Source organism: Ranitomeya variabilis, chromosome 5, assembly GCF_051348905.1.
Source record: "Ranitomeya variabilis isolate aRanVar5 chromosome 5, aRanVar5.hap1, whole genome shotgun sequence".
Classification (NCBI taxonomy): Eukaryota; Metazoa; Chordata; class Amphibia; order Anura; family Dendrobatidae; genus Ranitomeya; species Ranitomeya variabilis.
Window position 1 is genome coordinate 283198921 of NC_135236.1, and position 144179 is coordinate 283343099.

The 144179-nt window shown below is 44.8% G+C and overlaps 2 protein-coding genes across 2 annotated transcripts; one reads left to right on the forward strand and one right to left on the reverse strand.

The window, feature by feature from the left end:
* Nucleotides 1–9446: 9446 nt before the first annotated feature.
* On the forward strand, nt 9447–78601 carry PRRT4 (proline rich transmembrane protein 4). The gene is made up of 3 exons (XM_077264378.1): nt 9447–9625; nt 23764–24749; nt 75782–78601. The coding sequence occupies exons 2-3, from the start codon at nt 23840–23842 to the stop codon at nt 77692–77694; spliced, it is 2823 nt and encodes a 940-aa protein (XP_077120493.1). The 5' UTR covers nt 9447–9625; nt 23764–23839; the 3' UTR covers nt 77695–78601.
* An 11865-nt stretch (nt 78602–90466) lies between these two features.
* POLR1H (RNA polymerase I subunit H) lies at nt 90467–95906 on the reverse strand. The gene is made up of 5 exons (XM_077264379.1): nt 95758–95906; nt 95496–95626; nt 95324–95427; nt 92637–92746; nt 90467–90572 (listed from the first exon to the last, which is right to left on the reverse strand). The coding sequence occupies exons 2-5, from the start codon at nt 95623–95625 to the stop codon at nt 90548–90550; spliced, it is 369 nt and encodes a 122-aa protein (XP_077120494.1). The 5' UTR covers nt 95626; nt 95758–95906; the 3' UTR covers nt 90467–90547.
* Between the last annotated feature and the right edge of the window lie 48273 nt (nt 95907–144179).

Below are 144179 nucleotides of genomic sequence, written 5' to 3' on the forward strand. Positions count from 1 at the left end.
GGCCTTCCCTGTCTCGAGATGTGCGTGTTGTTGTGCAGTCTTGCGATGTGTGTGCTCGGGCCAAGCCTTGTTGTTCTAGGGCTAGTGGGTTGTTGTTGCCCTTGCCTATTCCGAAGAGGCCTTGGACGCACATCTCTATGGACTTTATCTCGGATCTCCCTGTTTCTCAGAAGATGTCTGTCATCTGGGTGGTGTGTGACCGTTTTTCTAAAATGGTTCATTTGGTGCCATTGCCTAAGTTGCCTTCCTCATCTGAGTTGGTCCCTCTGTTTTTTCAAAATGTGGTTCGCTTGCATGGTATTCCGGAAAACATCGTTTCTGACAGGGGTGCCCAGTTCGTGTCTAGATTTTGGCGGGCAGTCTGTGCCAGGTTGGGCATTGATTTGTCCTTTTCGTCTGCATTCCATCCTCAGACCAATGGCCAGACGGAGCGAACTAATCAAACTTTGGAGACTTATTTGAGGTGTTTTGTGTCTGCGGATCAGGATGATTGGGTTGCCTTTCTGCCGTTGGCGGAGTTTGCTCTTAATAATCGGGCTAGTTCTGCCACTTTGGTTTCTCCTTTCTTTTGCAATTCAGGGTTTCATCCGCGTTTTTCATCTGGTCAGGTTGAATCTTCGGATTGTCCTGGAGTGGATGCGGTGGTGGATCGGTTGCATCGGATTTGGGGACAAGTGGTGGATAATTTGGAATTGTCCCAGGAGAGGACTCAGCAGTTTGCTATCCGTCGTCGTCGTGTTGGTCCCCATCTTTGCGTTGGGGACTTGGTGTGGTTGTCTTCCCGTTTTGTCCCTATGAGGGTTTCTTCTCCCAAATTTAAGCCTCGGTTCATCGGTCCTTATAGGATTTTGGAGATTCTTAACCCTGTTTCCTTTCGTTTGGACCTCCCGGCATCTTTCGCTATCCATAATGTGTTCCATCGGTCGTTGTTGCGGAGATATGAGGTACCGGTGGTTCCTTCTACTGAACCTCCTGCTCCTGTGCTGGTGGAGGGTGAATTGGAGTACGTCGTGGAGAAGATCTTGGACTCCCGTATTTCCAGACGGAGACTTCAATATCTGGTTAAATGGAAAGGCTATGGTCAGGAAGATAATTCTTGGGTAACTGCCTCTGATGTTCATGCCTCGGATTTGGTTCGTGCCTTTCATAGGGCTCATCCAGATCGCCCTGGCGGTTCTTGTGAGGGTTCGGTGCCCCCTCCTTAAGGGGAGGGTACTGTTGTGTATCCGCTTTTTGGGCTCCCCTGGTGGTTGCTGGTGGTACTGGTGACTTGTTTGCACTTTGCTTCTTCTGTTCACCTGCTTCCATCAGTGTTTGGGAGTTTCCTATTTAGCCTTGCTCTCCAGTCATTTCCTTGCCGGTCATCATTGTAACCAGAGCCTTCGGTTGCATGTTCCTGCTACTAGTCTGCTGATCAGCTAAGTGGACTTTGTCCTTTTGTTTTGTACCTTTTGTCCAGTTTGCAGTTTTTGTAATTCTCTGTAGCTGGAAGCTCTTGCGGGCTGAAATTGCCACTCCTGTGTCATGAGTAGTGTTGAGCGATACCGTCCGATACTTGAAAGTATCGGTATCGGAAAGTATCGGCCGATACCGGCAAAGTATCGGATCCAATCCGATACCGATACCCGATACCAATACAAGTCAATGGGACTCAAGTATCGGACGGTATCCCTGATGGTTCCCAGGGTCTGAAGGAGAGGAAACTCTCCTTCAGGCCCTGGGAACCATATAAATGTGTAAAAGAAAGAATTAAAATAAAAAATATCGCTATACTCACCTGTCCGACGCAGCCGGGACTTCAGCGAGGGAACCGGCAGCGTTGTTTGTTTAAAAATCGCGCTATTACTTGGTTACGTGAATTCCCGGCTTGTGATTGGTCAGGTCGGCCATGTTGCCGGGACGCGGACCAATCACAGCAAGCCGTGACGAAATTACGTCACGGCTTGCTGTGATTGGTCCGCGTCCCGGCAATATGGCCGCCCTGACCAATCACAAGCCGGGACGTCACGGGAGGCTGGACACGCGCTCATTTTGAAATGGGCGCGTGTCCAGCCTCCCGTGACGTCACGGCTTGTGATTGGTTGCGCCGCGATCAACCAATCACAAGCCGGGAGGCTGGACGCGCTCATTTTGAAATGGGCGCGTGTCCAGCCTCCCGTGACGTAACGGCTTGTGATTGGTTGCGCCGCGATCAACCAATCACAAGCCGGGAGGCTGGACGCGCTCATTTTGAAATGGGCGCGTGTCCAGCCTCCCGGCTTGTGATTGGTTGACCGCGACGCAACCAATCACAAGCCGTGACGTCACGGGAGGCTGGACACGCGCCCTTTTTAAAATGAGCGCGTTTCCAGCCTCCCGTGACGTCACGGCTTGTGATTGGTTAATGGCGGCCATGTTGCCGGGACGCGGACCAATCACAGCAAGCCGTGACGTATTTTCGTCACGGCTTGCTGTGATTGGTCCGCGGCCCGGCAACATGGCCGCCCTGACCAATCACAAGCCGGGACTTCGCGTAACCATGTAAAAGCGGGAATTTTAAACAAACAACGCTGCCGGTTCCTGCGCTGAGGTCCCGGCTGCGTCGGACAGGTGAGTATAGCGATATTTTTTATTTTAATTCTCTCTTTTACACATTTTAACATTAATGTTGTTCCGATACCCGATACCCGATACCACAAGAGTATCGGAATCCCGGTATCGGAATTCCGATACAGCAAGTATCGGCCGATACCCGATACTTGCAGCATCGGAATGCTCAACACTAGTCATGAGTTGACACAGGAGTCTTAAAGTAATTTCAGGATGGTTTTTGAAAGGGTTTTCAGTTGACCGTGAAGTCCTCTTTTGTATCCTTCTGCTATCTAGTAAGTGGACCTCTCTTTGCTAAATCTACTTTCATACTGTGTATGTCTTTTCCTCTTAATTCACCGTTATTACATGTGGGGGGCTGCTATCATCTTTTGGGGTATTTCCCTAGAGGTAAGCCAGGTCTGTTTCTTCCTCTACCAGGCGTAGTTAGTCCTCCGGCTGGCGCGTGGCATATAGGAAGCCGTAGGTATGCTCCCTGGCTACTGTTAGTTGTGTGGTAGATTTAGCTCACGGTCAACTCGAGTTTCCATCACCCGAGAGCTCGTTCGTTACTTATGTGTTTTTTACGTTCCCTTGCCATTGGGAACCATGACAGCAGAGACTGTCAGAAAATGGCAACACGCAAGTAGCCCCACCCAAGGAAGGATGGAGATCTGCGCAGCCAACGCAGTACATTGCGCAGCCCACGCAGTACATTGCGCAGCCAACGCAGTACATTGCGCAGCCAACGCAGTACATTGCGCAGCCAACGCAGTACATTGCGCAGCCCACGCAGTATATTGCGCAGCCCACGCAGTACATTGCGCAGCCCACGCAGTACATTGCGCAGCCCACGCAGTACATTGCGCAGCCCACGTAGTACATTGCGCAGCCCATGTAGTACATTGCGCAGCTTATCTAGTATATTGCGCAGCCCACGTTGTATATTGCACAGCCCATGTAGTACATTGCGCAGCCCACGTAGTACATTGCGCAGTCCACGTTGTACCTTGCGCAGCCCACATTGTACATTGCGCAGCCCACGTAATATATTGCGCAGCCCACGTAGTATATTGCACAGACCACGTTGTATATTGCGCAGCCCACGTTGTATATTGCGCAGCCCATGTTGTATATTGCGCAGCCCACATAGTATATTGCGCAGTCCACGTTGTATATTGCGCAGCCCACGTTGTATATTGCGCAGCCCATGTTGTATATTGCGCAGCCCACATAGTATATTGCGCAGTCCACGTAGTATATTGCACAGCCCACGTTGTATATTGCGCAGCCCACATTGTACATTGCGCATCCCACGTTGTATATTGCACAGCCCATGTAGTATATTGCGCAGCCCACGTTATATATTGCGCAGCCCACGTAGTATATTGCGCAGCCCACGTAGTATATTGCGCAGCCCACGTTGTATATTGCGCAGCCCACGTTGTATATTGCGCAGCCCACGTATATAGCAATGTGGGCATGATATCCCTGTTAAAAAAAAAGAATTAAAATAAAAAATAGTTATATACTCACCTTCCGTTGGCGCCTGGATCCAGGAAGCGGTTACCGATGCTTGGGATCCACCGAAGCTCCGCCGAGCCGCTCGCGCCGGCCGCCATCTTCCATTCCCAGGATGCATTGCGAAATTACCCAGATGACTTAGCGGTCTCGCGAGACCGCTAATTTTTCTGGGTAATTTCGCAATGCATCCTGGGAACGGAAGATGGCGGCCGGCGCGAGCGGCTCGGCAGACTACAGAGGGTGAGTATAGCAGGTTTTTTGTTTTTTTATTATTTTGAACATTACATTTTTTTACACATAGGCAGCATCAATAGTAAAAAATTGGGGACACACAGGGTTAATAGCAGCGATTACGGAGTGCGTTACCCGCTGCATAACGCGGTCCGTTACCGCCGGCATTAACCCTGTGTGAGCGGTGACCGGAAGGGAGTATGCGGGCGCCGGGCACTGAGTGCGGGGAGTAAGGAGCGGCCATTTTCTTCCGGACTGTGCGCGTCGCTGATTGGTCGTGGCAATGGCATTTTGCCACGACCAATCAGCGACTTGGATTCCATGACAGACAGAGGCCGCGACCAATAAATATCCGTGACAGACAGACAGACAGAAGGACAGAAGGACAGAAAGACGGAAGTGACCCTTAGACAATTATATAGTAGAAGTGATATGTTTTCTATGTAATGTATTATGGTGATGTACAGCATGTGAAATGTTAATGCATAATATGAGTATAGTATAGGATAAGCTTAGGATGGCACAAAACAAAGGATCAGGATAATAGGTTTGACATGAGATAGGAAATGGCTAAGGATAGAACTAGCCCAGTGGGTGGGCACTAGTGTTAGTAAAAGGGGTGCACTTCCTGGATAGAGAGAGTTCAGTGAGAGGTAGTGAAGTCCATAGTGAAGTTCAGGTTCACTATACGGTGGGCTGCTAGAGGAAGCATGTGTTGCTTGTTCCAGGAAGTGAGAGTCATTACTGGGATTCCCAGCAGTTGCTCCTATCATGTATGGAGCCCAAGGTCTGGCATGGTGGCTGCCATCAGGGCATTACTGCCCTTACTGGCGTAGGGGCCTGGCGAGCAGAGTGGACCCGCAGCTTCTGCTCACCGGGACCCAGCAGCAGGATTCTGCTGCTGCAGTAACTGAACGTGCGTTTTCAGACACACATTCAGTTAAAATCTATTGCCATGTGGGAGGATATCCTTCCGCACGGCAACAGTTAACAGCCACCAGGCAATCACACGTCAGCAGCTGACGTCAGCACGCATGTCGCTGGCATATGACATCACTGCCATATGCCGAGATGACAGTCCGTGCCTCAGATGAATCTAGCAGAGGACACCGCTGGACCTGGCAAGGAGAAACTTTTTTTTTGTAAAGTTGCACTATGGGGTGCATTATACTACTATGGGGGTGCCTTATACTACTATGGGAGTGCATTATACTGCTATGACTGTATGAGGGTGCATTATACTGCTATGGGGGTGCCTTATACTACTATAGGGTGCCTTATACTACTATGGGGTTGCATTATACTGCTATGGGGGTGCATTATACTGCTATAGGGGTGCATTATATTACTATGGGATGCCTTAAACTACTATGGGGTGCATGGTACTGCTATGGCGTGCATTATACTACCATGGGAGTACATTATACCTCTATGGGGGTGCATTATGCTGCTATGAGGTACAATATACTACTATGGGGTGCATTATACAGTTATGGGGTGCATATACTACTATGGGGTGCATTATACTGCTATGGGGGTGCATTATACTGCTATGGTGGGGCATTATACTGCTTTCGACGTGCATTATACTGCTATATATGACTATGGGGTACATTATACTAGTATATATAACTATGGGGGTGCATTATATTTTATGTATGACTATGTGGGTGCATTATACTATTATATATGACTATAGGGGTGCATTATACTATTATGGATGACTATGGGGTGCATTATACTACCATGAATGACTATGGGGCAGCATGGAGAGACATGGGGGCAATACAGAGTACATGGGGGCAGTATGGAGAGACAGAATGGGAAGACAAGTGGGGTCCAGAATGTGGAACATTATTACTTTAGGGCAGGTGATGAACCTTAGGCCCTAGGGCCATTCACGGCCCTCGATGACCTTTTTCAGGCCTCCGAGCAGATTCTCAGGGACGGCATTCTTGGGCAAGGATTGTCACCAGCTCATTAATTTCTTCTTGCTCTGTTAGCACACACACGCAGTGTTCACTACTGAACATTGAAGGGCATGCAATGAAAGATTACATCCTGAAACCATTGCCAGAGTCAGGATGTACTTTGTGGGTGGAGTTTGTACGGCCCCTGAAGGATGCTATAAATATCCAAATGGCCCATGGCAGAAAAAAGACTGTCAACCCCTGATTAAGGGGCTAATTAAAGGATATTATTTTTGAGGATATGTTTTCAGTGTAGGGGAGGGGAGGTCCTGTTACTGTGCAAGGCAACACGGTCTCTTTTTTCTTTATCTGGCATAGTGTAGAGGTTGGGGAAAAATTGGGGAATGTGCGCTAGATAACTGTATTATTTTCTGCTGAGACAAGTCCTGGCTGGAAGAAGTCATGGCGTACTCTGCTGGATGAAGATGAAATACTTCAAAAAGAGACATCACAGGTGAGTCAGTGTGTTTCCTGTACACTGACACTATACACTGTATACTGTATACAGAGGTTCTGTATATAATGTCACTGATGATCACTGCATTATCTGTGCAGTGACACTACAGTATATACAGAGCTCCTATGTATAATGTCATTGGTGAACACTGTATTACTTGTACAATATATGCTATATACAGAGCTCTTGTGTATAATATCACCGGTGATCACTGTATTACATGTACACTGACAGTATACACTGTGTACTATATGCAAAGCTCCTGTGTATATTGGCACTTATGGAAAATGAGTATTGTTTTCATTATTAAATATCAGTATTGTAATATTCAGTCACTATCTGGTGGTAATATGTGGTCTGGTCATGGTGTAGTGGTATTTGTCCCTTGTATGTGGTATTATTCGGTCACTATGTGGTGGTAATATGTCGTCTGACAACTGTGTGGCGGTATTTGTCCCTTGTATGTGGTATTATTCGGTCACTATGTGGTGGTAATATGTCGTCTGACAACTGTGTGGCGGTATTTGTCCCTTGTATGTGGTATTTTTCAGTCACTATGTGGTGGTAATATGTTGTCTGGTCATGGTTCGACAGTATTTGTCCCTTGTATGCGGTATTATCATAGTAACATACTTAGCAAGGCCGAAAAAATACATTTGTCCATCCAGTTCAGCCTATATTCTGTCAGAATAAATCCCCAGATCTACATCCTTCTAAAGAACCTAATAACTCTAAGATACAATATTATAGTAACATAGTTAGCAAGGCCGAAAAAAGACATTATCGGTCACTATGTGGTAGTACTATGTGGTCCTGCCGTGGTGTGGTCGTATTTGTTTCTTGTATGTGGTATTATTGTTTATTTTAAAAAATCTATGTGACTCATTCCCTTAAAGAAACATAAAATATCCTGTACTCTTTTTAGGTATATTTTTATTTAACAAATGTTTAATAGGTTAGAGTAGAGTTCGTCCCAGCCAAAAGAGTCTACCTTGTCATGGTGGTGGCTTAAAAAAAAATAATTTAGCCAAAGCAAAAGCTTCTAGCTATCTATGTGATCTGGTGTTGAATGGGAACTGTTAGGCTATGTGCACATGTTGCGTTTTTTAAGCGTTTTTTCCACGTTTTTCTGCTGCGGAAACGTTTGGACTCGCTTAACAAACGCTTACAAAACGCATCCCATTATTTTTAATGGAATTCCGCATTGTTGTGCCCATGCTGCGCTTTTTTCCGCAGCGGAAACGCATTGCGGAAAAAATGCAACATATTCATTAATTTTGCGGAATCGCATTTGATTTTGCTGCTATATAATTGCATTGGGACGCATGGAAAAAAAACCATGACAAATGTGTGAAAAACGCGAAAAAAAAGTAATTAAAATGCAAGCAGATTTTCTGGCAAGGGAGTTCGGTTTTGATGAGGAAAATTCTGCTTACATTCTGGAACATGGGCACTTAGCCTTAAAGTGTGATTGCTGAGGACATGGTGCAGATGTGGAGTTTTTCTAAGGCCAGGTTAATACTGCGGTTAAAGCAGCCCGTTCAATGCATAGCGTTGACGGGCTGCGCTAATGCTATAGTATAGACGCCATCGCGTTATGCTATACCGCTAGCGCAGATGATTCATCTGCGTTAGTGGTGACAGAGCCTCAGACGCTGCAGCCTGCGTCCAAGGCTCCATCACTGAATGACGGCACATCGCTAGCGCATGCCGATTATGGCATGCGTTGGCAATTCGCCTGATGATAGGAATTAATGGAAGCGTTAACGGACTGCATTACACTGCGTTATGCCGCGGTGTAACACAGTCCGTCTAACGGACTGCCATAACGCAGTGTGAACGCAGCCTAAGAGTGGGTGGCGGGACTGTGGAAGGTTCGAGGGTTGGAGGCAGAGCTGGGGTGGAGCCTGGGAAGAGTCTCAAGGGGGCCCGAAAAATTTGCCAGTATATGGGGCCCTGAAATTCCTGGTGGCAGCTCTGATAGGGGCTGTCGGACATATTGTGCCCTCTGAAGTACAGTGGAAGATGGACATTGACCCACATAGACAGAAGGTGGTGTCAGGTCCCGGGTACACTACCGAGGTGGACGAGAAATCCCTGAGACACAGTGGGCTTTGGGGTAGTCCAGGATAAGCTACCAACAGGATTGAAGAGGAGTTGTGCTAAGAAGGGGGAAATGTGAATTGCTGTTCCCTATCCCACTTGTACCTGCCCAATGAACTTGACTGTCTAGTAAATGTTTGACTGTTACGAAGAACTTGGTTTCCCATGCATTGTGTGCGGTGGCTCCTGAGGACTGAAGCCTGGAGGTCACGGCACACAAGGGAACGAAAGATTGCCCCCACACCCTACAGCATGCTGGGACTGGGACCCCCCTTTGTCTGTAAAAAAACAGATCGAAATTGGACAGAAGCTCTTTTTCTCCTTTTATTTAAGTCAGTGGAAAAAAAATGCCCCAATTTTATGGACTCTCCAGGAATTTTGGAACCTCGGCATCAGAGCATAAGTTGAAGCTCCTGGGTCCTGGTGCAGGGAAGCTTGGGGCCCCTCAGTCACCAATGCCGCGGTGTGACAGTACACTACACTAACACTACAGCACAGTGGCATATATGTTAAAACACACAGGCATGGATACACTATCTGCAACATGATAGGCAGAGGAGACAGTGACTGGGAGGGGAAGTGGAGGGAGATATAGTGACAGAGAGGAGGAGGAGGAGGAGGAGGGGGATGACTGTGAGGTGGGATGGGGGAGGGAGAGACTCAGAGATGGGGCTGGTTTGGTAATGGAAAGCATTACTGAGAAGAGATGAGGTGGGATGCAGTGCAGAGAGCGGGCTCAGCACACTGAGGGGCTCAGCATGGATGTGGACTGGTAAGTGATGCCGCCTGCCTTCATGCCCTCCTCACATGTGTGGGTATCCGTCAGGACTGTACTTGTTTTACCTTATAGTGCGGTGCTGTCTATGACTTACCAGGATTTGTATCTGTGTGTGTATATACATATGTGTGTGCACATTCCCATCCTTGCTGCATTCTACCATTTCCCTAGCTGTGTACACAGACACCTCTTCCATGCCCAGCACAAGAGCCTCAGTTGTGTGTGTGGTCGCTACTAGTGAGCTGGCTGGGTCTCACATACACACTGCGCTCTTCTGCCTCACAGTGAAGACCATACTGGCCATAGCCATAATGATCTCTCATGCTACACATGCGATCACGACGACGGGTGATGATAATTAGTCATTTTGCAGAACCAACTGATCTTAACTGTTAAAATCCTTTAAAATCGTTCATTACAGCCACTAATTGTATCTGATACAGGAAAGAAATATATCTTGGTACCGTGTTAGCCAGTAGAAAGAAAAATAATCAGTTAGCCATTAAAAGGTATCAACCACTGAGGACTCGCAATTCTAAATATTTTTTTAATTGTATCTAAAAATTCGACAAGTAATAAATGATAATGCTGCATGGCTAACACGGTACAAAGATATATATATTTCCTGTATCAATGATGCATTGACCATGCTACTGGTGGATTCTCGATATATAACGATACAAGTACAATTTGCACATATTTTTTCCAATATATATACAACTAAAAGTGCCCTGTTTCTAGAAAATAAATGGCTTTCTCCATAAATCACTATGGCTATGCGAGGCATTGCTGGTGTATACATAGGACTATGTTTATTGTGCACTCTGTACATGTTAACCCATTTGATACGTTGGCAAATTAACCTCATAAATTCATTTGCCAATGTTAGTCTGTCTGACAGGTTACACAATGTATCCTTACACGACGCTGCTACACTCGACACAGATGCTTTATATTTTCCTGCAATTTACGATTATGATGATTGAGTAAAATGCTGCAATTTGCTAGAACTGAGCATCCTCAGCTACATATGGATTTCCAATAGACAAGGATGAAATTATACATTTGCCCATTTCGATGGCCAAGAAGTGGGCACTTACTGTAGAGCAAATATGACATTATCAGTCTTGTAATAGCTGTTGTTTTGGTAGGTGCATTAGTGGACCATTGTCTCGCTGCAGTGGTGGACAAATTACTCTAGATGTTCGGAGACAGTAAATCTATCAGTTTTGTGGCACAGCAAAACAGAATCAACGTCCCTAAAAGAAAGATGCTAGTGGCAAATTTCACCAGTTCCTTGGATTTGTCAGCCTCATGGGCATGTGTATTTGCTCCATCCTAGGGTGATTGTAATTCTTTCACCTTGCCTCTGTATTACCTATGAAGGTCATGCACAAGTATACAACCACTTCAGCTTGGAGAACTGTCCTATGCAGCTATTCATGATACATAATTCTCACGTTGGTGCACTTCCATCTTTTGGCTTTTCTGAAGCTCAGAACCAAGTGATCTAGACTCTTGGTTGGCTGTCGGTGATCTAGACTCTTTGTCGTCTCGTAAACCTTGTCATTCCTGACATCTCTGTGACAAGTTGAAAGAGATGGAAAATAAACTCTATAGCGAATGTAGTCCAGAGTAGCAGCTACAGTATATGATTTAATTCAGTACAGACTGAACATTTTTATTGCAGGAGCTCAGTTGTCTCGAGGCCATTATGTCTCATCTACCTTGGGCTCCTATGAGCAAAAAAATCAGGGCTTAGATATCGAAACTTGTATTGCATATTAAAGGATACTCCATGATGCATGAAATTCATGCCATACTGGGATGCAGCCATATTGAACCATGTTGATGTTTTTTTCTAAAATATTTTTATGGATATCAACATAACCCAACATAATACGCTGATGAAATACAAGTCATATACTCAAGGTTGGAGTGAACATAAATGTAATGAAATGCCAAAGCATAGATTTAAAGTTTGGAGATAGGAAATTTATCCTGACAGTACAGCTAAGAGTAACTAAGAGAGCTAAGAATAATCGTATGCTGCGTCGGTAAAGCGAACAATTCTCTGAAATGAACAATTGTTTATTTCAGCTGATCACCTACCGTTCAGAAGACCAATCAGGCAGGTTAGATTTTTTTGGCTGATCGTAAGCACTTGCTTGAAAAAAAATCAAATACATAGGGATGCCGATTAAGATGATTTATTATTCATCATTGAACAACCGGTTGTCCGACTGATGAGTGACTGTCAGCCCATTTCCTTCACGTTATTATGGGCATCTCCACACTAATCTATAAAGACACAAAATACACAAAACTTAAGTGATAAAGATTCCTTATATACTCTGTTTCAGTACCTTTGATGATGCAGAATACACTAGGATGGATGTTGTGGGTGAGAATGCGGGAGAGGTAGAACCACTTAAAATTTTAAAGAAAACCTGACCCTAGTATTCTCTAGAATAGAGCATTGTTCCCATGAACTAGTGTTCATAATTGGACCTGAGAGTAGTTTCTCCCAAGACTCTCACTGAAACAAAGTCACTTGAGCAGAGACCATTATCATGAAACAAAAATTGCGCATACACTTTAGATAGCATTCACAGGTATCTCCTGACTTGCCCACACAACAAAGCTCAGGTAAAGGCCCTGTACACATCAGATGTGGCCAAAAGCTATCTCCCTAGATTCTTCCATACACAGGAGCCCTCAGCTCAGCCAACTCACACATCTATAATGAGAGGGGTAGACAGAATTAACTATTAGTTATCTATTAGTATTAAAATACACACAGATAAGGCTTGTATGATACGCCAATCACACAGTTACATACAATGCACCATGATGGCTAAAGGTTTCATTAGATTAGGTTTGGCCTGCAGAGGCGAATCTGGGTTTTCTGGCACACAAGGCAAAAAGTCAGTTAGGAGCCCCCTCATATACACAGCTTAGATGTTTGGAGTGATCATCATGTGACCACTCATAAGCAATTTTCATACTTAAACACATGCTGACAAGCTACTCTTCCCAATTCTCTCATTGTTCAATTAAATACTGCATCACCGGCTTCATTGGCACGTGTCCAGTGTATGAAAAGTATGAAAATCACATGGGTGATCACATGATGACTGCTGGAACCAGCAATCAGAGCAGAATCCTGACAGAGAGTGTATTACACGCTTTCAGGATTTGACAGTGCTTAATTTTTTATAATTAATGTTCTTAACATAAATACTGATGTGGCAACTTGTCAGATGGCACAGTACTTTACTAGTGTAGTCATATGTCATGCTATCTGACAAGTTGTGGATAGTTGCATATGTACTGGATCAGATCCAAGCACAGCAATACACAACCAGAACTACCAATATTAAAGAAATACAGTATAGCTTCACAACCACCATCAGTACAGAAATACATAATCAGAACTACAGTCAGAACAGGAATACATCACTAAAAGCACCATCAGTACAGGAATGCATCACCAGAACCTCCAAAAGAACAGAAATACATCACCAGAACTACCATCAATACATGAATTGTTCACAAGAATCACCATCAGTACATGAATACAGCACCAAGCTTAGTACAGCAATCAGTTATAATGTCAGGTAAGCCGCATATATAATGGTATTGCATGCACCTACAATTCCCAGTATGTCTTTAGCATACTATATGTAAGGAGATATACCGAGATGGGATGAGAGGTACTGTATGTAAGGAGATACTGGCAGTTGTTGTTAACAGCCATCATCAAACTATACAGGAACCACAGTACTGATGAGACACAGTCACTATTTTTATTTTTATTTACTATCACTAATAAACATTTATATCCAGGTGCTTTATAAGTGACATCTCTGATTGGAGTCCTTCTCTTTCTTTGCTTCTCCATCTTGTTCAGATGCCATGATAAGTTTTCACATCCACAGCTTCTCTCTGCAGACGTTTCTTTTCTCCAGTCTTTTGCTGCACATTCTGACTCAGTGCCCTTAAAATAACAGCGTCGTTATAATGCTCCGGAATAAAAAATATTTGCCCACTCTGTGCCCCTGAATATTCGCCCCTCACAGTCCTCCCTGCATAAAATAGGACACCCACACTATCCCTCCTATAATACATGACCTCTACACTGCTCTCTCCAGTAAAATGTTGCCTCCACACTCATTTCCTTTCTATACTGGGCTTCTTCTCCCTGTTCCACCTATACTGCCCAGTCTCTATATTGTGCCCCGTCATCACACTCCTCAAATGCTGTGCCCTTACCCAATCTCTATACTGTGGCCCCTCACACTTTTCTCCCCCCATACTGTCCCTCAGATTTTTCTTCCTCATGTTGCCCCCTCACACATTTCTCCCTCTATATTGTCCCTTCACATTTTCTACCTACTGTCTTCCTCACACTTTTCCCCCCTTCACCCATACTGTCTGCTCACACATATACCTCTGCCCTCACCCCATACTGTCTCCTCACACATTTCCCCTCAGTTTGACAAACCGACTCTGAGAACTGCTGAATCCACACTTGGGAAGCTCCATGGTCCGCCTCATTAAGCGGCCTGACAGCACCCCCCTGCCAGTTGCGCCTCTCTCCCAACTTACCTATATACAGTAAAGCTTGCCATACACATTAGGTGTCTGTCTGCTGAACAGTGTGCCATCTCAGCTGACTCTCCCATACACAGGAGGACATGCGCAATGGATGTCTCTCCCGACCATCAGTCGGCTGGTACCCCCATACATATTAGACCGTCGATAGCGCTGGGTTCAGACAACATTAGTCTAATATACAGGTCCTTCTCAAAAAATTAGCATATAGTGTTAAATTTCATTATTTACCATAATGTAATGATTACAATTAAACTTTCATATATTATAGATTCATTATCCACCAACTGAAATTTGTCAGGTTATATTGTTTTAATACTGATGATTTTGGCATACAACTCCTGATAACCCAAAAAACCTGTCTCAATAAATTAGCATATTTCACCCGTCCAATCAAATAAAAGTGTTTTTTAATAACAAACAAAAAAACCATCAAATAATAATGTTCAGTTATGCACTCAATACTTGGTCGGGAATCCTTTGGCAGAAATGACTGCTTCAATGCGGCGTGGCATGGAGGCAATCAGCCTGTGACACTGCTGAGATGTTATGGAGGCCCAGGATGCTTCAATAGCGGCCTTAAGCTCATCCAGAGTGTTGGGTCTTGCGTCTCTCAACTTTCTCTTCACAATATCCCACAGATTCTCTATGGGGTTCAGGTCAGGAGAGTTGGCAGGCCAATTGAGCACAGTAATACCATGGTCAGTAAACCATTTACCAGTGGTTTTGGCACTGTGAGCAGGTGCCAGGTCGTGCTGAAAAATGAAATCTTCATCTCCATAAAGCATTTCAGCCGATGGAAGCATGAAGTGCTCCAAAATCTCCTGATAGCTAGCTGCATTGACCCTGCCCTTGATGAAACACAGTGGACCAACACCAGCAGCTGACATGGCACCCCACACCATCACTGACTGTGGGTACTTGACACTGGACTTCAGGCATTTTGGCATTTCCTTCTCCCCAGTCTTCCTCCAGACTCTGGCACCTTGATTTCCGAATGACATGCAAAATTTGCTTTCATCAGAAAAAAGTACTTGGGACCACTTAGCAACAGTCCAGTGCTGCTTCTCTGTAGCCCAGGTCAGGCGCTTCTGCCGCTGTTTATGGTTCAAAAGTGGCTTTACCTGGGGAATGCACGGTGGCTCTGGATGTTTCCACACCAGACTCAGTCCACTGCTTCCTCAGGTTCCCTAAGGTCTGGAATCGGTCCTTCTCCACAATCTTCCTCAGGGTCCGGTCACCTCTTCTCGTTGTACAGCGTTTTCTGCCACATTGTTTCCTTCCAACAGACTTACCATTGAGGTGCCTTGATACAGCACTCTGGGAACAGCCTATTTGTTGAGAAATTTCTTTCTGGGTCTTACCCTCTTGCTTGAGGGTGTCAATGATGGCCTTCTTGACATCTGTCAGGTCGCTAGTCTTACCCATGATGGGGGTTTTGAGTAATGAACCAGGCAGGGAGTTTTTAAAAGCCTCAGGTATCTTTTGCATGTGTTTAGAGTTAATTAGTTGATTCAGAAGATTAGGGTAATAGGTCGTTTAGAGAACCTTTTCTTGATATGCTAATTTATTGAGACAGGTTTTTTGGGTTATCAAGAGTTGTATGCCAAAATCATCAGTATTAAAACAATAAAAGACCTGACAAATTTCAGTTGGTGGATAATGAATCTATAATATATGAAAGTTTAATTGTAATCATTACATTATGGTAAATAATGAAATTTAACACTATATGCTAATTTTTTGAGAAGGACCTGTATATGGGGCCTTTATGCTCATTCAAGCATTTCTGTGCTCTTTATAAGAGAGTTGCTGTCAGACTCCTCAGGTGGTGGCTTATCTCCCAGAGAACGAATCTCAAATTCAAGGTACATATTATCTGTCGGGGGACGGGTGGAGTCAGGAGACCCCCATACACATTAGACTGTTGACTGATCTTGCTGTAATCGGCCGTGTTGTCCGGCTTTCGTCTAATGTGTATTGGGGCCTTTAGGATGAAGTCCTTACAAAGCCTACAGCTCTGCTAGCTGAGGTCTTGCAATACTGCAATGTAGTTATCATTTATAGTCAATGCATGCTTTACCATAAGATATCTTTACTGGTGGATACTAAAATATTTATAAGATGATTGGTACACACATCGCTAGTCCATGTTCCCGCTGCTGTAAACCTCTCACGTTCTAACAGAATTATACACCTGCTCCATGCCCCTTGGCTATCTTCAACCATTTCTAACTTGTATCTACTGACTGTAGCTGTAGGAAGGTGCACAATTTTGTGCATCACAAATATTCACAGTCCAGTGCGCGTCAGTGTGACATTTTTTATCTGTTTTACTAATTAAAAAGGCTTCAAGAATATGGTGGCCCATGTAGGTTAGCATACTGGTGTAAACATGGACAGGTAACTGTCCTCTTGACTGACGTGGGGACAGGAAAGGCGGTCAACAAATCCTATCAAGAATGCAAAATTAGCTGTCTTCTTTGAGGTAACAATTGGAGATTAGTTTCAGGCTCACCAGCAGGGTATTTTTTTAAGGATTCACCTATAGTATTACTAATAGGAATGGATACTGTAAAGTTTGTACAAGAGTAATATAACATTTCAGAGATTTCATAAAAACTGAGAAATGTTTGCTGAAATATTCTAGCCTACAACGTTTCAGATCTGGGCTGAAAAATATCTAATTGACTAACCACTGCTTTTGGCCTCAGGTAAGGTGAGTGTTTATACCAGTACTCTAGAAGCCAACATGAGCTGTTTAGTAGCCCAGAAGAAAGAAACATGGATTAGATTACTTTGATGTGCTTGTTTGGTCAACAGCATGCAGTTATCTTCAATAGGAAGAGATTAAAAACCCCATACATGCCGATATGTGGTCTCAGCCAACAGTTCAGTGTTTATGGGGGCACCTGACTCTTACCCATTGATGATGTTGGGGAGATAAGAATATGTCCAATTTCAGATTGCAGGTCTTTTTGTTCTCGAGAAGATAAATCGCCACCGGAGGAGTCTGGCAGGACCTGGCTCATAGAGAATACAGGAGCGCTTGGCAGAACGAGCACTCAATGTATGGAGGAGTTGGGAGAGAACGATTAGCCAAATGGCTATCGGCTGTGTATGGGGCCCATAAGGAGCTGCCAGACACTTCTGATGACAGCTTCTGTCCAGGGAGAAACAAAAGTATTGGACATTGTAATTCAACTTGCTTAATCCTTCTCTCCCAATATCATCTGTCTGAGAAGAGTCAAAAGGCCCCCTATTACACATTACATGGTCGGCCAGGAGATTCATAATAATAATAATCTTTATTTATATAGAGCCAACATATTCCGCAGCGCTTTACAGTTTAACAGTTTCAAACACAACAGTCATAAGTAACTACATGAACAATACAATAATTAAAGCGAAATAAGAGGACCCTGCTCGTGAGAGCTTACAATCTACAATGAGGTGGGGGAGATACAAAGCACAGGTGTGTAGGTGTGATTCATAAGCCAAATAATGCATCATTATGCTTTGCTTATACAGCACCGTCATATTTCACAGCGCTTTACTGACATTATCATCACTGTCCCCATTGGGGCTCACAATCTAAATTCCCTATCAGTATGTCTTTGGAATATGGGAGGAAATTGGAGAACCTGGAGGAAACCCACGCAAACACGAGATGTTGTCCTTGGTGTGATTTGAATCCAGGACTGCAATACTGAATTTGTGCATACATTTCAGAAAATGTGAGAGTTGTGTAAACTATAGCTTGAAAAACGCACAAAGCAAATATTTTTGATGGTGACTTTTCCATATTATAATGAAGTTGAAGTTGTGGTCACATGGCTTAGAGCCATTGAGAGAAGCCAAAATGGTGCATACATCTAAAGATGGCATGTGTGCATTTTAAATCAAAGCTAAAGTAGTCATCTGCAAGTCTACACACACTGAGCTATCAGAGTGAAGTGATCAAAATTCATTGAAAATTGCTGAAGTTTATGCATTATGTGATGCTAAGGTGTAGTATAAAAGGTCATTAATAGCATAATAGTATAGTCCCAGACAACCCCTTAAAGGGGAATCTCACCAAGTTATTGGCACCTAATCTGAGAGCAGCATAATATAGAGCTAGACCCTGATTCCAGCAATGTGTCACTTACTGGGCTGCTTGCTGTAGTTCTGATAAAATCACTGCGTTGCCAGCAGGAGATTATTATTACTAGAGAACTGAAAGAAACGACCAACTCCGCACCGCTGTAATTCGTTAGACCCTATTGCCTCTAACCTTGCTCCGCTGTTACAGCCGTAATGATATTAACCCCAAGACAATCCGGGTGCTGCATCCATAGCAAGATTCTCAACAGTATATGAAAAAGTAAAAAAAGAATTGGAGCGCACTCACCGGAATTGAAGTGTCATACGTTTATTCGGACATGAAGTGAAACAGCAGGGAGAGATGTGGATACAAACGGACGACGGCCTTTTCATGCACACAGCACAAGACCCGTTGAAGTGCTGTGTGCACGAAACGGCCGTCGTCCGTTTGTATCCACATCTCTCCCTGCTGTTTCACTTCATGTCCGAATAAACGTATGACACTTCAATTCCGGTGAGTGCGCTCCAATTCTTTTTTTACTTTTTCATATACTGTTGATTATCATTAGTAGACCTGCTGCCAGGTAGTCCAGCTTATTTATGAGCTCTGTATAACTTCACACCAACCACCACTGATTGTCAGCTTTCTTCGTACACTATACATGGGCAGAAATCTGACAATCGGTGATGTGGGTGAGATTATACAAAATTCAGCATTCAGAGAACTGGTAGATCTTCAGCAGACAAAACAGTGATTTTATCAAAATGACAGCAAGTAGCCCAGTAATTGACACATCGCTGGAAACCGGGTCGCCGCCTCAACATTATGCATCTCTCAGATGGCGTCGCAAAAACCTGATGACACATTCCCTTTAAAAGAATATCAATGTCCATCTAACATTTGTAGCAACTAAACAAAGCACAGTAAATATATAGAGGAAAAAAAGTGGAGAAAAAGAAACTTGTTATATTTTGTATGAATGAATAAAAACACAATGAATGGAACCGACTAAAGCACAATGTGTGGTAGCTTTTAAAACAAGTGGCATAATAGAAAGAAAGAACTGTATTACTAATACTTACAATAAATCTGGGTGATGCATGCAGAACGCAATGACTACCAGTTACTGTATGCTTATTTCCCAAGAAGCTGGAACTAAAAGGTAGTTAAGGGCTATTTACTAATCATTTGCGGGGCCGATCTAGGTCTGCATAAAAGCACATTCCACCTCCACCTCCTTCGCCTGTGTTACACATTAAATAATTTTTCATTCTTGTGCTTTTCATAAACTGAATTGAAATGAGTATGAATCATAGCACTGATGGAGAACTGCATCCCACACAGCAATTTGTTTTGTGTTCCATTGTATGTAACAGGTAGGCAGTGTGACACCATATATGAGGCACGCTTACACCCACCATGCATGTCATACCCCCAGTCACATAAAACATTAAGGCATACAAGGCTGCCTATTCCATTATTTAGCAGCCAAGTATGTTCCACACAATTGACTTCATGTTCTCGCCTGGGATCGTTCTGTTAGGATGTTCCGGAATGATTTTCCATTTAATGCAAAAAAAATAATAATGAGAACAGGACTTTTCATCTAGTTTCGGTGGAAACTTTTAGTACCGCTTGTGAAGAATAACCCCTGCAAAGGATTTATACCCAAAAATACAGGCGATCTTGGCTGAACAGCTGCTACACATTCAGCAATAGTTTATAATAGGATGTGTAAATGATAAGAGTCAGAATATACGCCGGCACAAAATGACGTTATTGTATTGGAACGATAGGATTTCATAGCTATCATATATAAAAGACCACACACTAATAAATAAAAAGTTACATCTTTCCTGGGATGAGATATATCTACTTGTATAACCTGTTCCCTTTGATAATTATATAACGTAAACAACACGATCAGGATAGTAAAGAAATGATTTTCCATGCCATCATAAAAACCAAAAATAACAGTTTTATCGCTGACCGAAATCGGTCTGTCCCTTTAAAAACAGGAAGTCGCCCATAAAAACGGAATGAAGCCTTATGAAGACAATAGGTTCCCGTAGATCAAAAGTCATTTATTAGGGAGAATGCCTATAAATACATTGTTTAACTTTGTCCATAAAAGCTTTTTATTCCTGGCGAGTTCATATGTAGGTTATAAATAAGCTACAAATTCAGGGGCCATTCGCAGGGTGTAATCTACTCCTAATACTAGGCAACAGAATAGCAGAATATACATACCGGTATATACATTGTGTACGTAGATGTGTATAGACTGTATATGGAACAGTGTAAACTTTAGGAGGAATGCAGATTTTGCTCAGACACATCCTTGTAGAAATCTGGTGACCTGGTCATTGAGTCTCCAGTGAGATAAGGCTGGAATTCGCCTCTGATCCCCAGAGTACATGTAGATAGCACCTGCAGTCCATTGCTTCACTAATGTGATAATGTAAAGATAAGGGTACAATCCCTCCTTTCAAATCCAAGGCTTTCAGACTGATTAATTTACAACTTTAGGCCTCATTCACACTAGCGTTGGTTGAACGTGTATATATAAAAGTGTAAATAAACTGTGGAGCATTTTTATAAGCCTAATCCTGCAGGGAAGTAATCAGAATGCTTTAGAGCATTTTTTTTGTAAGTTTAAAGGGGTATTCTCATCTCCAAGATCCTATCCCAACATATAGTAGGTGTAATAATAAGAATATTAGCAAATACCTCCAATTAGAAATGTAGTATAGTTTTTCTGATTAGCTATGTCTCTTTCCTCATTACAGGACCTTAGGTATCCATGGTTACAACCACTGATATAGTGACAGCTAGTTGCTAGCGGTTATAACCATGGATACCTAAGGTCCTGCAATGAGGGAAGAGTCATAGCGAATCAGAAAAACTATACTACATTTCTAATTGGAGGCATTTGCTAATATTCTTATTATTACACCTACTACATATTGGGATAGGATCTTGGAGATGGGAGTGCACCTTAGTTACACTTTAAAATAAATCTAGAATTAGCCATCAGTGTTAGGTGGGAGTCTAACTATTGACAGCCACTCCGGTAAGCTTTTATAAGCGCCGCAGCCTCTTCAATATACACAGCGGCTTGCAGGCTGGTTGGAAATTGCCTGTGCCGTAATTGTTAAAGTACATGATTTGCAGTGTTTTGTTAAAATGAATAGTACACAGTGCAATATCTTGGAACAGCTGCTAAAAAATACAGTACAGGCAAGTAAAAATCAACCTGCAGTCAATGTAAGCGGAAATGGAAAGCGCTGCAGACTCCTTTACTAGATGATTAGAAGAGGTTTTGATAGTTGCCCTCCCCAAACAATCTAATATTCATGGCTAGTCAAAGGATAAAACATTAATTTTAAAATGTTGCATAACCCTTTTAATAATTGCAGAAAAATAATTTTAATTCATAAACATATATCTCCAGTTATTGTGTTAAACCTAATAAAATAGGGTTAAAAGCGGGTTATTTTCTATGATGCTTTTAGTTAAGGTGGTATCGACTACCAAGGACTCAAGAATGTTTTACCATACTTTGCTTCAATTGCTCAACATTTTCAAGACCAGGATGAGACCTTTCTTGTTTACATGCAGAGGCCTATACAAACTGACAAACCTGTACTAGGCTTGGTTTACACTGGCTGATGGTGTTTGCCCATCCATTGTTATTGGAGAGCCTGTCTACACAGGCCAACTGCACTTTCCATGCACACAGAAAGATAGCAGATCTTTCTGTGCACATAGACTGTCATTGTTCTTGGCAGCACATGTCCTGTGTACATAAGGGTACCGTCACACATTGAAATTTCCATCGCTACGACGTTACGATTCGTTACGTTCTAGCGATATCGTTACGATATCGCAGTGTCTGACACGCAGCAGCGATCAGGGATCCTGCTGAGAATCGTACGTCGTAGCAGATCGTATGGAACTTTCTTTCGTCGCTTGATCACCCGCTGACATCGCTGGATCGTTGTGTGTGACAGCGATCCAGCGATGTCTTCGCTTGTAACCAGGGTAAACATCGGGTAACTAAGCGCAGGGCCGCGCTTAGTAACCCGATGTTTACCCTGGTTACAAGCGTAAACGTAAAAAAACAAACCGTACATGCTCACCCGTCGGTGTCCTTCAGGTCCCTTGCCGTCTGCTTCCTGCTCTGAGTGCCGGCCGGAAAGTGAGAGCAGATCACAGCGGTGCTGCGCTCTGCTCTCACGGTACGGCTGCACTCAGAGCAGGAAGCAGACGGCAAGGGACCTGAAGGACACCGACGGGTGAGTATGTACTGTTTGTTTTTTTACGTTTACGCTGGTAACTAGGGTAAACATCGGGTTACTAAGCGCGGCCCTGCGCTTAGTTACCCGATGTTTACCCTGGTTACCCGGGGACTTCGGCATCGCTCCAGCGCCGTGATTGCAACGTGTGACCGCAGTCTACGACGCTGGAGCGATATTCATACGATCGCTGCGACGTCACGGATCGTGCCGTCGCAGCGATGAAAATTTCAATGTGTGACGGTACCCTAAGTTGATGTGCTGCCGAGAGCAATCATTTTTAAGCTAGCTTAAAAATTATTTAAGCCAACGAACAAGTGTTGTGTTTTTATATCAACTGATTGGCAGTCTGTTTTCACTGTCCGATTATCTAGCATTCCTAGGAACACTCATTCACAATAGTTGACCAGTTTTAATGCACAATAAAGGTGAATTTACACTTACACTACATGGTCGAGGTAGTTAAACGACTCCTGACAGACACTACATGGTCGAGGTAGTTAAACGACTCCTGACAGACTACTTGCAAGCTGATAGCCGGTCGTTTCATAGCTTGTTAAGATAGGTGAGAATAGGGCAACCATCTAATGTGTAGTAGTTGTTCATCTGACTCTTGGCAGATGTCAAGAGAAAAAAAGGATTGGGCATGTTGAATTTCAACTTGCCCAATCCTATGATATCAAAGGAGATTTTCCACCTCCCTCTGTGCTTCATTAAAGAGGTTATTGAACGACATGCATCCAGCTTTACCAAAACTTAATTTTCCTCATATGTTGGAGGAACACAGTGTCATGAGTAAGGCGAGGTCAGGAGGTAAAGCAGTCGGCCAAAGGAACATTTGGCCAACAAATCTTGTAGGTGTAAGGCCATCTTTGGATATTATCCAAATTTAAACTGTAAAGTAGTGGTCAGGTCGGAACCTTGTGAAAATCGTGTACAGCTATTTGCCATTTCTTATTACATCAGATACTTTTCCAAATGTAACAAAAGTTAGTGGTTGTTTTGATCAAATTATTTTAGGAATCGAAAATTCTTTCCCATCCAGTATGACTTACAATATAAAATGTTGTGTTTTCTTGCATGTTTCACTGTATTGTTTTTTGTTTTTTTTGTCTTTCTTCACAATCTAGTTTCTGCTTTCAAAGAAGAGTAAAGCCACGGTGACATTGTGTTTGTCTGGTAGATGTCGTTACAAGAAGACACATCATGGGTTTATCATACTGGACACCCATAAACATTTTCCTGTTGGCATGCATACACCTAGGCCACCAGGAGGTAACACCTACAGAAAACTTCTCACTGGCAGATGAAGAATTAATTGTACCATACACTGTCTACCAAGATGATCTTGCCCCAGTGACAGAATATCCTTCTTCAGTGACATCTCCGTGGAACAACAATAATGACGATCCATCTTCTGATGAAAGCCAAACGGACACAAATATGTTGTATGTTTCAACCCCTGATGTACCAGTTCTAGAATCAGACCAACTTGAAATTGATCTTTTGTTACTTGACAAGACCCATGAAACAGATGATTATGAGCAGATCGTCACTGCCAGCTATGAGCCAACAGACAAGCATGAGAAAGGGCTGGCTATTGTGGAACCTCCAATAGTGCCTCTTGTGACAGACTCTTATGGATCAGCATCTCCATGGCCTGAGATCTCGTCGCAGCTACCCATTACACCTATATTTCCTACAGTTGTTAATTCCTCAATAGAACCCATTTATGAGGCTGATACCTCCTTGGAAAAAGTGTTATCACCCATTCTTAAAGAGGAACATGGACTGCCGTTACATTCAACAACTTTAAGTAGCCTTGAACCTCAGACTAATGTGTCTGCAGACCCTTTACTGCCCTATATCTGGGACATAAGTGAGCAAGAAGTCACCGATTCTTGGGTGTATAAAGATAAACCCATTGAAATAGCGTCTTCTGAAGTGCCCACTAAGGAAGTTAACTCTGGTGAAGAAATAGCCACTGAAGATGCGCCACTTGTTATATCTGATGTAATCCAAGGAGAGATCTTGGAAGACTCTGGTGAGAAGGACGTTCATCAAACATTGGCAGATGAATCAATCTTAAGATCAACAATGACCGTAAATATTACTGGTAAGAGACATAGACAATGCTATAAAAGAGAAAATTAAGAAATATTTGAGTAATTAAAGGAACTGTCCACCTTTTGGGGCAATATTTATTTCTCACTTAAATGCATGCAATTGGGGCTAAAAATAATTTTTGCAATTGGGTTTGATTAAAGGTTTTTCACCGCTTGCCTACTCTAGCCTCTGTATTACAGTATCTATTGCTGACTGTAGAAAGAGTTAATGGAGTTGACCACATTATCTTTCCTTTATCAGATGCATTGGGGACATGATTTTGAGACACTTTCTGTTCTACAGGTATAACAGGTTCTTCTGCTCTTGTTAGTGCAGCTTTCCTCACAGACTGCACAGCTGTCCAGGCCATACAATGGGTGCTGGTGGAGGAGCATGTGACCAGACCTGTCCACCAGTCTTGTCCAGTTGAAAACCTCACATGTGCTTTGCTATTGGAAGAGACTGATGGACTGGTCTGGATATACGTTCCTCCACCAGCAGCCATCGTATGGACAGAAGAGCTGTGCATTCTGTAAGGAAATCTGCAAGAAGAGCAGAAGAAATTGATCCCAAAGATGGACGACCCCTTGAAGGCACTTTTGGCTTTATCAAAGGAAATGTTAAGTTGCATGAGCCCAGTTTAGCTTTACAAACATTTTGTTTTTCTTCATACTTTATTATTCTTTTTTTTATCACATACTCTTGAAATCCCAAACACTATGACAGACCTTATATCAAATCTCTAATATTTCACGATCCCATAAATGCCGGCATATATTATCCCAGGAACTAAGATCATTGATTCCTAATATAATCCATGAACAAAGTATTTACTTCTTATGCTGGCATCTCCACCCAGTACTTTATTTTAACTGTTTCCTTTCAAGGACCCTTTGACAAGGGATTATTCTAATAGAGAGTGGAGGAAGTGAGTATTATTTGGCTATTTTATTTCCTAATCCAGACAACGCCCAAAGGCATTTTTTTAATTTAGGTGACAATTGTCTTTTATGTTGTATTAGAATCCCACAAGACAAGTTTTATGACCATAGAAAATACATTCTTACCAACAGGTTTCTTAAGGTTATGTGCACACAACGCCTTTCAAACATTGCGGAGTTTTTGAAGCAGAAGATGCTTCAAGAAAACGCTGGCTGTGTTTTTCGTGAAGCATCTTATTTGGCAACTTTAGCTGCAGCCGACACCTATTTTTTTTTAAACTGTGTATCTAAGGGCTGTCCCACACGTCCAGATAATTCCGGTACCGGAATAAATCGGTACCGGAGTTATCCGTGTCCGTGTGCCTGGGAACTCACGGAGGCCATACGTGCGGCACACGTGTGCCGCCCGTATGGCGAGTGGGTACCACACGGAGCGTGTGGTACCCACTCTGCATGGTGCTGAAGCTGCGATTCATATCCTCTCTGCAGTAGCGTTTGCTGCAGAGAAAATATGAAGAATAGTGTTAAAAATAAAGATTTAGGTGTCCGCCGCCCCCCCACCCCCTGTGCGCCCCCCCGCTGGTCAGAAAATACTTACCCGGGTCCCCCGTCGGCTGTCGCTCCTTCCTGGTCTGGCCGCGGCTTCTCCTGCATGCGGTCACGTGGGGCCGATCATTTACAGTCATGAATATGTGGCTCCACCCCCCATAGGGGCGGAGCCGACTATTCATGATTGTAAATGATCGGCCCCACGTGACCGCATACAGTAGGAGGCGCGGCCAGACCAGGAAGGAGCGAGGGAGCGGGTAAGTATTTTCTGACCAGCGGGGGGGCGCACAGGGGGTGGGGGGGCGGCGGACACATGGATCTTTATTTTTAACACTATTCTTCATATTTTCTCTATAGCAAACGCTGCTACAGGGAAGATATGAATACCGGCTTCAGCACCATGTGGGGGGGACAGCGCTTACTGTAGCGCTGTCTCCGGCACGCCACACGGACCCCAGACGGAGAATGTCCGTGTGAGGTCCGTGTTTTACGCGGACCCATTGACTCTATTGGGTCCGTGTAAAACGTGCGCTCCCACGAACACTGACATGTCTCCGTGTTTGGCACACGGAGACACGGTCCGCAAAAAATCAATGACATCTGAACAGATGCATTGATTTTTATGAGTCTACGTGTGTCAGTGTCTCCGGTACGTGAGGAAACTGTCACCTCACGTACCGGAGCCACTGACGTGTGAAACCGGCCTAAACAAGTGAGCGGCTTCCAAACAGAAGCAGCCTGAAGAATGGTCAGGTCACTTGGCGTAACAAGAAAAAAAATCAAAACGCCAAAATTACAATTTTTGGGCAGCCGCAATATTGCAATAAGAGTCGATCAAAACTTTGTATCTACCCCAAAATGGTATCAATAAAAAATAGCTCAGGGCACAAAAAATAAGCCCTCACCCAGACCCAGATCACAATAATGAAAATGCTATGGGTTTGGGAAAATGGCGACAGAAGCAAATTTTTATTTCTTACAAAATTTCGTACATTTTTTTTTCCAGATAAATAAAAAAAAACCCTATACATATTAGATATCTGCGTACTCATACTAACCTGGAGAATCAGATTTCCAGGTCAGTTTTACCATATAGCAAATATGGTAACTAAAAAACCCAAAAAACTATTGTGGAATTGCACGTTTTTTTTGCAATTTCACCGCAGTTGGAAAATACAAAGATAGTAAAGAGGCTCCAGGTGAATAAAGGCATCAGATAAAAGTTCAAACGTCAAACGCTGAGAAAGCAAACCTATAGAGGTATATCTTTAAATGGAGGCAGTCTCCCCCTAAGTTGCTAAACCTGCTTATACAGGTTTACAGGGAACATAGCACCTGTAATATATACTGTGTATATGTGTAAGGCTACTTTCACACTAGCGTCGTGCACTGCACGTCGCTATGCGTCGTTTTGTAGAAAAAACGCATCCTGCAGAAGTGCTTGCAGGATGCGTTTTTTCTCCATAGACTTGCATTAGCGATGCAGTGCGACGCATTGCCACACGTCGCAACCATCGTGCGACGGTTGCGTCGTGTTGCGTCGGACCGTCGCCACCAAAAAACGTTGCATGTAACGTTTTTTGGTGCGTCGAGACAGTCTCCGCCCCCGCCTCCCCGCACATCACAATGGGGCAGCGGATGCGTTGAAAAACAGCATCCGCTGCCCCGTTGTGCGGCGCTTTCACTGCTTGCGTCGGTATGTCGCAATTCGTCGTGCGTCGTACGACGCTAGTGTGAAAGTAGCCTAATATGGATTTTAGTGGTTTAGTTGTCAGAAAAAAAACTATTTCTTTGGTCTGAAAATAAGGGATTTTGGCTGTCGCTTGGTACTGTACTGTGCTCACTTAATTTCTGATGATTCTATAAAGGATTTACTGAACACAATGATCAATTCACTGATAAATGGTGTGCAAATTGTCTCTTCAGAGAGGAAGAGGACTGGAACTCTAGTGCCGCCTACTGGAAGTAGCAATCCTAAAAGTCAATATTGACCCTTTAACAAGCCTTGTCACATGACTTAGGATAAAAGCCCAACCATAATCTCAGTTTGCAGACACTGTGTTTCGGGGTACTGCCCCTCGTCGGTGCAAAGTGTGAGATCTGGTTTGGCTGATTGAGAGGTTGTCTGACCTGGTTCCAAGGGCTAATATTTCTCCTTACAGAGAGTGACATGTCAAGCTTGTCAGCCAAACCAGGTCTCACACTTTGCACTGACAAGGGGCAGTACCCCAAAACACAGTGTCTGCAAATTGAGATTATGGTTTGACTTTTATCCTAAGTCATATGGCAAGTCTTGTTAAAGGGTCCAGGTTGACTTTTAGAATGGCTACTTCCAATAGGTGGCACTAGAGTTCTAGTCCTCTTCCTTAATTTCCCAGAGGAGCATTGCAAGGCTTAAAAGTCTCCTCACCTTGGCATGGCAGGCTTGACATGTCACTCTCTGCAAGAAGAAACGTTACCCCTTGGATCACAGATAAGTGCTAAATCTGATTGATTACTGGGGACCAACTGGTTGATGCGGCATCTTGTCTTGAGGGATATTGACCCCTTATTTATTCAGCCTGTTCCTATGCACAGTGTGTGAATGGAGGTGGTTTGTGCTCTGCTGTATAGGTGGGGGGAAGGTGAAGGTTGTATTATTGGGGGAGGTCTACACTGTTCCAGAATGTGTACTTTCTATAAACATGACCTCTGCAGGTGTACACACTGGGTCTGTGAGAGGAGAGTGTGGTGGGGGTCGTCGGCATTAGGTCTGCATTACATCTGTGGTATCCTGAGGGGGCCGATGCATGCATTACTGACTACAGCTGTGTAATGAAATGGGTGCAGGTTGTGACTATGGCACTGATGTGCTGCCATTATTTTCTCAAGCTATTTTCTCCAGAGAGATAACCTCTTATATGTATTGCCCGGCTGATGAGAGGACGCCAGTCTGTGTGTGCATTTTACACAGCTGGTATCGCAGTGCAGTGGGGCAGCAGAGGAATCGAACTGCCTTGAGTATCATGCCATTGTTTCCTATGAGAAAGGAAAGCTTCTAGCAGTGGTGGCATATAAGCAGATACATTGCTGTTGCTATGAGGCTGTAGCATTAGTTAAATGGTCCCGACACATAGAAGCGCACAAATCCTTCCCTGTGCTCATCTGTATTCGGACCAGGTATCAACATATTACCCAGAATCCTTCCTGTTACTGCCATTGCCTCATTGAAAATTCTGCAGGCACTTATTTACCTCAGTAACCTCCAAACACTACCGAGAGTCGTAGCAAGACCTCGAAGGAGAAGAACATTGGATCTAATAACCTTCTGACAACCATTGTGTCATATGTCGTAAACCCATTTTATTTCATAATTTTTGGGAAAGGTTTTTTTTTCACATCACAAAAATAACAGCATCTCCTATAAGGCTATGTGCACACGTAGGAAATGTGGTGCAGAATTTTCTGCACTAAATCTGCATCTGCAGATTTGATGCAGTTTCTGTGCAGTTTCTATGCAGTTTCTGCGCAGATTCTATGCAGTTTCTATGCAGATTCTATGCAGTTTCTGCGCAGATTCTATGCAGATTCTATGCAGTTTCTGTGCAGATTCTATGCAGTTTCTATGCAGTTTCTGTGCAGTACAATGTAAATCAATGGAAGAAAAAAAAAGCTGTGCACATGGTGCAGAAAAATCTGCAGCAGAAACGCTGCAGAACTGCACAAAAGAAGCGACGTGCACTTCTTTGAAATCTGCAGCGTTTCTGCGCAGATTTTTCTGCACCATGTGCACAGCTTTTTTTTTTTCCCATTGATTTACATTGTACTGTAAATCACAGTGCAGTTCTGCAGCGTTTCTGCAGCAGAAAAATCTGCTGCAGTTCTGCACCAATTCTGCACTAAATCTGCATCGTGTGCACATACCCTTAAGGTGCAAGTATCATTTATGCCAACTGGACCCTAGGTGTCATGGTTTTTTCACATCCCTGGCTTGGCACAAGTGCCTGAAGAGGTGTCACTGATACCCTTTTCCCTCTATTTGATACAGTACCACATAATAGGACTGAATTATCGGCTGACATATGCTGATAACTAAAAAATTAATGAGTCGCCTTGTGCATTGTAAGATATCATTCATCATCTGTATGTCTTGTAAGTGATATGGAAAGATTAAAGATTAAAATTCCTACCAGGAAAAACGTAGTTATTATATATTATAAGAGGTAGAGCTGTAGGAAGATAAGAGTTGTTGGACAATCTCCATAATGACCACAGCAATTTCTGTAGGCTTAAAGGGACCTGTGGTCAGTAAGATATAGAGGAGAAGCTAAGCAGAATGATATACAGGTTTGTGAGAAAAGATTCAGTGTAACTTGTATTTTATTCATCATCCCTATGAGTCCAGTGGGCAGTCTTAGTGATTGATAGTTATCACTACACTCAGAATCATACAGGGGAGACGGTCAGTCACTGAATAGGACCGCCCACTGAACTCATATACATGAATTTGTCAAAATCCAATTTGCCTAATTACTGTCACGACTCTATTGTTGGGTGTCCCTGGACCAGGGACTCCTTCCCTGTCCCTAACGCTAGGGGTGCCGTAGCTTGCCCTTTTTCCTGGATTACTTCTGATGGTGAAGACGCCGGGGCCACGTACCTTGCTTTAGTTCCTGAATCCATCCTCAGTCTGTACCCCTCCTCCACCCAGGGAAGAGGGGAGTAGTAGTGTACCATAATACACCAACCAGACTAACAAGGGAATACAAACAAGGATAAAGGAAAATATCAATCATACAAATATACTCACACAAACAGCAAAGGTAAACACCAGGGAGTGGAGGATGAGGTAAAACCAAAATAGGAGAAGAAGGCGAATTAGCACACATCCAAAACCTAGCAACAGTCTCAGATAAATCCACCAAACGCCTTCTCAGACAACAGCAAACCACCATCTCCTAACCATGCAGCATGAAGCTAACTCTGGCAATGAGTGCTTGCCAGGGCCCAGAGTATAGAGGAGAGGGGAGTGGTCAACAGTGAACAGCTGAGAGCCTTAATGCAGGAAACCTTCCAAGAGCTCTCAACTGAGCATATTAACACCTGCACTGCTGTAAGAAACCTGCACCGTTTAATGTGAAGTACTTGTAAACAGACTGCAGGAGTAGAAAAATCAGACGCTGCGGTCTTCTGGCTTCTCTCTGTCATGGTAAACCTGTGACAAATAATTTTTCTTTTTTTTGTAGACAATTGATTTGCAAAAAAATGGACATGTAAACATCCTCATAGACTATAATGGTACATGTTCTAACTGGGAAAACACGGAAAGGTCATATATGTGAAACAGAAGTCTGAATGAGACTTATGTTTGAAAATTGGTTCTGAAGCCAAAAAGCTATAACTTTCATATTGTCGTATTTCTAGTTGGGACTCATTCAGACATCTGTTTTCTATGCAAAGATTTTCATCAGTAAGTTATATCTTAGGCTACTTTCACACTAGCGTCGTACTCGGCCCGTCGCAGTGCGTCGGGCTGACGTACCGACGCTAGCAATGAATGCGCCGCACAACGGGGGCAGCGGATGCATTTTTCCAGCGCATCCGCCGCCCCATTGTGAGGTGTGGGGAGGTGGGGGCGGAGTTCCGGCCACGTATGCGCAGTCGGAAATGGCGGTCTGTCGGCAGCAAAAAACGTTACATGTAACGTTTTTTGCAGCCGACGGTCCACCACAACACGGCGCAACTGTCGCACGACGGTTGCGACGTGTGGCAAAGCGTCGCAATGCGACACTAATGCAAATCAATGGTGAAAAAACGCATCCTGCAAGCACTTTTGCAGGATGCGTTTTTTCAACCAAACGACGCATAGCGACGTGCAGTGCATGACGCTAGTGTGAAAGTAGCCTTATGTTCATCAAGTTTTGGCTCGCATGTCTGTTTTCACCATCAGAGCGGCATCTATTTTCCTTGCATACAATGAAAAATTCCAAGGTTTTTACACCCATTAAAAAGTAAAAAAGCTGACAGTACACAGATGAAACAGGGTTGGCATTGATGTGGATCAAAAATGGACATCTCTGCCTTTTTTTTTCCAAAGCTCGATGCACAAAAAAACAGATGTGAACAGCCCTATAAACAAAAATAAATAAGGCCTTAGGGTATGTGTCCACGTTCAGGATGGCCGGCGGTATCGCCGGAGTGGCGAAGCCGCTCGGCGCTAAGCCCCGCCCCCTTCTGGGACGCGATGATGCCGGATGTGTTAACTGTACACATCCGGGATCATCGCCCCCCTCCCATAGGGCCCTGTGTTATGCCTTGCGGGGACGCTGCGTCCCCGCAAGGTGAACGGACATGCTGCGATCTGAAAAGACGCGCAGCATGTCCGGAGTCGCAGGCCCGCCGCGTGCGGGTTTCCACGCATAGTGGACACGGGATTTCAAAAAATCCCCTCCACTATGCTGGAACATCTGGACGCTGCGTGTTTGACGCTGCAGCTCTGCGCAGCGTCAAACAAGCAGCGTTTACTGAACGTGGACACACACCCTAAGGCTATGTTCTCTTGTTAAGTAATAATCAGTTAGAATGGAACCAGCAGAAATCCATTTGTTCTCCTAAAAATAACTGATTTCACTTGGATCCCTTTTTGTGCTTACTGGATCAGTTTCAAATAATGATTACTAGAGAAAGTTCATATGTCCAGTAGTATACAGTATATTAAATGTTTATTTCTGCACCTGGAGTAAGCAAAAAACGGATTCTTTTAACATTGGAAAAAGAAAAGATGGATATTTAACAGATCCGTTTTCCATAGACTTCAGTGTTAAAAAACAAATCTAGTTGAAATCATTATTTTTCAGGAGGACAACAAAATTATGTCGGCACAACTTTTTTTGTCTACGGATTGCTGCTTGATGCATTCTCGTGCCAAGTTCACACGTTCAGTATTTGGTTAGTATTTGATATAATTATTTGTAAGCCAAAACCAGGAGTGGAATAATCAGGAAAAGTATAATAGAAATATGTCACCGCTTCTGTATTTTTCTTCCACTCCTGATTTTGTGAATGTGCCCTAACTGATATACAGTGATTTGGGTGCAAACGATGTCTGAATGGTTTTATAATATGTTTATGGAGCTGATTAAGAATATGCTTCGGTATTGCGAGATTGTCTCTAGTTTCTGAGATGTTTAATAGTTAATTAATTACATAAAGTCACTTTTATAGCATTGTAAGCCTGCAAATTGAAATACAATTACCTAAAACACAGTTAACCCCTCTCTGACGTCGGACGGGATAGTACGTCTGAAGTCAGAAGCCCCGCTTTGAGGTGGGCTCCGGCGGTGAGCCCACCTCAAAGTTGCGACATGTCAGCTGTTTTCAGCGGCATTTAACGCGCACTTCCGGCCATTGGCATGATGCCAGATTGCTATGAGAGCCACCCTGTGGTCAGAGCACATGGCAAAGCTGTAATTCTACTACATAGGGGCGATCTGAGCATCGCCTCTATGTAGCAGAGGCAATCGAGTTTTCGAAGCTTCTAGCCTCCCATGGAGGCTATTGAAGCATGCCAAAAGTGAAAATAAAAATGTGTTTAAAAATATGAAGAAAAAAAACCAAAACATAAAAGTTCAAATCACCCCCCTTTCGCCCCATTCAAAATAAAACAATTAAAAAAAATCAAACCTACACATATTTGGTATCGCCGCGTTCAGAATTGCCCAATCTTTCAATAAAAAAAGGATTAGCCTGATCGCTAAACGGTGTAACAATAAAAAAAATCAAAACACCAGAATTATGTTTTCTTGATCACCGCGACATTGCATTAAAATGCAATAACTGGCGATCAAAAGAACGTATCTGCACCGAAATGGCATCACTAAAAACGACAGCTCGGCATGCAAAAAATAAGCCTTCACCCAACCCCAGATCACGAAAAATGGAGACGTTACGGTATCGGAAAATTGCGCAATTTTTTTAAAGAAAATTTTGGAATTTTTTTTCACCACTTAGATAAAAAAGAACCTAGACATGTTTGATGTCTATGAACTCGTAATGATGTGGAGAATCATAATGGCAGGTCATTTTTAGCATTTAGCAAACCTAGCAAAGAAGGCAAACAAAAAAACAAGTGTGGGATTGCACTTTCTTTTGCAATTTCACCGCACTTGGAATTTTTTTCCCATTTTCGAGTACACGAGATGCTAAAACCAACGGTGTCGTTCAAAAGTACAACTCGTCCTGCAAAAAATAAGCCCTCACATGGCCATATTGACGGAAAAATAAAAAAAAGTTATGGCTCTGGAAAGAAGGGGAGCAAAAAACAAAAACGCAAAACTGAAAAAGCTCCTGTCATGAAGGGGCTAAAGAGTCAAAAGTCAGACCAAAAGCTATTGCATTTGGTATTACAGAAGTCACATTGGGCCAATGCATTATTTTCATGGCTACATTATCTAAAAAACTAGAACCAATTCAGTGAAGTCATGGGATTTTTTAATTGAGCACCCTCAAAATACTCTAAATCCATTCACAAAACCTTGCACCTGAAAAAAAAAATTTTTTTGTATACTTGAGCAATTAATGAACATTTGAACATAGCTTTAGTTGTATTTTATGCTTTTCTTCTTGAATGGAGAATGATACATTGACCCACGCAGTGTCTGAACTAATTTGCCCCCTGCATTGCTTTCCTGCCTGCCTGGGCTTGTTCTCTGTGTGGTACATATTGCGTCTTTGTTGTCACAGATTCAACAAATCTTGATAAATGAAGTTGAGCGTGCAACCTGCAAATTACATTTCTTGTGAACTTATTTATTTCAGTTCTTAGGGTATGTCTCCACGGTACGGATGGGCGGCGGTATCGCCGCAGCGGCGAAGCTGCTCGGCGCTAAGCCCCGCCCCCTTTCTGGGACGCGATCATGCCGGATGTGTTAACTCTTCACATCCGGGATGATCGCTCTCTCCCATAGGGCCCTGTGATATGCCTTGCGGGGACGCTGCGTCCCCGCAAGGTGTACGGACATGCTGCGATCTGAAAAGACGCGCAGCATGTCCGTAGTCGCAGGGCCGCCGCGTGCGGGTTTGCACGCATAGTGGAGACAGGATTTCATCAAATCCCCTCCACTATGCAGGAGCATCTGGACGCTGCTTGTTTGACGCTGCAGCGCTGCGCAGCGTCAAACAAGCAGCGTTTCCTGAACGTGGAAACATACCCTTAGAGAAAGTGGAGCACTTCGTACCCTGTGCTTGAAAAAGCCGTCCCACTAATAAAGAAGGGTTGAGAAAAGCCCAGGAGCCAAGATGCCCATGTGGCTAGATGGCTAAAATAACTTCTATTTTTGATTGTTTGCCATTAATATGTATAATATATCGAATTCAAAAGTACATGTTAATCAATCATGAGTAAATTTAGACAGCAACAGAAAAGAAAAGCAATTGTCAGCCTAAAAGGGGTTGTCCGATGAAAATAAGTTATCACCTAGCCACAGTACAGTTGATAAACGTAAGGATGAATGACCTCGTGGAGATCAAAACATCCAACACCGCGGAGACACCATCACGTGTTTCTCAACGCAGTGATCCAGAACACTGCCCCCATCCCTTATGGATACTGTGGATGGATACCATGTTTTGGCATAGGTGGTTTTCATTTAATGGATGCTGCCCTTCCCGTGGTTGTTCCTTCCCGGTGAAAGACCTGGCTATTCATTGCTTGCGTTGAGAAACACGTGATGGTGTCTCCGCGGCTTTTCTACATGCATTTGCATATTTAATAATAATAATAATTTTTATTTATATAGCGCCAACATATTCCGCAGCGCTTTACAACTTATAGAGGGGACTTGTACAGACAATAGACATTACAGCATAACAGAAATCACAGTTCAAAACAGATACCAGGAGGAATGAGGACCCTGCTCGCAAGCTTACAAACTATGAGGAAAAGGGGAGACACGAGAGGTGGATGGTGACAATTGCTTTAGTTATTTGGACCAGCCATAGTGTAAGGCTCGGGTGTTCATGTAAAGCTGCATGAACCAGTTAACAGCCTAAGTATGTAGCAGTACAGACACAGAGTGCTATTAACTGCATAAAGTGTATGAGAACACGATGCAAGGAACCTGATTATGTGTTTTGGTTTTTTTTTCTATTTTTAATAGGCCACACAGGGATAGTTAGGTTAATGCGTTGAGGCGGTAGGCCAGTCTGAACAAATGCGTTTTTAGGGCACGCTTAAAACTGTGGGGATTGGGGATTAATCGTATTAACCTAGGTAGTGCATTCCAAAGAATCGGCGCAGCACGTGTAAAGTCTTGGAGACGGGAGTGGGAGGTTCTGATTATTGAGGATGCTAACCTGAGGTCATTAGCGGAGCGGAGGGCACGGGTAGGGTGGTAGACTGAGACCAGAGAGGAGATGTAGGGTGGTGCTGAGCCATGGAGTGCTTTGTGGATGAGGGTAGTAGTTTTGTACTGGATTCTGGAGTGGATGGGTAGCCAGTGTAATGACTGGCACAAGGTAGAGGCATCGGTGTAACGGTTGGTGAGGAATATGATCCTGGCAGCAGCATTCAGGACAGATTGGAGCGGGGAGAGTTTGGTAAGAGGGAGGCCGATTAGTAGAGAGTTACAATAGTCCAGACGGGAATGAATAAGAGAAACAGTAAGAGTTTTTGCAGAGTCGAAAGTAAGAAAAGGGCGAATTCTAGAAATGTTTTTGAGATGCAGATAAGAAGAGCGAGCCAGTGATCGGATGTGGGGGGTGAATGAAAGCTCGGAATCAAGGATGACCCCAAGGCAGCGGGCATATTGCTTTGGAGTAATGGTGGAACCGCACACGGAGATGGCAATGTCAGGCAAAAGTAGGTTAGTAGAGGGAGAAAACACGAGGAGTTCAGTTTTTGACAGGTTCAGTTTCAGATAGAGGTAGGACATGATGTTAGAGACAGCGGTAAGACAATCACTGGTGTTTTCTAAGAAGGTCGGAGTGAAAGCAGGAGAAGAGGTGTATAATTGGGTGTCATCAGCATAGAGATGGTACTGGAACCCAAATCTACTGATTGTTTGTCCAATAGGGGCAGTATACAAAGAGAAGAGGAGGGGGCCTAGGACTGATCCTTGAGGAACCCCAACAGTAAGGGGAAGGTGAGAGGAGGAGGAACCAGCAAAACATACAGTGAAGGATCGGTCAGAGAGATAGGAGGAGAACCAAGAGAGAACGGTGTCCTTGATGCCAATGGAGCGGAGCATAGTGAGGAGGAGCTGATGATCCACAGTGTAGAATGCTGCGGAAAGATCCAAGAGAATTAGCATGGAGTAGTGACCATTAGATTTAGCTGTTAGTAGGTCATTAGAGACTTTAGTGAGGGCAGTTTCAGTAGAGTGTAAAGAGCGGAAGCCAGATTGAAGAGGGTCGAGAAGAGAGTTATCTGAGAGATAGCGGGTAAGACGGGAGTGGACCAGGCGTTCCAGGAGTTTAGAGAAGAAGGGAAGATTAGAGACAGGTCTATAATTAGCGGCACAGTTTTGGTCGAGGGAGGGTTTTTTAAGTAATGGATGTATGATGGCATGCTTAAATGAGGAGGGAAAAATACCGGAAGTGAGGGAAAGGTTGAATATTTTTGTTATGTGAGAGGTGACAGCTGGGGAAAGGGACTGGAGGAGATGTGACGGAATGGGGTCACTGGTGCAAGTGGTCGGGCGAGAAGATGCATGGAGCCTGCTTACTTCTTCAGTAACTGGTTCAAAGTCAGAGAGTGAACTAGATGCAGTGGGGGAGGGAGGACAGTGCCTGGTATGAAGAGATTGGGAGATGATTTCCTGTCGAATGTGCTCAATTTTTTCTTTGAAGTAATTGGCCAGATCGTCAGCGCGGAGATCTGTGGTTGGGGCCTGCTCTCTTGGGTTGAGTAGGGACTGGAAAGTGTCGAAGAGACGTTTAGGGTTATTGGACAGTGAGGTGATGAGGGTGTTGAAATAGGTTTGTTTGGAGAGGTGAAGGGCAGAGTTGTATGTTTTTAACATGAACTTATAATGGATGAAATCTTCGGGTAGATTAGATTTTCTCCACAGACGTTCGGCGCACCTGGAGCACCGCTGCAGGAAACGTGTTTGCAGCGTGTGCCACGGTTGTCGCCGTCTGTGTCGAGTTGCTCTATGTATAGGAGGAGCAGCTTCATCCAGGGCACTTTGCAGGGTTTCATTGTAATGGTTCAGAGCAGAATCAGGACATGAGATGGAGGAGATTGGGGCCAATGAGGACTGCAAGTTCTTCATAAGTTTCTGGGTGTTAATGGCCTGTATGTTTCTATAAGTGTGGAAAGTGGGGGTGACCTGAGCGGGATGGCAGTTCTTGATAGAGAATGAAAGAAGGTTGTGGTCAGAGAGCGGGAGAGGGGTGTTTGTGAAATCATCCACTGAGCAAAGTCGGGAGAAGACCATTCTTCCCATAAGGGATGGGGGCAGTGTTCTGGATCACTGCGTTGAGAAACACGTGATAGTGTCTCCGCGGTGTTGGATGTTTTGATCTCCACGAGGTCATTCATCCTTACGTTTATAGCCTTTTCACTAGGCACTGCTCCTAATAGCCAGTTTCCTACTCCACACTGATGAGGGGCAAATACCCCGAAACAGCTGTCTGTGGATGGATACCATGTTTTGGCATAGGTGGTTTTCATTTAATGGATGCTGCCCTTCCCGTGGTTGTTCCTTCCCGGTGAAAGACCTGGCTATTCATTGCTTGCGTTGAGAAACACGTGATGGTGTCTCCGCGGCTTTTCTACATACAGTACAGTTGATGACTTATACATCTGTGGGGGTCCGACCACTAAGACCTGCTCCAATCGTTAGAATAGGGAACTTTTATCCCTGGTGCTCCATTTATTCTCTAAAGGGCTGTCGGAAAAGCAGCGCTTAGCAGTCCCTTAACAAATGAATGCAATGGCGGTTTGGCATGTGCACTGCTGCTCCCTTCTAAGAGGTGTAAAAGTTCCCCCCTTTGGCTGATCGGTGTAGGTCCTCCACCAATCTATGAGTTATCACCTATCCCATGGATAAACTTCTCTGCACTGGAGAATTCCTTAAAATCACAGCTCTTCAGTGTGCCTCATATTTGGCTATCATGAGATTATATTATGGATCCTTTATATAGATGCACAGTGTGGCTTTCTCACAGATTCACATGCAGAGAAGCCCCCATTATGACACACGGAGTCATTGTGGCTCTAGTTGGGTGACATGATACATTACAGTAACAACATACAGTACATGAATTCATTCACTCTCTTATTTAGTGACATGCATGTACCTACAAAATGTGACCGGACAAACCAAGATAAGCAGTGGTTGATATGGGGATCTAACACAACAATATACTAACTCCAGCACGGTGACAATAGCGAGGTCCTTTAGGTTTCATCATCAAAGCACTTTCCATGTTCTATTCCCGATGTATCCAGGATGCTGCACGCAACACTAGATGATAAAAGTCTAATTAACCTGATTATTATAACATGATTGTTTGGAGCATCTGAAAATAAACTCAGAATTAAATTAGATGGTCGGCAGACATGGGTTGTATATAGTAATCTCATTTATGGCACTATAATACACTACTGACTCAGTAATTAAAGGGCAGAAGGGTCTGATTCTTTGTCTATCTGTCACTGTCACCACAGTGACACACTCCGAGAAGACCTAAGACCCATTGATCTGTCCTAACCATTGCTGTGTGATAATGACACAGGCACATGGGATCTAACATTATTAAGATGAATGGAAAGGGCTAGTGAAGGTAATATGGACCGAGTTATCTGCAGATGGGGCTGATGTTGGCCGGAATGCGAGGACTGCAATGTTTCCAAGTCCTGGGGGCAAATGAAACAATGAGGGGCCATGGGTGGTGTCCATCCCTGGGTGAAATTATGCCCTGTGGAGTTATGTTAGGAATGGCCTGAATAGTTTCTCGGAGAGAAGGTGGAAAGAATGGGCCTCAATTGGTCTAGAGCAAACACAGACACAGTTCCCAGTAGATGCAATAAATACACAGTAGAAGGTAGATGGGAACCAGATTTGTGAGAGTAGAGGGTGTGAGCCCATGTGCACCTTCATGGTGAGAGCCGGTGAATTCGTCTGCTGCAATAAATCTCGCTCTGTTGCTGTAGGCCTGATTTTCAGATTGGTTATTACAACTTGATTTTTTGAAACGTTTAATCCGATTTTTCTGAATTAAAATTACATTACTTGGTTGATGATTTAGCAAGTCTTACCACATGGAGGTTTTCTTCTATTAACGGCAAATTTTTTAAACCTTGTTACATGCAATAGGATGGTAAGATCATTTTTGATGTATAGGACAACCCCGTTTTTTTTTAAATAATATTTTCAATTCAATTATTACAATTTTTTTAATTTTGAAAAGCATAAATGATCACATTTTCTTTTCCCAATCAGCCCAGACCTTTTCATCACAGCTGTTGGATGACAAAATACAAACTACACTCCGCACAACTAAACTTTTGCATGCAAGAGTTGTAGGAGGACATACTAACTAGTATGAAACCTCCCTTAAAGGGTTGTTCCCATCTTCATAAATGGGTATCATCAGTGGGATAGTGATAGTAAATACAAACACATTTGCAATGTACTTCTTATTCAAATTTGTAGCCATTCTTAAGATATTAGCACATTTCTGTTCTCTTGATTAGAAATCGTTTGCCTTGGAGACCAATCACTGCTGGTAGAGAGCAGAACATGCACAGTGCTTACAAGCTCTTTTCTATTGAGTACATCACCCAACTTTCCACACAGACTTTCCTCTGCTCCTAGCATTCACATTTTTGCACCCAGCTCTCCAGCCTGCTCTCCTGCCTTGTCTGTCTATGAAGTGCATATAGCACATCACCCAACTTTCCACACAGACTTTCCTTTGCTCCTAGCATTCACATGGTATGCCTTTCAGCTAACCCCAGCTTACCCCAGTGTTATTTATGACCTTGTTTACTTTGGCTTGATTGTATGCATCTGGTCCACTCTTAGGGCCCCTTCACACTGGTCGATTCTGCTACGATTACGACGCATTTGCGTCATATTCGACATCGCAGTACGAGCTCGTAGCCAGCGGTCACACTCTACGATGTTAACGCTTTTTCTGACGTAGTTGCGATGTGAACGTCACGCGTCGCAATCGTACGCTACCCTTCACACCGCCATAGTCCTACGACTCCGAGCGTGACGTATTACCAGCATGGGCGTGCTAAAACGTCACGCCCAATCAGGAGACAGGTATGCGGAAGCCCAACCCACGTAGTCGCATTACGAGCTCGTATGACCGCCGTCACATACTACGATTTCGACCGCCACAGCGAGACATTTACGACGAAAGAAAGTTCTGCTCTTTCTTTCACATCGTACGATGCTGGGCTGCGTCGCAGATCGTAACGCCATGTCACACTTTGCAACCTCGGAACGAGGACGGATAAACGTCACAAATCGAACGCTCGTTCAGACTTTGATTGCACAGTGTGAAGGGGCCCTTAATTCTCTGACCAAGATGAACAGAGACCACTCTTCTCTGCTTCACACCTGAATGCACTTAGTTGTACATATATTGCATAGCACGTCTGCAATGACTTTAGTCTGCAGTATGATTCCTATAAGTGTGTCATAGAAGTGTGAAGATTAATGTAGAATTAAAACCAGAATTGATCCAGAAGGGAACTGGCCAGTCACTGTAAACAATGTTTCTGTTTGTTTTTACTTTGCATATTTCCCAGAGGAGCATTGCGGCTTTAAGTCTCCTCACCTCGACACACTTATCATGTCACTCTCCGCAAGAAGAAACGATACTTCTTGGATCCCGGTCAGACGCCTCTCAATCAGCCAAACCAGATCTCCACTTTGCACTGACAAGGGGCAGTACCCCGAAACACAGTGTCTGCAAATTGAGATTCTGATTTGGCTATTATCCTAAGTCATGTGACAAGGCTCGTTAAAGGGTCGACATTGACTGTTAGGATTGCTACTTCCAATAGGTGGCACTAGAGTTCTAGTCCTCTTCCTCTCTGAAGAGACAATTTGCATATTTCCCAGACGAGCATTGCGTCTTTAAGTCTCCTCACCTCGACACGCTTATCATGTCACTCTCCGCAAGGAGAAACGATACTTCTTGGATCATTTTCACCCCTATAATCCTTCACTTTCTGCTAACTCCCCTAATCCCTACACCTAGTAAGGAACTGTTCATCTCTTACTCAATCCTCCCCATCCATCTCACCTCCTCCTCAGAACTGTTCCTCAACATACAATCTTCTGTCTACAAGCACAGACAGCCACTTCATGCCCTCTCCTGCTCCCACCTGCTAACACTTTCTCTGCTCCTTCTCACTGCTGGTGATATCTCTCCAAATCCTGGTCCTCCTCACCACATCCCCACAGTCAGTTCTACCTCCCATCCATGCTGTATCACAAATTTCCGTAACCTCTCTAACCTTATACCAGCCCCCTCTTCCCCAGTCCCACTAACAGGAGCTCTATGGAACGCTCGCTCTGTCTGCAACAAGCTTTCCTACATCCATGATCTTTTTATTACTTACAAACTTTCCTTCCTCGCCATCACCGAAACCTGGCTCACCCCTTCTCACACAGCCTCTCTTGCTGCACTTTTGTATGGTGGCTTCCACCTTTCTCACACACCCTGCCCCAGCAGCAAGCATGGCGGAGGAGTTGGTTTTCTCCTGTCAGATAACTGCTCCTTCACCCCAATCCCACTGCCACCCTCTGTTACCCTCCCTTCCTTTGAGGTGCACTCTGTGCGCATCTACTCCAACCTCCAACTGGCTGTCATTTACCGCCCCCCAGGGCCAGCCACCACCTTCTTTGACCACTTCACCACCTGGCTACTTCATTTCCTTTCTGCGGCATCCCCACTATCATCATGGGCGACTTCAACATACCCATTGACACTTCTCTCTCAGCTGCCACTAATCATCTATCTCTCACTTCCTCCTTCGGCCTCACTCAATGGTCTTCTGCAGCCACTCACAAAGATGGTCACGCACTGGACCTCATCTTCACCCGCCTCTGCTCCCTATCTAACCTCTCTAACTCACCTCTTCCTCTTTCTGATCACAATCTACTCACATTCTCTTCCCTCTCCACTCCTAGTCTGCAATCACCACCCCACAAACTTGCACACTCTCGCAGAAATCTTAAACACCTTGATCTACACTCACTCTCTGAATCCCTCCTCCCTCTCACAGACAAAAGTTCCCTACACAATGCTGATGACGCTGCTGCTCTATATAACACCACAATAGCTGTAGCTTTGGAATCTCTTGCCCCTCTCACACATACCAAAGCTCGCAAAATCAACAGACAGCCCTGGCACACCAGCTTGACCAAAGAACTGAGGCGAGCTTCCAGGGCTGCTGAGTGGAGATGGAAAAGATCCCACTCCAACGAGCACTTCATCGCATTCAAACAGTCCCTCACTACTTTCAAGTCCACACTCGCCACAGCAAAACAAACCTACTTCTCATCTTTCATATCCTCCCAGTCTCACAATCCTAAACAGTTATTCAACACCTTCAACTCTCTCCTCCATCCCCCAGCACCTCCTCCCTCCCCACTCATCTCAGCTGAAGACTTTGCCTCATTTTTCAAGCAGAAGATTGAGAACATCAGAGACAGTTTTAGTCGACAACCCCCAGAGGCCTTCCTCCCAACTACCCAGCCCTCCACCTCCAAAACCAACTTCTCCACCATTACAGAAGATCGACTCTCCACTCTACTCTCAAGATTGCATCTCACCACCTGTGCACTTGACCTGATCCCTTCCCACTTCATCCCAAACCTCGCCACAGTCTTCATCCCAACCCTAACCCATCTCTTCAAGCTATCACTAACTGGTGTTTTCCCCTCAAGCTTTAAACATGCCTCAATCACACCTATCCTCAAAAAGCCCTCTCTTGACCCATCCTCTATATCCAGCTATCGCCCTATATCACTTCTCCCCTATGCCTCAAAACTACTGGAACATGTCCATCTTGAACTGTCCTCCCATTTATCTTCCTGCTTCCTCTTTGACCGCTTACAATCAGGCTTCCGGTCACACCACTCGACTGAAACTGCCCTAACTAAGGTCACCAATGACCTATTAACTGCCAACCAAGAGCAAGCGACACTACTCTATCCTCCTCCTCCTGGACCTGTCCTCTGCCTTTGACACAGTGGACCATTCCCTGTTGCTGCGGACCCTCTCATCCCTTGGCATCACAGACTTAGCCCTATCCTGGATCTCGTCATACCTAACTGACCAGACATTCAGCGTCTCCCACTCTAACACCACCTCCTCACCTCGCCACCTATCTGTCGGAGTCCCGCAAGGTTCAGTTCTAGGGCCCCTACTCTTCTCCATTTACATCTTTGGCCTGGGACAGCTCATAGAATCTCACAGTTTTCAGTATCATCTCTATGCTGACGACACACAGGTCTACATCTCTGGACCAGATATCACCACCCTACTAACCAGAATCCCTCAATGTCTATCCCCTATTTCATCCTTCTTCTCCGCTAGATTTCTAAAACTTAACATGGACAAAACAGAATTCATCATCTTTCCCCCATCTCACGTGACCCCCCCAACGAACCAATCCATTACAGTAAACGGCTGCCCACTCTCCCCAGTCCCACAAGCTCGCTGTCTCGGGGTAATCCTTGACACTGATCTCTCCTTCAAACCGCATATCCAAGCCCTTTCCACTTCCTGCCTCCTTCAACTCAAAAATATTTCACGAATCCGTACATTCCTAAACCAAGAATCTGCAAAACCCTAGTCCATGCCCTCATCATCTCCCGCCTCGACTACTGTAACCTCCTGCTCTGTGGCCTCCCCTCTAACACTCTTGAACCCCTCCAATCTATTCTAAACTCAGCTGCCTGACTAATCCACCTGTCCCCCCCACTATTCCCCAACCTCTCCCCTCTGTCAATCCCTTCACTGGCTCCCCATTACCCAGAGACTCCAGAACAAAAGCTTAACCATGACATACAAAGCCATCCACAACCTGTCTCATCCATATATCTGTGACCTCGTTTCCCAGTACTTACCTGCACGCAACCTCCGATCCTCACAAGATCTCCTTCTCTACTCCCCTCTTATCTCCTCTTCCCACAATCGCATACAAGATTTTTCTCGCGCATCACCCCTACTCTGGAACTCTCTACCACAACATATCAGACTCTCACCTACCATCGAAACCTTCAAAAAGAACCTGAAGACCTACCTCTTCCGGCAAGCCTACAACCTGCAGTAACCACCAATCGACCAAACCACTGCACGACCAGCTCTATCCTCACCTACTGTATCCTCACCCACTGTATCCTCACCCATCCCTTGAAGATTGTGAGCCCTCGCGGGCAGGGTCCTCTCTCCTCCTGTACCAGTTGTGACTTGTATTGTCCAAGATTATTGTACTTGTTTTTATTATATATACCCCTTCTCATATGTAAAGCGCCATGGAAAAAATGGCGCTATAATAATAAATAATAATAATAGTAATTGAGTCTGTAAGTACTGTGTGGAAGCTGGGCAGGATTGCTGGAGCGTGCTGTTACTTCCTAATCCTGGACAGCTTTCCCAATGTGCTTGCAAGATAGTCAGCAGCGGTATTCTGTCTTCTAGGCAATGAGCAAAAATCATTGACATGTCAAGAACGGCTTTAAATTTTAATAAGCAGAAAATGCAAAAGTTTTTGCTTTTACAAGCACTATCCACTAATATTCATCTATAATGATGGAAGCAATCCTGTAATCTGCTATAGGCCGGGGTAACACTAGACCGTAATACGGACGAGTGCAATGCGAGAAAAAATCTCATAGCGCTCGACCCAATGTTAATCTGTGGGGCAGCTCCCATCATCCGATATTTTCTCGGCCGTATTCAGGATCCGAGTGAAATCGCAGCATGCTGCGATTGTCAGCGTATCTCCGCCGAGAATCGCCAATGCAAGTCTATGGGTGTGAGAAAAAAATCGGATTCCACACGGACCAGCAATGTGACTTGCGAGAAATACGCAGCGGTGTTCTATAGAAAAGCCGGTAATTCAATTGCCGGCTTTTTCTTTCTCCTTCACAAACCCGACATGATATGAGACATGGTTTACATACAGTAAACCATCTCATATCCCTTTTTTTTTTTGCATATTCCACACTACTAATGTTAGTAGTGTGTATGTGCAAAATTTGGGCGCTGTAGCTTGTAAAATAAAGGGTTAAATCACAGAAAAAATTGGCGTGGGCTCCCGCGCAATTTTCTCCGCCAGAGTGGTAAAGCCAGTGACTGAGGGCAGATATTAATAGCCTAGAGAGGGTCCATGGTTATTAGCCCCCCCTGGCTAAAAACATCTGCCCCCAGCCACCCCAGAAAAGGCACATCTGGAAGATGCGCCTATTCTGGCACTTGGCCTCTCTCTTCCCATTCCCGTGTAGCTGTGGGATATAGGGTAATGAAGAGTTAATGTCACCTTGCTATTGTAAGGTGACATTAAGCCAGATTAATAATGGAGAGGCATCAATTATGACACCTATCCATTATTAATCCAATAGTACGAAATGGTTAATAAAACACACACACATTATTTAAAAGTATTTTAATGAAATAAAGACACAGGGTGTTTTAATATTTTATTATACTGGTAATCCACCTGAAGACCCTTGTCACCTGAAACAAAGTTAACCAAAACAAACAACAATATTCCATACCTTCTATCCTTCCGTCAGTCCCACGATGTAAATCCATCTGAAGGGGTTAAATCATTTTACAGCCAGGAGCTGTGCTAATGCACCCGCTCCTGTCTGTAAAATGTTGTGAATGAATGGAGTGCAGGGGAATGTCCTGTAGTTACCTTGATTCGCGGTGATGCGCCCCCTGCTGGATGTCCTCATATTAACTCGAGAGTGGGAAAAAGTTTGGGTTTGTGAAGGAGAAATGAAAAGCCGGCAATTGAATTACCGGCTTTTAGGATATCTAGCGCTGAATTAAATATAAATACAGTATATATATATATATATATATATATATATATATATATATATATATATATATATATACACTCACCGGCCACTTTATTAGGTACACCATGCTAGTAATGGGTTGGACCCCCTTTTGCCTTCCGAACTGCCTCAATTCTTCGTGGCATAGATTCAACAAGGTGCTGGAAGCATTCCTCAGAGATTTTGGTCCATATTGACATGATGGCATCACACAGTTGCCGCAGATTTGTCGGCTGCACATCCCAAAGATGCTCCATACAAGGCAGGATGGATCCATGCTTTCATGTTGTTTACGCCAAATTCTGACCCTACCATCTGAATGTCGCAGCAGAAATCGAGACTCATCAGACCAAGCAACGTTTTTCCAATCTTCTACTGTCCAATTTCGATGAGCTTGTACAAATTGTAGCCTCAGTTTCCTGTTCTTAGCTGAAAGGAGTGGTACCCGGTGTGGTCTTCTGCTGCTGTAGCCCATCTGCCTCAAAGTTCGACGCACTGTGCGTTCAGAGATGCTCTTAGGCCTACCTTGGTTGTAACGGGTGGCGATTTGAGTCACTGTTGCCTTTCTATCAGCTCGAACCAGTCTGCCCATTCTCCTCTGACCTCTGGCATCAACAAGGCATTTCCGCCCACAGAACTGCCGCTCACTGGATTTTTTTTCTTTTTCGGACCATTCTCTGTAAACCCTAGAGATGGTTGTGCGTGAAAATCCCAGTAGATCAGCAGTTTCTGAAATACTCAGACCAGCCCTTCTGGCACCAACAACCATGCCACGTTCAAAGGCACTCAAATCACCTTTCTTCCCCATACTGATGCTCGGTTTGAACTGCAGGAGATTGTCTTGACCATGTCTACATGCCTAAAAGCACTGAGTTGCCGCCATGTGATTGGCTGATTAGAAATTAAGTGTTAACAAGAAGTTGGACAGGTGTACCTAATAAAGTGGCCGGTGAGTATATATATATATATATATATATATATATATATATATATATATATATATATATATGTGTGTGTCTCAATTACATATATATATATATATATATATATATACTGTATATATGTTTAAACGAACATTTGAGCTGAAAAATCTATTAGATGTTGGTTTTGCATGCCTGCGAGAAAATCTCGCCATACGGATGCCATACGGATGTCACACGGATAATTTGATGCGAGGAAATCGCATCCTCGCACTGCACACGGATCACTGTTTTGGAAACATTTGTGCGATTCTCGTCCGTGAAAAACGGACCCTTTTTTTATACGTTGTGTGTGTCCCCGGCCTTACAGACATTATCATTGCTGTCCCCATTGGGGTTCACAATGTAAATTCCCTATCAGTATGTCTTTGGAGTGTGGGAGGAAACCAGAGTACCCGGAGGAAACCCAAGCAAACACGGGGAGAACATACAAACTCCTTGTAGATGTTGTTCTTGGCAGGATTCAGGACCCCAGCACTGCAATGCAACAGTGCTAACCACTGAGACACTCTACAGCACTTTAAGGAAGGTTTTATACACAACCTTTGGAAAAAAAACATGACTTGTGGGTTTTTTTGTTTGTTTTTTTGGGGGGGTGGAGTGGCAGGTGCTGGGCCAGAGCCAGGAGTGGATGAAAAAAGAACTGGAAATAAAAGGAAGATCTTTTACTTTTCCTTCAATTGCATCAATTTCTGGCTTTGCTTCAAAAACTGCAGTGTCGTTAGTTTAAGTATTGTTTGCTGACAGGTCTATTAACTGCATTCAGGTAACTATGCCCCAGAGATAACTGTTGGTCACCTGATTGGTCTGGTGACTGATATTACTCCTGACAACAACAAACACTTCCATGCTAGGCTCAGCATGTGTTTCTAATGTTAAGGCTGGAGTCACACATAACGTATAAAAAAATCATTCCGTTTTTCACGGCTGAGAATCGCACAAATGTTCCTGAAAAGTGATCCATTTGCAATGCGAGGATGTGATTTTCTCGCATCTAAGCATCCGTGTGACATCCGTATGACATCCGTATGGCGAGATTTTCTCGCCGGCTTGCAAAATGGATATATAATGGATCCCGGACCAGAAAATCATGAATAAATAATGTGGAAGCCTATTTATTGGCTCCACAATTTCCATCCTACAAGTGAAAAAAATTGCGTGGTCTCCCGCACAATCTTTTTCGCCAGAGTGGGAAAGCCGACGGCCGGGGCCGATGTTTGTAGCCTGGGAAGGGGTTAATACCCATGGATCTTCCCAGGCTATGAATGTCAGCCCGCAGCTGTATATTTAGCCTTTACTGGCTATTCTAATAGGGGGACCCCCTAAAAAAATGGCGTGTGGTCCCCCTATAATTAATAGCCAGAAAGGCTACGCAGACAGCTGCAGACTGATACTCATAGCCTAGGAAGGGGCCATGGATATTGACCCCCCTGACTAAAAATACCAGCACCCAGCTGACCCAGAAAAGGCGCATCTCTAAGATGCGCCAATTCTGGTACTTAGCCTCTCTCTTCCCATTGCCCTGTAGTGGTGGCATGTTGGGTAATAAGGGGTTAATGTCAGCTTGCTATTGTAAGGTGACATTAAGCCAGGTTAATAATGGAGAGGTGTCAATAAGACACCTATCCATTATTAATCCAATAGTATGAAAGGGATAAAAATAATACACTCACATTGAGAATAAAGTCTTTTAATGAAATAATTAAACACACAGGTTTTCCATTAAAATTACACTCCCAATCCAAGCAAAGCCCTCGTTCTTCTGTAAAAAATCCATAATAAAAAAGCAACAATATCCCATACCTGTCCGCTATACAGTCAAGTCCCACGCTGCAATCCATCTCAAGGGGTTAAATAGTTTACAACCGGGGGCACTGCTAATGCTACCGGCCGGGCTGTAAACCACTGTGTAATGAATTAAAAGCTGCATGCGCAGCCTCCCTGCCTGACCGGACATGAACTCTCTAGTGTGGGAAAGTTTCTGAACTTTTTCCCATTCTTCCGAGTTCACCTCAGGTCAGGCTGTGAGTCTGCGCATGCTCAGTGACGTCAGCAGTAGTCATTGAGGCTGCGCAGCGGCCCCGTCTGACCTGAGGTGAACTTGGCAGCGTGGGAAAAAGTTCAGAAACTGAAACTTTTCATTCATTACACAGTGGTTTAGCCGGGACAGTAGCATTAGCAACGCTAATTTAACCCCTTGAGATGGATTGCAGCGTGGGACTTGACTGTACAGCTGACAGGTATGGGATATTGTTGCTTTTTTATTTTTTATTTTTTACAGAAGAACGAGGGCTTCGCTTTGATTGGGAGTGTAATAAAGATGGAAAACCTGTGTGTAATTATTTCAATTGCTCCCACTCAATTTTTTTCCCTCAATAAATTTGTTAATTTAACATCTACATCTCCAAAATGTAACACTCACATAGTACTAACATTATTAGTCAGGGACATATATAAATCTAACTGATATGCAATGGTTTACTGTATGTAAACCATGTTTCATATCCTGTTCTGCAATGATTTTACAGAAGCCGACAATTGAATTATCGGCTATTCTGCTACCTAACTCTCTATGAAATATATATATACACTCACCGGCCACTTTATTAGGTACACCATGCTAGTAACGGGTTGGACCCCCTTTTGCCTTCAGAACTGCCTCAATTCTTCGTGGCATAGATTCAACAAGGTGCTGGAAGCATTCCTCAGAGATTTTGGTCCATATTGACATGATGGCATCACACAGTTGCCGCAGATTTGTCGGCTGCACATCCCAAAGATGCTCCATACAAGGCAGGATGGATCCATGCTTTCATGTTGTTTACGCCAAATTCTGACCCTACCATCTGAATGTCGCAGCAGAAATCGAGACTCATCAGACCAAGCAACGTTTTTCCAATCTTCTACTGTCCAATTTCGATGAGCTTGTACAAATTGTAGCCTCAGTTTCCTGTTCTTAGCTGAAAGGAGTGGTACCCGGTGTGGTCTTCTGCTGCTGTAGCCCATCTGCCTCAAAGTTCGACGCACTGTGCGTTCAGAGATGCTCTTAGGCCTACCTTGGTTGTAACGGGTGGCGATTTGAGTCACTGTTGCCTTTCTATCAGCTCGAACCAGTCTGCCCATTCTCCTCTGACCTCTGGCATCAACAAGGCATTTCCGCCCACAGAACTGCCGCTCACTGGATTTTTTTTCTTTTTCGGACCATTCTCTGTAAACCCTAGAGATGGTTGTGCGTGAAAATCCCAGTAGATCAGCAGTTTCTGAAATACTCAGACCAGCCCTTCTGGCACCAACAACCATGCCACGTTCAAAGGCACTCAAATCACCTTTCTTCCCCATACTGATGCTCGGTTTGAACTGCAGGAGATTGTCTTGACCATGTCTACATGCCTAAATGCACTGAGTTGCCGCCATGTGATTGGCTGATTAGAAATTAAGTGTTAACAAGAAGTTGGACAGGTGTACCTAATAAAGTGGCCGGTGAGTGTATGTGTCAATGATATATATATATACTGTATATATATATATATATATATATATATATATATATATATATATATATATATATATATATATATATACTATGTGTATACATTTATTTTATCTATTCTATTTTAACCTGTCAGTGTGATTTTACATTACAGCGCCCTGAATTGCCGGCTTTTCGAAAGGACACCGGTGCGTATTTCTCGCAAGTCACACTGATGGTCCGTGTGGTGTGCGAGTTTTTCTCGCACCCATAGACTTTCATTGGCGAGTCTTGGCCGATATACTGTGCAAATTGCGGCATGCTGCGATTTCACTCGCAGGTATAATACGGCCGAGAAAAAAAACGGATGATGGGAACTGCCCCATAGATTAACATTGGTCCGAGTGCTATGCAATTTTTTCTCGCATAGCACTCGTCCATATTCCTCTCTGGTGTGCATCCGGCCTAAGAGGGGAATCCGTTGCTGTCAGACACCTCTGTTGGTGGCTTATCTCTCTTGAGAATCAGGCATGTTGTATGTCATCCTTCTTTCCAGGCATTTGGTATGGGGGGTGGCAAGGTAAGGACATCCATACACAAAATCGTCTGGTTCAGTTGATTTCCATCATCTATGGTCAACTTTACTTTGGATGAATGAAGTTAAAGCAAATTTATTTACAAAGGAAATTACACTCCTACATCAATGATTATATTGATCCTGCAATCAGAATTTGGCTGCATGCACAGACTTGTCAAGAACAGAAGTTTCTGTGCCTGAAAATCAATTTTATTCATCCGAATGGGGTGCTTTCTTCCTGCAGTTCCGTTCAGATGACCAGGACAGTCCGCAACAAATCTGTCACATGAGAATACATCCAAACTGTCACGACTCAGTATTCACCTAGTGACGGTAAATGGTGTGTGCTCCAGCTTTAGCCTGAGCCTACAGGGCAACATTAGATGCAGCAAAGGTCATGCTGCCAAAGATCGCTGTATGCCACTTCTACATCACAGCATAATGCAGGAAAATGGGGTCGCATTGCAAGCTACAAGGTAGTGTGACAAGAAAAGAACCAGTTGAAGTTTTTGTGAATTACTGGTCATGGTGGTTCATAGTGCGACCGCATTCACTTGCAATATACTGCGAAGTAGAAACAGCATGCAGTGATCTCTGGTCGCATCACCTGTGTCACTTGCCAAAGTCACAAAGTCTCAGCCTTAAGGAAATCTGTCAGAAGGTTTTTGCAATGTAGTTTGAGAGCAACATAATGTAGGAGTTCAAACCCTGATTACAAGGATGTGTCACTTACTGGGCTGTATTTTGCTATTTAAATACAATTAGTGTTTTATCAGCAGGAGATAATCACTACAGGACAACTGACCTTGTGCATCCTAGTCCAACCACACTGCTTTATCACCGATTAACAGCTCTCTGTCATTATACAATGTACACAGCAACTGAGCTTTGCTACATCTACATTGTGACTCTACCATAACTACTGCACCCAGAAAACTAAGTGATACATAGCTGTAATCAGGGTCTCTGTCCATACCCTATGATGCTCTTGTATTACATAGCAAAAAAACTGCTGACAGATTCTCTTTAATGTGTATACGTGACTTGTGTATGTGATGAATGTATAGTATGTGCTCATAATTGAACACTATATGGCAGCGCAGTTTCTTTGGTGCAGTGTGGCACAGTTAGGGCACACTATGCCCACTTACCACACTTGTATATCACTATTGTGTCATCCTCTTGGCAGCTTTTCCAGTTTGGCTTATCGGAATATTTAGTACCAGAATGAAACTGCCCAGAATAATGTAGATGACACATTTGAACTTGGTGATGGGCTGTGTTGGAGGAAGTCTTGGATCTCTAGCTAGGATGACTGGATTGAGCAATGTATGTAGACATATATTCAGACCTAAACACTGTGGACCAGATGGAGATATGTTTCATTTCCCCCTCTCCTTCATTGATCCTTGTCTGTAAGAAATCATCTCCCTTCCTGTTCATCTGGGTCCCATTCTCCGGTCCTCCGGCTCATTTGTGTCTGGTTTCCCTCTCGTCTACTGTTTCTCTCCACCCTTCACTGTTCTTCTCACTCAATCTGAGGTTTCCTAATAGATTCCACTACTAGGGCCAAGTAGTAGAGCACATTGACAACATGTGCATTATCCAGCAGTTAAGCAATAGGCCAAGACACAACATTTTCCTTTTCAGAGAGCTTGAAATGTGGAATTTGGAATGAATTGTCTTTCATTTCACAAGCTTTAAATCCATAGGAAGGTGGACTTGAGGCAGCATAGCTGGAGTGCCACAAGCGTCACATGATGGGGTGCAGCTGTTCAGCAAGTGCTTTAGGGTCTTGACAGTGACAGATAATGACAGTCGAATGGTCTGCACTGGTAGCAGAAGGGGCTGCTGTCTGGGGCAGCAGTGATCTGGTAAGTGCTTGGTACATGGTAATCATTGATCTTAGACAAGTAAGAAAGGAAACTCAGACATTATAACGTGATTGTATAGAGCAATATTAGTGCAAATCGTAGGTAACTTAGTGAGATGTAAAGAAGAGTGTTCACATGTCCTTTATTAGTAGGTGTATTAGTGTGATCAGGTCAGCAGGGGGTATTCTCTAATATGGCACGGCTGGAAAATATCAGAGACATATCTGATTTTGATCTGAGCGTCAGATCAAAATCTGTAATGCAAGTGTATGGGTCCTTGAAAAATTGGACCACACTCGGGTGACATCACAGACTGTCAGAAGGGAGAAGGTGGAGAAACTTTTCTTTTTCTCCATGTACAAGAAAAATGGACAACAATCGGACCACACTCGGATCAAAGTCTGATCAGAATAATCCGTCCGTTTTTCTCGTACATGCAAAATACATCAAAATGAGCCTTTTGGCTCTGTTCACATTGGTAATTTTAGGTAGCGGGTATTTTTCCTTTAGTCTGCAGGGCTATTTTTGTTATCAAAAGTGGTGGGACCCCAAAGAAGAATTTACAGATTCCAATTTAAGTTACTGTGGTCTACTGATCCTGTTAAAAATGATTCAGCACAGATGTCATGGCCTGGCTATAAACAGGAGCCATAACACTATTGTAGCGGTCGTGGCCTTGCTATGAAAGGAACACTTCCATTTATTAGTACTGAACTACACTGCTCAGCATGCCTAGATCACTGGGGAGCTATCCTTGCCTGTTCACATACGTTATGAAGTTATGTTATTTATGTTTCTCACAGATTTCACTGCTAACGGTCTACATTCTGTGCTTCTCCAGCAGTTGTGGCACTACAAGTCTCAATATGCTATCACAAACTTTAATGGCATGCTTAGCTTTCATAACAGCTAGAGAGCCACCGGATGAAAATGTGCAGGCATACTGCTTTCCATAATGGAGTATTCGAACACTCCGAGCGTGTACTCTGTAATGGGTCGTCTTACAGGAGGGGAAGATTAAGGCTATGTGCCCATGTTGCGGATTTCTGTGCTGATTTTTCCTCTCAGTTTTTGAAAAATCTGCAGGTATTGCCCTCAGATTTACTGCGGATTTACTGCGTTTTTTGTGTGGATTTCACCTGCGGTTTTGCACCTGCGGATTCCTACTAAGGAATAGGTGTAAAACGCTGCGGAATCCGCACAAAGAATTGACATGCTGCGGAAAATAAACCGCAGCGTTTCCGCGCGGTATTTTCCGCAGCATGTGCACTGCGGATTTTGTTTTCCATAGGTTTACATGGTACTGTAAACTGGATGGAAAACTGCTGCGAATCCACAGCGTCCAATCTGCTGCGGATCCGCAGGCAAATCCGCAACGTGTGCACATACCCTTAGGCAGCGCACAGCTCTACAGCTACAGGCATACATGAAATTACATACATCTCTACACAGTGAGAGAAATGGAAGGGGAGCCTTGTCTCACAATCATTGGCTGCCATGGAGAGCTGAGAAAAGGACAGGGAAAGACTGGGAGAAGGAAGGGACTGAGCACATCAAGGCCCCGTTCACAGGTTCAGTATTTGGTCAGTATTTTACCTCAGTATCTGTAAGGCCGGTTTCACACGTCAGTGGCTCCGGTACGTGAGGTGACAGTTTCCTCACGTAACGGAGCCACTGACACACGTAGACACATTGAAATCAATGCATCTGTGCAGATGTCATTGATTTTTTGCGGACCGTGTCTCCGTGTGCCAAACACGGAGACATGTCAGTGTTCGTGGGAGCGCACGGATTACACGGACCCATTAAAGTCCATGGGTCCGTGTAAAACACATACCGCACACGGACGTTGTTCGTGTGCAGTCCGTGTGCCGTGCAGAAGACAGCGCTACAGTAAGCGCTGTCCCCCCCACATGGTGCTGAAGCCGCCATTCATATCTTCTCTGCAGCAGCGTTTGCTGTAGAGAAGATATGAATAATCTTTTTGTTTTTTGTTTCTCGTGTTTAACATAAAGATCCATGTCCCCACCCCCCTCCCACCCCCTGTGCGCCCGCCCGCCCGCTGTTATTAAAATACTCACCCGCCTCCCTCGCAGTGTCCTGTCCTGGCCGCAGCTTCTCCTGTATGCGGTCACGTGGGGCCGCCCATTACACAAATTAATAAGCGGCTCCAGCCCTATGGGAGGTGGAGCCGCATATTCATGACTGTAATCGGCGGCCCCACGTGACCGCTCATACAGTAGAAGGTGCGGCCAGGACAGGAAGCAGCGCCAGCGAGGGAGCCGGGTGAGTATTTTAATAACAGCGGGCGGGCGCACAGGGGGTGGGGACATGGATCTTTATGTTAAACACGAGAAACAAAAAAAAAAAAGATTATTCATATCTTCTCTACAGCAAACGCTGCTGCAGAGAAGATATGAATGGCGGCTTCAGCACCACGTGGGGGGGACAGCGCTTATCTCTAGCGCTGTCTCCTGCACGGTGCGTGTGGTACCCAGTCGGCACACGGGCAGCACACGTGTGCCGAACTCCGGTACCGATTTTTCCGGTACCGGAATTATCTGGACGTGTGAGACTGGCCTAAGCCAAAACCAGGAGTGGGTGAAGAATACAGAAGTGGTGATGTGTTTCTATTATACTTTTCCTCTGATTGTTCCTTTTCTGATTTTGGCTTACAAATACTGAGGTAAAAAAATGATCAAAATACTGCTGTGTGAATGTGGCCTAACAGGCAGATAAAAATTGTATAATATACATATGCTCTGATAGGTCGATGGAAAGTTGCTCTTATGAGGCAATCTTGATCCATTGCATTTAACATAAAACAATAAATCTGTGATGATTTGCTGGCTCACCTCTATGGCTGCCCAGCTCCCAGGCCGCTCTCCTCCTGTACGACATCTCTGTAAGAAAGTCCACACCTCCTACTTCAAGTGTAAATTGGTAAGAATTAGGTCAACTAAATGAATGGAGTATGACTTTATGATCAGGCTACACTAAGTTTGTAGTCTGTTACTATGAAGATACAGAAGTGAAAAAAGGCAAAAATATATATTTTATTTGCAATTAATATAAAGTGTTATAATAGACAGTCTATTTTAGTTGGACAGACTCTATTTTTGTTATGAGTATATTACTTTATTTATTTTACTCACTTATATAGCTCCATTAATTCCACAGCTCTTTACAGACATTATCATCACTGTCCCCATTGGTGCTCACAATCTAAATTCCCTATCAGTATGACTTCTGAGTGTGGGAAGAAACCGGAGAACCCGGAGGAAACCCACGAAAACACAGGGAGAATATACAAACTCCTTGCAGATGGTGTCCTTGGTGGGATTTAACCCCAGGACACCAATACTGCAAAGCAACAGTGCTAACCACTGAGCCACCGTGCTGCTTTATTTCAAATATTAGTCTATATATCATGATAGCTGCTAATGAGGATTACTAGTGACAGGAGGCTGTAATACATGTAAAGGGGTTATTCACTACTGGACAACCCCAGCTTAATCAGGTCAATACCCCAATAAAAATAAAAAAGTCTATACTCACCTCCTGCAAAGACACCGTTCTGGCGGTGTTGGTGCTACGGTCCCGGGAGGGTGATGTGACGAGTGGTGTATCATGTGAGGGCTCCAGCTAATGAGCAGCCGTAATGATAACAGCAAGGCGTACTGAAATTTATGTTGAGCCTGGAACACCCCTTTAATATGCAGAAGCTACCTATCATTTCTCTGGTCCATTTCTAATTAATTCCTAATTTTAATATCTATTTTCAGCCGCACCACCAGCTGTTAGCTATAATTATACGTGACTAGATATTATAATATCCTCGTTATATATTTTTATCATTAATTTAATATAATTCTATTAATTCTTAGACATCCTCTGCTTTATGCTTCTTTGGATAAATTGTACGCATTCATTTCTTTTACCAATTAAGTCTGAAGTGTGCAGCAACCAATTAAGGTAGGCACCAGTGGTGATTTGTAGAAGCATTGGCGTTCTTAGGAATTGTTTTAGGTTTTGGAAAATAGGTTAGTAGGCAATGTTGATATTCAGTCTATGACAAGGCTGTCATCTTATGTCTGGCTGATGAATCCTTCCTTCATGAGAGCGACAAGATGACTATTTACTGTATATTATCGAGGGTTGCCGTCAGCCTTCTGGGTGGCCTGGATATGAAAGAAGCTGTCTGATTAAATGAAGGTCATTTTTTTTCCTCTCTGTATGCAGCCAGTTGCACATGACAGCAGGGTGTACTGGCTGTATGTATTTTCATAACCGATAACAGCCCCGTTGTCAGAATGTTAAGCAAAACCATCCCATTATCGTATATAGAAACAAAAGGTTTGAACATCTATATATCAAAAAGTTACAGGTCAACTCCAATAATTGCTTCTGTAATATCTACCAAAGGACAAAAATATAAATGCTGTGCATACAATTTCCACCAACTCTCGTAGATGCTGTAAATCCATAAAAATCTGTATACAGTGGCTAATGTGGACATATACTGTATTTATACTAGCTACAGTGCCTTGCGAAAGTATTCGGCCCCCTGGAACTTTTCAACCTTTTCCCACATATCATGCTTCAAACATAAAGATACCAAATGTAAATTTTTGGTGAAGAATCAACAACAAGTGGAACACAATTGTGAAGTTGAACGAAATTTATTGGTTATTTTAAATTTTTGTGGAAATTCAAAGACTGAAAAGTGGGGAGTGCAATATTATTTGGCCCCTTTACTTTCAGTGCAGCAAACTCACTCCAGAAGTTCATTGTGGATCTCTGAATGATCCAATATTGTCCTAAATGCCTAATGATGATAAATATAATTCACCTGTGTGTAATCAAGTCTCCGTATAAATGCACCTGCTCTGTGATAGTCTCAGGGTTCTGTTTGAAGCACAGAGAGCATCATGAAGACCAAGGAACACAACAGGCAAGTCCATGATACTGTTGTGGAGACGTTTAAAGTCGGATTTGAATACAAAATGATTTCCAAATCTTTAAACATCCCAAAGAGCAATGTGCAAGTGATCATATTGAAATGGAAGGAGTATCATACCACTGCAAATCTACCAAGACCCGGCCGTCCCTCTAAACTTTCATCTGAAACAAGGAGAAGACTGATCAGAGATGCAGCCAAAGGCCCATGATCACTGGATAAACTGCAGAGATCTACAGCTGATGTGGGACAATCTGTCCATAGGACAACAATCAGTCATACATTGCACAAGTCTGGCCTTTATGGAAGAGTGGCAAAAAGAAAGCCATTTCTCAAAGATATTCATAAAAAGTATTGTTTAAAGTTTGCAACAAGCCACTTGGGAGACATACCAAACATGTGGAAGATGGTGCTCTGGTCAGATGAAACCAAAATCAAACTTTTTGGCAACAATGCCAAATGATATGTTTGGCGTAAAGGCAACACAGCTCATCACCCTGAACACACCATCCCCACTGTCAAACATGGTGGTGGCAGCATCATGGTTTGGGCGTGCTTTTCTTCAGCAGGGACAGGGAAGATGGTTATTATTGATGGGAAGATGGATGGAGCCAAATACAGGACTATTCTTGAAGAAAACTTGCTGGAGCCTGCAAAAGACCTGAGACTGGGACAGAGATTTGTCTTCCAACAAGACAATGATACCAAACATAACACAAAATCTACAATGGAATGGTTCACAAATAAATGTATCCAGGTGTTAGAATGGCCAAGTCAAAGTCTAGACCTCAATCCAATCGAGAATCTGTGGAAAGAGCTGAAAACTGCTGTTCACAAACGATCTCCATCAAACCTCACTGAGCTCTAGCTGTTTGCCAAGGAAGAATGGGCAAGAATTTCAGTCTCTCGATGTACAAAACTGATAGAGACATACCCCAAGTGACTTGCAGCTGTAATCGCAGCAAAAGGTGGCGCAACAAAGTATTAAGTTAAAGGGGCAGAATAATATTGCATGCCCCACTTTTCAGTTTTTGAATTTCCACAAAAATATAAAATAACCAATAAATTTCGTTCAACTTGACAATTGTGTTCCACTTGTTGTTGATTCTTCACCAAAAATTTACGTTTGGTTTCTTTATGATTGAAGCATGATATGTGGGAAAAGGTTGAAAAGTTCCAGGGGGCCGAATACATTCGCAAGGCACTGTATATACATATGCGAATACAGTTAAGTTCAGATGTATTTGGACAGTGACTGAATCTTTGTGATTCTGAGATGCAATTGAAGTGTAGACTTTTAAGTTTTAGTTAAAATGGTTGATCAAAAATATCCTGTGAAATGTTTAGGAATTGCAACCATTTTACTACAAAGCCTCCTCATTTCAGTGGCTCAAAAGTAATTGGACAAATTAACTTTATCATGGACAAAATGTTCATTTTTCATACTTAGTAGAGAATCTTTTGCAGGCTGTGACTGAAGTTTGGAAGCCATGGACGTCATCAAATGCTGGGTTTTCCTTCTTTGTGATGCTTTAATTGTTGTTGAGGGTCTTTCTGCCTTAGGGTTTGTCTTAAGCATGTGATATGTATGGGCGATGGGGTTGAGATCGGGTGATTGACTCGCAATTCGCAAGGTAAATTATGGGGCATTGGGGGACAGAGACTTAGGCCGGAGTCACACTACAGCGAGATACGGCCGAGTCTCGCAGGTTAAAACCAAGCTCTGGCACCGGCACTCCGGAGCGGAGCGTGCAGCTCCATGTATTGCTGTGCGGCCGCACGCTCCGCTCTGGAGTGCCGGTGCCAGAGCTTGGTTTTAACCTGCGAGACTCGGCCGTATCTCGCTGTGTGTGATCCCGGCCTTAGGCTGACTTTTTCCAGCAAAATTTTTTTTTCCTTTTTTACTTAAAGGGCTTGTCTCATGTTCTCTTTGAATCTCACTGCTACTTTACCTCCTAGCTTCCTGCTTGCCAGGGGTGGTTCGCTTCTTGATTGAAAGTTCTGACCGGCAGCATAGTCAAGGCCGTGGCCTGAACTGTGCACTTCTCTAATGCTACAAGCAGGGGCAACTGTGCCTCTGCAGCATCACAGCAGCACAGTGGCATTGAAGGTGGCCAGGTCAGGAGCTAACAGTGTAGTTTAGCGATATAACCAGCTTCAAAGCACCGCTTACAAGCTTTATTAAAAACAGCTTATAAGTACCAGGCATGATTTGCCACTGCATATAGCCCGCATAACTAGCCAGTAACCTAGGCAATGAGTAGTTAACAATAAAATTAAAAAAAAAACAACTCTGTTTTTGACAATAAAGAGCATTTTAATGGGAATTTTTCAGCAGGATTTATGCCCCCAAACTATGTATATGTACAGTTGTGGCCAAAAGTATTGACACCCCTGCAATTCTGTCAGATAATACTCAGTTTCTTCTTGAAAATGATTGCAAACACAAATTCTTTGGTATTATTATCTTCATTTAATTTGTCTTAAATGAAAAAACACAAAAAGAATTGCCCTAAAGCCAAATTTGATATAATTCCACACCAAACATAAAAAAGGGGGTGGACAAAAGTATTGGCACTGTTCGAAAAATCATGTGATGCTTCTCTAATTTGTGTAATTAACAGCACCTGTAACTTACCTGTGGCACCTAACAGGTGTTGGCAATAACTAAATCACACTTGCAGCTAGTTGACATGGATTAAAGTTGACTCAACCTCTGTCCTGTGTCCTTGTGTGTACCACATTGAGCATGGAGAAAAGAAAGAAGACCAAAGAACTGTCTGAGGACTTGAGAAACCAAATTGTGAGGAAGCATGAGCAATCTCAAGGCTACAAGTCCATCTCCAAAGACCTGAATGTTCCTGTGTCTACCGTGCGCAGTGTCATCAAGAAGTTTAAAGCCCATGGCACTGTGGCTAACCTCCCTAGATGTGGACGGAAAAGAAAAATTGACATGAGATTTCAACGCAAGATTGTGCGGATGTTGGATAAAGAACCTTGACTAACATCCAAACAAGTTCAAGCTGCCCTGCAGTCCAAGGGTACAACAGTGTCAACCCGTACTATCCGTCGGCATCTGAATGAAAAGGGACTGTATAGTAGGAGACCCAGGAAGACCCCACTTCTTACCCCGAGACATAAAAAAGCCAGGCTGGAGTTTGCCAAAACTTACATGAAAAAGCCTAAAATGTTTTGGAAGAATGTTCTCTGGTCAGATGAGACAAAAGTAGAGCTTTTTGGGCAAAGGCATCAACATAGAGTTTACAGGAGAAAAAAAGAGGCATTCAAAGAAAAGAACACTGTCCCTACAGTCAAACATGGCTGAAGTTCCCTGATGTTTTGGGGTTGCTTTGCTGCCTCTGGCACTGGACTGCTTGACCGTGTGTATGGCATTATGAAGTCTGAAGACTACCAACAAATTTTGCAGCATAATATAGGGCCCAGTGTGAGAAAGCTGGGTCTCCCTCAGAGGTCATGGGTCTTCCAGCAGGACAATGACCCAAAACACACTTCAAAAAGCACTAGAAAATGGCTTGAGAGAAAGCACTGAAGACTTCTAAGGTGGCCAGCAATGAGTCCAGACCTGGATCCCATAGAACACCTGTGGAGAGATCTAAAAATGGCAGTTTGGAGAAGGCACCCTTCAAATATCAGGGACCTGGAGCAGTTTGCCAAAGAAGAATGGTCTAAAATTCCAGCAGAGCATTGTAAGAAACTCATTGATGGTTATCAGAAGCGGTTGGTCGCAGTTATTTTGGCTAAAGGTTGTGCAACCAAGTATTAGGCTGAGGGTGCCAATACTTTTGTCTGGCCCATTTTTGGAGTTTTGTGTGAAATGATCAATGTTTTGCTTCATTCTCTTTTGTGTTTTTTTCATTTAGGACAAATTAAATGAAGATAATAATACCAAAGAATTAATGATTGCAATCATTTTCAGGAAGAAACTGAGTATTATCTGACAGAATTGCAGGGGGTGTCAATACTTTTGGCCACAACTGTACATGAAGCTCAAAGACAAGCACAGCAATAACTTTATATGGCCAGTCTGTTCCTCCATTACTAGGAAATTAGCATTTAAATTGATATACAAATGAGGTTGAAGAGTTATTGTAGGTCTGAAGCCTCTGTCACTCCAGCTCAAGCAGGAACAGGCGGCCCTTGGCAGGGAATGAAACTGGAGTGACAGAGGCTTCAGATCTCCAATAGCTCTTAAGTCCCATTTGCATATATATATATAGATCTTATCATTTTTATCATTGCTACTAAATATATCTATATGTTTCTTTTTTAATCAAATAATTTTTATTGAAAACTTCAAATACAGTTTTTTTTGCAAGAGGCATTCCCACTAAATGTTTCATTCCCTAAACCTATATGTAATGTAGTGTAAATCTGGTAATATTCTTACGTATCTATCTAGTAGACCTGTGCTTCTTTGTGACAACTATTACTCTGAGGATGTTTTTTTAGGAGTGTAGAAAAGCACAGTGTACCTTGCTTTACTACATATCTAAAAACATATCAGGCTTAAAGAAAGTAAGCACAAGTGTAATGCACGTGGCCAGTACAAACGCTCATCTGAACTGGTCATAGTGCTGTCAGTTCTTTCCACGTGCAGCACTTGGACAAACAGTACGGTCATATGAACATAGTCTATGAAACAGCCAGAAGTATACATATTAAAGGTGTTGTTCGGTCCTTAGGCTACAAGTCTGCAGTCACTCTGTATGACTACACACTTGTGAATCATCACATTGTGCGCACTGCACACTGTGGTGACTCTCTGGTGCTAGAGCAGTGGACAAATGACTGCAAGTATGTGATTTGCGCACATACGGTCACGTACCAACTAGATTTACATGGCTTCACTCAATGCAAGTGTACTGAGCGGGGCCGGCTGGGAGTATGCAAATTGACCACCCGCCACCTAAGTGACTGCAGACTTGTAGCTTAAGACTGGACAACCTCTTTAAGGATGCCCTGCTGCTCATGGTCCACTGCTGTGTGTGTGTGTGTGTGTGTGCTTGCCCCCCAGGCTAAAATTTGCCAGCCTGCCCCTGAATCTATGTGACAACAGTCTACCATAGTCTTCATATGTCTGACAAGTGGGGGGTGACAAGACAGAAGCTTTTTCTAACTAAGAAAAACATCCAAGCCTGGCTTTTTACCAAAGCCTACATCTAGTCTGCCAAAATCATGTAGGGAAACATGTTATGTTCAGCAAGAACAAGATTGAGCTTTTTGAGCATAATTTTAAAAGGTATGTTTGGCGTATGATCAATAGAACATTATACCCACAGTGAAACATAGTGGAGGCAGCATTATGCTTTAAGGTTGTTTTTAAACAGTGGGAACTGAGGCCACTGGGATGGTGGAGGGAATTCTGAAGAGTTCCAAATATCAAACAATTTTGCAAAAAAAAACCTTCAGGCATTTTCTCAAAAGCTAAAGATAATGGGGAATTTCACCTTTCAGACGGCAGTGTCCTCTTTACATGTGAATAGGCACACCAGGCACTGGCGGCCAAGCTTGCTTGGCCGCCAGTGCCTGGTGTGCCTATTCACATGTAAAGAGGACACTGCCGTCTGTCATGTTTTAACTTTTGGAAGAATAAATTGTTTTAGAAGCTGGAACGTCTACCTTGGTATTTTGCTGATCCACGTCAGATCCTGACGGAGTTCCGTGCACCTGGGGCAGTCGGTGAGCTGGCTAGGGCGTCAAGCCCAAATTCTCTTTTTTATAATTTCACCTTTCACCTACAATGACCCTAAGCATTCATTACTCTTAATCAACAAAATAATGGTTTCACCAGAAGATCAATGATTTCTAATAGCTCAGCCAGAGACCAGACCTGAGTCCAATTAACAGTCTATGGATGATTTGAAGGAGGGCTCTGTACAAAGGAGATGCTCTCACAATCTGACACATTTGGAGCGCTACTCCAAGGTAGAGTGGGCAAAGTCTGCCAATTCTAGAAGTGCAATGTTGATAGACTACTACTCAAAAGACTGAATGCTGTGATAAATTCAAAGGGTACTTCAACAAAGCATTGGTTTAAAGAGCTTATCCGTAACCAGTGCCGGAGTTAGGGGCAGGCAGAGTAGGCTGTGGCCTAGGGGCCCCGCTCCCCAGGGGCCCCAAGCCAATGGCGTGCCGCACACCACGCGCAGCTATGGGGCCCGTGAGTCAGGGGGGCCTGGTGCTGCACCCATCGCTCCCACGCACTTCATCTCGCACCATGCTATGTGACAGGCAATGGAGCTGCTGAGACATTCTGCAGAGCCTGGAGCAGCGAGGGAATGAGGAGGAGAGGTGAATATTTTATTTTGTTATATATATATCAGTGAGTATGTGGTGGCCAATGCCCATAATACTGTAAGACTGCATTATATTCTATGGGGAGCGTTGCATTATACTCTATCAGGGTCAACATTATATTCTATGAGGGGGGCTGCAATATACTACATGAGGGGGCTGCATTATTTTCTATGGGGGCTATACCATACTATATGGGGGCTGCATTATATTCTATGGTGGAGCCGTATTATACTCTATGAGGGAACAGCATTATATTCTACAAGGGGCTGCAATATAGTATATGAGGGATGCTGCATTATACTATGAGGGGGGCTGCATTATTCTCTATGGGGTGGCTGTATTATACTCTATGAGGGGGCTACATTATAAGCTATGAGGGGGACTGCATTATATTCTGTGGTGGCTGTACTATATTATGTGGGGTGGCTGCATTATATTATGGAGTGGCTGCATTATTCTCAGAGGGGGGCTGCATTATACTCTACCGAGGATTATGGGGTGCATTGTAGTATATGGGGGTTGCATTGTACTCTTATCAGTCTATGGGCAGTGCATTATACTATATGGTACCTGAATTACACTGTATTGAGGACTATGGGGAATGTATTCTTCTATATAAACCACTATGGGGTGCATTATTGGGAATGCATTGTACTACATGGAGGACTATGGGGGTGCATTATAATATATGGAGGACTGAGGAGTGTATTTTAATATATGGAGGACTATGGGGTGCATAATACTAAGGGGAGTGCATTGTACTACATGGAGGACTATGGGGGTGCATTATACTATATGGAGGACCATGGGGAATGTATTATACTATATGGAGTACTATGGAGAGTGTATTATACTATATAGAGGACTATGGGGAGTGTATTATATTATATGGACTGTCTACACCAAAGAAGGAAAACTCATTCCCAAACGCGGGTTAAAAAATACATTTTTATTAATACACAATATCAAAAATACATAATCATGTTCAAAATAATATAATAACAATGTACCATAGGGGGAGCATACAGGGACAGAGATACAAGTGGGATACCTGGAAATAGCAGAGCAGCATGCAGACAACAACCTGAAAAAATAGACTGCTATCAAAGGGGTATATTGTGTAAAAGTTTTTTAATTTTAATATATAATATATCATATAAATGCTATTAAACATAAAGTGATAGTGCAAAATATATATATAAATATATGTGTGTGTAACAAAAAATAAATTTAAATATACAAGACTCTCACAGCATATCCCTTTGCAATGGCAGAAACAAAGATATATATATAAAGTACAATGTCACATGTTCCAGACCAAGGGTCCTATGGATGTTGTCAAAACATGAATGATACAAGACAGCAAGTCAAATTAAGCACTGCATATTTACCTCTAGAGTATAGGTATCCAGGTGCCCACCACACCCGACGTACGTTTTGCTCTGAGAGCTTCGTCCAAGGACGTCCAAGGCTCTGAGAGCGAAACGTACGTCAGGTGTGGTGGGCACCTGGATACCTATACTCTAGAGGTAAATATGCAGTGCTTAATTTGACTTGCTGTTTTGTATCATTCATGTTTTGACAACATCCATAGGACCTTTGGTCTGGAACATGTGACATTGCACTTTATATATATCCTTGTTTCTGTCATTGCAAAGGGATATGCTGTGAGAGTCTTGTATATTTAAATTTATTTTTTTGTTACATATATATATATATATATATATATATATATATATATATATATATATATATATAAATTATTTTTTTTTTTGCACTAGCACTTTAGGTTTAATAGCATTTATATGATATATTATATATTGAAAGAAAAAAACTTTTGCACAATATACCCCAATGACAATGATAATTGTCTCTTCAGAGAGGAAGAGGACTAGAACTCTAGTGCCACCTATTGGAAGTAGCAATCCTAACAGTCAATGTCGACCTTTTAACGAGCCTTGTCACATGACTTAGGATAAAAGCCAAACCAGAATCTCAATTTGCAGACACTGTGTTTCAGGGTACTGCCCCTTGTCAGTGCAAAGTGGAGATCTGGTTTGGCTGAGTGAGAGGCGTCTGACCGGGATCCAAGAAGTATAGTTTCTCCTTGTGGAGCATGACATGCTAAGCATGCCGAGATGAGGAGACTTAAAGCCGCAATGTTCCTCTGGGAAATATGCAAATTGTCTCTTCAGAGAGGAAGAGGACTAGAACTCTAGTGCCACCTATTGGAAGTAGCAATCCTAACAGTCAGTGTTGACCCTATAACGAGCCTTGTCACATGACTTAGGATAATGTTTGCATGTGGCGTTAAGAACTTACAGGCAGGTAGTTACTAACTGCCTGTTTTGCTCAGCAACAATTTCGCCGACTCACGGACAACTGCTGGCAAATTCCCTGCTAGCGTCATGTTGACAGAGCAGTGTCTTCTCCTCTGCTCTGCTTTGTGGACAGGGCGTCTCTGCTGATGTCACGTTGATTGATAGTTGGCTCCCCACTACCTAACTGCAGGTAGCCGGCTATGAATTAGCATTTCGTCTGCTGTGACGCCCTGTCTACAGGGTAGAGCTGAAGAAAGAAAGCTGCTCTGTTGATGGAAGGTGAAAAGAAGCAGGTGAATCACTGGCTGAGTCAGCAGAGATTGTCCCTGTACAGAACAAGGCAGATAGTTAGCAACTACCTAGTTGTTAGTTCTTAGGACATATACAAAATAATAAAAGTTCTGGATAACCCCTGTAAGAGTGTTTATATTTATCCAACCACATTATTTAAATTTTTTTTTATTTTAATTCTCCCCACAAAAATTATTTGTACAGGACCATTTACAGTTTGCCATATTACAGGATTACAATGTATCCATAACAAATAGATGCTGTACTTTTGCAAATCATAAGGCCTGGTGCAGAGAAACCTATAGGTTGCCGTCACACTAGCAGTATTTGGTCAGTATTTCATCAGTATTTGTAAGCCAAAACCAGGAGTAGGTGATAAATACAGAAGTGGAGCATATGTTTCTATTATACTTTTCCTCTATTTGTTCCACTCCTGGTTTTGGCTTACAAATACTGATGTAAAATACTGACCAAATACTGCTAGTGTGACGGCAGCCATAGACATGAATGGCCGAGTTAATCCTGTCAGTGAAAAAAAAAAAATTGCTCATCTGCATTGACCCATTGAATAACATTGGTCCTGTGTTTTTTTCACAGACGGCACACTGACCAAAAATATGGTCTTGTGAACAAGCCCTATACAGTGGGGAAAATAAGTATTGGATACACTGACAATTTAGCAAGTTTCCCCACCTACAAAGAATGGAGAGGTCTGTAATTTTTATCGTAGGTGCACTTCAACTGTGAGAGACAGAATCTAAAAAAAAAAACATAAGATCACATTGTATAATTTTTACATAATTAATTTGCATTTGATTGCCTTTGATACAATAGAAAAACAGAACTTTTTCACTTTTTTTTTTGCAATTTCACCGCACTTGGGAGTTTTGTTCCCATTTTCCAGTACACGATATGTTAAAATCAATGGTGTCATTCAAAAGTACAACTTGTCCTGCAAAAAAACAAGCCCTCATATGGCCATGTTGACAAGGGGTGCAAAAAACAGAAATTCAAAAACTGAAATAGCCCTGGTAGTTAAGGGGTTAAAGAAGAACTAACAGGTCTGTGAGAACCAAAATTCTTGCTGGTTGGAAAGTGATCAGATACTTATTTAATGCAATAAAATGCAATTTAATTATGTAAAAATCATACAATGTGATTTTCAGTGTTTTTATTTTTTTTTAGATTCTGTCTCTCACAGTTGAAGTGTACCCTACGATAAAATTTACAGACCTCTCCATTCTTTGTAGGTGGGAAAACTTGTAAAATTGGCAGTGTATCCAATACTTATTTTCCCTACTTTAGGTAGAAAAAGTTCTAAACTCATTCTTCTTGGTTTGATTTTTTTTTTATGTGACAAAAGCCTGGCATTTTAATAGACTTTTTATATCCACTGTATATTATCTGATCCAGTTACTGTCTTTGCTGCTGTTACTATCCACATGGAGAAGATTTCTCTCGCACAGGAAATTGGAGTTTGCCTTGTTTGATAACAAGATTTTCTCAGTCTCGCAGGAAAGAGAATCAAATTACTACTTTTTTCTTTAATGTTGATATATTGTACACGTGAGTTTTCCTGGAGACTGATCACATCATTGCGATCTGCTATGTTTCTTTTTTTTTCCCTCTCTTCAGTTAGTAGAAATGAGGGAGTAGAATACTGTCAGAAATAAAAATAATCTTCAGCATAGACAGATATAACAAGCCATCCTTATGGCGCTATCAGGGGGCTGGCAATGTGCCTTTGCAATGTGCTGCTGTACAAAAATAACGCTTTTAAACATACATCAAATAAAAGTGATTAAAGTATGATTTCATTCTGTATAGTCCCTAAATGCTTTATCTAATCACAGACAACTTCTTGCAAAATGTGGCCCCTGGGCTGATCCCCTGGGCTCCTCCCGGTTCTTGGCATCAGCAAGTCCAGGCACTGTAGTATAACATGGCAGCCTTTCAGGTGAATGGCCATCTTAGTAATACAAGGACAACCCCTGTAATCCATGGTGTGCACCAAACAGTGGCATGTAAAAGTTTTTGCGTCCCTGGTCAAAATTACTTTTATTGTGAACAGTTAAGCAAGCTGAAGATCAAATGATCTCTAAAAGGCCTACAGTTTAAGATGACCCATTTCCTTTGTATTTTAGGCTAGAAAAAAATATATACCGTCATTTTTTAGATTTTAAAAATTACAAAAAGGAAAGTGGTCCTATGTCAAAGTTTGGGCACCCTTAGAGACTTGTGTGCTCAGATAACATTGACCAAGGTTTCAGACCTTAATTAGCCTGTTAGGGTTATACCCAAACTTTTACATGCCGATTTCAGATTTTGCTGTACTAGGTCTGTTTTACAGTGTGGTCTTAATAGTTTTTTTTTCACGCAAAGCTGAGATTGCCTCCAAAACAAAAAAGAAATATAAGTTCCCTTTAGGGCTCATACTCACTTGCGAGAAACTAGGATGAGTCTCACATGTTAATACCCGGCGTTGCTGCCGGCACTCAGGAGCGGAGCGTGTGGCCGCACAGGAATACATGGAGCCGCACGCTCCACGCCTGAGTGCTAGGTGCAGTGGCGGGTATTGCCGTGCGAGACTAATCCGAGTTTCTTGCAAGTGAGTATGAGCCCTTAGTCTGGGGTTACATGGCAACTTTGGGCATGACACATATCGCACAGCCAAAAGTTTCAAAGTGTGGTTGCTATATCGCCACGCAACACAAGTGAATGGGGTCACATTCTGACCTCGAAGGTGCTGTCACCAGGTTTGCCAACTGTACAGAAAATCCTGGACAATACGTTAAAACAAGGCACTTTTTTGTTCTGTCCGTAAAAAAATTGAAGGCATTCATAAATATTTTGAAGCTAAAGAAATGTACACAGATCATTTTGACTTTAATTACGGTATCATTTTGCAGTGAATGCCGCTGATGTCTACATAACAAAATTATAGGCTGTAGACATGGATCACTTACAATTATAATGATTTATTATGGTTTTCGAATATTTCTGTAAAAAATATTGTCTGCCCATGATTTTCTGATAACCTGTCCAGAAAAAAAATCAAGTTTGGCAATGCTGGCTGTCACTGTGACAAGCAAGTTGCAAGTAGTCCAGCTGCGTCAGATTTCTTTTGACTTACTTGTCCCAGTTTCAGTTCACTTGGGGTCGCAATACACCCCAATTCACTTGTATTGCACTTCGAAGTAGCCGCAACACCTGAACGTTAAGGTCAACATTTTTACACAATGCAGGGTTATGCAAAACAATTGCAACACTTAGCATTTTCACACTACTTTTGGCCAGCTCCGCCAAAGTGGGTGAAGCTGGGGAAAAACAAGGGCAAGGCAGGGAGTGGCAACGCCCAAATGATAAGTTCGTGAAAGGTGAAGGTTTCTTTGTATCAGAAATGTAGCGCTTACCGAATAAGCTGCCTCCGGAACCCGGCTTCCTGGAGTGTTCCCGATAATCAGCTGGTCAGCACTGCAGCTGCATGTGTCACGGCTGGGTGACTGTCACAGCACACAGGCTCTCCATACATTCGGGAAGCGCTATAGCTATTCGGATAAGCAGTTATCCAAAGCTATTCGATCAACCCTAGTTACAAACTTTTAACCAAGGATAATGCTGTGAGATCTGCACACGATCTTGTATCAAGTATATACCTTAAAAGGCTGTGGTGATCGTAGATTTCATGTAATTGTTTTTGATAGTAGAATCCCAGGCATAAATATGCAGTGCATGAAACAATACTTATATCATTGATGGATAAGAGCAAGATATTCATGTGCCAAATACCTTCGCATGCAAATTGCAGTTGAGGTAAGGAAAATACTTCCACCAGTCCACAAGAAAAATCCCAGAGTTTCGTTGCACCAAACCTCAATACATTGGAGTCCTGGCCAGTGACTCCCCTGGTATGGTCTGTGCCGTGTATATGAGTAGTCACCGTGTGACGTCACTCTTTGCTCGTGTACGGAGTCCCGATAGGGTCGTACTCGCCCTGGTATATATCAGAGCTAACACTGCTTGTATCCACACTTTGTAGCACAGAGACATAACTTTATTAAATTTTCAAATAAGCAGACAGGAGCTGACTTATGTTATCAGTCTGGGAAGGTCCATGGTTATTGGGCCCTTCCCAACCTAATAATATAAACCAGCAGCCATTCCAGAATTAACGCATCACATGAGATGCAGTGGCAATCAGGGTAATGGTAGTTGGGTTTGATGACCACTGTGATTTGTCAAAAATCACATCTGCCATCAACCCCTGGGGATAGTAATGGAGAGGTGACTATCAGACTCCCTTATTACTAACCCGGTAATAAAAAAGAAACACTTTATTTAAATAAAGACTCCCCCCCACGATCACAGGTTCACCAATTTATTGAAAAAAAAAAAATTCCATTCAGGTCTGAAGTAATCCAATGAATCCAAAGTAGCAGAAAAGGCTACCTGAAAGACATATATAGCCACTCTCTCGTTCACCAATTTATTTCTCAAAATGTTGCCACACAGGTCCGATGTAGTCCACATTTTAAGATCCTGTCTCCAGCATCTGTGACTAGCATGAACATTCCTGTTATTCACAGGCGCCAGTTAGTGACATCAACACTCATCATTGTAGCAGGGTCTCGCTGAGTGCAGTGATACCTGGCTTCTCAGATGAGAGTTGTAGTCACTACCTGTAAATAGCAGGAACTGTACTGCTATTCACAGACGTTGGAAACAGATTTGAGGAACGTGGACTACATTGGATCTACTAGGCAACATGGGCAGCACAGTGGCGCAGTGGTTAGCACAGCAGCCTTGCAGCACTGGAGTCCTGGGTTCAAATCCCACCAAGGACAACATCTGCAAAGAGTTTGTATGTTCTCTCTGTGTTTGTGTGGGTTTCCTCTGGGTTCTCCGGTTTCCTCCCACATTCCAAAGACATACTGATAGGGAATTTAGATTGTGAGCCCCAACGGGAACAGCGATGATTATGTGTGCAAACTGTAAAGTGCTGCGGAATATGTTAGCGCTATATAAAAATAAAGATTATTATTATTAACATTTTGGCTAATAAATTGGTGAACGAGGGAGGGTCTATTGTCTTTATTTCTGTCTTGGTGATCGAGGGATAAGGCCCCGTCTCACATAGCGATTTACCAACGATCACGACCAGCGATACGACCTGGCCGTGATCGTTGGTAAGTCGTTGTGTGGTCGCTGGGGAGCTGTCACACAGACCGCTCTCCCCAGCGACCAACGATCAGGGGAACGACTTCGGCATCGTTGAAACTGTCTTCAACGATGCCGAAGTCCCCCTGCAGGACCCGGGTAACCAGGGTAAACATCGGGTTACTAAGCGCAGGGCCGCGCTTAGTAACCCGATGTTTACCCTGGTTACCAAAAAAAACAAACAGTACATACTCGCCTTTCGGTGTCCAGGTCCCTCGCCGTCTGCTTCCTGCTCTGACTGAGTGCCGCCGTACACTGAGAGCAGAGCGCAGCGGTGACGTCAGCGGTGCTGCGCTCTGCTCTCACTGTACGGCGGCACTCAGTCAGAGCAGGAAGCAGACGGCGAGGGACCTGGACACCGAAAGGCGAGTATGTACTGTTTTTTTTTTTTGGTAACCAGGGTAAACATCGGGTTACTAAGCGCGGCACCGCGCTTAGTAACCCGATGTTTACCCTGGTTACCAGTGAAGACATCGCTGGATCGGTGTCACACACACCGATTCAGCGATGTCAGCGGGACCTCAACGACCGAAAAAAGGTCCAGGCCATTCCGACACGACCAGCGATCTCACAGCAGGGGCCTGATCGCTGGTACGTGTCACACATAGCGAGATCGCTACTGAGGTCGCTGTTGCGTCACAAAACTTGTGACTCAGCAGCGATCTCGCTAGCGATCTCGCTATGTGAGACGGGGCCTATAGTGTTGGGGAGTCTTCACAGCTGGTATCAATCCTAAATACCATTACTATGATTTCCACTACACAAGGGCAATCGGGAAGAGCCAGGCAAAGTGCCAGAATTGGTACATCTAATGTGATGCTTCAATTCCGGGGCTCCTGCAGGATTGTATTTTTAGGCTGGGAATATCCCAATAACCATAGATCTTCCCAGCCTGATAATATAAGCCCACAGCTGTCTGCTTTACCTTGGCTGGAAATCAAAAATAGGGGGGGGGGGGGGGCACTTAGTTTATTAAAATGGAAACAGCAGAACATTTTGTTTTGACTGCCATGTAATATTGGAATTGCAAGACAAAAAAAAGCAGAAAACTAAGTTTTCATGTTGAGAATCCAGTCAATTCTGCAGTAACTTAGAACATAAACACAGCAGTTTTAATATGAAACATGGCAGACAAGGAGGATTGTTGTCAGTAAGACCCTTTGGGATTTTCTTAATGTAGGGTACAAACTGCACTAAACCAGGAAATTTTCCCTTAAGTCTTCATTAGTAATAGTGTTTGTTCAGGAAAAAAATGTGTATTTTTCTTGAGAGCCAAACCACCCACTCTTTAACTTATTGTGAGCTGTAATAGCAATGAGTGACAGAGGATGAGGACAGGGCCACATTCTGGAAATAAGATCTGAATGGCCTTTTGCGGTATGTCATTTATAGTGGCAAGCTTTTCTTATGGAAAAAAAACTGAACTACAAGTAAGTGTACATAACGTCTTTGTCTGGAGACAGCCTGAAAAAGCTTCCCCAAAGTGAACATAATGCACAGCAATGTAAAAATGACATTGCTGTGCACATGTTCAATCTCTTGCTACTTGTTTTAACTGCTTCGGGGATCGGAAACTGTGAAGCAATTAAAAGAAGTAGCATGTTAATTCTTCAGGCGGTTCCGCTTGTTATAGTTAAAATCATTAAAAAAGACCACCAAACAGAGGAAGCAAATAGGACAACAAACTCGCCAGCTAAGCAGCTTCAGGAAAAAGACTGACGGCTTTTTCCTGAAGCTTCTCTGCCGAGAAAAACATTGGTGGATCCACCAGTGACACAAAAGTGAAGCTACTTGAAAAACGTGTCAGAAAACGTTCATAAAAATGAACATGCATTTCTGTAGAAAAAATATACTCTTCATATGTTCAGGCTTTTAAACATCTTTTAACTGCTTCTTGTTTCTAAAAACAAAGACGTGTCACTTGTTCAACAAGGTTTGTAAAAATCCCTGAACTCCCCTGATTTTACTGCCTTTTTCACATTTTGCACTGCATCATGTTTGGCTTGCTCCTTTGCAGATATATTCACATTTGTTGCTTTTGGAGAGCAACATGTGAAATCTCTGCTTGCAGTCCAATTGAACATTTCTTCGTAGTCTTCTCTGAGGGTGTATGCATTCATCTCTTCCTCCTAGACCCTTCCAATCTCAGATAGACAGTTGATCTACTAGTCTAGCACTCTCTGATGCTGCCGAGCTGTGATTGACAGTGTTTGTGAGGGAGAAGTGAAAGCACATGCCCCCAGATACCACTCTGAAGAAGCACTTGGGCTGGAAACAGAAATTTCACATCTTACTTTCTAAAAGCAATAAATGTCAATAGCTCTGCAATAGAGCAATGTAGCACAAAAGGGAAAAAAAAAGATGCGGAATCTTGTTTCCAAGCAACAGTAGTCAACAGAAACACCTCAAAAATTGTATTCTCAAGATTTGTATACTTCACATAAGAGATTTAAATGAAGAAAATGCAGATATACTTCATAATATATATATTTACCCATTTACTTTTTTTTTTTTCACAGATGCTGATCTTATTTCACATGTTTCACCATCCTCAACAGATTCAGCTTCTTGGGATTGCACTCACTCTGGTTCAGAAAAATGCGATTTCAGCATGACTCCAAGGCCAACTCCGAATGATATTGACCCAACTCTTCCACTTCTTTCTTCTCCACCCATCTTCATTACACTGCATGCTGACTGGAATACATCGGTAGCTGACTGGGGCATTGCTTGGGAAGCCCTGGTATATGGCTCGGTTGGACTATATGGTTCAGTGGCTCTACTTGCTTTACTTTCCATTTTTTGCCTTGTCTTTAGATGCCCATCAGGTGGTTTTTATTTCTCACTTTTACACCTGCTGTTGATAGCATTAGGCAGCAGCCGAGCTTTTTCATTGTTTTATGATGCCTATGGCCACCAGGATCGTCTCCCAGCTTTTACAGCTTTACTTCTGCATGACTTAGCATTTCCCTGTATGACTTCAAGTTTTAGCATTGCATTCCTATTGCTATGTTCAAGATGCCGCCTTCAACACTCATCTCCAAGTTTTCCACGACTCTGCCTCTTAGCTACTGCAGCATTACTTCACTTTATCTCTGCAGCAGGAGCAGTTGTAGTTGTTGACCTTTTACAGCAATTTCCCTTCCTTCTTCTCATTTCTAGAGGATTTTACATTGTATTCACTGTTATACTGTCTTTTGCTTTCTTCATCTTTTGTTGCATTGCAAGAACCCAAAGCACACAAATCTATGACCTCAAAAGTTCTGCTCCCCCTACAGAATATATCGGTGGATGTCCTTTTGCAAATCTTAAAGACTGGTGCAGAGCAACCCACGTTGTTCTTTTGTCTGCCTGCTTTGGTATTTTGAATGCTGGCTTACAGCTGTATACTGTACTGTATGCCATGGGCTATGGTGGTACCATTGTTTTTGGCCCTTGGCCTTGGTGGGCTTTCCAGTTAAGCTCAAGTCTCTGTGAAGTCGGAATATGTTTACCTCTCGCACTCATAGGAGCCTACCCAATTTTTTGTGCCAATGAGATTGGAAGAACCAATTGCTGGACACAGATATTTCACCTATCTCCTGGCCATGTTACAATGAAGGCACCTATTTTACAAACCAATCATCAATGGGCTTCTTCTCAACATGAAAAGCTGCTTGTCTGTGACACCATTGCTAGGAGTGACTCGGAATTCTTTCCACTCTATACTCTAGTGGAAAAACGCCTAAGTCATGGAGAGGACTTGAGCTTAATTTACCACAGCAACAAAAGCTTGGAGGTTCAAGGTTTAAGCCTTCCTCATGGTTCCAACACACCATCATATATTAGCGTCCAAATAGACAGTGACTCAACTGTTGATTTTCGACCCCCATCTCCAATCAACTTGAGACGTAGCATTGATGAGGCACTTTTCAGCGAGTCATTGATACCCAAGAGTCTCTTTCATGGTACCACCTTGTCTAGTAGCTTGTCTCTTACTATAAAAAGTTCTACACAAATGGAAGACTGTGTCTTTAAGGAAAAGGCCTCCGATAGGGGACTATATCGAACTTCATCTTGCATTGAGGTAGAAGCTGGACTTCCTATAATACAGCCTATGCCAACCACTAGGCATGACACGCCAACTTCCTCCTCTCCAGGGGTATGGAAGGGAGAGCAGAGCACAACTAGCTCTTTGTGTAAAATGTCATTGGATGGATCATCCTTGGTGCTTTGTTCCAGTACCGAACATGTAGCTCCCTCAACTTGCAACCATGAAGGAAAGCAGGAGCCAAGTTGCAAATCAAAAACGGTATACCATACATTGACTCCAGCATCACAGGAGTCATTGGATACTACAGCTAAGCAAGGATGTAGTCTAAGAGAAGACTTGATAGATGTTTTTGGACCCATTGATGCTTTAAGCGTTTGCAGTGATACCATTGACTTGTAAATTAAATTAAGAAATGCAGTATTGAAATAGAGAAACATATAAAAGCACTCTGCTAATGCTGGCTGGAAAAAATGTGTCAAGAAGACATCTCACATATGATGCACATTTATGGGGCAGATGTGGTTGTCATAACTGGTATCTTATATATGAGAGTGCTTTTAATTCTAGAGTATCAAGAAAAAATGTATTTAGATTTCATTCTATGTATTTTATATACAGTATTTAATCATTAAATTGCCATCTTTAAAAGACTATTTTTTTTAAACAGTAAGAATAATAAATTTTGCTTTCTTTTGGACATATTTGCATATCTGCGTTTTAAACATACAGGGTTAAAAACTCCAAAGGGGCACATTTATATAAAAAAAAAATGTATATATGGAGATGTATGGTAGATGCCATATTGATATAGTGTTTTAGATTTTTGCACTCTATAGTCCCCCTTCTTGGGTGTGGACCAGTTTTTTAAAGCCACAGTTATATATGCCCTTACAAAGTATCATATACCTCCAGCTGACACAGCAGCTTAGAACAGATAAAAAAAACATTTAGTAATATTTTTACTAGGGAACTGTATGAAAATTTGTGTCCCAAAGTGTTACAGTTTGTTAATAATTGTCCAATTACTTTTGGTCCCTTTAAAAAGAGCCAGATACATATTAAAGAACTGTAATTCTTTAGTTAGGTTTATTATGCGAAAGATAAAAAAAACGAAAAAAAAAACCGATAACTGGATGGCATACGCAAATGTGAAGATGTTTTATAATGAATAATGTAAGCCTTGAGGTTGGAAATAGAAAAAGTCCATACAAACTTGTTAAATTTGCATTTTTTGTCATGTAAAGCCTGTAATTAAGATAAATTATGTAAATTGTTTTTTTCTATTTTTATTGTGATCTTGCAATATAACAACAAAAAAAGTAAAAGATAAAAAAATTATTTTTTAGAACATTTCTTTTATAGGTGACTTTTAAAAACAGTTTGGTTTTGTTTATGTTTTCCAAAAATGTGTATTTCATGTGACAAAATTGTGGAAATGTGGAAAAAAAAGTGTGAAAATAGCCAGAATAGTTCAGCTGATGCCGGTGGCAGATCATTTTCAAAAGGGGTTGTCTCACGAAGGCAGTTCGATTTTTTTTTTTCACAGACCTATTATTGACCTGACCCTCAGATGAAAATCGGACGTCTCCAATATTTTCCATGGACCACTAGTCCGAGGAACTAAATGGGACGTGAGTGGCCCCATAGACTATCATAGGTACGAGTGCTCTCCATGAAAATCACAGATAGCACTCATATGCAAAAATCGACAGTCTGAATGAGACCTAAGACATTCCCATTTCCATGTGCCACTTCAGGGCTCATGGTTCCGTTATTTATAAGCCATATTCAGGGCCTTGTGAATGTCCCCCACCTAATATTACATTTCCCCTTTGGCGTGGCGCTACATCAACTGTGAGGGCGGTCAATAAGTGGAACAGGCTACCACGAAAGGTGGTGAGTCCTCCTTCAATGGAAGTCTTCAAACAGAGGCTGGACAGACATCTGTCTGAGATTATTTAGTGAATCCTGCATTGAATAGGAGTTGCACATTGAAGACCCTGGAGGTCCCTTCCAACTCTACCATTCTATGATTCTAAGATTTTGACCACGACGCATGTCACATGGCCAAAGGTCGCAGTATGCATCACAGCATTGTGCAAGTTAATGTAGTCACGTTGCAACTCACAATGTAAAGTGTTCTTGAAAATGAAGTTGCAAAAATTCAGAATCATTTAGATTTTTTGTTACTTGTTGCAACCCCATTCACCTGCAGTGGCATAATGTGCCTTTATACTAGTGGACAGCAGCTATTAAATGACTGCAGTTCCCTTGCACATTAAACACTCGGTAATGGATTGTTTCTGTGCACATAGGCTGTCATTGTTCTCGACAGCACAAGTCCTGTTTATACAGAAAGATGTGCTACCAAAAATCGTCATTTTTACAGAACTGCTGTTTTTTTTTTATTTCACTGCTGCAATGGGATCACTAATGTTTGTTCCCAGCTCGTAGTGAAATACTAACTAACCACCGCGTTCTTCTCTTTTTGCCACCGCTCTGGTCCTGTTCAGCCATCTTTTGACCGCAGCTCCTAAGTGACCAGAAGTCAAAGCTACCAGTCACAAGCTCTCAGTGTCAGCCTGTGAGAGCCTTGTTTTGGCTGTCATACACTTATATTGAGAAGTGACTTCTGCTCTGCACAACATCGTAGCGATACGGCTAACCACAACTAGCAAAAGACTGACCGGAGCAGAGCCAAGAAGAGCAGAAGACCACGGTTGGTAAATATTTTATTACAGGAAGGGAAAATACATTAGTTATACCAGTCCAGGGTGAAATAAAACAAAATACCAGAGTGGTGCTTTAAACAATCATTTGGCTTGTTCATCGGGTGATTGGCAGCCTGTTTATAGCGGACAATTTTAAAAAAGCGTTCCTAGAAACACTTGTTTTCAATATTCGACCAATGTAAAAGTATTCATACAGTTATCTATGGCTCAGCGACCTGTATCATAGCCAAAATCACAAAAAGGCTCAGACTTAAAGGGAGTCTATCACCCACCAACAATGAAAATTGAGCTGCTTAAAAATGTATATAGTGAATTTAGCGCCTATAAAAATCATAACTTTAAATCCATATGCAAATGAGCGCACATGAATGCACTCTTTATGTATCCACAGCTCAGTGCACTGTTACACCCTCCTGATCTACATAACCAGGACTGGCCCTGGCCTTGACTGACAGTTTGTGATGAGCAAATGTGTTCGGATAAGGTGTTATACGAGCATGCTCAGGTGCTAACCCAGTGCTCGAATAATATGCTCGAGACCCTGCGCATGCATGTCTCATGGCTGTTAGGCAATCCCTGGATGAGTCACGGCTGTGAGACAAGCAGGTGTTGGAACACTAACATATTTGAGCATGCAGAAGACACTCAGTTAGCACCTGAGCATGCTCAGATAACACTTTATCCCAGCATGTTCACTCATCACTATCGACTATGCTTGTAATAGTATGCGCTTGATCCTCAATACCGTGCGTGCACACTGACACTAGAGGAGCCCAGCGGTGTGCTTAGTGTCAGGGTGGGCACATTTTGATCTCTTGCTCCGCTCTGAAGCCGCTCGCTACGTTCCTGGGTATAGAGAGAGGTGGGAAACAGACTGTCAGGAGTGCACGCCTGACAACACTGTGCGAGTACTGCTAGGTTTCTCCAGTGTGCAAGCACAGGAACAGGGGTTTGAGTTTAGGTAGCACTTGCTGTGAGAAAGCCAGCGCTGTCAATCAAGACCAGGACCAATACAAGATATACGAATCGGAGGATGTAATGGTGCACCAAGCCACCGGCCACGCTAAGGGTATGCAAATTCAGATAGAATTTATCTGCAGCATTAAAATGAACATTTTTGGTCTGATTTTTTATAAATATTTCAATAACTAAATTTTGAGGATGACAGACTCTTTTATACCTGCAGGAAGCCTCAATGATACTAGGTTGAAAAATGCTGTTAAAATCTGTTCGCATTACTATCAAGTCTTGTCTTCTTCAGCCAAAAAAAAAGCTGCAGCATCAAAAATGACCAGAAACCCTGGCAGAAAACATAATGTAAAGGCAGAAAACATCATATAAATGCTAACAGAGCCCGAGACCAACGTCTGGAAAGGATTCTCCACGCTAACACAGCTTGGTCAGAGAGCAATGAATGGTGTAAGGCCATTATATGCCAGCGGTAGATGTGAGCGTACCAAGGTGCTGTCACTGTACGAGCTCAGGAATATGAAGTAGTGATACAGTTAAATCAGAAGACTATATACAAGGGCTGGACAAATCCTGGTCCCTAGGTTACCCTGGCAACTGAGAAATGTGTGCTGGCAACCGGAGCATGAGTCCCTTTAGTGTTCCCCGCACTTCGGATACCAGCTGTGAATAAAAGGCCAGGTTCCAGCGCATCTGCATCCACATTACTGTATTAGTCCTATGTCTCCCCGAGCTCAGCGCTATAATGTGTTATTGTAGCCGGAGCAGAACGCCTTTATTTGCTACAACAGTAATTGCATGACACACAGGGCTTTGACAGCGGCTTATAAAGCTTCGCATGTTCCCCAAAGCTACGGATGCTCTTTACAAGGTCAATGATACACGAAGGGATTGCAGCATAGCTCCATTTTTAAAGGATATATTCATTTTTCCAACATTAATTTAGTTTATGTACAGCAACAAAGGAGTGGTGTGTATGTGAAGTGTGTACTGAACCCGGTATACAATAAAGCTGACGGGCAACATACAGCTTTATCTTAGACCGTTAGACTGAGTTTTCTTACCTATACACTGTCAATTAAGGTAAAGGTTCTGGTTGTTCTGACATCTCCAGTGGGTAAAAAACATTTTAGGGCCAGAATTCTGGAGTAAAAGCTTTGAAGTGTCTCAAAATTTAGGCGCAACGCCTAAACAGCTCCGCCAAAATGGGCGAGATGCCACAGCTCTTCTAATTCATGACAAGCTGTGGCGTAATGTCCACCAGAAACCTCACTTCTTATTTCTGTTAATATTGATGATTATGGCTTATAGCCAATTAAAACTCAAAAGTCATTATCTCAGTAAATTAGAATAATTAACAAAAACACCTGCAAAGGCTTCCTAAGTGTTTAAAAAGGTCCCTTAGTCTGTTTCAGTAGGCTTCACAATCATGGGGAAGACTGCTGACTTAGATGTCCAGAAGGCAGTCATTGACACACTCCACAAGGAGGGTAAGCTACAAAAGGTCATTGCTAAAGAAGCTGGCTGTTCAGAGAGTGCTGTATCCAAGCATATTAATGGAAAGTTGAGTGGAAGGAAAAAGTGTGGTAGAAAAAGGTGCACAAGCAACCGGGATAACCGCAGCCTTGACAGGATTAAGAAAAGGTAATTCAAAAATATGGGGGAGATTCACAAGGAGTGGACTGCTGCTGGAGTCATTGTTACAAGAGCCACCACAAACAAACATATGGTCAGGAATAAATCTTCACGTTTATTGTAGAAACATTAAAAGGACATATAGTTGATACACCTGGAAGCCCAGGATGGCTAGCAGCCCCTGCGTTTCGACCGTGAGGTCTTAATCATGGTCTCATGAGCAATAGATAACGCCAGAAGCATCTTACCTGGGCTAAGGAGAAAAAGAACTGGACTGTTGCTCAGTGGCCCAAGGTGTTGTTTTCAGATGAAAGTAAATTTAGCATTTCATTTGGAAATCAAGGTCCCAGAGTCTGGAGGAAAAGTGGAGAGGCACAAAATCCAAGCTGCTTGAGGTCTGTGAAGTTTCCATAATCAGTGATGGTTTGGGGAGTCATGTCATCTGCTGGTGTAGGTCCACTATGATTTATCAAGACCAAAGTCAGCGTAGCCGTCTACCAGGAAATTTTAGAGCACTTCATGCTTCCCTCTGCCGAAAAGCTTTTGGAGATGGAAATTTCATTCTCCAGCAGGACATGGCACCTGTCCACACTGCAAAAAGTACCAATACCTGGTTTAAAAACAACAGTATCACTGTCCTTGATTGGCCACCAAGCTCACCTGACCTTAACCCCATAGCGAATCTATGGGATATTGTAAAGAGGAAGATGAGAGACACCAGACCAACAATGCAGACGAGCTGAAGGCTGCTATCAAAGCAACCTGGGCTTCCATAACACCTCAGCAGTGCCACAGGCTGATCACCTCCATGCCATGCTGTATTGATGCAGTAATTGATGCAAAAGGAGTCCCGACCAAGTATTGAGTGCATTTACTGAACATACATTTCCGTAGGCCAACATTTCAGATTTTATAATCATTTTTCAAACAGGTGTTATAAAGTATTCTAATTTACTGAGATAATTGACTTTTGGGTTTTCATTGGCTCTAAGCCATAATCATCAACATTAAGAACTGAATTGAAGAACTGAAATAAATTATCTTTTTGGTGTTATTGTAATAGTGAGAAGCACTAGTGTATTATTAGACAGTTCCATGTTTTGGAAATCATTTTAGGGTATATGTGTGGCTTTTTAAACCATTGCTTCCAGGACTAGCATTTTGATGACCTATTCTATCCTAATAGTTCATCAATATCAATTCCGCAACTGGTATCACATCAATCAGCTGATATCTACTCCGGCGGCAGCTGGATGTAAATGTACAGAACCGACACAGCATGGCTCCATATACTGTTTAGTGGCTTCTCCCAAGAGCTAGAGATGAGGTCCCATATACTTGAATAGAAGCTGCAGTACCCGACAGTGGCCACTAAGCAGTGTAGAGCTGCACTGTCCTGGCTCTTTACATAGGTGGCACTAGAGTTCTAGCTCTCTTCCTCTCTGAAGAGACAATTTGCATAATTAGCATATTACCCAGAGGAGCATTGCGGCTTTAAGTCTCCTCATCTCGGCATGGAGAAACAATACTTCTTGGAAAACGGTCTGATGCCTCTCACACAGCCAAACCAGATCTCCACTTTGCACTGACGCGGGACAGTACCCCGAAACACAGTGTCTGCAAAATGAGATTCTGGTTTAGCTATTATCCTAAGTCATGTGACAAGACTCGTTTAAAGGGTCAACATTGACTTGTAGGATTGCTACCTTCCAATAGGTGGCACTAGAGTTCTAGTCCTCTTCCTCTCTGAAGAGACAATTTGCATAGTTGGCTCTTTACATGTTTTACATGAAGCTATCACCCATGAAAATATCGACTTGTCAGTGAGGTTCCCGATTGATATTGGTGACCTATATCGTGGGTAAGTCATCAATAGTCCAGAACCACTTCTATAAGTAATGAAGTGGATTGAGCAGAGACTGGTCACCCCTACTAATACTTCCTTTCCATTCTTACACTAAGGGCTCACATACCTATTACAGAGATATTGTCAACATTAGGAAAGGCCTTTTTAGCAGGAGAAAATAAACCTTTGTATGCCTCTATTGAAGTATTACTCCAAAAATGAGACCATAATACAGCCATGTGTACTAGCCCTGACAAGCTACAAGTGTCATGTTCTTCACAAACTTTTCAGTTTGGTGAATGAACACATACAGTGGTGTGCGAAAGTATTCACCCCAAAACCCCCTTGGCTTTTTACCCATTTTCTTACATTGCAACCTGTGTTTAAATATCTTTGTAATCAGATTTGTGTGTGATGCATCAGCATTAAATAGTGCAAGTTAGTGAAGATAGAAAAATATAAACATAAATGAAATTTATGGAATCAAATAACTAAAAATTTGCATGTGCATATCTATTCACCCCTTTAGCTATGATGCCCCTATAAATTTCTGGTGCAAGCAATTACCTTCATAAGTCACATGCTTAGTGAACAGAAGTCCACATGTATACTAAGTGTCACAGTGTCTGTCAGTATATACAGTTGGTCTCAAAAGTTTACATACCCCGTCAAGAATTTTTGCTTTCTTGACCCTTTTTCAGGGAACATGAATGATAACAAAACTTTTTCTCCACTCATGGTTAGTGGTTGGGTGAAGCCATTTATTGTCAAATTGTGATTAACAAATGGGAAATCAGAGGCTCTGTAAAAACAAAACCACGGTCAGGTTGACCAACGAAAATGTCGTCCACAACTGCCAGGAAAATTGTTCGGGATGCAAAGAAAAACCCCAAAATAACATCAGCCGAAATACTGGACTCTCTGAAAACTAGCGGTGTGGCTGTTTCAAGAAAGTAATTACTGTGCAAATGCCACAAAGTAGCTTGCCTACAATATGCAAAACAGCACAGAGACAAGCCTCAAAACTTCTCGAAAAGGTAATTTGGAGTGATGAGTCCAAAATTGAACTTTTGGCTACAGCCATAAACGTTATATTTGGAGAGAGGTCAACAAGGCCTATGATGAAAGGAACACCATTCCTACTGTAAAGCACGGAGGTGGGTCGCTAATGTTTTGGGGGATATGTGAGCTACACAGGCACAGGAAACTTGGTCAAAGTTGAAAGATGAATGCAGCATGTTATCAGCAAATACTGGAGACAAATTTGCACACATCAGCCCAGAAGCTGCGCATGGGACGTACGTGGATGTTCCAACATGACAACGATCCAAAACACAATTCCAAGTCAACCTGTCATTGGCTACAGCAGAACAAAGTGAAGGTTCTGGAGTAGCCATCTCAGTCTCTTGACCTCAATATCATTGACACACTCTGGGGAGATCTCAATCACGCAGTTCATGCTAGACAGCCTAAGAACTTACAGGAAGTGGAGGCTTTATGCCAAGAAGAGTGGGCAGCTTTACCGAGAAAATAAAGAACCTCATCCACACCTATCACAAAAGACTTCAAGAGGTCATTGATGTTAGCGGGGGCAATACACTGTATTAAGAAATTAGGTATGTTAACTTTTGATCAGGGTCATTTGGATATTTTGGGTTGTCATTATGATTTAAAAAGAAAAAACACATTAGTTTGACAATAAATGGCTTCGCCCAACCACTAACCACGAGTAGAGAAAAAGTTTTGGTGTTAGGCTGCGGTCACACTAGCAGTATTTGGTCAGTATTTTACATCAGTATTTGTAAGCCAAAACCAGGAGTGGAACAATTAGAGGAAAAGTATAACAGAAACATATGCACCACTTCTGCATTTATCACCCACTCCTGGTTTTGGCTTTCAAATACTGTTGTAAAATACTGACCAAATACTGCTAGTGTGACGGCAGCCTCATTCATATTCTCTGAAAAAAGGCCAAGAAAGCAAAAATTCTGCCGGGGTATGTAAACTTTTGAGCACAACTGTACACTCCTTTTCTGAAAGGCCACAGAGGCAGCAACACCATTAAGCAAGAAGCACCACTAACCAAACACCATGAAGACCAAGGTGATCTACAAACAAGTCAGAGACAAAGTTGTTGAGAAGTATAATTCAAGGTTGGGCTATAAAAAAAATCTCAATCTCTGATGATCCCCCAAAGCACCATTATATTATCAAATGGAAAGAACACAGTACCACGACAATCCTGCCAAGGGAGGGCCTCCCACCAAAACTCTCAGCTTAGACAAGGAAGGCATTAATCAGAGAGGCAGCACAGAGACCAAAGGTAATCCTGAAGGAGCTGCAGAGTTCAATAAGGCTACGTTCACACGTTAGTATTTTACATCGGTATTTGTGAGCCAAAAAAAAAAGGAGTGGGGGAAAAATTCATAAGTGGTGAAGTGTTTCAATTATACTTTTGCTCTGATTGTTGCACTCCTGGTTTTGGATTACAAATACAGTTGTGAAATACTGACCAAATACTGACTATGGGAGTTGTATTCAGCAGCAGCTGAATAACAAAGAATTAAAACACATTGTGGGTTCCTGTGCAATTTTCATAACCAGCAGAGGGAAAGCCCATGGCTGACGTTGTTAATCTGGGACAAAAAAAGATTGTTCTATCGTGTACTGTTTTTTTGGTGCTTAATAAAGTTGTTTAGGTGTAAGGCGAGTATAACAGTGCTTAATTTAAAAAAAAATGAGAAACAGGGTGTTTTGTTTTATTTCAAATAAAGGACTTTATTCTTGCTATGTGTTTATTTCCAAATTTACTATGGGGTTACTAATAGGGGCGTCATCAACTCCAACCCTATTACCCCACTTGCCACAGGGCAAGTGGGAAAAGCGAGGCCAAGTGCCATATTTTACCCGTCATTTTTTTTCTGGCATTTCCCATAAATTCACCAGGAAAGGCTAAGTAAACAGCTGTTATTAATAGTCTGGGAACCTTATGGGATATTGCCCCTTTTCCCATATTAGTAAAATCAGCCCCCAGCCATGGGCTTTTCCTCTGCTGGTTATGAAAATTGCAAGGGAGACCCCTCAGGTGTTTTTTTTTTAATTTCTTTATTTTACACAGGAGTTACACAGCTGCTGCTGAATACAACTCCCATCGTCTCCTTGTCAAGATCAGCGCGAGCAGGAGACAATGACAGCAGCCGGCCCCTGGGAACAGCACAAACAGTACCGCTTCTTCCCAGGCGCCGGTACATGTCAGGCTATGTGCACACTTTGCGGCGTCCTCTGCGGGTTCTCCCGCAGCGGATTTGATAAATCTTCAGGGCAAAACCGCTGCGGTTATCCCTGCAGATTTATCGCGGTTTGTTTTGCGGTTTCCACTGCGGGTTTACTCCTATACTATTGATGCTGCATATGCAGCAATATGCAGCATCAATAGTAATGTAAAAAATAATAAAAATTGGTTATATACTCACCCTCTGACGTCCCGATCTCCTCGGCGCTGCACGCGGCGGTCCGGTTCCAGGGATGCTGTGCGAGAAGGACCTTCGTGACGTCACGGTCATGTGACCGTGACGTCACCGCAGGCCCTGCTCGCACACCAACCCTGATACCGGACGGCCGCGTGCAGCGCTGAGAGGTGAGTATATCATTATTTTTTATTTTAATTCTTTTTTTTTTACACTAATATGGTTCCCAGGGCCTGGAGCAGAGTCTCCTCTCCTCCACCCCGGGTACCATCTGCACATGATCCGCTTACTTCCCGCATCGTGGGCATAGCCCCATGCGGGAAGTTAGCGGATCAATGCATTCCTATGGGTGCAGAATCGCAGCGATTCTGCACAAAGAAGTGACATGCTGCGGAATGTAAACCGCAGCGTTTCTGCGCGGTTTTTCCCGCAGCATGTGCACAGCGGATTGCTGTTTCCATAGGGTTTACATGTAAACGCTATGGAAACTGCTGCGGACCCGCAGCATCAAAATCGCCGCGGATCCGCGGTAAAACCCTCAAAGTGTGAACATGGCCTTAAGCTATCATCCATCTGTCATCATTTTGCACATGTGCAGCACGCATTTTGTCCGTACTGCACAAAGAAAACTGCAGGTTTTTCACACGGACTGTGTGAAAAACCTGACACGTGTGCACCACCATTGAATACAATGGGTGTGGGTATGTGGGTATGTCCGTATTTGTGGCCTTTAAAAAAAAAATAAAAAATCAGACCACATACAAACACAGAAACGGATGTGTGAAGGTGGCCTAACTTGAAGGAGCTGGAGCAGTTTTGCCTTGAGGAATTGGCAAAAATCCCAGGGGCAAGTTGTGGAAAGCTCATAGATACTTATCCAGAGCGACTTGCAGATGTAACTGCTGCAAAAGGAGGCTCTACAAAAAGTACTGACTTTAAGGGGGTGAATAGTTATGCACACTGAAGTTTTCAGCCATTTTGTCCTATTTCTTTGCTTCACAATAAAAAATAAAACCAGTAAAGGTTCACAGTTGTTGGCATGTTCTTTACATGTCAAATAACTCCAAGGAAAATATTGCATGTCTGATGTAAAGTAATAACCCAGTGATGGAGATAACATGCACTCTATAAGGCCGTACTAAAACATATCAGGCAAATCGTTGAAAATACATTACAAAGACAAAAAGAAACGTCCAAGCGTCCTGGGTAACAGTTAAATACAAAAGTTTATTCAAAGAATCAGATAACAGGGAAAGGGGAGGGAAAATATATGCACACATACAAAATAGGTGCACAGCAAGTCCAGGTGCATGACAAATGGCTCTAATATGCTTAAATCCTAGATCCCAGACATGGGTCTCATAAAAATAATGCACAACCCCAAAATACCTATGGTCCAATATCCAAGGCATAATTATAAGTGAAATAAATACTTTGAATATATAGTTACCTACAAATAAATATACCAAGGGGGTCAAGCTCCTGGATGGATGTGCACACACCCCAACGCACGTTTTGGCAAAGCCTTCCTCAGGGGTCAGCACAGGTAGAGAGGAGGCTATAAAAAGGGAATTGCAGCCAATAGAATCACGACGCGGACTGAATGTGACATCACCATGGTAACCGGAATGCCCGGCTGCGTCAGCATCATGTGACGAGTGACATCAGAATCGTGTGATCTAACATCAGTCAGCACACAAAGATGCTGAAGGCAGAACACTACTACCCAGGATATTTGAGCGTTTTTTGTCTTTGCAATGTTCTTTACATGAACTGATACAAACCCTCATAAAAAAGGAAACACCATCAAATTCCAGGTTGTGAGGTAGCAAAGCACAGAAAATGCCAAGTGGGGACCCAGTGTGAACGTGTGCTTACATGCTGCATGCACACCAGTTTATACACCAGTTCAGTCCGCATCATGTGCATAGAAAGGCCTGCCTTTCTTTTGAGCTGGGCATTATTGATGTGGTCTCCCTTGGCTGTGTGTCCACTAGTTGGGCCCGGTCCGTCTCAGCCTTTCTCTACATGCTTGTCACTTGACAAATGGTAAGGTTATTAATATTAGAGTTAGGACCGTCCCAATTACAGTCGCCTTGATGAGGCGGCATGGCGTTTGCATTTTTTTATGTTCACACATTGCAGAAAATATTCGCTGCGGATTTGGTTACAATTTTGCATGTGATACTTGCGGATTTCACGGTACTCTATGTAGTAAACGCTGAACAGGTTAAATACCGTAATGACATCCGTATATTACTGAGCATGATATAAGTGCGAAATCCACACCACGCATTCATGTGTGCTACTTTGTCCCCGCAATGGGAGACAAGGATTTTGAAAATCCCATTCACTTCTATTGTACTGTAAATTCCTGGGGATTTTCAGAGCAAAAGTCGCACCACAAATCAGTTGTGAACTTGACCTAGAAAGGTGTCTACAGCTTCCTAATGCAGCATGCAGGGATACCAAATTGGTTATAGCCAAAAGGAAAACAGTTACCAATAACCAAGAAGAAAGCGTGCAAAACAAGAGAAAATATTTTAATTAAAAAAAAATTCTGTATGCAATTTTTTTTTTTAAATAATACAGAAATCGCTGGATCAAGAATCTTCTTTCTCCTGTAAGCTGTAAAGAGAAAAGAAAAAAGATGTTACATGGGGCTTTTGCAGGACCCTTCATTGTTTGCACGTGTGTGACTGTACTATTAACAAATGGGACAAGTGACCACGGGTGGCTAAAAATACCTTCACACTGAGCAACTTTCCAACGAGAACGACAGCGATCCGTGACATTGCAGCGTCCTGGATAGCGATCTCATTGTGTTTGACACGCAGCAGCGATCAGGATCCTGCTGTGATATCGCTGGTCGGAGCTAGAAGTCCAAAACTTTATTTCGTCGCTGATGACCCGCTGTCATCGCTGGATCGGCGTGTGTGACGCCGATCCAGCAATGTGTTCACTTGTAACCAGGGTAAATATCGGGTTACTAAGTGCAGGGCCGCGCTTAGTAACCTGATATTTACCCTGGTTACCACTGTAAAAGTAAAAAAACCAAAAAACAAAACACTACATACTCACATTCTGATGTCTGTCACGTCCCCCGGCGTCCACAGGGTTAAAACTGCTTTCGGCAGGAGCGCTTGCTAATGCTGCGCTGCTGCCGAGAGCTTCCTGCACTGACTGTGTCAGCGCCGGCCGTAAAGCAGAGCACAGCGGTGACGTCACCGCTGTTACTGCCGGCCCTGACACATTCAGTGCAGGAAGCTCTCGGCAGCAGCGCAGCATTAGCAAGCGCTCCTGCCGAAATCAGTTTTAACCCTGTGGACGCCGGCGGGGGACGTGACAGACATCAGAATGTGAGTATGTAGTGTTTTTTTTGTTGTTGTTTTTTACTTTTACAGTGGTAATAGAAACAACCCAAAATGAAAGAAAATAGTGCACTACTCCTCCACATGCTCACAACCACAGTGGGGGAGCCTATCAGGGAGGCATGCTTTCTAGAGCGAATAGAGGGGACACTCCTATAATCACTAATACAACACGAAAAAATGGAGTTAATGTCCACAAAAATACTTGAAAAGTCTCAATAATTTATTATTACCAAAAAATATCACAACAACACATTATATTGTAATAATTTAAGCATAAAAATAGAACCGGCTAGACAAGAATGGCTATAGCACAGAAAGACAGAAAACGGTGCGGCCCTCGGGTTGGTGCCAGAAATACACCAATTATATGCCAAGTGCAATATCATATATTGGTAAGTACACGGGGGGAGCCTAATTACGAGTATAAGTGTTTGATAGAGCCCTGTACACTGACTCTTCATATATCATAGCACACCCATATCCCCGGATGCTTACCAGACTACAGGCACCAGGACCGAGCCGCACCGTCGCCCCAACGCGCGTTTCGCGTTGGCTTCGTCAGGGGGCGGTCACAGTGGTAACCAGGGTAAATATCAGGTTACTAAGCGCGGCCCTGCACTTAGTAACCCGATGTTTCCCCTGGCTGCCCGGGTGCTGCAGGGGGACTTCGGCATCGTTGAAGACAGTTTCAACGATGCCGAAGTCGTTCCCCTGATCGTTGGTCGCTGGAGAGAGCTGTCTGTGTGACAGCTCCCCAGCGACCACACAACGACTTACCAACGATCACGGCCAGGTCGTATTGCTGGTCGTGATCGTTGGTAAGTCGTTTAGTGTAATGGTACCTTAAGGAATGACTAATCTCTACGAACGTGTGCCATGTACGTGCCCATATACCCGCACTTCTTACAGGTCTCCCGATCATCTCTGCCATTAGGTAGAATTGGGAGGACATGCAAATGAGAAATTTCTATCTGTCCCAATTACAGCATCTGTAGTCACAATTACTAACAAATCTAAGAAGATTTCCTTGCACACTTATGATGCACACATATACACATTTTTGGTTTATCTCCCTTGGATACTTATTGAAAGGGGTCTTGTGGTTTCCATACTGTGTGTGAATAAGGCATCTAAAGCGCCAAATATATATAAAAAAGGGGCTTTCATTTTGTAAGTTGCTCTGGTAAACTAAAAACCTGGGCTGTGATTGGTTGTTGGGGAACAAAAAGTTTTCCTTTTGGGTGGTTTTAATAAAACTGCCCCGTTTCACGCTCACATATAACATAACATACAACTAAAAGTACAAAAAGGTACGCACCGACACTGCACACATGTGTAAAACACTGTCTGCCCCTCATCTGCGGAGCGCATCTGCCTGGTGTGATAGACCATCTTCTCGCACCCGCAGCGGCTGCAGCGCCGATCGATCTGAAAGAAAGGAGACTCACATGATGGCCAACTGATTTCAATGGCATAGTAAATAGCAGTATGTAAAGGAAATTGGGGAAAAAAACAACAGCACCCGTCCTCATGGCCACACCTCAGCCACTCCACCAAGGTCTCATTAGGAGGTCCATGAGTCACGTGCAAGGTCTCAGGTTCTTCATGGATACAACACGTACTCATCATAGTCCAAGGGACTGTTCACATGACCAGGTTTTTTTTTTTCCCCTCCCAACCACAGAGACAAGTCCGCTTTTGATCAAGTCTTTGGGTCACTGACAGCACACGGTCGGGATTGTACAATCTGTCTGCTGTTTGTGAATAACATTAGAAGCTTTGCAGTTTTTTTTCCCTTTCTCCATCCATGAATAATCACTGATTATAAAAACAGACTCGCTGACCAACACGGATGACAATCGGACCCAAACCACTGATGAACAATGGTCCATGTTTTTACGCATGATGAAAATCACAAGTCATAGGAAACGGCATAAAATCATACCTTGATATCTGCAATGTGATGTCTTATTCCAGAGAAATCCATGCTTTTCTTAAACATAAATGAGGTGTTAACGGGAATCTGTCAGCAGTTTAGTTCTGTAATCTGACAGAGACCCTGATTCCAGCAATGTATCACTTAGTTTACTGAGTACAGCAATTTTGATAGCAGACCTCAATTGTTGAGCCGTGTGCAACACCCCAGCTTTCTGTGTATATTGTATAGGGACAGAGCTGCTAATCAGTGCTGGGGGCCTGGTTGGACTACCAGGCGAGAGGCCAGTTGTCCTATAGTGATCATCTCCTGCTTATAAAACACTGTTTGTATTCAAACAACAAAATACAGCCCAGAAAGTAACATACCACTGGAACCAGGGTATCTGTTCCTACATCATGGTGCTCTCAGATTATGTAAAAAAAACCTGATGACAGATTCGATTTAAGATCTATGGGCCGGTCACTGATCTGCATGAGAATCTGCCTCCAGAGCTTATTTTAAATGAAAGGAGGTGTTACCAGTGTGAGGCATGTAATGACTGACACATTGTTCTCATAATCTCGCACAGCTCTGTACTGAGATCAGAACTAACAAAGCACAACAGAAGTAAACTTTGTCTCATAAGGCCACGTCCACATGTTGGGCATTTGTGAGATTTTTTTTTACCGAAGTGTTTGGTTTGTGAGCCATAACCAGGAGTGGGTGAAAAATACAGAAGTGGTGACGTGTTTCTATTATTTTCCTCTGACTGTAAGCCAAAAACAGGAGTGGAACAAATACTGAGGTAAAATACTCAGATACTCGACGTGTGCACATCGCCTTACATGTGGTAGGTCTGCTGTATGCTGTTAGTTCTGATCTCTGTACAGAGTGGTATGTGATTATGTGAGCAGACTGTCAGTCACTACATGTCTCACATCGGTAACGTCCCCTTCATTTAAAATAATCTCTGGAGGCAGATTCTCAGGGAAATCAGTGTCCGACCCATAGAAATACCCGGATTTCACTGGAACAAAATATCAGATCACAGATAGAGGTAGAATTTAACTCAACTTTCTATTACATCAGCCATCATGTGCAGTGAAAGATGCGAGTGAGCAGGGACACGACTTTTGACGCATTAGTATTTCAAAGGTCATGAAGGAGTTAAAGCAGATTTGAGTGTACCTGTTCTAACTCTGACAATAGTTGGGGGGTGTCAGAGTCCTGGTCCACCTACTGGACGCACAATACACATATGCACACAGTGTGGTGTACGGGCTCAATACTGAGGCTGCCACACACATTAGAAGGCTGGCAGACGAATGATAGGCCAGCACTTGGCTGACGGCCACTCGGCCGAGCTCCCCTGGGTGCGCTATGAGACAGGCGACGGATCACACATCAGCTGGCGAATATCCGGGAGGACAATTGGCAGTGTGAGAGCGGACATGTGCGACTGACATCTCATCGGCCGCCCGGCTCCCCACACAAGTCAAACCCGTTGCTGTTAGGGGGGTTCTGCCGACTCTAGTCTAAGGGTATGGGCTCGCATACACAACCTGTGCAGACCAATGGGGTGATTTAGGCTACTTTCACACTAGCGTCGTGCACTGCACGTCGCTATGCGTCGTTTTGTTGAAAAAACGCATCCTGCAAAATTGCTTGCAGGATGCGTTTTTTCTCCATAGACTAGCATTAACGACGCAGTGCGACGCATTGCCACACGTCGCAACCGTGGTGCGATGGTTGCGTCGGACCGTCGCCACCAAAAAACGTTGCTTGAAACGTTTTTTGGTGCGTCGTGTCTGCCATTTCTGACTGCGCATGTGCGGCTGGAACTCCGCCCCCGCCTCTCACAATGGGGCAGCGGATGCGATGAAAAACAGCATCCGCTGCCCCCTTTGTGCGGCGCTTCCACAGTATGCGTCGGTGGGCCGCAACGTCGCATTGCCACGTGCAGTGCACAACGCTAGTGTGAAAGTAGCCTAAGGAACCTGTGCTCTGCTCATACAGCCTTCACCGCAGTGTTGTGCGCAGCAGCTGCAGGGTCAGGCAGATATCGGCACCTCCAATATATATATTACCAGGGGTCCTTTCAAAGCTCCATCTTCCTCTGCCTCATTGGTCAGCGATATGGCGTCCAGGGGATTAAATATGACCGATCTGTGCACGTACTTCCCCAGGAACTCTGGAAGAGAGAAGAGAGGTGACGCCCACTGCAGGCGAAGCAGAAGACTGCAGGCACCGAGCACTCACCTGTCACCAGTGTGCTATGGCCGCAGGACCGGCAGGTGACCGTATCCTGCGCACCAGGAGGGGGCAGCACCGAGCCACAGTCTGAGCAGTAGTCAGACTCCGAACAGAAACACGTGGGCGCAGCGTCCATCCTGTCATGGAGACATTACACATATACAGGCTCCATTACATAGAGACACAGTACCGCGCACTCCTCACACCCAGCAGTGCCCGGTAACGCCAGGCTGCTCCCTACATGTACGATCACCGCTCCCGTACTTACCCGCTGAGCGTGCAGTCAAGCGTCTGACTCCGTCTGGTCCTGTACTATCACAGTCACGTGTTCCTGCCGCTGATCATAGAGTTGTATGAACCGCACAGCACTAGCGCCCCCTGCCGGCTGTGATGTGACGTACAGGCCGCTAGTGCCGCTTTGCAGGAGAGCTCATGGCAGGGGTTTAAAACGTCTCCCACACGGACATCTGAGTAGCAGAGGATTTTACGGATCCCTTCTTGTTATGTTATACTAGATGGTGGCCCGATTCTAAAGCATCAGGTATTCTAGAATATGTATGTACGTCGCGCTGTGAGTGTGGTTGAAATCTCGCACCAATTCGTGGCCGGACTGCGTTTCGCTGATTGGTCGCGGTTGGCCGGGCACGACTAATCACCGAAGCGGTGTTTAAATCCCGCGGCAATATTGCTGATGGGTTGCGGCCGGCCGCGTATTATATAGCACAGCCACGTAGTATATAGCAGCCACGTAGTATATAGCACAGCCATGTAGTATATAGCACAGCGATGTAGTACTGTATATAACAGCCCACGCAGTAGATGGCACAGCCATGTAGTATATAACACAGCGATGTAGTATATAGCACAGCCACGTAGTATATAGCACAGCGATGTAGTACTGTATATAACAGCCCACGCAGTAGATGGCACAGCCATGTAGTATATAACACAGCGATGTAGTATATAGCACAGCCACGTAGTATATAGCACAGCGATGTAGTACTGTATATAACAGCCCACGCAGTAGATGGCACAGCCATGTAGTATATAACACAGCGATGTAGTATATAGCACAGCCACGTAGTATATAGCACAGCGATGTAGTACTGTATATAACAGCCCACGCAGTAGATGGCACAGCCATGTAGTATATAACACAGCGATGTAGTATATAGCACAGCCACGTAGTATATAGCACAGCGATGTAGTACTGTATATAACAGCCCACGCAGTAGATGGCACAGCCATGTAGTATATAACACAGCGATGTAGTATATAGCACAGTCACGTAGTATATAACAGCGATGTAATATATAGCAGCCATGTAGTATATAGCCCAGCCACATAGTATATAGCAGTCACATAGTATATAGCAGCCATGTAATATATAGCACAGCCACGAAGAATATAACAGACAGCCACATAGTATATAGCAGCCACGTAATATATAGCAGCCACGTAGTATATAAGACAGACAGCCACGTAGTATATAGCAGTCACATAGTATATAGCACAGCCACGTAGTATATAGCACAGCCACGTAGTATATAGCACAGCAATGTAGTATATAGCAGCCATGTTGTATATAACACAGCCCACATAGTATATAGCACAGCCACGTAGTATATAGCAGCCACATAGTATATAGCACAGCGATGTAGTATACAACAGCCCACGCAGTAGATGGCACAGCCACGTAGTATATAGCACAGGCACGTAGTATATAACACAGCGATGTAGTATATAGCACAGTCACGTAGTATATAACAGCAGCGTAATATATAGCAGCCATGTAGTATATAACACAGACAGCCACGTAGTATATAGCATTCACGTAGTATATAGCAGCCACGTAATATATAGCAGCCACGTAGTATGTAGCACAGCCACAAAGTATATAGAACAACCACGTAGTATATAGCACAGCGATGTAGTATATAGCAGCCACGTAGTATATAACAGCCCACGTAGTATATAACACAGCCACGTAGTATAAGCAGCCATGTAATATATAGCAGCCACGTAGTATATAGCACAGCCTCGAAGTATATAGCACAGCCCACGTAGTATATATCACAGCGACACAATATATAGCAGCCACACAGTATATAAAACAGCTACGTAGTATATAGCAGTCACGTAGTATATAGCAGCCACGTAATATATAGCAGCCACGTAGTATATAGAACAGCCACGCAGTATATAGCACAGCGATGTAGTATATAGCAGCCACGTAGTATATAACACAGCCCACGTACTATATAGCACAGCCACGTAGTATATAGCAGCCATGTAGTATATAACACAGACAGCCACGTAGTATATAGCAGTCATGTAGTATATAGCAGCCACGTAATATATAGCAGCCACGTAGTATATAGCAGCCACGTAGTATATAACACAGCCCGCATAGTATATAACACAGCCCACGTAGTATACAGCAGTGTGGGCACCATATACCTGTGAAAAAAAGAATTAAAATAAAAAATAGTTATATACTCACCTTCCGTCGTCCACCGAAGCTGTCCCGCTCCTCGCGATGCGGCCGGCAGCTTCCGTTCCCAGAGATGCATTGCAAAATTACCCAGATGACTTAGCGGTCATGAGACATACAGCTCACATACAGCATACATGTCACATACATACACACATACATACATGTCACATACATGTCACATACAGCTGACACCCGCACGCAATCGCCGCCGTACTCGCTGTGAGACCGCGCGATCGTGCTGCCGTACTAGTACTGCGGTTTGCGGGAAGGGGTTAATGACTGGGCCAATTTTTACAATTCTGACCACTGTCTCTTTATGAGGTTATAACTCTGGAACGCTTCAACAGCTCCTGATGATTCTGACACTGTTTTCTCATGACATATTGTACCTCATGATAGTGGTAAAACTTCTTTGATATTACCTGCGTTTATTTGTGAAAAAATGGAAATTTGGCGAAAATTTTGAAAATTTCGCAATTTTCCAACTTATATGTCACACAAAATACTTAATAAGTAACATTTCCCACATGTCTACGTTACATAAGTACAATTTTGGAACCAACATTTTTTTTTGTTAGGGAGTTATACGGGTTAAAAGTTGACAAACAATTTCTCATTTTTACAACACCATTTTTTTTTTAGGGACCACATCACATTTGAAGTCACTTTGAGGGGTCTATATGATAGAAAATACCCAAGTTTGACACCATTCTAAAAACTGTACATCTCAAGGTGCTCAAAACCACATTCAAAAAGTTTATTAACCCTTCAAGTGTTTCACAGGAATTTTTGGAATGTTTAAAAAAATACACATTTAACTTTTTTCACAAAAAATTTAATTCAGCTCCAATTTGATTTATTTTACCAAGGGTAACAGGAGAAATTGGACCCCAAAAGTTGTTGTAAAACTTGTCCTGAGTACGCTGATACCCCATATGTGGGGGTAAACCACTGTTTGTGCGCATGGCAGAGCTTGAAAGGGAAGGAGCGCCGTTTGACTTTTCAATGCAAAATTGACTGGAATTGAGATGGGATGCCATGTCGCGTTTGGAGAGCCTCTGATGTGCCTAAACATTGAAACCCCCCACAAGTGACACCATTTTGGAAAGTAGACCCCCTAAGGAACTTATCTAGATGTGTTGTTAAAACTTTGAACCTCCAAGTGTTTCACTACAGTTTATAACGCAGAGCCGTGAAAATATAAATTCTTTTTTTCCCCACAAATATTATTATTTAGCCCCCAGTTTTGTATTTTCCCAAAGGTAACAGGAGAAATTGGACCCCAAAAGTTGTTGTCCAATTTGTCCCGAGTACGTTGATACCCCATATGTGGGGGGGAACCACCGTTTGGGCGCATAGCAGAGCTCGGCAGGGAAGGAGCGCCGTTTGGAATGCAGACTTAGATGGATTGGTCTGCAGGCGTCACGTTGCATTTGCAGAGCCCTTGATGTACCTAAACAGTAGAAACCCCCTACAAGTGACCCCATATTGGAAACTAGACCCCCAAGGAACTTATCTAGATGTGTTGTGAGAACTTTGAACCCCAAGTGTTTCACTACAGTTTATAACACAGAGCTGTGAAAATAAAAAATCTTTTTTTTCCACAATAATTATTTTTAGCCCCCGGTTTTGTATTTTCCCAAGGGTAACAGGAGAAATTGGACCCCAAAAGTTGATGTCCAATTTGTCCTGAGTACGCTGATACCCCATATGTTGGGGTAAACCCCTGTTTGGGTGCACGGGACAGCTCGGAAGGGAAGGATGTTGTGAACTCTATTTTTAGGCTCCCTCTAGTGGTCACAAGCGGTACTGTGTAGTGTTGTCTTCTGCAGGTTGGCTGCATCAGCTGGTTCGTTATCCTTGGTTCATTTCCTATTTAACTCACCTGGATACTCAGTTCCTTGCCTGCTATCAATGTATTCAGTGCTCTTCAGATTCCTTGTGATTACCTTGCTCCCAGTCTCTCCAAGACAAGCTAAGTCCTTGTTTGTTCATTTTCTGATTATCAGCGTTCATCATGTTTTTTTGTCCAGCTTGCTGAAATGTGATTTCTTACTTGCTGGTTGCTCTAGGGGACTGACTTTCTCCCCCCACACCGTTAGTTGGTGTGGGGGTTCTTGAAATCTCAGTGTGGATATTTTGTAAGGGTTTTTTACTGACCGCATAGACCCCTTTGCTATTTTCTGCTATCTAGAATTAGTGGGCCTCTTTTGCTGAATCTGCTTTCACCCCTGTGTATGTGCCTTCCTCTTACCTCACCGTTATTATCTGTTGGGGGCTTCTATATCTTTGGGGATTATTTCTCTGGAGGCAAGAGAGGTCTTTCTTTCTCTCTAGGGGTAGTTAGTTCCCCAGGCTGGCTAGAGACGTCTAGGATTTTTAGGCACGTTCACCGGCTACTTCTAGTGTGTTTGGATAGGTTCAGATTTGCGGTCAGTCCAGTTTGCCACCTCCCTAGAGCTTGTCCTATGTTTTGTTACTTAGCTGGAGTAATTTGTGATCCTCAACCACTAAGGATCATAACAGTATAGCAGGCCAAAAAGTGTTTAATGCATCGCAGAAGTGGGATTAAAAGAAGACCTGAGTACATTTTTTTTTTTTGTGCTGCAGTCTGTCTAGCTTCTTTCATCCCCTTGAACTCTGAGTGGTTTTGAGCTCAGCTGCAGACATGGATGTTCAGACTCTGACTTCTAGTGCGGATCATCTTGCTGCACGGGTGCAAAGTATTCAGGATTTTGTTATTCATAGCCCTATGTCAGAACCAAAGACACCCATTCCTGAGTTGTTCTCTGGAGATAGATCTAGGTTTCAGAATTTTAAGAATAATTGTAAGTTATTTCTATCTCTGAGACCTCGTTCCTCTGGTGATTCCGCTCAGCAAGTAAAAATTGTTATCTCCTTGTTGCGTGGCGACCCTCAGGATTGGGCTTTCTCTCTGGCGCCAGGAGATCCTGCATTGCTTAATGTGGATGCGTTTTTTCTGGCTCTTGGACTTCTTTATGAGGAGCCTAATCTTGAGAGTCAGGCAGAAAAAGCGTTGCTGGCCCTCTCTCAAGGGCAGGATGAAGCAGAGGTGTATTGTCAAAAATTTCGGAAATGGTCAGTGCTTACTCAATGGAATGAGTGTGCCTTGGCTGCAAATTTCAGAGAAGGTCTTTCTGAAGCCATTAAGGATGTTATGGTGGGGTTCCCCACCCCTACAAGTCTGAGTGATTCTATGGCTTTAGCCATTCAGGTTGATCGGCGTTTGCGGGAGTGCAAATCTGCTCATCCTTTGGCGGTATTTTCTGAACAGAGACCTGAGTCTATGCAATGTGATCGAACTCTGACCAGAATTGAGCGACAAAGTCATAGACGTCAAAATGGGTTGTGCTTTTACTGTGGTGATTCTACTCATGTTATCTCAGCATGCTCTAAACGCTTAAAAAAGGTCGCTAAACCTGTCACCATTGGTACTATACAGCCTAAATTTATTTTGTCTGTTACTTTGATTTGTTCTTTGTCGTCCTACTCGGTTATGGCCTTTGTGGATTCGGGTGCTGCCCTGAATCTGATGGATTTGTCATTTGCCAGGTGCTGTGGTTTTGTCCTGGAGCCTTTGGAATTTCCTATTCCTCTGAGGGGAATTGATGCTGCGCCATTGGCTGAGAATAAACCTCAGTATTGGACGCAAATGACCATGTGCATGACTCCCGTTCATCAGGAGGTGATTTGCTTTCTTGTTCTGCATAATTTACACGATGTTGTCGTTTTGGGTCTGCCATGGCTGCAGGCTCATAATCCAGTTTTAGATTGGAAAGCTATGTCTGTGTCTAGTTGGGGTTGTCAGGGAATTCATGGCGATACTCCATTGGTGTCTATTGCTTCTTCCACTCCTTCTGAGGTCCCTGAGTTTTTGTCTGACTACCAGGATGTATTTGATGAGCCCAGGTCCAGTGCCCTGCCCCCTCATAGGGATTGTGACTGTGCTATAAATTTAATTCCTGGTAGTAAATTCCCTAAGGGACGACTTTTTAATTTGTCTATACCAGAGCATGCCGCGATGCGGAGTTATATAAAGGAGTCTTTGGAGAAGGGACATATTCGTCCATCCTCTTCCCCTCTTGGTGCAGGATTCTTTTTTGTGGCCAAGAAGGACGGTTCTTTGAGACCGTGTATAGATTATCGCCTTCTGAATAAAATCACAGTCAAATTTCAATATCCTTTGCCACTATTGTCTGATTTGTTTGCTCTGATTAAGGGTGCCAGTTGGTTCACCAAGAAAGATCTCCAGGGTGCGTATAATCTTGTGCGCATTAAGCAGGGAGATGAATGGAAAACAGCATTTAATACGCCCGAAGGCCATTTTGAGTACTTGGTGATGCCTTTTGGACTCTCTAATGCTCCTTCTGTGTTTCAGTCCTTCATGCATGACATTTTCCGAGAATATCTGGATAAGTTTATGATTGTTTATCTGGATGACATTTTGGTCTTTTCTGATGATTGGGAGTCCCATGTGAAGCAGGTCAGGATGGTGTTTCAGGTCCTGCGTGCTAATGCTTTATTTGTGAAGGGCTCAAAATGCCTCTTCGGAGTACAGAAGGTCTCCTTTTTGGGTTTTATTTTTTCTCCTTCTTCTGTGGAGATGGATTCATGACTGGACTCAGCCCACGTCTGTTAAGAGTCTTCAGAAGTTCTTGGGTTTAGCTAATTTTTACCATCGTTTCATCGCTAATTTTTCTAGCGTGGTTAAACCTTTGATGGATTTGACCAAGAAGGGCTCTGATGTGACTAATTGGTCTCCTGCGGCCGTGGAGGCCTTTCAGGAGCTGAAGCACCGGTTTTCTTCAGCTCCAGTCTTATGTCAGCCAGATGTCTCTCTCCCCTTCCAGGTCGAGGTTGATGCTTCCGAGATTGGAGCAGGGGCTGTTTTGTCGCAGAGAAGCTCTGAGGGCTCTGTGATGAAGCCGTGTGCTTTCTTTTCAAGAAAGTTTTTGCCTGCCGAGCGAAATTATGATGTTGGTAATCGGGAGTTGTTGGCTATGAAGTGGGCATTTGAGGAGTGGCGTCATTGGCTCGAAGGAGCTAAACATCGTGTGGTGGTCCTGACTGATCACAAAAATCTGATTTACCTCGAGTCTGCCAAGCGCCTGAGTCCTAGACAGGCTCGTTGGTCGTTGTTTTTCTCCCGTTTCAACTTCGTGGTCTCATATCTGCCTGGTTCGAAGAACGTGAAAGCTGATGCACTTTCTAGGAGCTTTGTGCCTGACTCTCCGGGAGTTTCTGAGCCGGCTGGTATTCTCAGAGAGGGAGTGATTTTGTCTGCCATTTCTCCAGATTTGTGACGAGTGCTGCAGAAATTTCAGGCGGATAGACCTGACCGTTGTCCACCAGAGAGACTGTTTGTCCCGGATAGATGGACCAGCAGAGTTATTTCCAAGGTTCATTCTTCGGTGTTGGCGGGTCATCCTGGGATTTTTGGTACCAGGGATTTGGTGGCTAGGTCCTTCTGGTGGCCTTCCTTGTCGCGGGATGTGCGTTCCTTTGTGCAGTCTTGTGGGATTTGTGCTCGGGCTAAGCCTTGCTGTTCTCGTGCCAGCGGTTTGCTTTTGCCTTTGCCTGTCCCGAAAAGGCCTTGGACGCACATTTCCATGGATTTTATTTCGGATCTTCCAGTATCTCAGAAAATGTCTGTTATCTGGGTGGTGTGTGATCGTTTTTCCAAGATGGTCCATTTGGTGCCCTTGCCTAAGCTGCCTTCCTCCTCCGATTTGGTTCCTCTATTTTTTCAGAATGTGGTTCGCTTGCACGGTATTCCTGAAAATATTGTGTCTGATAGAGGATCCCAGTTTGTGTCCAGGTTTTGGCGAACTTTTTGTGCTAAGATGGGCATTGATTTGACTTTTTCGTCGGCCTTCCATCCTCAGACTAATGGCCAAACCGAGCGAACTAATCAGACGTTGGAGACTTATTTGAGATGTTTTGTTTCTGCTGATCAGGATGATTGGGTGACTTTTGCCATTGGCCGAGTTTGCCCTTAATAATCGGGCTAGTTCTGCTACCTTGGTTTCGCCTTTTTTCTGCAATTCTGGTTTCCATCCTCGTTTTTCCTCGGGTCAGGTTGAGTCTTCTGACTGTCCTGGGGTGGATTCTGTGGTGGATAGGTTGCATCAGATTTGGAGCCATGTGGTGGACAATCTGAAATTGTCACAGGAGAGGGCTCAGCGCTTTGCCAACCGCCGCCGCGGTGTGGGTCCCCGACTTCGTGTTGGGGATTTGGTGTGGCTGTCTTCTCGGTATGTTCCTATGAAGGTCTCATCTCCTAAGTTTAAGCCTCGCTTCATCGGTCCTTATAAGATCTTGGAAATCCTTAACCCGGTGTCTTTTCGTTTGGATCTCCCGGCATCGTTTGCCATTCATAATGCGTTCCATAGGTCTTTGTTGCGGAGGTATGTGGTACCTGTGGTTCCTTCTGTTGAGCCTCCTGCTCCGGTGCTGGTCGAGGGTGAATTGGAGTACGTGGTGGAGAAGATTTTGGATTCTCGTATCTCTAGACGGAGGCTTCAGTATTTGGTGAAGTGGAAGGGCTATGGTCAGGAGGATAATTCCTGGGTTGTCGCCTCTGATGTTCATGCGGCCGATTTGGTTCGTGCCTTCCACGCTGCTCATCCTGATCGCCCTGGGGGTCTTGATGAGGGTTCGGTGACCCCTCCTCAAGGGGGGGGTACTGTTGTGAACTCTATTTTTAGGCTCCCTCTAGTGGTCACAAGCGGTACTGTGTAGTGTTGTCTTCTGCAGGTTGGCTGCATCAGCTGGTTCGTTATCCTTGGTTCATTTCCTATTTAACTCACCTGGATACTCAGTTCCTTGCCTGCTATCAATGTATTCAGTGCTCTTCAGATTCCTTGTGATTACCTTGCTCCCAGTCTCTCCAAGACAAGCTAAGTCCTTGTTTGTTCATTTTCTGATTATCAGCGTTCATCATGTTTTTTTGTCCAGCTTGCTAAATTGTGATTTCTTACTTGCTGGTTGCTCTAGGGGACTGACTTTCTCCCCCCACACCGTTAGTTGGTGTGGGGGTTCTTGAAATCTCAGTGTGGATATTTTGTAAGGGTTTTTTACTGACCGCATAGACCCCTTTGCTATTTTCTGCTATCTAGAATTAGTGGGCCTCTTTTGCTGAATCTGCTTTCACCCCTGTGTATGTGCCTTCCTCTTACCTCACCGTTATTATCTGTTGGGGGCTTCTATATCTTTGGGGATTATTTCTCTGGAGGCAAGAGAGGTCTTTCTTTCTTTCTCTCTAGGGGTAGTTAGTTCCTCAGGCTGGCTAGAGACGTCTAGGATTTTTAGGCACGTTCACCGGCTACTTCTAGTGTGTTTGGATAGGTTCAGATTTGCGGTCAGTCCAGTTTGCCACCTCCCTAGAGCTTGTCCTATGTTTTGTTACTTAGCTGGAGTAATTTGTGATCCTCAACCACTAAGGATCATAACAGAAGGAGCACTGTTTTACTTTTTCAACACAGAATTGGCTGGAATTGAGATCAGACGCCATGTCGCGTTTGGAGAGCCCCTGATGTGCCTAAATAGTGGAAAGCCCCCAATTCTAACTGAAGCCCTAACCCAAACACACCCCTAACCCTAATCCCAACCATAACCCTAAACTCACCCCTAACCCTAATCCCAACCGTTTTTGTAATCCAAATCCTAACTTTAGCCCCAACCCTAACTTTAGCCCCAACCCTAACCCTAACTTTAGCCCCAACCCTAACCCTAACTTTAGCCCCAACTCTAACCCTAACTTTAACCCCATCCCTAACCCCAACCCTAACTGTAGCCCTAACCCTAACTTTAGCCCCAACCCTAACCCTAACTTTAGACCCAACCCTAACCCTAACCCTAATGGGAAAATGGAAATAAATACATTTTTTAAAATTGTATTATTTTTCTCTAACTAAGGGGGTGATGAGGGGGGGTTTGATTTACTTTTATAGCGGGTTTTTTAGCTGATTTTTATGATTGGCAGCCGTCACACACTAAAAGACGCTTTTCATTGCAAAGAATAGTTTTTGCGTCTCCACATTTTGAAAGCTATAATTTTTACATATTTTGGTCTACAGAGTCATGTGAGGTCTTGTTTTTTGTGGGATGAGTTGACGATTTTATTGATACCATTTTTGGGCATGTGACATTTTTTAACGCTTTTTATTCTGATTTTTGTGAGGTAGAATGAACAAAAACCAGCTATTCATGAATTTCTTTTGGGGGGGCGCTTATACCGTTCCACGTTTGGTAAAATTGATAAAGCAGTTTTATTCTTCCGGTCAGAACGATTACAGCTATACCTCATTTATATAATTTTTTATGTTTTGGCGCTTTTATATGATAAAAACTATTTTATATAAAAAATAATTATTTTTGCATCTCTTTATTCTGAGGACTATAACTTTTTTATTTTTTCGTTGATGAAGCTGTATGGTGGCTCGTTTTTTGCGGGACAAAATGTCGTTTTCAGCGGTACCATGGTTATTAATATCTGTCTTTTTGATCGCGTGTTATTCCACTTTTTGTTTGGCGGTATGATAATAAAGTGTCGTTTTTTGCCTCTTTTTTTTTTTTATGGTGTTCACTGAATGGGTTAACTAGTGGGACAGATTTGTAGGTTGGGTTGTTACGGACGTGGTGATACTAAATATATGTACTTTCATTTTTTTTTTTATTTAGATAAAGAAATGTATTTATTGGAACAATATATATATTTTTTTTCTTTATTTAGTTTTTTTTTTTTTTTTTACACATGTAAATATAATTTTTTTTACTTTTTTACATTGCCCCAGGGGTGGACATCACATTATAGTGACAGATCACTGATCTGACACTTTGCAGTGCACTGTGTCAGATCAGCAATCACAAAGGCACTGCAGGGAGGCTTCCCGGCGCCTGCTCTGAGCAGGCGCTTGAAAGCCACCTCCCTGCAGGAACCGGAAGGCCCCCGTGACCATTTTGGATCCGTGCCTGCAGGGAGGAGGAGGTAGAAGGCCCTCAGAGCAATGCGATCACATCGCTTTGCTCCGAGGGTCTCAGGGAAGCACGAAGGGAGCCCCCTCCTTGCGCAATGCTTCCCTATGCCGACGGAACGCTGCGATCATCTTTGATCGCAGTGTTCCAGGGACACTGACCGCTCCTGGCACATAGTGCCAGATGTCAGCTGCGATAGCCAGCTGACACCCGGCCGTAATCGGCCGCGCTCCCCCCGTGAGCACGGCTGATCGCGTTAGACGTGCTATCCCGTCGGCGGTCATACGTACCCATACCATCTCGACGGGATAGTACGTCTAATGTCAGAAAGGGGTTATATTCTATGGAGGAGGCTGTGTTATATACTATGGGGGGTACATTATATTCTATGGGGGAGGCTGTGTTATATACTATGGGGGGTACATTATACATTATATTCTATGGGGCAGGCTGTGTTATATACTATTGGGGGGCTGTATTATATTCTATGGGGGGTTACATTATATTCTATGGGGGGCTGTATTATATTCTATGAGTGGGATGTATTATATTCTATGGGGGCTGTATTATATTCTATGAGGGCTACATTATATTCTATGGGGGGGCTAGATTATATTCTATGGGGGGCTTCATTATATTCTATTGGGGCTGCATTATTCTCTATGAGGAGGGCTACATTGTATTCTATGGAGGGGCTACATTATACTATATAGTGGAGCTGCATTATATTCTATGGAGTGGCTGCATTATATTCTGTGGGGGGCTGCATTATACTCTTTGAGGGGGCTACCATATATTCTTTGGAGGGGCTGCATTATACTATATGAGGGGGGCTGCATGATATTCTATGGGGGGTTTACATTATATTGTATGGCGGGGCTGCATTATACTCTGGGGTGGCTGCATTATGCTCTGTGGGGTGGCTGCATTATACTATATGTGGGCTGCATTATACTCTATTGAGCACTATGGGGAACACATATATATTTTAATATATGAAGGACTATAGGGAGTGTATTATACTATATGGAGGACTATGGAGAGTGTATTATACTATATGGAGGACTATGGGGCACATTATAATATATGGAGGACTATGGGGAGTGTATTATACTATATGGAGGACTATGGAGAGTGTATTATACTATATGGAGGACTATGGGGCACATTATAATATATGGAGGACTATGGGGTGTATTATACTAAACAAGCAAAATGCTGCATATTCATCGAGTGATTGGATTGTTTATGCCGGAACAGAAATCATTGTTGTCAGCAGGACATCGCCGGTGTAAACTGTAGATGTGCTGCTGATAACATAATACTGTATGGGGACAGATTGATCTAATAGTGATTGTTCTGTTCCCATCATTCTTTCCATTCTTTCTCAGTTGGTGTAAAGATGCCGGGAAACAAGTGTCGAATGACTTCAGCACTGTCGATCACACTCATTTAACGGCCTAAACTCAGCACATGTAAATACAACAGAAATGCTTCTGTGTGATGTGCAATATGTTAGCATTTGGGGCCCCATTTTAACTTTTGCCTAGGGCCCCACTTTGCCTAAAACCAGCTCTGTGTAAAGTGCATCTGCAGTGCCCGAGTCCTGGTCGTTGCAGTAACGTCGCTCTGCCACTAAGGGGAGTGATGGTACGTCTGATTGCACTAAAAGAGTTCACCTGACCAGGTATCACAGTCACACATTACACTTCACACTCCGGCCACCAGGGGGAGCAAAGGGTTCTATGTATTAGGCCACTCCTCACACTCTGGTAAAACTGGGGGTTGGATAGGAAGTTAGGGAGAAGCTGACTGGGTTTTGCCCAGGTAACATCTAGTGAGAGGAGAGCGTTACTTGGGAAGATTCAGGGGGGTCCCTGTCAGGGGTGGGATCCTGACAGAGGCCTAGTGAAAGGACAGATTGTTACGGAGCCGTGCCTGCACCTCATTGCGGCGGCATCTAAAGAAAGGACACGAAGCGAGGTATATTGTGGAGAAGTGAGAAACGAGATCACAGCACAAAGGTGAAAGAACCAGAAGGAGTCGTGCCCCGAGATCGGCAACATCCTTCTGAGGTGCGTAGCCGGCGGCCGGAACGCCGAGGAGTTCTCAGCCAGCCCTGTTAGCAGTGCTCTGGATTGCGGATGCCGGAGCCTTCAGTAAAGAGGTAAAGAGACCAACCCTGTGTCCTCGTTATTTACCGCAACCTACACCATCACCTTCACCTTTTTATTGGGCGCCCCTTAGCAGGGCCACAGACCGGGTCGGGCCACCGTGACATCCCTAGAACCGAGAGACCCAGTACCGAGTACCCCGCTGCCCTGCGTCTGGGGGCCGCTCCAATTTTGGCGTCACGAACAGGATCTACTTAAGCCTGAGAATCAGGTCATGTGTGCCTTGGAACTGTGACTGAATTGTGCTTGAACCGTGATTTATTGCAAAGGCTGTGTATTGCTATTTGCTGCCAAAAATTCCCGCCAAAACCGCCGACATTACAGCGCAACGCGGAGCGCAGGAGAAGAAGAAGGGCATGGATTTGTGGGCGTCGGCAAACTGAAGAGCGCGAAGGACAATGGCCGCCCAGTCTAAATATTTCTGTATCTTGAGGACGTGTCCGTCAGCAGCCGAGATCTACTTCCTGATCCTCAATGGAGGGCAAAGACAGAGAAAGCGAAACAGCCCACGAAGGAGAGAGCGGGAAAAAGACCAGGAAGCGAGCCACGTGGAGGACGCTATGGCCAGTCGCTCAGACCCAGAATGCGGGGTTGAAGCAGAGGACTCCCCCAGCTACCCGGAAGAGCACAGCAGCCAGATCTCCACGATTGGAACCGGCCTCCTGCAGATCAAGATGGAGGAATTGATTGAGCAGCTCCTCCAACTACGGGTGGAAACCAAGACCTCATACCAGGAGACACCAGTGGAGGATTCCCCGACATCGGTCCCTCCACCGCTGCCAGAGCTGCTGCCGATGTTTCCACCGATGTCACAGCCAGCTGTGATGGAGGACGACGCGCCGGCCGGTAAGCACGCTGACCCTGCCCCGCCAGCCGAGGACTTGCTGATAGGCCCCGTCGCAGCACCCCCTCCCCCGGGGACCCATAGACTCCAGCGCTTTCCACCCTGGGATCAGGCCACGGGTATGGAGCAGTTCCTCAAGGCCCCGATGTCACCAACCACCGTGTCGGGTGAGGTCTATGCGGAGCGGACTGTATGCCGCTGGGTGAATCCAGGAATAGACTTCATGGGGTTCCCCGGGGTGAAGACGCATGAAGGGGAGATGGTGGAAGCCCTTAGATGGGAGGAATACCAGGCCCAGCTGGACCAATGGTGGGAGAAGGAGGAGAAAGAGTACCAGGCCCGGCGGGAGGCTTATCATCAGCGGGACCTAGCGGTGAAGGACCGGGCCCGCAAAGACCGCACCACCCACCAGGCCCCGCGCCGGCAAGGCACCGTTGTAGCCTTTAGACTCCGTGGGGGATGGGGCTTCATTAAAGAACCAGACTTGTATGCTGAGGTCTTTGTCAACCGACGAGATGTGGAGTCCCACCTCAGAGAAGGCCACCCGGACCGGGATCTCCACCCGGGAGACATTGTCACCTATACCAGGCACTTCGGGGAGAAAGGCTGGTTTGCGCTGAACGTGCACAAAAAGCAAGACCGTGTAGCACGTCCCCCTGAAGCGCCAATGGAGGCGTCTCCCGTGGCTGTTGCACCCCCTCGCGGTCAGGCTACGGTTACTACGAAGACCACCGTTGCTACCCCGACGTGCACCATCGTTAAGACTATCACTTGTACCGTTGCCACTACCACCACCGTGGTGGCTAGGGAGTTGACCGCAGTGATGGCTAGTGCCCCGACCATCTCGGGATCCAAAACTGTGGGTACCCAGACCCCTGACTGGAGTGGGGGAGCTCCTGGGACAACATCTAGTAGCCGCAGGTATCTGGGCGGGTGGCCTCATCCATTGCTACCTGTGGAGCTGCGGCCGCCCGAGCAAAAGTGAACCTCGGAGCCATGAAACTGTAAATAGTTCTTTAAAACTGTTTTCCTGTTTTTTGCTGCTAAAACCCGACCAGGGTGATTCTTAAAGGGATCCCTTAGTTGACCCAGGATCCATGAAGTTTTATGTTTTGCACAGAGTTCATCACTGTTTTAAAGGACTGCCGAATCATGGACGGTGAATGATTCACAAACTGATATTGTATATAGTTTGCACCTTCTTAAAGGTGCCCCCTACTGGTTTTACAAAAAGAAGAGCTTTTTGAAGAGACTGTTCCGGATTACAGCGCTGAAGTTCTTCCTTTACCAGACTTGCAAATCGATAGTTTGCACTACCTCAAAGAGACTTGAGATGTCCCTCTTAAAGGGAATGTTTACTGTTGCACTTAGCCAAAATATAATGTTGCCTTAAGAGAAGTTAACTAGAGATAATGTTACATATTAATAGTATGTAGTTGGATAGATAGTAATAGGAAAATGTTTAATGATGTTCTTTAGAGATTGAGGACGAAGGAAAGTTGAAAACTGAGTTTCAATAAAGTGAACCCGTAGGGGTTAATGAGTCCTCCGGAAAGCCATAAGAAGATGGTTGGTGAATTTGTACTTAGGAAAATAAAGAAAAGTTAATTTGTACTATAGTGTTTTATAGTATGCCTTTAGTGGGTACCTGCCCTTACGCCCTTAAAGGAAAAAGTTAAATTATTGTTCGGAATTTGCACTTAGTAGATGGAATGCCCGGCTGGGTAATAATGGTTATTTATAGTCAGTTATTTAAAGGGAACCTGTCACCCCGTTTTTGGAAGATGGGATAAAAATAGCGTTAAATAGGGGCAGAGGTGGGCGTTACATTAGTGTGTTTGTTATGCGTTTATTACCCACCTAAGTTGCCGAAATACCTTTGCAAAGTCTCCGTTTTCGCCTGTCAATCAGGCTGGTCTGGTCAAAAGGGCGTTGTCTTCCCCCAGATTTTGCGTAGTTTTCCGTTGGTGGCGTAGTGGTGTGCGCGTGCCCAAAGTCCTGAATCCTCTGCCAGGGGATTTAAAAGAGCGCGCTGTTCGTTTTCATTGGTGATCGGTGGGCGCGGCCATCTTGCTTTGGCCGCGCGTGCGCAGAAGCGGCGCTCTGCTGGCCGCGGCTTCAGGAAAATGGCCGCGGGATGCCGCGCGTGCGCAGATGGATATCGCGGCGGCCATTTTCCTGAAGCCGCGGCCAGCAGAGCGCCGCTTCTGCGCACGCGCGGCCAAAGGAAGATGGCCGCGCCCACCGATCACCAATGAAAACGAACAGCGCGCTCTTTTAAATCCCCTGGCAGAGGATTCGGGACCTTGGGCATGCGCACACCACTACGCCACCAACGGAAAACTACGCAAAATCTGGGGGAAGACAACGCCCTTTTGACCAGACCAGCCTGATTGACAGGCGAAAACGGAGACTTTGCAAAGGTATTTCGGCAACTTAGGTGGGTAATAAACGCATAACAAACACACTAATGTAATGCCCACCTCTGCCCCTATTTAACGCTATTTTTATCCCATCTTCCAAAAACGTGGTGACAGGTTCCCTTTAATAAATGTTATTTAAAATCTTAAGCGCTATGTAAATATGTTTCTGTTTGTAACGTTCAAGTGTCCTCACCTCCCATAAAGGGAAGCACTGTTAAATTTACTTGTTTATTGCATTTCAAAATTTTGTATGTCTTTTGCTAACATGTATTGTTGTTCTTCTTTCCCAGTCCGGGAGTACTGGATTTAACCAGGGGGGAGTGCAGCGCCCCAGAGTCCTGGTCGTTGCAGTAACGTCGCTCTGCCACTAAGGGGAGTGATGGTATGTCTGATTGCACTAAAAGAGTTCACCTGACCAGGTATCACAGTCACACATTACACTTCACACTCCGGCCACCAGGGAGAGCAAAGGGTTCTATGTATTAGGCCACTCCTCACACTCTGGTAAAACTGGGGGTTGGATAGGAAGTTAGGGAGAAGCTGACTGGGTTTTGCCCAGGTAACATCTAGTGAGAGGAGAACATTACTTGGGAAGATTCAGGGGGGGTCCCTGTCAGGGGTGGGATCCTGACAGAGGCCTAGTGAAAGGACAGATTGTTACGGAGCCGTGCCTGCACCTCATTGCGGCGGCCTCTTAAGAAAGGACACAAAGCGAGGTATATTGTGGAGAAGTGAGAAACGAGATCACAGCACAAAGGTGAAAGAACCAGAAGGAGTCGTGCCCCGAGATCGGCAACATCCTTCTGAGGCGCGTAGCCGGCAGCCGGAACGCCGAGGAAGTAATAGGCTCTACGCATTACTTCGAACTACGGCAGGGCAGTTAACTTTAGGTTGGCTGTCTCACCTTTTACACCTAATGAAGACAACGTAGGCAATTGTGGGAGAGGGGCGTCTCTAGGGTCCCTATAAAATAACTCCAGGCCTACCCCGTCATACGGGTGCGTCCTATCCATATCATCTGGGGGACGGAGAGAAAGAACAGAAACATACACGACAGTTGTGAGGACTATCCCGTGGTGCTCAGCAGGGAAGTACTACAACACCCAGGCGCTAGTAGGTAGGCTACTGATTTCCACCTGCAAAGGGAACTCTGGATGTGCCTTCGGACCGGCTGGTCTGTGCCAGCCCTGTTAGCAGTGCTCTGGATTGCGGATGCCGAAGCCTTCAGTAAAGAGGTAAAGAGACTGCAACCCTGTGTCCTCGTTATTTACCGCAACCTACACCATCACCTTCACCTTTTTATTGGGCGCCCCTTAGCAGGGCCACGGACCGGGTTGGGCCACCATGACATCCCTAGAACCGAGAGACCCGGTACCGAGTACCCCGCTGCCCTGCGTCTGGGGGCCGCTCCACATCAATCTGGCATATGTGAGTTATGTAGGGTACGCTAGGTTGGCATAAGTGAGTTGTATAGTGTATGTCAGGTTGGAATACGTGAGTTGTGTAAGTCAGAAATTAATCTGTAGTCAATGACTGTGTGGTACAGTTTGAAGCATTCTTTTATAGACAGGCCAGGATTGTCGGGGGAGGGTCGCATTGATAAGTGGTGTCCTTGCGTATCCCCCTTCTGTAACACACTTGGCAACTCTTTTGCAACCTTCCTTTCTTTGTGGTTTGAGGGACCACACCGGGCAAATGTTAGTGCAGCGCCCCAGAGTCCTGGTCGTTGCAGTAATTTCGCTCTGCCACTAAGGGGAGTGATGTTACGTCTGATTGCACTAAAGGAGTTCACCTGACCAGGTATCACAGACACACACTACACTCCACACTCCGGCCACCAGGGGGGGTGGTTCTATCTATTAGGCCACTCCTCACACTCTGGTAAAACTGGGGGTTGGACAGGAAGTTAGGGAGAAAGCAGCCCGGGAGAGTTCGGGAGAGGACCTGTCAGGGGTGGGATCCTGACAGTGGCCTAGCGAAAAGGACAGATCGTTACGGAGCTGTGCCTGTAAGGTATAGCGGCAGGCTCTTTAGAAAGGACACGAAGCGGAGTATATTGCGGAGAAGTGAGAAGCGAGATCATAGCACAGAGGTGAGAGAACGAGAAGGAGTCGTGCCCTTAAGACCGTGGCAACATCCTTCTGAGGCGTGTAGCCGGTGGCCGGAGCACCGAGGAAGTAACAGACTCTACGTATTACTTCAAACAGCGGCAGGACAGTTAATTATAGGTTGGCTGTCTCACCCTTTTCACCTAACGAAGACAAAGGAGGCAACTGTGGGAGAGGGGCGTCTCTAGGGTCCCTATAAAATAACTCCAGGCCTACCCCGTCATACGGGTGCATCCTAGCCATATCATCTGGGGGACGGAGAGAGAAAGAACAGAAACATACACGACAGTTGTGAGGACTATCCCGTGGTGCTCAGCAGGGAAGGACTACAACACACAGGCGCTAGGAGGCAGGCACTGATTTCCACCTGCAAAGGGAACTCTGGATGTGCCTTCGGACCAGCCGGTCTCAGCCAGCCCTGTTAACAGTGCTTTGGATTGCGGACCCCGAAGCCTTCAGTAAAAAGGTAAAGAGACTGCAACCCTGTGTCCTCGTTATTCATCGCGTCTTGCACCATGTACCATCATCCCTTTTATTGGACGCCCCTTAGCAGGGTCGCGGACCAGGTCTAGCCGCCGTGACGACCCCAAGACAGAGACAGAGAGGCCCGATACCGAGTACCCCGCGGCCCTGCGTCTGGGGGTGCTCCAACTTGGCGTCACGAACAGGATCTACTTAAGCCTGAAGAATCAGGTCATGTGTGCCTTGGAACTGTGTCTGAATTGTGCTTGAACTGTGACTTATTGCAAAGACTGTGTATTGCCACTTGCCGCCAAAAGTGCCGCCAAAATCAGCCATCGCCGCGCCGTGTGGAGCACGAGGGGAGGAGCCAATTCCGGAAGAGGAACCCCGACCCCTGGACAGGTTAGCAGGGGGCGGAACGGCCATGTCGGACCCCGGAGGAGCCGAGGCGGCGGTCGCAGCCGCAGACTCGGGGGCACTTCCAGACCCCGCAGTCGATGCAGCCGCGGGCCTTGCATCACTGCCGGATGCCGCAGGGCTTGCTGCTCCAATTAGCCAGCCGGACACTGCCACAGCTATGACAGCCATAATGCCCTTCTCCATGCCATATCTACCCGGAGCCGCCTGGCTCCCGCGATACTCTGGAGAATCCCATACGTTAACTGACTTTAAAGAGGGGATTTGTAGCCTGCTCGAGTTTTATCCCTTGACAGAGCCTCAGAAAGTTCATATGATAACAGGCCAACTCTTTGGAGCGGCTTTGAGAGAAATGAAGTCATGGCCCGCCGCAGATAAGAGAACTGCACAACAGGTCTTTGCAAAGCTTAAAACCACCTTTGACACCCGCACCGCTACAGAAATTAAATTGACGTTCTATGGGTGCAAGCAGAGGCCGCAGGATAGCTTACGGGACTATGCCCTTAATCTTCAGGAGGCACTGCGGGCCATCAAGCAGAGTGACCCAAGCAGCATGCAAGATGAAGATAAACTCCTGAAAGAGCGGTTCATCGAGGGGCTCCTGTGCAGTCACCAAAGGGCCCAGCTACACTTCCTGGCCATGCGGAATCCAGACCTGACTTTTGCGCAATTCAAAGATAAAGCCATCCAGGCGCTGCCAGAGTGACAGCCCAGCCGTGCCGTAGTTCCCAGGTGTCAAGCCGTCACGTACCACCAGGAGGTGGCGCCGGAAGCAACCGTCTCCGCAGAGGCCGATGCCCAGACCCTGGAAGATGATTCCCCTGCAGGACTACGCCTCCAGATGCAGGAGCTAACCAAGAGCGTTTCCGCCCTAGCCCGGACCGTCCAGTCCCTACAGGAGGCCCCCAAGGAGAAGATCCAGCTGGCTTCCAGACCGGAAGATGTCCCCTGGCAGCGACAGAGGAGGGTTCCATCGACCAGAGGCAGAGACGACGATCGCTTTCATCGGGACGGACGACCTATCTGCCGCCGCTGCCACCAGGTGGGCCATCTTGCAAGGTACTGTCATTTAAACGATCAACCCCTGGGGCAGAGGGCCAACCCCCAGGAGTAGGACGGTCAGGCCCGCAAAATTGGAGAGCCAAGTACATCGGAGGGCGACCGGTCCTCCCTATCGTGATCGACGGTATCCCCATGAACGCTTTGCTGGACACCGGTTCCCAGGTGACGACTATGCCTTACATCCTTTATAAACGTTATTGGGAGGACACCGACATTACCCGTGGCCCCGATCATGATTTCACCATAATAGCTAGTAATGGTCAGCCACTGCCACAAGTGTGGTATAAAGAGGTCACCAGTGGCGTAACTACAAAGTTATGGGCCCCGGTGCGAACTTTCAAATAGGGCCCCCCCAAAAAACCTCCCCCATTTGAGCCTTAACTCTATTGAAACTGTATGACCAAGCCAAGGTACATTCCTGAATCTCCATAATGTTAAAATAGACACCAATAAAAGTAAAATTAATTGAGACATCAGTAGGTTAAGTGTTTTTGAATATCCATAATGAATCAGGAACCCCATATAATGCTCCATACAGTTCATGATGGGCCCATAAGATGCTCCATATTAAAATATGCCCCATATAATGCTGCATAAAGGTTAATAATGGCCCCATAAGATGCTCCATAGGTACATTTGCCCCATATAATGCTGCATAAAGGTAAATAATGGCCCCATAAGATGCTCCATAGACACATTTGCCCAATATAATGCTGCAGGAACGTTGATTATGGCCCCATAAGATGCTCTATACGGACACTTGCCCCATATAGTGCTGCACAAATGTTATGGCCCCATAGATGCTTCATACAGACACTTGCCCCATTATAGTGCTGCACAAATGTTATGGCCCCCATATAGTGCTGCACAAACGTTATGGCCCCCATATAGTGCTGCACATACGTTATGGCCCCCATATAGTGCTGCACAAACATTATGGCCCCCATATAGTGCTGCACAAACATTATGGCCCCCATATAATGCTGCACAAACATTATGGCCCCCATATAATGCTACACAAACGTTATGGCCCAATACTGACACTTGCCCCATATGCTGTTGCTGCGATAAAAAAAAAACAAAACACATACTCACCTCTCCGTCGCTCAGGCCCCCGGCACTTTCAATATTCACCACTCCTCGTTCCAGCCGCCGCTCAATCTTCCGCCTCCTCCGCACTGACGCTCAGGCAGAGGCGCGCACTAACTACGTCATCGCGCCCTCTGACCTCAGCATCACAGCAGAAGACAGAGCGGCGGCTGGAACGAGGAGCTGGTGAATATCGCGCAGCTCTGCGCTCCCCTCCCCGTTATACTCACCTGCTTCCCCGGCGCTGCTGCTTCTTCCTGTACTGAGCGGTCACATGGTACCATTCATTACAGTATGAATATGCGGCTCCACCCCTATGGGAGGTGGAGCCGCATATTCATTACTGTAATGAGCGGTACCATGTGACCGCTCAGTACAGGAAGAAGCCGGGGCGCCGGGCAGCCAGGGACCTGCAGGGACCGCGCCAGGAGTAGGTGAGTATAATTAGACAGCCCCCACTCCCTGGCCCTGCCAACCCCCTCCTTGGACCGCCGCATCATCAGGCGGCCCGCTGTCGGCTGCGCCCCCGGATACGCCACTGCTCTGACCTGCCAGGCCCTTGACCCGCCGGGCCCGGTCGCAATGGCGACCGCTGCGACCGCGGTAGTTATGCCCCTGGAGGTCACCATTAAGGTGGGGCGGGTAGAATTGGAGGCCCAGGGGATTGTCATTGTTGATATTGACTGATGTGAATGTAACCCTATGATGACCATCGGCACTAATGTCATAGAAAATTGTCTTGCAGAAGTTATTGTCTTGTTGCAGCAGGTAGCCGAAACAGCTGGTTACAGTGAACAACGTGCCTTGCAGAAAGAAATCAGAGCTCTGATGCAGAGACAGCAGGTGGAGTTGACTGGTGGTGAAATTGGCTGGGTCACAGTGAGTGATGCGAACCCCATTGCGATACCCCCCAGGAGTGAAATGTTAATATGGTGTCGGGCAGCCATAGACCTTAGGGGTAAAGACTATCAGGCCCTGGTACAACCTGTGTATTCAAATAATAGGCCTACCCTCCTGACAGCCAGAGGGGTGGTCGACGTCTGCAAGGGGAGGGTGCCAGTACGTGTTCTTAACTGTGGGGAGGAAGAAGTTCACCTAACCAAATATGTCACACTTGCCAAGCTGTTTACTGTTAATAATAGTGTGATACAGGCACCCGGGCCCTTGGTCCCGTTCAATCCGGCGGAGAACAACGGCTCGAAAGATTGGTGTCGGGAATTATATGTGGGCACTGATTCTACCCCATCTCACCAGACACAGGGGGCCTACAGGGTGGTTCATGAGTATGAGCGGGTATTCAGCAAGCACCCCCTAGATTTCGGGCAGGTAAAAGGGATTCAGCATCATATCCCCACGGGAGATCACCCACCCATTAAAGAGAGATACCGTCCTGTACCCCAAGCTCATTATCGGTGTGCCAAGGACATGTTGCGAGAGATGAAGGAGGCTGGGGTAGTGAGAGACAGCTGTAGCCCCTGGGCAGCTCAATTGGTCCTCGTTAGGAAGAAAGATGGCACCATGAGGATGTGTGTGGATTATAGGCAACTAAACCGCATTACACATAAGGATGCATACCCCCTGCCCAGGATAGAGGAGTCTTTGGCTGCTTTGAAGTCTGCTAACTACTTCTCTACCTTGGATCTCACCAGTGGGTACTGGCAGGTTCCCGTGGCAGAGGCGGACAAGGAGAAGACGGCCTTCATGACGCCGATGGGTCTCTGCGAGTTCAACTACATGCCCTCCGGATTGTGTAACGCCCCGGGGACGTTCCAGAGGATGATGGAGTGCTGTCTGGGACACAAGAACTTTGAAACCGTGCTGCTATATCTGGATGATGTCATTGTCTTCTCTAAGACCTATGAAGACCATTTGAAACACCTGGCCGAGGTGTTTGAAGCTCTGTCCAACTTTGGCTTAAAGGTGAAACCGTCCAAATGCCATCTGCTAAAACCCAAAGTGCAGTATCTGGGCCATGTGGTGAGTGCCGAAGGAGTGGCCCCAGACCCCGACAAGGTCACAGTGATCCAGGACTGGCCGAAGCCCGGTAACCTCCATGAAGTCCGGCAATTCCTCAGGTTGGTGGGCTACTACCGGAGGTTTATCAAGGACTTCACCAAGAAGGCCGCGCCGTTGCAGGACCTGTTGGTGGGCCAATCCAAGAAACCCAAGGGTAAGAATACCCCATTTGATTGGAACGACGGACTGGAAGGATCGTTCACCTGCTTAAAGTCGGCGCTGACGGGAGAAGAGGTACTGGCCTACCCTGAATATGACCAACCGTTTGTGTTGTATACGGATGCCAGCAACGTGGGGCTGGGAGCCGTGCTGTCCTAGGTCCAGAAAGGCAAGGAAAGGGTAATCGCTTACACCAGCAGAAAACTTCGCCCCACTGAAAGGAACCCTGACAACTACAGTTCCTTTAAGCTGGAGTTCCTCGCCATCGTTTGGGCCGTGACGGAGAGGTTCAAGCACTACCTGGCCTCAGCAAAATTCACCGTCTTCACGGATAATAATCCACTAACACACTTGGACACAGCAAAAGTCGGCGCCTTATTACAGCGGTGGATGGCCCGGTTGTCCAATTACGACTTCACTATCAAGTACCGGGCTGGGCACAAGAATGCGAATGCCGATGCATTGTCCCGAATGCCTCACTTGCCCAAAACGAGGGAAGATCCAGAAGCATTTGAAGAGGTAGAGCTGCCCGCTTTCCATTGTCCCAAGGCCACCCAGTGTTCCCTGTCATGATCTCTGCAGGCAGAGATCATAGCAAGCCTATAGAGGGACAAGCTCTCGGAAGATGGAACTATACTGACCATGAACTAAGCCTGCCGCGCAACTAGAAATAGCCAGGTAGCATTTCCTATTTATCGCTAGATGCCCAGCTCTGGCCTAAGACCTAAATAGCTAGCAGAGGGAAATATAAGACCTGGCTCACCTCTAGAGAAATATTCCAAAGAAGACAGTAGCCCCCCACATATAATGACGGTGAGTTCAGATGAAACAACAAACGCAGCAGGAAAATAGTCTTAGCAAATTTGAGGTCCGCTTACTAGATAGCAGAAGACAGATAGTATACTTTCATGGTCAGCAGAAAAATACTAACAAAACACCATCCAGAGATTACCTTAAACTCTGGCATTAACTCATAACGCCAGAGTAGCAATCCCTGATCGACGAGAGCTTTCCAGACACAGTAACAAAACTTCAGCTGCGAACTGGAACAAATAGGCAAAACAAAACATGGACAAAAGTCCAACTTATCAGTAGTTGTCTAGAAGCAGGAACAAGCACTGAGAGGCATCAGATAACATTGTTGACCGGCAAGAAACCACCAGAGAAATGAGCTTAAATAGCGACACCCACTACTGATGGAATCAGGTGAAACAGGAAAGAGGATGACAAGTCCAATTCCACAAGCGGCCACCGGGGGAGCCCAGAATCCAAATTCACAACAGTTCCCATCAGGTGGCGAACAGGTGCAAGAATAAACAGGGCGCCCCGTTGAATCCCCTGCCCCATCACGGGTGGGCAGAGAACCAGGATGGTGACACTGCTGTCCGTCGGGTGAAAGAGCTCCTGACGCAGGCAGGTTTGCATCCCAGCCCGGATGATCCACCAGAGGCATTACAATTGTGGAAGGAAAGGGGCAGACTGTTTATTCACGATGGTAAGCTGTGCCGGAGGAGCATTGACCCACGCACTCATGAATTTGTATGGCAGATCATGGTCCCAAGACAAGATGTGCCAATGGTCCTGGGAGCGTACCACGATGGGGCAGGACACTTCGGATGGAGAAAGCTGGAGAAGCTGCTCCGAGGGAGGTTCTACTGGATTGGTATGAAGAAAGCCATCGAGAAGTGGTGCCGAGAGTGTGGCCCATGTAGCCTACGCCGGAAGGATCGTGACAGCCAGCGGGCTCCCTTGCAGCCCATCATCACCAAACGGCCGCTCGAGTTGGTCGCGCTGGATCACGTGAAGCTAACACCCAGCCGGTCAGGCTATATCTACGCTCTCACCATCGTGGACCACTACTCCAGATTCCTGGTAGTCGTGCCGGTCAAAGATCTAACGGCTAAAACGGCCGCCAAAACCTTCCAGCAGTACTTCTGTCGACCCCATGGGTACCCGGAGAAGGTACTGACCGATCAGGGGCCAGCATTTGAAGCGAAAGTGTTTCAGGAGTTCTGCAATCTGTATGGATGTAAGAAGATCAGAACCACGCCATACCATCCACAAACCAACGGGATGTGCGAGAAGGTGAACCAGGTGGTAATCGACCTACTGAAGACCTTACCTGTGGAGGAACGGAACTTGTGGCCCACAAAGTTACCAGACTTGGTGGATATGTACAACCACATTCCAGTGAACTCCACCAACTGCACTCCAGCATACCTGATGCAAGGGAGGTCTAGCAAGTTACCTGTTGATCTGGACATGGGGGTCCTGACCCCCGAAGATATCTCGCCAGATGCGGACTGGGATACAGAGAGGCAGCAAAGGTACCGCAAAGTACAAGAATGTGTGGAAAGAAGTCTCGCCCAAGCCCGACAAAAACAAGAAAGGGATTACAACCAGCATGCTCCTGCGACTCCCTTGTCACCCGGGGAGCAGGTACTCAAATGGAAGCGGAGACTGCACAAGCTTGATGATCAATGGGAAGCGGAACCATATACCATTCTGCCATCTGATTTCGACAATACAAAGGTCTGTCTCATCAGCAAAGATGGAGGGGAAACCTCAACGGCAATATCCAGAGACCACCTTAAGATATGCCCTGATAAGCTGAGAGATGGGGAAACAGACCCCGGGACGTCTCCGCCCATGGAAGAGGAGAAGATGATACACACTGTTCTTGGCGATTTTCCCCAGTCTTGGACTCAAATAAACCAGGCCATTGTGGTACCTGTCCTAACGTTTCGTCAACTGACACCGCCAGAACTAAATGTGGAGCCAGGTCATCCGGACCCGCAACCACAGGAAACCCCACCGGAGGATGCCATGCCAACCGTTGGACCGGCAAGTCCTCCCTCTGCTATCGGTGAATCTGCCATGCCCACCGGTAGCAGCAGCCCTGAGAGCTCCAGCCTGCCAGTGCTACCCAGACTCACTAGAAGTGTAGTTAGAAGACAGTGCACTACACCAGCGGGTAGCAGGTATAGCGGGCCCTGTTAGGTCAATAGCAACCCCTGCGCTGTGGAGGTCTACACGCAGCACCAGGAATCAAACTCCACTTCGCTACAAAACTTGGAGATACTAATGCTAGCTGCTATTTGGTTGAAAATGTTTGTGTAAATCTCTTTGTTACAGGTTTAAAAATGGACAATGGAGTGATGGACAGTGAATTGCTCCAAAACTTTCACGGGGACCCCTTTGTTTACCCGGGGTCCCTGCTGTTTCAAGGTTGCACCTACTAAACTGGGAGTCATGAACTGTGCATGACCAAACTTTTGCAACGTTCAAGCGTCCTCACCTCCCATAAAGGGAAGCACCGTTATATATTTACTTGTTCATAGCATTTACTTGTTTATAGTATTTCAAAATTTTGTGTGTTTTCTAATAACATGTAATGTTGTTCTTCTTTTCCCAGTCCGGGAGTACTGGATTTAACCGGGGGGGAGTGCAGCGCCCCAGAGTCCTGGTCGTTGCAGTAATGTCGCTCTGCCACTAAGGGGAGTGATGTTACGTCTGATTGCACTAAAGGAGTTCACCTGACCAGGTATCACAGACACACACTACACTCCACACTCCGGCCACCAGGGGTGGTGGTTCTATCTATTAGGCCACTCCTCACACTCTGGTAAAACTGGGGGTTGGACAGGAAGTTAGGGAGAAAGCAGCCCGGGAGAGTTCGGGAGAGGACCTGTCAGGGCTGGGATCCTGACAGCGGCCTAGCGAAAAGGACAGATCGTTATGGAGCTGTGCCTGTAAGGTATAGCGGCAGGCTCTTTAGAAAGGACACGAAGCGGAGTATATTGCGGAGAAGTGAGAAGCGAGATCATAGCACAGAGGCGAGAGAACGAGAAGGAGTCGTGCCCTTGAGACCGTGGCAACATCCTTCTGAGGCGCGTAGCCGGTGGCCGGAGCACCGAGGAAGTAACAGACTCTACGTATTACTTCAAACAGCGGCAGGACAGTTAATTATAGGTTGGCTGTCTCACCCTTTTCACCTAACGAAGACAGAGGAGGCAACTGTGGGAGAGGGGCGTCTCTAGGGTCCCTATAAAATAACTCCAGGCCTACCCCGTCATACGGGTGCGTCCTAGCCATATCATCTGGGGGACGGAGAGAGAAAGAACAGAAACATACACGACAGTTGTGAGGACTATCCCGTGGTGCTCAGCAGGGAAGGACTACAACACACAGGCGCTAGGAGGCAGGCACTGATTTCCACCTGCAAAGGGAACTCTGGATTTGCCTTCGGACCGGCCGGTCTCAGCCAGCCCTGTTAACAGTGCTTTGGATTGCGGACCCCGAAGCCTTCAGTAAAAAGGTAAAGAGACTGCAACCCTGTGTCCTCGTTATTCATCGTGTCTTGCACCACGTATCATCATCCCTTTTATTGGACGCCCCTTAGCAGGGTCACGGACCGGGTCTAGCCGCCGTGACGACCCCAAGACAGAGATAGAGAGGCCCGGTACCGGGTACCCCGCGGCCCTGCGTCTGGGGGCGCTCCATTGGCCTGGTACAATATGAGCACCTTAAGTTCTGGAAGTACTGGCGACCGCTCCTTCCTGATCTCCAAAGATTAGGGCCTTGATTACTACCTCCTGGAACTGAAGGTACATACCGGTCTGGTCTGCACATCATGATAGCATAGCACGTAAGAGTTGTACATGGCCATCTGTATAATGTGCACGGCCAGCTTCTTGTACCACACCTTGGCTTTTCTCATGGCACTGTACGACTGGAAGACTTGATCAGAGAGAAGGCAGAATTATGGGGATGGAAGCATCTGCTGACGTTCCCTTCTCCATCATCATTGCTCGAGCTGACGGCCGGAGGGGGGGCCCGGCGCGGGCGCTGACAGGCGAAGTGCGGGCACTGACAGGAGGAGGGTGGCCAGCTGTGGGCGCTAATACCGGGCCCCCCTGCTCACGGTCCCCATTGGCAGTAAGCCACTGCCCCCATGTTCTTAGTGTACCCAATTACACAGACTGATTTGTGGAACTGTGTAGGGGTACCTCATTCAGCGGTGAGCGTGCTGCCATCACCATGTATAGTGGTCAAGAAAAGCACAGTCCTGTATTCCTTGTACTTGACCACCAGCATGTTGTCGCTACATTGGGCTCTGCTCTCACTCTTCCTGAGCAGCTGCCCAATTAGCATATAATGGATGCCTCTCTGATTTTTGCAGACAATACTGTAAGGGTACCGTCACACAGTGCAATTTTGATCGCTACGACGGCACGATTTGTGACGTTCGAGCGATATAGGTACGATATCGCAGTGTGTGACACGCTCCTGCGATCAGGGACCCCGCTGTGAATCGTACGTCGTAGCAGATCGTTTGAAACTTTCTTTCGTCGTCTAGTGTCCCGCTGTGGCGGCATGATTGCATCGTGTGACACAGGTTGTATACGATGTGCACACAGTAACCAACGGCTTCTACATCGCAAATACGTCATGAAATTATCGCTCCAGCGCCGTGTATTGCAACGTGTGATCGCAGTCTACGACGCTGGAGCGATAATTATACGACGCTGCAACGTCACGAATCGTGCCGTCGTAGCGATGAAAATGGCACTGTGTGACGGTACCCTAAGCTGCTGTAGCTCATGCAGAGAGGGACTTAAGGGGATGCTGGTATAAAAGTTATCTACATAGAGGTGAGTACCTTGATCCAGCAGTGGGAACACCAAATCGAACATAATTTTACCAATCACTCTCAGGACAGGGGGGTTGAATCTGGGTGTTTTTCCCTTCATAAACTCTTAACCTGTGGGTGTACCCTGAAGTACTCTTGCACAGCTTGTGCAGCTCAATTCCATACCTGGCCCTCTCATTAGGCTGATATTACCAGAATTTGAGCCTCCCCTTGAAATGTATTAGGGACTCATCCACACAGATGTTCCTTTGGAGAACTAACACGTCAGCTAATGTCAACACTCCAATATTGCCGAAGCTCTGGCTTCTTCACTATCCCCATGTGAAGAATCAGGCCTCAAAATATCATCATTTCTACTGTGTCTACAGTGGTCCAGTTATAAAATGATGAAGGTCGGTTTTGTGTCAAAAATTGCAGGCGTACAAATTTGTTTGGGCCACCATGAGATTTATTATTATTATTATTATTTATTTATATAGCACCATTAATTCCATGGTGCTGTACATGAGAAAGGGGTTACATACAGAGTTATAGATATCATTTACAGTAAATGAATTTACAATGACAGACTGGTACAGAGGGGAGAGGACCCTGTCCTTGCGTACTTACATTCTACGGGATAATGGGAAAGAGACAGAAGGTTGGGGGTGCAGCAGCTCGGGTGGTGGTGAGGCGGCAGCTCGGATGGTGGTGGTATTTTTTGCGTGCCGAGCTGATGTTTTTAATGATACCATTTCGGTGTAGATACGTTCTTTTGATCGCCCGTTATTGCATTTTAATGCAATGTCGCGGCGACCCAAAAAAACGTAATTCTAGCATTTCAGATTTTTTTCTTGCTACTATGTTTAGCGATCAGGTTAATGCTTTTTTTATTGATAGATCGGGCGATTCTGAACGCGGCGATACCAAATACGTGTAGGTTTGATTTTTTTTTATTGTTTTATTTAGGATGGGGCGAAAGGGGGGTGATTTAAACTTTTATATTTTTTGTATTTTTTTCATATTTTTAAAAACATTTTTTTTTTACTTGTGCCATGCTTCAATAGCCTCCATGGGAGGCTAGAAGCTGGCATAGCCTGATCGGCTCTGCTACATAGCAGTGATCTGATGATCGCTGCTATGTAGCTGAAATGCAGGTGTGCTGTGAGCGCAGACCACAGGGGGGCGCTCACAGCAGGCCGGCATCAGTAACCATAGAGGTCTCAAGTACCTCTATAGTTACCATCCTGATGCATCGCTGACCCCCGATCATGTGACAGGGGTCGGCGATGAGGTCATTTCCGGCCGCCCGGCCGGAAGCGGTAGATAGATGCCGCTGTCTGCGTTTGACAGCGGCATTTAACAGGTTAATAGCGGCTGGTGAATAGCGATTTCACCCGCCGCTATTGCGCGCACATGTCAGCTGTACAAAACAGCTGACATGTCGCGACTTTGATGTGGGCTCACCGCCGGAGCCCACATCAAAGGGGGAGACACGACATGCGCCGTACTATTACTGCGCATGTCATGAAAGGGTTAATGCAGTTTTTCCCCTGGTGGCCGCTGGTGTAATTGCATTGCTGCTTGTTCTGCTAATGTGGGTGGTGACCACTCCCACCGTCCTTTAAAAGGTCACCTGGTGCGTCAGCTGACTGTTGGTTATACAGGTCCTTTGGATACCAACCTTGCTGGAATAGGAGCTTGCTGAGTGCCGTGGTTCTACAGCTGAATACTCATTCCAGGTGCCTTACTCTGCTGTGGGGTGCATTGCAGCAGAGAAAGGTAAGTGTGGTGTTATTGTTTCTTTTTGTCCCTTTGTTGTGTAACTTTCCTTGTGTTGTATTAGTGCAGTGGTGGGACCAGTGCTCTCATCTGCCAGTTCCCTACATAGGGATTAGAGCAGGGCAAGTGAGGGACAAGATATCCTGGTCGGCGACGGGTTGAAAGAACCCGTATAGGGACGGTAGCAAGATCAGGGCACAGCCTCAGGTGAGTGCAGGAGGTGCCCATTCCCCGTTCCCTACCGACAGGACCCACCGTTGTTAAAGTGTCCCCGCTGTACCCTTGTGTGTTTTGCCGTTTTGTGACCGACCCGCCAGGTCGTGTTACACCAGGATAGTCACATCGTGACAAGAGTGTTGCAGTAGTCGAGGCGGAAGATGATGAGGACATGCACAAGAGTTTTAGTAGATTGAGGGCTGAGGAAGTGACCGATTCTGGCAATATTTTTGAGTTTGAGGTGACAGGAGGTGGCAAGAGTTTGGACATGCGGTTTGAAAAACAGGGCAGAGTCAAGAGTTGCTCCTAGTCAGCGGATTACAGGTGCGGGAGAGCGCAATGCCGTTTACCATAATAGATAGATTGGGTATGGGAGATACGTCAGATGAAGGAAAGATGATGAGTTTGGTTTTGTCTACATTGAGTTTTAGGAAGCGAGAGGTGAAGAAGGAGGATATGGCTGATAGACACTCCGGGATTCTGGACAGCAGGGAGGTGACATCTGGACCAGAGAGGTAGATCTGAGTGTCGTCCGCATACAGGTGCTACTGGAAGCCATAGAACTTTATGAGTTGTCCTAGGCCAAGGGTATAGATGGAAAGAAGTAGGGGCCCCAGGACAGAGCCTTGAGGGACACCAACAGAGAGAGGGCAGGATGAGGAGGTAGTGTGGGAGTGGAAAAGCTAAATGTGCAGTCTAAAAGGTATGAGGCAGTCCAGGACAGGGCAAGGTCTTTGATGCCAAGGGAAGAAAGAATATGTAGCAGTAGGCAGTGGTCGACTGTGTCAAAGGCAGAAGACAAGTCAAGAAGGAAGAGGGTGGAGAACTGTCTTTTGGCTTTGGCTGTGAGTAAGTCATTAGTAATTTTGGTCAGGGCAGTTTTGGTGAAGTGGTGGGGACGGAAACCAGATTGAAGATTGTGAAGGAGAAAGTTAGATGAGAGGTGGTTGAGCATGGATATGCTACTCAAGGAGTTTTGAAGCAAGCTGGAGCAGTGATATGGGGCGATAGCTGGGCATAGCAGTTGGGTCAAGGTGTGTTTTTGAGGATGGGTGTGATGGTGGCATGTTTGAAGGCAGAGGGGAAGATAGCGATAAGTTGAAGAGATGGGTTAGGGCTGGAATAAGCGTTAGTGAGGTTGGGGAGCAGGTGGGAAGGGATGGGGTCAAGTGCACAGGTGGTGAGGTGTGATTTGGAAAGGAGGTGACTGAGCTCTCCTTCGGTGATTTTGGAGAGGGAAGTTATTAGGGAAGGACAGAGGTCTGGTATATTTAGTGGTTGGGGTGGTGGAACAGTAAGGGTTTGCCTTGTTTGGTCGATCTTATTTTTGAAGTAGGTGGCAAAGTCCTTGGAAGAGATGAGGGGAGTTGGAGGTGGCAGTCGTGGGCGGAGGAGAGAGTTGAATGTGCTGAACAGTTGTTTTGGGTTGTAGGATAATGAGTATACAAGGTTTGTGAAATAGGTCTGTTAAGCACAGGTAAGGGCTAATTTGAAGGCAAGTGTAGTGTAGTGTAGTGAAGTTTGAAAGCAGTGAAGTCGTCTGGCAGGCGTGTTTTTTTTCCAATGCTGCTCCGCGACCCTGGATGCTTGTCGAAGATTTTTGGTGAGATTGTTGTGCTAGGGTTGCCTATTGAGTCGTCCCACTTTGGCATGCATGAGAGGGGTGACTGAGTCTATGGCTAATGTGAGGGTGGCATTATAGAAAGCAGTGGTGTTGTCCGTGTCGTGGAGTGAAGATATGGAGGACAGAGGTAGAGGAGAGTCTGAGTGTCATGGTTCACGGGGAGGATATCTTTATCATCCCCACCACTGACACCAATTTGTCATGAACCGGGGTTGTTTGGTTGCCCCTGGTTCTTTTTGAAGGGGATTTATCTATATCCCACTTCCCAGTTCCAATTTGGAACTTGCAGCTTTCTGGTGCCCCCTTACCCTCAGGTCAGACAGGGTACTGCACTTGGGATAATTAGTCGCCAGAAATGGCTGCCTTACTTTGTACTGGCTAATGGGCACGCTGCAGTGAGGGCGATATAACTACTCCCACTCAGGTGGGAACAATAATTATCAATGCCGCCAGTCGCTACAAAGCCCCCCAAATTCACAGGACAAATCTGCTGCCACCAGCTCCGATTTCTTAATTTATAACGGGTCCAGAGCCCACCCAAATTAGTAGCGTAATTCACCTCAGAGGACATGACAGTACGTTATAGAGCAAGGAGAGACAAAGCTAGTAATTTTATATATTTTACTCAAAAATAGGTAGGCAGTGTTTACAGAAGTATAAAAAGATATTATAAAGAAGACAAGTATCGTAGGTACAGTACAATTACAAATAAAATGGGATTAAATTGGAAAAAAAACCCCTTACATTTCGTTCATATCATTTCATCTGTGCTGTGGAGGAGGGGCATGTATTTAGATGCATATCACACATCTGTCTCGCAGCTAGACCCAGGACAAAGACAGGTGAAGCCTGCAGTCTCATTCACTTATCTCCCAGCCTAAAACCAAGGCACTCCCCCTGTGGTGACCTCACTCAGAGGCTGAATCCTCCCCTTTCTTACAGTTATGACAAACCATTTCTCTACATAACTCGCTGTATGAACTTCGTATGAGAACGACACAATGATCAAGATGTTCACCACGTCAGGGGGGTTCTTCTAAGTATAAACATGGTGTAGTTACATGACCCGCTTATGGAGAAATCTGCTCCTTGCAACTCGTTGGGTTTAGCTCCTAGCGATTTCAGTGAGCTATAGTTCTCTCGATGGACATCTCGAATATATAATCCTTATATCTCTTATATAGCCCGGATCGGTGCCAGTATACATAACTTTAAGAGAACAAAAGAATCCCATGCAGCTTTTGTACCAGTTTTGGCTAGTATTAGGCAGGAGGGGGAATGAGGGGTTTACAGAGACCTGCTTTCGCAGCACAAAGCCATAAAATTCCTGGCAGCTGGTCTCACATTACACTATACAGCAGGGGGGAGGGAGTTGCCTGCAGGCTAAGAGAGTGAAGAGCTTTCTAGGCAGAGTGAAGAGGGGGGGTCGGAAAAGCCCCCAGCGTGTGTCTGAAAAGCCATGGACCTTTTAGGTATATACTCAAAACATGCCATATTCATAGTCTGGTATATGGAGTGGTTGGGGTGGTGGAACAGTAAGGGTTTCCCTTGTTTGGTCAATCTTATTTTTGAAGTAGGTAGCAAAGTCCTCGGAAGAGATGAGGGGAATTGGAGGTGGCAGTGGTGGGCGGAGGAGAGAGTTGAATGTTCTGAACAGTTGTTTTGGGTTGTAGGATAATGAAGATACAAGGTTTGTGAAATAGGTCTGTTTAGCACAGGTGAGGGCTAATTTGAAGGCAGGCGTAGCTTGTTTGAAAGCAGTGAAGTCATCTGGCAGGTGTGTTTTCTTCCAACGCTGCTCTGCGACCCTGGATGCTTGTCGAAGTTTTTTGGTGAGATTGTTGTGCCAGAGTTGCCTATAGATTCATCGCACTTTGCCATGCATGAGAGGGGCGACTGATTCTACAGCTAATGTGAGGGTGGCGTTATAGAAAGCGGTGGTGCTGTCCGTGTCGTGGAGTGAAGATATGGAGGACAGAGGTAGAAGAGAGTCTGAGAGTCTGTGAATGTCTAGGTGTGCGAGGTTTCTGTGAGGATGTTCTAGTGGCTGGACATGGGGGGGCGGGTGAGGAGGACAATGATGAGAAGGTGAGTAGATGGTGGTCAGATAGGGGGAAGGGAGGGGTTGTGAGATTAGATAGGGAACAGAGGCGGGTGAAGATGAGGTCTAGTATATGTTCATCTGTGTGGGTGGCTGTGGAGGACCACTGAGTAAGTCCAAAGGATGAAGTAAGGGACAAGAGTTTGGAGGCTGCTGGCTGGCCAGTGTCAGTAGGGATATTGAAGTCACCCATGATGATGGTGGGGAAGTCAGCAGAGAGAAAGTGAAGAAGCCAGGTGGAGAATTGGTCAGTGAAGGCAGTGGCTGAGCCCGGTGGTCGGTATATGACAGCCATTTGGAGATTAGAGGGAGAGTAGATATGGACAGAGTGAACCTCAAAAGAAGGGAGGATAAGGGAGGGTGGGGGTTGGAAAGGGTTGAAGGAGCAGTTTTTAGAAAGAAGGAAACCCACTCCTCTGCCATGTCTGTTGCCAGAGCGAGAAGTTTGGGTAAAATGGAGGCCACCGTAACTCAGTGCTGCAGGGGAGGCTGTGTCATCGGGCGGCAGCATCTCAGTGAGGACCAGGAAGGAATGGTTGCGGGAAGTAAAGAGATTGTGGATCATGTGGAGCTTGTTGCTGACAGAGCGGGCATTCCAAAGTTCCCCAGAGAGAGGAAGCAGGGGGAGTGGGGGTTAGTGGCACAGATTTTAAGTGTGCGGGATTGCGGTAGATTCTCTTAGTGTGAGAAGGATAGAGGTGAGGACTAGTGTGATGTATAATGCGGGGGGGGGGGGGGCAGGTTTGGGGGATATGTCACCAGCAGTGAGAAGGAGCAGAGAAAGGGAAAGCAGGTGGGTGAAGGAGAGTGATCGGGTTATATTATATTTTAGTAGGAGAGGTCTGAGGTTAAGGAGCGGGTCTGCAGATGAAGTGAGGTAGGGGGGTAAATGAGAGGGGAAGATAGTTATTTGGTTCGAGGGTGTAGGGGCTTGGGGATAGCGAAGATGAGTGAGGATTAGTGAAGCAAAAACGGTGAGTGCAAATGTGAGCATAGTTAAAGAGAAGGGGAATAAAAGAAAGGCTAGTAAAATTAGAACATAGTGATTATTCTTACCTTCTGACCAATTTCTGGACTATTTCTGGTATATTTCTGATGTCACACTTCAAATGATGTCACATCTGACCAATGTCATATCTGACCACTCCATTCAACTTACACCATTCAAGTGTCCATGAAATGAAGCCAGGTGAGAGAGACAGAGAGGGGAGGAGGAAGGAGCAGGTGGACAGTTCACACCAGGGAGTAATTAACAGATTGCAGTTAATAGAACATTTGATTAGCATAAAAGCTGGAGAAAGAGGCAGGATAAGATGGAAGGATAGGGCTAGGTGTGAGGAGCATGTACATATCAATGTGCATTCAGTAAATTTGAAGTATGATACATGGAATTAATGTCAGGGAAAAAGCAGCAGCGCACCATTTAGAACAGAGGGAGAGAAGTACATGGGATTCTGGGGTGCAGTGGGTATTCCAGATTAGGAGGTAGTTCAGATGTACCAGTTAGAACAGAGGGAGAGAAGTACATGGGATTCTGGGGTGCAGTGGGTATTCCAGATTAGGAGAAAGTTCAGACGTACCGTGTTTACAAAATCCTCAGAGAAAAAGACTTTGATAAAGTCTATTTTTGTGAGGCCGGTGGTGTCAAATTAGATTCCTGATTGTGCCACAAAATAAGGAGTCAGTGGCTCTTAATCTTCGGGAATGAGGTCCATACGGGGTCAGTAATAGTGGGCGCTGGTTCATTTTCTGTCCTGGGGTGTCTGCATGGTGGTTCAGTGTCACTTGAGGAGGTGGATGAAAAATAAAGGAAGGTGGCATCCTCTCTTTTATTGTCAGTGTTGGAGGCAAAGAAGGCGTCTGTCTCCTCCGCTAAATACCGTGATTGGGATGAGCGAAACCTTTTTTCACGTATGGTGAATTTTATTCAGGTGTGTGTTATGTTAATGTTTAGTGTAAAAATGTTTTATTTAGAACAGAAAAAAATAACAAAAGAATCTAGAAAGGAAGAGAAAGAAATAAAATAAAAATAATATAAAAGTTTGGTTAAATCAAAAACAAACTTATTAAGTGTACGTCAGTAAAAGAAAAATTACTGAGCGGCCACAACTATCTGACTCTAACCCTGACACAGATGTGATTCTTTTTTTCCGCTTGACTATCTGACACTAACCCTAACTAAAAAATACTGTAGTAGTTGCTGATTACTAAGGTATATTTTTACTGTCCCTAATCTAGTCCTATCAACTAATCTAAATTATTATTTCCTTATTATTTTTTCACATACAAAAAACAACAACTGGACTAGTGCTCAATGACTGTAGGACGCACACATGGATGTGATGTAAAAAGAGGAGAAAAAACCCAAAACAAACAAACAGTGAGCACAGGTACCAATCAGTCATGTGCATCTGAACTGCGGCTCGGCAGCTGTAAGACACACACATGGAGGTAGTGCAAAGGGAGGGGGATAGACAGGGACAAAAACAATTCTGGAAAACAACGTGCACAGACGCAGATCAGTGGATTGTGTCTCTGATAAGCACTCAGCGACTGCAGGACCCACGAACAAAAAAACTGCCAAAAATCGAGCAATCAAGTACTGATCAGCGCTTGCCAGCAGATGGTGGGTGGGGAGGGGGTTAGGTAGAGGGGGAAAAAGTGGGGGAGATGGGGATTGGAGTGTACTAGGAAATATCAGGAATGGATCAGGGAAGAATCAGGAACTTTTTTCTTCAACAGCAGCAACACCAGCAGTGAAGGCACAGGCTTCAAAAAGTCTGTGGCACCACGAGGCACAGCACAGTGTAACAGAAAAGCAGTATGACCGCCCTGCACAAGTCCACAGCTAGAATAAGGAAGTACAGGGCTGTCATTCTGAGGTCAGATCGCCTCTGTGCACTTTGATTGGTCATCGTTCAATTGTGCCAATCAGAGCTAGCACTGGTGACACTTGTGTTTCTAGGCTCCAGTCTATGAACGTTGTAGTTACAGCACCAATAATAGGCTGGACATCAGTGTTTCAAGCAATTTCATGGCCTGAAACACTGAAAACATTGTGATTGGCTGTTCAGAATTGAATCGGATAGGTCATCAATGGAAAAGTAGTGGCCTCTATAACATCTTCCCGGCATGTGTTGTACAGGTACAGAAGTGTTATGTAGCCAGAACCTGCCTTTAACAGCTAGATCTAGTCACTGTTGTGTAACTCACTACATGTTGATGGTAATCGCTGACAGCAGTATTTAAAGTGGTTACAGACTCAGGGTTTGGGGTCACTTATGTCAACCATTAGCCCCATTGCTATGCGACCATGTCATCATGGAGGCTGGGGTACTACTGCTACTACTATGGTCTCCTTCTTGAGAGATTGTTAATTAACCCCTTCCCGACCTGTGACACAGCGTATGCGTCATGAAAGTCGGTGCCAATCCGACCTGTGACGCATATGCTGTGTCACAGAATGATCGCGTCCCTGCAGATCGGGTGAAGGGGTTAACTCCCATTTTACCCGATCTGCAGGGACAGGGGGAGTGGTACTTTAGCCCAGGGGGGGTGGCTTCACCCCCCCGTGGCTACGATCGCTCTGATTGGCTGTTGAAAGTGAAACTGCCAATCAGAGCGATTTGTAATATTTCACCTATGAAAATGGTGAAATATTACAATGCAGCCATGGCCGATGCTGCAATAGCATCTGCCATGGCTGGAGACCCCGATCTGCCCCCACCCCACCCCACCGATCACCTCCCCAGTCGTCCTTTTTGCCCCGATCTCCGTTCCGCTCCCCTCCTCCCTCCTGTCGGCTCCCCCGGTCCTCCTGTCCGCTCCCCAGGTCCTCCGATCCCCCCCCCGTGTTCCAATCCCACCCCCCCATACTTACCTAGCTCCGATGTCCCTCCCGGTGTCCGCCGTCTTCTTCATGGGCGCCGCCATCTTGGAAAATGGCGGGCGCATGCGCAGTGCGCCCGCCGAATCTGCCAGCCGGCAGATTCGTTCCTGCACATTTTGGTCGCTGTGATAAGTTCTATCACAGCGATCAAAATAAAAAAAATAGTAAATAAATCCCCCCCCTTTATCACCCCCATAATAAAATATAGAAAATATAATTATTTTTATTGTTTTTCCATTAGGGTTAGGGGTAGGGTTAGGGGTAGGGTTGCACTTAGGGTTGCACTTAGGGCTAGGGTTGCACTTAGGGTTGCACTTAGGGCTAGGGTTGCACTTAGGGTTGCACTTAGGGTTGCACTTAGGGCTAGGGTTGCACTTAGGGTTGCACTTAGGGCTAGGGTTGCACTTAGGGTTGCACTTAGGGTTGCACTTAGGGCTAGGGTTGCACTTAGGGCTAGGGTTGCACTTAGGGTTGCACTTAGGGTTGCACTTAGGGCTAGGGTTGCACTTAGGGTTGCACTTAGGGCTAGGGTTGCACTTAGGGTTGCACTTAGGGCTAGGGTTGCACTTAGGGTTGCACTTAGGGCTAGGGTTGCACTTAGGGTTGCACTTAGGGCTAGGGTTGCACTTAGGGTTGCACTTAGGGCTAGGGTTGCACTTAGGGTTGCACTTAGGGCTAGGGTTGCACTTAGGGCTAGGGATGCACTTAGGGCTAGGGATGCACTTAGGGCTAGGGATGCACTTAGGGCTAGGGTTGCACTTAGGGCTAGGGTTGCACTTAGGGCTAGGGTTGCACTTAGGGTTAGAATTAGGGTTAGAATTAGGGTTGGAATTAGGGTTAGAATTAGGCTATGTGCACACGGTGCGGATTTGGCTGCGGATCCGCAGCGGATTGGTCGCTGCGGATTCGTATCAGTTTTCCATCACGTTTACAGTACCACGTAAACCTATGGAAAACCAAATCCGCTGTGCCCATTGTGCGGAAAATACAGCGCGGAAACGCTGCGTTGTATTTTCCGCAGCATGTCAATTCTTTGTGCAATTCCGCAGCGTTTTACACCTGCTCCATAATAGGAATCCGCAGGTGAAATCCACACAAAAAAACACTGGAAATCCACGGTAAATCAGCAGGTAAAGCGCAGTGCGTTTTACCTGCAGATTTTTCAAAAACTGCGGAAAAATCCACACAAATCCGCAATGTGAGCACATAGCCTTAGGGTTAGGGTTGGAATTAGGGGTAAGACTAGGGTTAGGGGTGTGTTGGGGTTAGGGTTGTGGTTAGGGTTGGGATTAGAGTTAGGGGTGTGTTGGGGTTAGTGTTGGAGTTAGAATTGAGGGGTTTCCACTTTTTAGGCACATCAGGGGGTCTCCAAACGCGACACGGCGCCACCATTGATTCCAGCCAATCTTGCGTTGAAAAAGTAAAATGGTGCTCTCTCCCTTCCGAGCCCCGACGTGTGCCCAAACAGTGGTTTACCCCCACATATGGGGTACCAGCGTACTCAGGAGAAACTGATCAACAACTTTTGGGGTCCAATTTCTCCTGTAACCCTTGGGAAAATAAAAAATTGCGGGCTAAAAAATTATTTTTGAGGAAAGAAAAATTATTTTTTATTTTCACGGCTCTGCGTTATAAACTTCTGTGAAGCACTTGGGGGTTCAAAGTGCTCACCACACATCTAGATAAGTTCCCTTGGGGGTTTAGTTTCCAAAATGGGGTCACTTGTGGGGGGTTTCTACTGTTTAGGCACATCAGGGGCTCTGCAAACGCAACGTGACGCCCGCAGAGCATTCCATCAAAGTCTGCATTTCAAAACATCACTACTTCACTTCCGAACCCCGACGTGTGCCCAAACAGTGGTTTACCCCCACATATGGGGTATCAGCGTACTCAGGAGAAACTGGACAACAACTCTTGGGGTCAAATTTCTCCTGTTACCCTTGGGAAAATAAAAAAAATTTTTTTAGTCCTGATTTTTTTGAGGAAAGAAAACGTATTTATTATTTTCACGGCTCTGCGTTATAAACTTCTGTGAAGCACTTAGGGGTTCAAAGTGCTCACCACACATCTAGATAAGTTCCTTTGGGGGTCTAGTTTCCAAAATGGGGTCACTTGTGGGGGGTTTCTACTGTTTAGGCACATCAGGGGCTCTGCAAATGCAACGTGACGCCCGCAGAGCATTCCATCAAAGTCTGCATTTCAAAACGTCACTACTTCCCTTCCGAACCCCGACGTGTGCCCAAACAGTGGTTTACCCCCACATATGGGGTATCAGCGTACTCAGGAGAAACTGGACAACAACTCTTGGGGTCAAATTTCCCCTGTTACCCTTTGGAAAATAAAAAATTCAGGGCTAAAAAAAATTTTTTGAGAAAAGAAATTTTTTTTTTATTTTCATGGCTCTGCGTTATAAACTTCTGTGAAGCACTTGGGGGTTCAAAGTGCTCACCACACATCTAGATTAGTTCCTTGGGAGGTCTAGTTTCCAAAATGGGGTCACTTGTGGGGGGTTTCTACTGTTTAGGCACATCAGGGGCTCTGCAAACGCAACCTGACGCCCGCAGAGCATTCCATCAAAGTCTGCATTTCAAAACGTCACTACTTCCCTTCCGAACCCCGACGTGTGCCCAAACAGTGGTTTACCCCCACATATCGGGTATCAGCGTACTCAGGAGAAACTGGACAACAACTATTGGGGTCAAATTTCCCCTGTTACCCTTTGGAAAATAAAAAATTCAGGGCTAAAAAAAAATTTTTGAGAAAAAAATGGCTCTGCGTTATAAACTTCTGTGAAGCACTTGGGGGTTCAAAGTGCTCACCACACATCTAGATTAGTTCCTTGGGAGGTCTAGTTTCCAAAATGGGGGCACTTATGGGGAAGCTCCAATGTTTAGGCACACAGGGGCTCTCCAAACGCGACATGGTGTCGGCTAATGATTGGAGCTAATTTTCCATTCAAAAAGCCAAATGGCGTGCCTTCCCTTCCAAGCCCTGCCGTGCACCCAAACAGTGGTTTACCCCCACATATGGGGTATCATCGTACTCAGGACAAACTGGACAACAACATTTGGGGTCCAATTTCTCCTGTTACCCTTGGGAAAATAAAAAATTCTGGGCTAAAAATCAATTTTGAGGAAAGAAAAATTATTTTTTATTTTCACGGCTCTGCGTTATAAACTTCTGTGAAGCACTTGTTGGTTTAAAGTGCTCACTATGCATCTAGATATGTTCCTTGGGGGGTCTAGTTTCCAAAATGGGGTCACTTGTGGGGGAGCTCCAATGTTTAGGCACACAGGGGCTCTCCAAACGCGACATGGTGTCCGCTAATGATGGAGATAATTTTTCATTCAAAAAGTCAAATGGCGCTCCTTCCCTTCCGAGCCTTACCTTGTGCCCAAACAGTGGTTTACCCCCACATGTGAGGTATCAGTGTACTCAGGAGAAATTGCCCAACAAATTTTAGGATCCATTTTATCCTGTTGCCCATGTGAAAATTAAAAAATTGAGGCTAAAATAATGTTTTTGTGAAAAAAAAGTACTTTTTCATTTTTAAGGATCAATTTGTGAAGCACCTGGGGGTTTAAAGTGCTCACTATGCATCTAGATAAGTTCCTTGGGGCGTCTAGTTTCCAAAATGGGGTCACTTGTGGGGGAGCTCCAATGTTTAGGCACACGGGGGCTCTCCAAACGCGACATGGTGTCCGCTAAAGATTGGAGCCAATTTTTCATTCAAAAAGTAAAATGGCGCTCCTTCCCTTCCGAGTTCTGCCGTGCGCCCAAACAGTGGTTTACCCCCACATATGAGGTATCAGCGTACTCAGAACAAATTGGATAACAACTTTCGTGGTCCAGTTTCTCCTTTTACCCTTGGGAAAATAAAAAAATTGTTGCTAAAAGATCATTTTTGTGACTAAAAAGTTAAATGTTCATTTTTTCCTTCCATGTTGCTTCTGCTGCTGTGAAACACCTGAAGGGTTAATAAACTTCTTGAATGTGGTTTTGAGCACCTTGAGGGGTGCAGTTTTTAGAATGGTGTCACTTTTGGGTATTTTCAGCCATATAGAACCCTCAAATTGACTTCAAATGTGAGGTGGTCCCTAAAAAAAATGGTTTTGTAAATTTTGTTGTAAAAATGAGAAATCACTGGTCAAATTTTAACCCTTATAACTTCCTAGCAAAAAAAAATGTTGTTTCCAAAATTGTGCTGATGTAAAGTAGACATGTGGGAAATGTTATTTATTAACTATTTTGTGTCACATAACTCTCTGGTTTAACAGAATAAAAATTCAAAATGTGAAAATTGCAAAATTTTCAAAATTTTCACCAAATTTCCATTTTTTTCACAAATAAACGCAGAAATTATCGACCTAAATTTACCACTAACATGAAGCCCAATATGTCACGAAAAAACAATCTCAGAATCGCTAGGATCCGTTGAAGCGTTCCCGAGTTATTACATCATAAAGGGACACTGGTCAGAATTGCAAAAAACGGCAAGGTCATTAAGGCCAAACTAAAGAATTAAAGAATTGCCGTGTATTGTCCTCTCCTCTGGCAGGGACGCCAACTCACCGTCCCAGCCCTCAGCCCTTGCTTCCTTCTGCTGCAGCAGTCTCCCGGGGTCTGCGCATGTCTGCCAGATCCTCAGGCACTATGCTTAGGGAGTACGCACTCCCGGTCTCTTAAAGAGGCAGCACACATTTACCAATAGCTGCCAGACACTTATTATTTAAGGCACCTCCACCTGTTGGAAGGTGCCTGAGTAATGTGTTCAGTTAGTCTGCACGCTTGCTAGATGTCTGGTCACCTTTGCTCATATCCCTGTATACCAGCCCTGTCTGCCAGCACCTGCCGTGCCTATCAGTATTCCAGCCATGTCCAACAGTACCTGTCGTGCCTGCCTGTATACCAGCGGTGTCCGTCATCACCTGCCATGCCAGTCTGTATACCAGCCATATCTGCCAACACCTGCCGTGACTATTTACCAGACGTGCCTGCCAGTAGCTGCCATGTCCACCTATATATCAGCTGTGTCGGCCTGTACCTGCCCAGCGCCTGCCTGTGCCATCCATTCCGGGCCCTACCAGCTTCTTACCCCTTTTGTGGTCAGCTGACGTGTCTGAGGTCTGTCCTGGAGTAGCATCTGAAGCCAAGTCCAACCCCACCATCATGGTCTGTAGCAAAGAGTCAAGTGTTAGCCTAGTCACGCCTCTCCAGGCTTTCCTCGGTCCACAGAACAGTAGTTCCACTAACACGTGCGTTACAGTCATGAGGAGTGTAGCTTCCAAAATTGATTCAATGGGAAATTTCTACAGTACTAATACATCAGGGGCTCTGCAAATGCAATACTGTGATCAAAAACCATTCCAACAAAATTTTTGCTCTTTCCTTTCTGAGGCCTCCCATATGCCCAAACAGCAATCTATGACTGGGTTTTGCATTAGTCATGGTGAATTATGTTATGATGCAGCATGATCGCATGTATAATGTTCATTAAATTGTTTTATTTAGTCATATACATTGATTCTGAAAAAAAAAATTCTCAAAATGGCAATAGATTCTACTGTGCAGATGCCGGCGGCACCATTTTGCTAGAGGAAAACAATTGTCTCCACCAAGATGGCGCCAGTGGCAACTGAGCAGAAGCATCTATTGGTGATCCGATAGATGCTACTCCGCAGGCGCCGGCGGCGTAATCTGGGTGGAGCCAATTTTTTTTTTTCCTCTAGCTAAGTTTTGGAAAATGTGAAAAATTACTGCTAAAACTATAAACCAGTTAGTATCCATGAAAAACAAATGCGTGGGTAAAAAAAGTTTGCACACATGCAGTAGAGATATAAAAGATGGCAATTGTGAACTATTTTGTGTGATATAATTGTGTATCAAAGGCAGAAACATTAAATGTTTGAAAATTGCTAACTCTTCTAGGATTTTTCAGCTTTTTGGTTTTTTATAAACTCAAAAACAAATCGATTTAAATTTACTATTAATGTAAAGTACAATGTGTCATGAAAAAACTATGACAGAATCACCTTACAGTACAGGCATTCCAAAGGTATGACCTTGTAAAGAGACACATCCCAGATCTGAAAAATGGGACTATGTCCTAATGTCCAAAAATGAGGGCGTTAAGATCAAAAGTTTCATCTATTTAATATTGAGCACTGGTACATATGAAATGTTTTGGGAACCTTTTGATTGTAAAGTGCCTAGTTTAGAGAGGTTTCCTTCAGGACCCACTTCAAACAAGTGACATGCACTTTCTTTATTCCACCAATGTTTCCATCAAGATTTTCAAGCAAAAAACACTTTAGGAGACTGCCGGCAGTGGTTTTCCTGGAGCATATTTTTTCTGTGTTGTCTTTCGAAATGGCCTTGCCACCAGTATAATTTATTTCTTTTTTTCATTATGTATACAATAGTGATCTAAGCCATGTGACTTGAATTAAGATGCTCATTTCATTACATTCTGGACCTTTCGCCAGTCGCCACATATTAACCCTGAAATCTAGATGTTAATGGGCATGAGAATGATGGAGACCAGTCTCACCAAGACCTTGCACCACACATAGATACAGTTCCTTACACTACTCTTACCACAGTCCATACATAATCTTTACCATAAAACTGTATGACTGCTTCTCTACAGAAAACCCTTTCACACTTAAGTCTCATTTATGGCAATTATTACTAGAGAAGAATGTCCAATAAATGTCTGACCTGCAGAATAATCTGCTATTAGTCAAGAGTTGTTGCCTTAAATGACACTTGCCAATGAGTTCTACAAAAGATCTTTACAACAAAGGCACACAAGCCAACATTCCCATAACATCGAGGAGACTTAAAGAATAAGAAACTTCTGGACACCTAGAAAAGTAGGAACAGCAGAGAATCTGTACTTTTGGTCTATGGTATGGTCTGGATAAATGGGAGGTCTGCCATAAGGGAGAGGGCCTCATCCACGGTCTGTGTTAAGGCCTTATTCAGATGTCCGTCAGTCACATTTGTATTCTGTGTTTTTCGTGAAGAGAACCCACTATAGTCTATGGGACTGTTCACATGTCCACAAAAATTCTTGACGACATGTCTGTTTTTGATCCAAGTCACGGATGAAAATCAGCCATGCAAGTCTGTGAACATCACTGACAGCACATGGATGGCAGCAGTGTATGTGTGTACTAAGAGCTGCCATCAGAGCATTACTGTCTTACTGATTAATTGGGTTTGGCGAGGAGGGGGGGAACCCAGTCCGTGCATCCCTCCGTGCCGGGCCCCTGGGACAGCATTCGGCCGTTCTTTCAGTAACTGAACTTACACGCCTCAGATGGTTCAGGAAGAGGAAGCCACTGGAACACAGCCAGGTAAGGGGAATGTGTATGTATGTATGTATGTATGTATATATATATATATATATATATATATATATATATATATATATATACAGTATAGATAAACTGAAATCTGCAATATGAGGAGACATATGGGGGGGCAGGATGGAGACATATGGGGGAAAGGGCGGGATGGAGACATGAGGGGGCGGGATGGAAACATATGAGGGGGCAGGATGGAGACATATGAGGGGGCAGGATGGAGACATATCGGGGAAAGGGCAGGAGGAAGACATATGAGGGGGCAGGATGGAAACATCAGGGAGCAGGATGGAGACATGAGGGGGCAGGATGGAAACATCGGGGAAAGGGCAGGATGGAGACATATCAGGGAAAGGGCAGGATGGAGACATATGAGGGGGCAGGATGGAGACATATGAGGGGGCAGGATGGAGATATATGAGAGGGCAGTATGGAGACATGGGGGGCAGGATGGAGACATGGGGGAGCAGGATAGAGACATAAATGGGCAGGATGGAGGCATATGGGGGGCAGGATGGAGACATATGGGGGGCAGGATGGAGACATGAGATGGCAGGATGGAGACATATGAGATGGCAAGATGGAGATATATGGAGGAAAGGGCAGAATGGAGACATGAGGGGGCAGGATGGAGACATATGAGGGGGCAGGATGGAGACATATGGGGGGCAGGATGGAGACATATGAGGGGGCAGGATGGAGACATATGGGGGGCAGGATGGAGACATATGAGGGGGCAGGATGGAGATATATGAGATGGCAGGATGGAGATATATGAGATGGCAGGATGGAGACATATGAGATGGCAGGATGGAGATATATGAGATGGCAGGATGGAGATATATGAGATGGCAGGATGGAGACATATGAGATGGCAGTATGGAGACATGGGGAAAAGGGCAGGATGGAGACATATGAGGGGGCAGGATGGAGACATATGAGAGGGCAGGATGGAGACATGAGAGGGCAGTATGGAGACATATGGGGCAGGATGGAGACATGAGATGGCAGGATGGAGACATATGAGAGGTCAGTATGGAGACATATGGGGCAGGATGGAGACATAGGGGGTGGGATGGAGACATATGGGGGGCAGGATGGAGACATGAGATGGCAGGATGGAGATATATGAGATGGCAGGATGGAGACATATGGGGAAAAGGGCAGGATGGAGACATATGAGGGGGCAGGATGGAGACATATGAGAGGGCAGGATGGAGACATGAGAGGGCAGTATGGAGACATATGGGGCAGGATGGAGACATGAGATGGCAGGATGGAGACATATGAGAGGTCAGTATGGAGACATATGGGGCAGGATGGAGATATATGGGGGTGCAGGATGGAGACATATGGGGGTAAGATGGAGACATATGAGGGTTAAGGATGGAGACATATGGGGGAGCAGGATGGAGACATGAGCAGGATGGAGACATATGGGGTGGCAGAATGGAGACATGGGGGAGCAGGATAGAGACATGAGTGGGAAGGATGGAGACATGGGGCAGAATTAAAGGACATAAATGGGGGCAGGATAGAATCATGAGGGGGCAGGATGGAAGATCATTTGGGGGGCAGGATGGAGACATGAGGGGGCAAAATGGAGACATATGGGGAGGCAAGACAGCCATATGGGGGGAAGGATGGAGACATATGAGGGGACAGCATGGAGACATATGGGGACAGGATTAGAGGGCATAAATGGGGGTCAGGATGGAGACATAGGGGGAGGCAGGATGGGAGAATATACTGTATATGGGGGCAGGATGGAGACATATAAGGGTGCAGGAAGGAGACATGGGAGGCAGGATGGGAGAACATATGGGGG

What these genes read in the sequence shown, in the direction of transcription:
- PRRT4 (XM_077264378.1), top strand. Translation starts at nt 23,840, where the DNA reads ATGGGTTTATCATACTGGACACCCATAAACATTTTCCTGTTGGCATGC. An exon ending in AATGACCGTAAATATTACTG is followed by an intron (nt 24,750 to 75,781) that starts GTAAGAGACATA and finishes TTTTTTTCACAG; the next exon opens with ATGCTGATCTTATTTCACAT.
- POLR1H (XM_077264379.1), bottom strand. Translation starts at nt 95,625, where the DNA reads ATGGACGCTGCGCCCACGTGTTTCTGTTCGGAGTCTGACTACTGCTCA. An exon ending in GAGCTTTGAAAGGACCCCTG is followed by an intron (nt 92,747 to 95,323) that starts GTAATATATATA and finishes CCTTTCTTTCAG; the next exon opens with ATCGATCGGCGCTGCAGCCG. An exon ending in TACACATGTGTGCAGTGTCG is followed by an intron (nt 90,573 to 92,636) that starts GTGCGTACCTTT and finishes TTCTCTTTACAG; the next exon opens with CTTACAGGAGAAAGAAGATT.